Below are 144,179 nucleotides of genomic sequence, written 5' to 3'. Positions count from 1 at the left end.
ATAATCTAATTAATTGTCAATAATCGTATTTCAATATAATATATTTTTGATAGGCAATATATTAATCCTAAAAATTGAAAGTCGTCTTAGTGATTTTAATGATAAGGATTTTAATTTTTTTTTAAAAATTAAATATCTCTGAAGAAGGGGAAAGAAGGATTTAACTGTAAACGAAAACATGAAATATAGGCCTTAATTTTATCGCCACACTTTGCGGATTCTTGCGGAAAGGTGTGGATAGTATAATTCGCCTCTGCATCTATGTGTCTACCAACAAAAGTTAATTAAACGTAGTGTACAGAAGGTTTCAAAGGGTATCTCAAGGGTAAAGATATCCAAGCGACCAATCGGATTTAATCTACCATAGAGCGTAAACGTATCAATATTAAAAATAAATACATTTTAATGGCTATGGTTAATTAGAGGTTTGAAAATTATTAAGAACTTTTAAAGACCAAAAGTAGTATCAATTGTTAGTTGATCTGATTGAAATGATTCCAATATCAACCAACAAAAATTAATTAAACGTAGTGTACAGAAGGTTTCAAAGGATATCTCAAGGGTTAAGATATCCAAGCGACCAATCGGATTTATTCTTCCATAATTCGTACACTTATTCACAATAGATATCAACAAGTCTTGAATTTTATGGAGTTTTAGATTAAAAATTTCCCACTAAATTAAAAAAATAATAGCATTTCTATTGAAATTCGAAGTCAGTTTCACGACAAAGAAAAGACAAAATTTTCTACTTGATTTACAATTTATCGAACATTATAATGCCCAATGTTATCAAAAGACTAACTAGTATAAAAAAATGTATGTGAATAACTTCACTATTAAAGACTAAATATAATATAAATACCTGAGAAAAGGAAGCCGGACTAGCTCTAACCAAATCCTGAGGATTAGACGAGGTCAACCAGAAATCAGCCGGCTCAGTAGTTACCCCTTCATCCAGCAGTCTTTGCCGTTCGGTCAACTCGTTACGTTTGATGCGAGATAGGAAGTTGGAAATCTGTTCTTTGACATACTTCTGGCCGGTTAACTCGTTAAATTTATCAACTAATATCCTCCAAAGTTCGGTTTGACGTTCTTTCGAACTGATGCTTTGATGTACAATGTGCGCTTTTAATTCTGGATCGCCCAAGATAATATCTTTAAGCACGACTTTATGTTCTTCGGTAAATCTAGCGGATGGCTGTTTTTGAGCCATGTTTAATATTTTGAAAATGCCAAAAATAGTTAAAAACTGATAATACTAGTTTGTGAAATATTACTCGTGGAAAAACGCTCGACTTCAAACAAAATTGCAAGTTTAATGCTACAGAAAATGGAAACCTTGATTAAATGCTAAATTAAGATGAAAATCTGCCTAGGTACTAAGGAATAAATTAAGCTAAAATCTAACTATTAATAGTAGAGAAAAATCATTTTAAAACTTTAAAACTTAGAAACAAAAATCATTTTGAAAATAAATAGCTATTTAATATATACTTAAAATTTGTCACTAAAAGGAATTAAATTGAAGTACGTAGAAAACATGTGAATATACTTAAATAAACTAATCTAAATTAAAGTAAAACGTAGAGTTTGAAATAGAGAACCACGTGCAGTGCGGCGCAGACGGAAGAACGTGTCTTGAAATGGAGGAAGGGAAAAACTTGATAAAAAGAGTAGTCAACTTTTTAAAATTTAAACCATTATTTCATATTTGATAGTACAAAAATTTGATTATAAGTTAATTTAACAATCAAAATATATTTTAAAAATGCAATTTAGGTTCTTAAAATATAATTTGTTATATTTCTAATTTTAATTTAAAAAACGAAATTGTATGAAAAAGAAGTTGTATACTATGGCCTAAAAATTTGAAACTAGAAATATGTTGCCAGTAACACTATATTTTTGGATTGGTCATTTATTAATAATTTAATTTATTTAGAAAAAAATTATATTTATTATTTTTGTACTAAAATAGTAGTTAAAAGACGTGAATATAAAAAAATTATTACAAAGACAAGTTATCAGTTAAAATTTTTATTAAAGCCGGAAATAAAACAATCTGGCAAGTAAGAGGGGCTATATAAGTTCTAAGGAAAAAAAGTTTACAGACGAAATTTCCCGACAATTTAATTTCCCTACAATTGAATCGAAAAATTGTATTTTTACATATTTATTTGTACTATTAATCATGTTATAAATCTAAACCATGAGATTGCGCCTTACGAAACTTAAAAAAATAAAAAGTTTCGATTATCCAAAAAATATTTGTACAGGAACTTTGAGACAGGAGAAAATAGTGTGTAAAAGTCTATTTGGACTAAATAACTTTAGTCAAAATTTCCTTTGACAGTACAAATATAACTTGTCAAAGATATGTTTAAATTAATTAATTTTATGAAGAAAACAAAGATTTAAACGTTATTTTTAATTGAATTATAGGTCAAAAAGTATAATAAAGGTTTTTTTTTTTGTATCGAATAGCCTATATTGTCGTTATTTGAATAATGGATTTTTTGTTTAGAGAAATAACAACTCACTTCAGCTGTTCACTTCCCCTTTTTAGCAGCGTAGCTACTCTAAATACAAATTTATCTGTCTGTCTATACGTCTAACCGTCATTTATTAATGGGAAAATGTTTTGTTCTCGGCTGTTAATTAGGATAGAGTTCTGATATTTTGTGAAGATAACCCTCCTTACCATGTACAGATTCCAGTAGAACTAATATTTGATCCGTTAGTCTAGCTGTCGCGGTCATGCTTATAAAAGACATTTATGAACTGATATGTATAAGTTTCTTAATTTTAATCATTTATTAATCATTATTTTATTTCTTTTATATACCTTTTTTATGACCACAGAAAATGTGCCCTATTGCTCATTTTGTCCGCTTGTCCAAATATAAATTTTCTTAATACTTTGCTACTTTTGAATGTTGTCATCCTTGTGTTCTGGTTCCGTCTGCTACACCTCTAAACAAGTTGAGGAGAGAGAGAGAGAATGAAAAAAAGGAGAGAAAGAGACAAGTGTAGACTAAGAGGGGAATCAATTTGTAAATAAATACTTTTTTCAGCACCTTTTTTAGGAACAATTAACTAAAAGTGACATTTTCCTTGTCCATTTTAGAATTTATTTGTTTGAAAATTGTACTTTATAATTATGAATTATTTCATGAAGTGAGAAATTAAAAACACTCTCGTTTCTGTAAACAATAACTGCGCAAAATAATGCAAAATTATAAATATTTAATGTTGGTATAACAATTTAAGTTTTATTAGTGGCGAAGCTATTCTTAATTTATTTTATCTGTCTTTCATTCTGTAACGCTAGATAAAGGAAGAAAGCGATTTAATTCCAAAATAAACTTCTAATTTTTGTTTGTGCAGAAGATTTTACCACTTCCTATTTAATTAAGTTTAAAGTATTGAGTATAAAACCTAGTTTGTCCGTCAGTCTGTCGGTCATATGCTACAAAAGACGTATTGATATGCAATAAGATATCTTGGTTCCCTCTATTGGTTAAATATTTTTTATCTATTTGTTGTTCTTTGATCGATTTTTGTGTGTTGATTATTGATTTTATTATCAATTACATTGTTATTAAAATTGCATTTTGCATTATAATGAAAGTTGATTTGTATAGTGTTATTTAAACTGCTTTGTTTATGTCAATATGGTTTACACAATTTGTTTGTTTACATATTCTATTAAAATATTTATAAATTTCTACCTTGTTTATTGATGGATTAAATGTTCCGAAAGCGACGTTTTCATCTTAATTAGCTATTAAAATTTGATTTATCTTATTTGAAATTCATATTTTCCTTGTTAAAATTACCGTTGTTTTAGAATCCTGCGTTTATTTTGCATTTAAATTGGCCAAAAAACAAAAAATGTCACCATAGGTTTGTAAATGAAAACGTCATTTTACTCAAAAAAATTATTTATTGAGTGTTTTAGTTTAGGCCTCGCATAACATCAAGAGGAGTCCAATTTACAAATATGATCCTTAAGAAAAGACTAAACAATACCTACTAATAAAACTCTTTTTTTGTTTCAGTAAAATGCTTTTATCACATTGATATGTATAATCTGATATTCGGCAAACTGACCATTTTTTCAAATGGCATCAAGGTAAAAATATTAAAGAGATATGACAAAGAATGATGCAGGAGACAATTTTAATCTACCTTTATCTCTTTTTTTTTCACTTCTGCCCATTCCCGTAAAACTTTGCCTAAAATAGGGATTTATTCATGAAAGTTTTAAACATTTAATGAAACATTTTAGAAGTAATATGCTAAGTATCAAATGTAGTTAAGTATCCTTCATGAAGCTATACCTTCTGATTGAAACCAGGGAGGAAGAGGACATTGGACTTTTTATATCACTAGTACCCAAAGTCATTAGCCTTAAGATCCCTGAATTTAATCTCTATTAATTTGAAACTAACTTAAAAGTTACTTAAATATTTTGAATTCAATCTTCCTTATAATTCTATTTAGATTTATTTACTTTTTAAATCTACCTAATTCTTTTATTATTATTTTTTAGATTTGCAATACAAAGTTAAAAATTAGGATATCCTAAATTTAGTTATAAGGTAAGTCAATAATATTTTTATACATACTTACCTAATTTTTTTATATATTTTTTTCTTTAGATATTTATAGATAGATAGTCTTCAAAGTATTTGAAGGAAACATTAAAAAAAAATTATAAGACATAAATTTTTCCATGGTCGATTTCTCTTGTGCGGTTGGAGGTACCCTCCTGACTTAAAATATTCCAGGTCCTATATAAAGCTTCCCTGTAAAGGAGAATCCAATCTGTTTTGTGGTTAGCGTGATCTTAAGGTACATACAGACAGAAAGACACCATGTTACTTTTTTATAAGAAAAATAAGGGTTTAAAATTTTTTTTTTATTTAGAAGGACTGAATATTTGACAGGCATAATGCCTGTTCAGACACCTCAGTGGACAGAATTTCTGGCCTGTCCTGTTTGCCAGAATGAATTCCAGGTAGAAAAACAATTGTAACCATTCAAAAAATGTGAATATTTAGGATTCCCACTTTTTCATTTGGCACGAAATAAAATGAAAAGTAGGACATATAGAAAAATGCAGATCCATATTAATATCTTCATAATTGCATACCTACCTAAAGAATTCCATTGATTCAAAATCCTGCTTTAAATAAATATATCCCCAATGACTATAAACGAAAATAAATGGTGTAAAGTTTTGAATTAATTTGTACAATCTATTCATATTTAAACTTTTTTTTAGCACCGAGACAGATTACCAGTGAGCCTGCCATGTGGGCACACTATCTGTACACCTTGCCTGGATGCTCTACAGTGGAATCAATGTCCACTAGACCAGGTACACTCATAGATAGGATACTAGTGACCCTGTCATGTGGGCACACTATCTGTACACCTTGCCTGGATGCTCTACAGTGGAATCAATGTCCACTAGACCAGGTACACTCATAGATAGGATACTAGTGACCCTGTCATGTGGGCACACTATCTGTACACCTTGCCTGGATGCTCTACAGTGGAATCAATCTCTCCATTTAAAAAAAAGTGATTTTACTGGGCGAAAGACTTGTCCTATGCAGTTCAAACTTTAACACAAGGGTTTTCTAACCCAAAGGTATATTTATTTCAGCTGCACTACTTAAATTTCTAAAAAAGCCGGGAAAAAAACCCTACTCTAGATAACCCTAATGTTTGTACCCCTGACCGTTGCTTAACTCTTAGCTTATCCACTCGTCGTCGGGGAGGTGGTTGGTTCTAATATAAACTGAACACCGTATCTATACTACTAAAGACATCATTACAAAAATAGTTCTTACAGCTGTTATGTCAGATTTGCGGCATTAACAGTTTAAGTAGGGGGAATATCCTGGCCCATAACAGTCGCAACTCATGACCATACCCTGGGTGTTTAGACAGTAATGATGAGATTGACTCCCCTTTGTTTTCCATGGTTATTTTGTTTACCGTCAAAGTTTAAATAGTTTGAAACGATCTTAGATATTTAGAAAGAAACAACAACTATTGAAAAATTAATAACTTTGATTTCATTTGTAGAGCAAAATTGGAATGGCAATGCACCAGCTGCCAGTGAACACAGCCCTTCTCAAACTTATTGGCAACGGACACATTCCTGATAGATTAAGGTAAGAAAATTCAAGAAAAGTGATGGCAATCCGTCAAATTTTTGGACCTGATTCGGATTCTTACAAGAATCCGTCAAAAAAAATTGCGGATTCCTTATTCTTACTTTTGGCGGATTCCGGATTCGGATTCCGGATTCTAGCAATATTTTAAAAGGCTTTTTAAAAAAAATAAGTTCTACATTAACATATGTCCTAAAAATTAATGTTCTTGGTGTTCTTTATAATTCACTTCCGATAATCGAACCAGATTTTAAAAGATTTTATATGTAATGATGATAATCTTTGCCTTCAAAAAGTGGGAGTTGAAAGAAAAAACTGAAGACGCTAATTTTAGCCTACCAATTAAGAATCCGAATCCGATGAAAAAAATACGGATTCCGGATTCGGATTCCAAAATTGACCAAAAATTGGGCGGATTCGGATACGGATTGCCAACCCTATATCTAACACAATCGATATATTATAAATTGGATGTTGCACCAGATGTTCATTTACTCTACCTAACATAGTATTACTCGCAGCTGCCTAAAATAGCGTTACCCTATCCCCTCACTTTCTATTAAATGAACGAACTGACCAATAAATGAAGTCCATGTTAGTTACATACCTTAATTAATGACTTTTTATCCCTTGTCAGTATATCCACCACGTATAATAAGTCCATTTATAAAACCTAAAATATCTAGGTACTTTAATTTTAAGATATTCATTTCATATATTTATACTCTTACCTGCGACTGTAGTAGAGTAACACATAGCATAAGTATCCGCTCGTCGTTTGGGAGGTGATGTGTTTGTATCTGTGCTAAACCGCGTCATATCTTAAGACGTTAAATGTCGTATATGTTGCTACTATGTCAAATGCGTGACATTAATAGTAAGAGTGGGGAGTGTCTTATCCTAAAACAGGCACAACAACTCATTACCAATAGTTGTAATGTTAGTGACATGGTACCTTATACAAACGTTGCTAGCAAAAGTATTAATAACAAGGATGACAACATCCATAAAAGCGAAGCACTGAAACGGTAGGACAAACGGACATAAACACTTAAATAGTGTCAGAACTGAATAATCAGAATATAAATGTATAAGAGTCGAAGCAAAATTGTAAGTAAATTTGTTGAAAAACTGCTTGATACAGGATAATGTTTATGGACATACTTACATTTTTAGGACTTGATTATTTACAGAGTTGCTTCGCTTATAACATTATACTTTGTTGTCCCAAGAATCAACATACCAAAAATTCTTGTAATAATTATAGAGTTGCTTAAATTCCTAAATTAACAAAAAAAAGCTATCTATCTGTGAAGGACGGACGGACGTACGGACCGACCCTAATTATAGAAAAGCTTCGCTTTTAAAAATAATGATGATATTTAAACGTATTTTTATATTTAGAACAACTGGGGAGTTAACATCCAAAGAAGCAGATGTTTACAGACAATGCATGAAAAGTCTGGAAGCTCTGGCTCTTTACTTAAAGCCTCAGGCCTCTAATCAACTCTCAAGGTATACTTATTTTATAAATCATGTTATTTTATAAGTATAGTGTATCTGTACTAGATAATTAACGTTATTATTCTAATATCTATCTAAAATTAAAAAAAAAACTTTAAAGGGTGAATTTATATTAGCATTCAAAGAAAAAATCTTTACGTACTGTTCTTTAAGAAATTGTAGGCCGGTGCTAAAAAATCTTATCAATTTTAGTGCCTATTTAATTATTACTCTATTATATAATATCTAATATTGTAGGCTAATGCAAAGAAATCTTTTAATTCTATTGCTAGTCAACTAGTACTCTATACTATAATATCTATTATTGTAGGCTAATGCAAAGAAAACTGGTAATTCTAGTGACTAGTCAACTAGTACTCTATACTAAAATATCTATTATTGTAGGCTAATGCAAAGAAATTTTTTAATTCTATTGCTAGTCAACTAGTACTCTATACTATTATATCTATTATTGTAGGCCAATGCAAAGAAAACTTTTAATTCTATTGCTAGTCAACTATTACTCTATTATATAATATCTATTATTGTAGGCCAATGCAAAGAAAACTGGTAATTCTATTGCTAGTCAACTATTACTCTATTATATAATATCTATTATTGTAGGCCAATGCAAAGAAAACTGGTAATTCTATTGCTAGTCAACTATTACTCTATTATATAATATCTATTATTGTAGGCCAATGCAAAGAAAACTGGTAATTCTATTGCTAGTCAACTATTACTCTATTATATAATATCTATTATTGTAGGCCAATGCAAAGAAAACTGGTAATTCTATTGCTAGTCAACTATTACTCTATTATATAATATCTATTATTGTAGGCCAATGCAAAGAAAACTGGTAATTCTATTGCTAGTCAACTAGTACCTTCTCTATACTATAATATCTATTATTGTAGGCCAATGCAAAGAAAACTGGTAATTCTAGTGACTAGTCAACTAGTACCTACTCTATAATATCTATTATTGTAGTCCAATGCAAAAAAAACTGGTAATTCTAGTGACTAGTCATTTGGTACTCTTTACTATAATATCTATTATTGTAGGCCAATGCAAAGAAAACTGGTAATTCTAGTGACTAGTCAACTACTCAATGACGAGGGTCGAACCAAAGGTGTCAGAGCTGCTAGGTAAATTTATTTTGAATTATTGGAAATACCTTTCCAGTATGGATTCGAAACAAATATTAATCGCTGGGTTTGAATTTTCCATTGATATAATAATGCTTGTTTTATTTTATTTTTTTATTTTAATATCCGCGTAAAGCTGTCTATAATAGTATGCGATAAATTAAAATAACAATTTTCATATTTAGATCTGTTGGTGAACGTTGTGTCCTTGAGTTAATCCTGCAACATCAAAACCCTTTCCATCTGTCAACGAATCTGTGGGCAGCCGTGAGAGCCAGAGGTTGCCAGTTTCTTGGCCCCGCCATGCAGGCAAGTTGAAACGCAGCTAGCTTACAAGTCAGGGAAGAAGAGGATGTTGCATCGAATGAACTTTATGTCTGCTTTAGATTTTAAACAGGGTGGGGAAAAACCAAGGTTTTTTTTTAAAAAAAGCCAAGCCCAACCCATGTTTTTTTTTGGGTTTTTAAAAAAAAACCCTGGGTTGGTTTTTTGTATGCCCACCCTGATTTTAAACCAGTATTGGCATTGTAAAAAATACTCTTCTCACGTAGTACTAGTATACAATGAAAAAAGAAATAAAAGGAAACTTGATTTTAAATTGGTGAAAAATTCGAGGCTTAATAAGTTTTTGTAGGTGGGGGGAGGGGGCGGGGGACGGCGATGGATTTACTAATTTTTAATACAGACATACAACACAAATAACATACCAAAAAAAGTGTGTTAGCATTAGGTTTTGGCATTGCAGTTGCTTTAATGAGGTGCAGTAAAGAAGCGACCGCTGTTGCCTAAAAATGCTGTCTCCCTTCGTTTTGTTTTCTCTCGCCAAATGAGACAATTTGAACCATTTCAGACAAATGTTTTAAAAATAAATGCACAATTACTTTTGAATTATTTGCACAGTTCGTACTTTGACTGTCTAACCTAAAGAATTATTTCATGAGCGCAGCTTCTCTATATTTATACACATGATTTCAGGAGGACGTGTTGAAATTGGTTCTGAACGCTTTGCAGGATGGAACAGCTTTAAGTCGGAAAGTTCTGGTCATGTTTGTGGTGCAGAGGCTAGTCAAGGCTAGTAAAACATCTATAGGTGCGTTGCAGGAATCTAAATTGATAAGACAATGGCCGATAGATTTATGTACATCCCTAATGATAATAAACAAAATTACACCCTCTGTAGATTGGATACAAATCGTTGTAGCAACATTTGGACACTCAACTTATTGAACCAACCAATAAAAATTTAATCAAAGTCCCCAAAGTTGTTGAGCCAACGAATAAAAAAAAAACGTTAGTTATTATCCTCTTAGAAATATTTTTTTCAATTTTGAAAATTTATTTAACCTTACCTACCTAAATTAAATTTTTATATTGGAAGGGATTTTTCGTATGTACTATAATTAAATTAATTTGTTTAGGTCATGTTGTACAGCTTCTCTACCGAGCATCTTGCTTCAAGGTAAATAGCTTAATATTGTCATCGTTGTCTTGATGCCACACTAGAGGTGTTAAATGTGTCACCTACGTCTGCTTTATCCTCAAGAGTAGGGCGATAAGTTGGTCCCTGAACAGTAACAGGCGCATTAGTTTTGTCATGTAGGCAAAGGCCATGGAATCAAAAGGTTTGTTGTCCTTAGGGTACTTTATTTACTACCCCCTCCCCCACAAGTGTTTCGACAAAAATGATATCAGCCCCTAAGGGCACAAATTTCTCCACTGCACCCTAAAAGTTTGAATATTATTAAGGACAATCATGTCCAAAATTAAAATATCTTTCTGACTGAAAACAATTTATTGTCCTTCATTAACATATGTAATGTATACCTAGGTAGTTATAATCAATCTTTAACTATCTTTATATTTATAAAGCTTTCATTAATCCATTTTTCAATCCTATGATTAAATCTATCTATCTAATCATCTAGGTGACAAAAAGAGATGGTGATTCCTCCCTAATGCAACTGAAAGAGGAGTTGCGAAATTATGAAGATCTCAGAAAAGAACATGACACACAAATTGTACAAATCGCCACAGAAGGTAAACAGGAATAGTTATTTATTGCATCGTACTATAGACAGCTTTCCGCGGTATTAAAAATAGAAAGAAAAATTTCATTTTTGTTGGCCCCGAGGTGCTGAAGATCATGCCTAACAAAACTTGTTTTAATCTTATTATTTTTATTTTATTCGCGGGAAATTGTCTGTAATACGATGTTATATACATGATTTTTCAGTATGGCTGAAAATCGGTTCTAATCCAGCGGATATTATCGCTTTTGAAGCCATACTGTTTTATAGTTTTGAAAAACTATAAAACCAGGGATAGGACAATTGAAAATCAAAGAAAAATAAATCAAAAGAAAAATACATATACAAATATAGTCGATCCCTAAAGTATTAAATCTAACACCGTGTACTGTGGTGTGTATCGTATGTTTTTAGTCTTTACAATAATAATTTCTATTTAGCTGGTTTGAGGATTGGACCTGATCAGTGGTCCAGCTTGTTGTATGGTGACTATGCTCACAAATCACACATGCAGTCAATTATCGACAAGCTACAAACACCGCAGTCATTTAGCCAGTCAGTTCAGGTATACTAAGTTTAACAGGGATGTCAGAGGTTCGAATCTCGTCCAGAACTAAAAAATTACAACAATACCAACTGTTGTATTACCCTAATCAACTGATTGTAGTAAAAAAAATCAATTTATATTTTGTACATAGAATAACGTCTGCAATTAAGGGGCGCCGTGGCTCAGTGGTAACACACTGAGCTACGGTGGTGAGAGTTCGAGTTCAATTCTCCGTGTGTTGACTCGATTTCTCATTCGCAATAATAATCACGCAACTTCCCCTGGTTGTGTTAGAAGGGGATTATTGAGTAAGTTTGGATACTCAATAGTCAAGTACATAATATCAGTACTACCCTTATCTCAAGCTCCTCTGCAGAGAGCGTCATTCATTACGGTGATTTAATTTGGGACACCTGCCATACTCGGCGAGGGTGAGATAATAATGAGTAGCTCTCATGAGACAGCGGGTCAAGTCATAATGTGCTTGAACGTGGAGCTTGATAGCCCTAGTGGCTAGACAAAAGTGTCGCAGCCTACTCCATGACTACTTAGGCCCAAACCCTAAGAAACTGTGTCTAATCACTCAATCAAATAACGTCTGCAATTAATAAAATCCACATTCCAAGTAGTCGTTTCTTCTTTAAATGCTTTAAAAATATATAAGTTAACTTTCGATTCAAAAAGCAAAATAATCCCTATTTTGAAGGTCAGATTAGGTTATATTGGGTACTTGGTGGGTAAGGTTATGGCACCTTAGGTGTAGTCCTCGCAGGTCTAACCCCCTGCAAGGTTTAGGCATAGGGCAAAAAAAAACTAACCAATCCCCTTATTTTCAGTTTATTTCAAAAATGACTGGGGATTTGGGGATTATAATATCGGTGCAGATATGGCACTTTGTGTGATTGCATCAAAAACTAATTCTTTTATGTAACTACAGGAGTTATTATTGGCCCTGCAGAGGTTTGGAGATCCTGGTAATTTATCCTCACTCAGATGTCACTTCCAGGTAAAGTTATTTTATAACCAACAAATATATTCTCATCGCCCAAAAATCATCATTTTTCTGTCTTCTCTTATCTTTGTTTTAATTTTTATTTCTAATACTTAAAAAACGACAAAGTAATAATTTTTTTGGGATTATTCAGAATTCAAATCACATAATCATGCTGTGACTTATGTTATACAAAAGCAAATAAATGAATGAAAATTTGAATTATCTCCTTTAGGTTGATCTTTTTAGTGAATGTTCTTATGTATTTTTTTTGCTTTTAACATTCGGCCATTTAAGATGTCTAGCCTAATTTTATTTTATTGTTTTAGGTTCTCACAAGTATAGATCCAAACATTGAACCCTCTGAAGTAAGTAATCTTTAATGGTTTTGAACATCTTACATTTTTCTGTTTGTCCATTTTGAATTTTTCTTTGCTTCGCTTCCTTTAGATGTTGTCGTCTCCGTTATTAAAAATTTTACTTTTTTTCTAATCATTTATAATTTATAATCATTTATTTACACATTATGAATTTAAATTATGCTAAACTTTTCAGCAAGCGCCAAGCTGGCCAGCAACATTAACAGCTGCGCGGGCTGCCGAGGCTGTGACAGCTGGGCTCATCAGCTTCTCAGCCATGAACGGCAGCAGAAGAACGGGCGAAGCTCATAATAATGTTTCTAAGTAAGTTTGTTGATTTTATCAGAACAAGTCATTTAATTGCCGTAAATCCTAATTTAACATTTTAGCAATTGAAATATGAAATGTATGAACAATTTTGAATTATTGTTTGTTTGTGTGTGTGTTTGTCCGTCACAAATTGGGATGCTACAGGGATGTCTGAGCCACCTTAGTATGTCTTTATACGAGAGGTCAGTCATCTTTTATTTTATTTCAAAAAGACAGCAGTTTTGATGACAACTAATCTTGTTTATTTTAGATATAAAACAAGCATTTGTCGTGATTTCTCACAATATGGTTGCTGTGTTAGGTAAACAATCATTAAATTTTTACAAAATTATAATGAGTTCAAAGTAAAACTCTGGAATAATACAATATTGATTACGTTAAACAAAATAACTCCACTTGTTGATTGGAATTATTAAAGAAAAAGTTTTAACAACTTAATCAAGATTTTTAAAGTCTCTAAATTTTGTAAGTCGACAAATGAGAGATTTTGTTAAAAGAAATTCAGGGGTGTATATTCTACATGGGATCCCCTGCTGGGGGGGGGGGGGAAATAAAAAATAAGTGGTTGGAGGGGGAAAAAATGTAAAATTAAGAAAACTGAAAACATTTTTTCCATTCCCCCCCCCCCACCCCCCTCCGAGTCCTTGGTGAAAAAAAATTTTAAAACTGTGGTAGAAGGGATAAAATAAATAAAATATAGAGTTCTTTAAATATTTTTCCATTTTCCCCCTACTTGGTGAGAAAAAACTAGGGGGGGAAGAAAAATAAAAAATTTTGAAGCAGAGGGGGAAAAAAAATCTAGTGCAGAATATACACCCATGAAGAAATTTGAGGACTAGTGTAATTAACTGTCGAATATTTTCAAATTCTCCTTCTCTTAATAAGATAAGTAGGCTTTGTTATTTTTTTGCTTATTTTCTACTTGCAATGATATTAAATATTAAATATTATGTTTACCATATTTCAGGGGTCCTAACTGTACGTTTGCCCACTGTACTGAAGAACTGGAATTTCACAGGGCAAATAATAACAATTCAACTACTACAAGAAATAGAATTATAGACAGGTAAAAATAAAAAACAAAGCTACTATATTAATCATTTTGTCTGTTTGTCCGTCCGTCAGTCCGTAACGCTATGGGGAGAAATGTGATTTTCTAGGTTTTTTCGATATATACAGTACACCGACTTTATTTTGGTATATGTGTTAGGTATCGTTTATACCATTAAACAGGAAATAAATATAAAACAATAGGCTATCCATATCCTGGGATAATTCAGTCAGTTTATAGGTTAGTGAGATCTTGACGCTTTAACTAAATAGGTAATGATCCCTTCTTTCATTAATAAAATCTTTCTTGAATATTATTAAACAGTTCTGGATATTGTGTGCTGTTAATTCCAGCCGTTTAAGAGATCTTTTGTGACATATGCACACACATCAACATATCCTGCTACTTTATTTAATCACAAAGGATGAAGATTAGAATTTACGTGGATATTTTCACAGGGAAAAAATGTCGTCAATTTAGGTTGCTAAAATGGACATCATTATTGGTCAGTTCGTTCATCCAGTAGGAGGGGAGGTGGATGGGGTTGGATCCTTATTTAAGCCAGCTACAAGAATATTTTAATTTCAGGTCGACAACAACCACAACGGGAACAGGAGCACCACGACGACCAGGTACAAAACCTGGAGGCATTGAGAAAGGTGAAGGTAAGGGTGTTGTAAATGGATGGATAGGTATAGAATATACGTCGATATTGACAATGCAATGAAAATTTTGTCGTCAATTTAGGTTGCTAATATGAACCTCATTTATTGGTTGTTTGTTCATCCAGTAAGAGGGGAGGTGATGGAATAAAGGACGTGGACGAGGGGTATCGTTATATTAGGCAGCTGGGAGTATCACTTTATTAGTGTACATGAAAAACTGGTGTAATAATTTATCGATTTGTGTAACTTTTCCGGAATTTACACTGGAGGATTTTTCCCCCCGACTTATGTGAAATTCAAGTAATGCAGTTGCATTTATTATATCTTTTGGTGAAAAAACACTTCATTAAAATTTGAACCATTTTGGACAAGTATCATGCTGGCAGACTAATAGGGTCTCCACCATTTGTTCCAGGTAGTTGTTTGGTTAATGCTTCAATAAATATAATTTACTATTAAGGTTGTAACGACCTTGATGATGAGGAATTACCAACTATGGAAACCATTCATTTCCCTACAGGAATTTATCATCATAAAAAAACATTATTATACCTATTATTATATCCTGTTTGATAGTAACAGTATGTTTGTGTGTCTGTTTGTTACGAATGATCTCACTAACAGCTTAAACCGATATAACAGTGAAGCTTCTTAAAGGTCCAGGGAAGGTTTATAGATATAATAGGGGAGGGAATTCTAACCACTCTGGAGAAATCGCCCCTAGAAAAAAAAATATAGTCATACTCTATTTAAAATGTAGGGACGACCTACCTCTCCCTCAAAAAACACAATCTATAGATTGTTAGGAATATAAAATATTTGTAATTTTACTAGACATCTATTAGACAAATTACCATCTGTAAGAATAATTTGAAAAGCTTTTCTACAAAAAAAGTTTTCCTCCGATAAGAATATGAAAAACTATAGGATAATAAAAATATTATTTGATGATGAATATTATTTCCTTAAGGAGCACCTCCATTAAAAATGCCTGTAATGACAAATGGTGGAAAAGGCTTAACACTCAACTTCAATGATCATCAGGTTTTAAAATATTTTAAGTAGCAAAGCTACTTTATAATTTTAAATCTTTGTCCCTTATGGATAGCTTTTTAAGCGTGTTAGAATCATCCTGTTGCTTAAAGCTTTGCAAGAAGTCTCCTATAATAGTTAAGTACCATTTAAAGACCGAAGCGACTCTTAAATCCAATTTCTAGAGAATCCGTACGTCCAGTTAATGTTATTTATTTAGCATAAATATTTACGGAATAAAATAATCCTTTAAGCTTCATTTTTGTACGGGTGATTCCTGCAAGGTTGGGACACATTATTGGTATAATTAAATCCTTTAAAGTTACTAGTGGCTATGCCTCTAGCATATAGGCGCTTTGAATTCGAATGGGGCTAGCCAAAAAAACTGTTAGAATATGGTTAGGTATCTAATTTCTATTTTAGTAGTTCATTAGATTTTAAGCTTCAGACAAAACACTAACAATAATAGGATATTTTATTGTCGTCACTCCAATTTTTTGTGTAAGGATGTTTTCATCCTTGTTTAACCGTAGGTTCAGCAGCTGCCACCAGTGCAAAAGCAAAATGTTGTTATTCCACAGCAACAACAAACAACAGTCCAAGCAGGACAACCACAGGCAAAGATAACTGTTAAAATATGGTTAGGTAGCTAATTTCTTTTTTAGCAGCGAAGCTTTAATTAACTGTCTGTCCGTCCGTCATACATATGTAATGTACCAACATCTAGATTATTCATTTTTTATGTCTTATCTGTCTGCCAGTTATGCTGTAAAAGACACAACACGTATTTTTTTATAGGTTAAGCTCGTGATTTTTTATAATTTTTCCCCTTATTCTCTTTGTTATGACAACTTAACATCTACTCTAAAACTTAATTTGTCCGTTTGTCCATTCCTCGAACTCCAAGAAATAAGTTTAAGCAATATCATCCTGTAAGATTATTTTACAACTAGGGAAATTTTTATCAAAAAAACTATCTTGTTCTTAGTTTATCTTCTAAACAAAATTATGCTACAATTAAAGAAAAGAATAACATATTTAGAGGGAACTGGTATTTTTAGGCTGGCAAAGAAGTTGAATTCTATTAGTTTTTTCACTGATAAAATAGATGCAATCTTGCCAGTGCCTGACCTTTTATCTACAGTTAATTTTGAAAAAAGGCAAATAAACCGCAACAACAACAGTATGCTGTTATAGCCGCTGTACAGCCACAACAAGCAACTGCTATGCGCTCAGCAACACCTCAACAGCTGATGGCGGCTGTTGCAGCTCAACAGGTTGTAGCTGTTGCGGCTACTCCACAACAACAACAGCAAATGCAGATTCAAGCTGCTTCAACACAGCAGCTGCAAGCTGTCGCAGCTGCGCATCAACAGGTAATTAAAAGGCCATAAAATTTGTTTAGACAAAAGATGAAATCATGACCAATTTACCTATTTATAATTTAATATTTTTTAAAAATTTAATTATGTTTTACTTAAATTTTGTATTCATTAGTCTCCAGATAACTTTTTAAGTTGTACCTAAATTCCCTAGAACTATAGGTACTTTCATTTAGATGATTGGTGGAGCACAATTGCTGGGACCTGGAGGTCCCCAGGATGTAATGGTGATCAACCAGGCTGGGGCTCCAGCCCAAGTTCAACCCTCTCAAGTTGTTGCTATGCAACAGCCAACGAATGTCTTAGGCAAGGATATAGTGAAAATATTTTATTGGCATCTTTTACCATTGATTTTTTAAAAAATACTTTGGTAACCGCTGGACCGACAAGGTTTTTGCTTCATAGGGAATATAGTTTTAAGCTATTTTCCTGGTGGATGGGTTACCCAACCCCATTGAAAAAAATCTATCCTTTCCCAAATTATAAAAGTTCTTCAAATTCAATGAGCATACTACGAAATACCTATTATTTTCTTTTCTAATCAAGATCACTAAATCCCTTGATATAGGAGCCGCTGATATTGCTCATATGCAAGCTGTGGCCGCTGTCAATCACCAAATTGTCGTGGCCCAAGCTGCCATAGCAAATAATCAACAGCAGGCAGCTGCTAACGCAGTTGCGCAGCAACAAATTGAACAGCTTCAACAACAAGTAGCAGTTGCTGCTGCTAATGATCAACAACAACAGCAGCTGTCAAAAATGACAAATACAGCAATGTCCCAAATTGGTTTGGGCAGTCAGCAGCAGCCATCGGCAGCTGCTGTGAGCCGCGCCCACATGGAAGCTGCCGTGGCCCAGGGCCAGATGAATATTGCTCATAGTCTGGCCCAGGCCCAGGCAGCTGCTCAGTCTGGAATGCCGGTAACACCTGTTCTGCAGGTACAACAGGTACAATCTTTATCATGGCTTCCTAGAGGTCCTTATTCTAACAATTTATTACATTTCTTCATCAAAATACCAAATCTTACAGTTACATTTCTTGTGTTTAAAGAGTTCTGCATTGGATACAAAATCAACTCTATAATTGTACTTGTCCATAAAGGCCTGTTTTAAATGCTTGACCCCCCTGTATTTAACTAGATACATCACGGAAAACATGCAGGGCAAGAAATGACAATTCTTCCCCACTACTCTCTTGTAGGCCGCTTACAAGAGGTATTGTACAGTTTTATCAATTAGGTATCTTTCTTGAAAAGATATCCTCTCTACTAACAAGATCAAATCATTATCACATACTGGCATTCCTGTTTTTCTTCAAAAGCTTTTAGTTTTAATTTCAAATTAATTTTAAATGGATACTTCTATGTAAATGATTTAGTTTTTTTTCTATTGAGTTTTCTGTTGACTAATTAAACATATATTTTTTGAGTTAATCTTTTGTTTATAAAATACCGAGGACGTCCAAGTTTTTTTTTGCGGGGGCTTAGTGTAGCGAATAATTTTTACTTTCCCCTTAATTTTTAACCTGTGGGGTAAAATTGATGGAAGAAGGAGGGAGAATTTGTTAAAAGCTTTCTTCTCAATTTTTTTTTATGGAGGTTGTAAAGCCCCTCTAATGTTTAATCTGATATAAAATTACCCAATTTCTAATTGTAAAATCCAAGAACCAATTATGGCGCGAAGCAGCCAAACTTTTTTAATGGCACTCTATTGCGTGCAAATTGAATACCAAACTTGGGGAGGGGTCAAAATCTAAGTAATAGTTTTGAAATATTTTGGGGTAAACTCCCCCCCCCCCCCCTGGGTGGACGTTCTTGTATAATAAAAATACAATAAAGATGCAAGGCCTAACCATATCAAATAATACTAGCCTTTTATTTATATGAAAACTTAATTTTCATAGTTCTTAGGTATACACAAAATTATATTATTGCTTTGAATTAAAATCAGAAAATCACCACTAATACCGAACCTATAGAATTAAACTATTGTCCCTCGGCCATGGAATGCCAGATAATTAGATGAAAACCTTTCTGATTTGGGTTATTAAAAATTCAGGGGTGTATAATATATATTCTGCACAAGATTCATTTTTTCCCCGGCTGCAATATTTCATTCCCCCCCTCCCTAGTTTTTTCTCTAATGAGGGGTTTTAGCAGGGGAATCCACGAAGAATATACACCCCGGTAAACATTTCTAAATTAGGTAGGCTTAAATTAAGTTTCTTAAATATTAGATGTAATTTTATGGATGGGGAAAAAATCTAATTATCTGGCATCCCTGTCCTACCCACTGACCCACGGATCTTATGTACTGTACAGGTGCCGCCCGGAGGTGTCATGACCATCCCAACCCAGCGTGCCATGCCTCTGCCCCTGCAGCAGCAGACACAGCACACATCGGTCATGGCGCAGATACAGGTTTGCAAACTCACAGAAAATAAATCCGCCAAATGTTTTTTTGTGCGCCGTTTTAACACTGTTTTGTCATTCATGCGCGACTCAAATGTCACCGTTATATGAGAGGCCCTAACTAAGGGGGATATGCACGAACAAGAGCAAGGTGATTTAAGAACATTCCAATAATAATTTGAAGCATATTTGTAATGCATAGGTATATTACGAAAAGTTTCACTACGATTTTATAGAAAAATGTTCAGTTATTTTGTCGTTCTAGCATCAGATTATTATATCAGGGAAGCTACCCTAGTGTAATTTCAAAAATATACTGAAAGTTGCATTTGTCAATTGCTCTTGATCATGCATTTTCCCCTTAAAACATGTAATAATCTTTTTGGATAGTTAGGATATAAAATAAAAAATACCTACATGTTACTAATGTTATCATTTTTCATATTCACTTGATTTTATTTGTTAAGGTGCATTTATTTAGGGTAGAGAGAGATGGTTACATAAGAAATTCACTTACACGGGATTCCAGCCTAATATTATATATCAAACAACATTCTTTAAACTGGTGTACTTTTTTTTTTACTTTGCAAAGCAAATGGGTAGAAATTATAACAAATAACAATAAATTGCAGTATTAACATTCAATGATAAAATTTTAGTCAAGCCCTTTTATCAATTTTAGCTTTCTTAACTGTTTCTTAATGTACGGATACTTGTGTTTTTTTTTTACAGTAATTTTACATTAATCCTGATTTCCTTTATATAACACTAACTCTTAATTTTTAAAGCACAAAGACCTAACTTACTCATCTAAACAATGGCCATGAGTAATTGTTGCAATCTCGTGTGGGTGAATTTCTAAGTACCTACCTAACTAAGAAATAAAGATATTATTCCAAAATTGGATTAATTTTAGATGCAAAATCCAACAGTATCTGGTCAGCAGCAAATAACAGCCTCTAAGATCAGCCACACAGCCGCAGGACAGATGTTTACAGCAGCTGATGGGTCAGGACAGCAGCATATGATGATGATACCTGCTGCTGGAACACAGGTATGCAGCTGCTCAACCCTTTAAAGGGATGGGGGCGGATGTTTGGCCCTATACCCATTTTTTTTATTTTAAGAAGAAGAAAAAAAGAATGACAACATGTATAAGAAGCGAAGCACAAAAAATAGACTAAAGCACAAACAGACAAAGTGAGTTATAGAGCAGTTGTTCAGTATTCATAAATAAAATCAAAGAGGAATAATACTCAATAAATCACATTTCCTCATTGACCATACGTGCTTGACGAATTAAGCGAATTATAAAGTAAAATCTTTAGTTGGGTGTTGAATTTTTTCTAGGTAATTTCTCTCGGGATAGCTGAGTTACCCTTTCTTAAAATAACTATAAACCTTCCCAAGGCATATAAGAAGAATAACTGTTAAAGAGAGCAAAATTATATTGCTACAACAGTTAGCTATATCTTCTTTATGAGAACACAGACAGATAAACATATGCGATAGAACTTTATTAATTTTTCACTATGTTTTTAGATGTCCCCCATTGTGGACGCAAATGGAGCCCCAGTTATTGATATAGCAACAGGTAACAGATTTAAAACACTGCATAATCATATACATAACCTTATTAAACTTTGTCAGTAAATCCTACCAAATGACTGTCTAACTATTTAATATATAGATGCGCTTTTATTCAGTCGGACTGACCCACTACACAAAACATAAGTTTTAAAATTTGGGGGGAATTGATGATTTTTTTCCTGGGGCCTAATGGAAGCAGGATTTATAATGAAAGAGTGCTATATCGGTTAAGTGGCTAGCGAGATCTTTTTGGCAACTATTGGCCGCCCATACACCAGTTATAGCTGCCCCTCCCATTCAGCTGGCTGTTTTCTATTAAAGATTTATCGGTCCAGCTGTTAGCGGGATCTTTTGATACAAACACAGTCAGACAGACAGACATAAACTTGTCAACTAAATAAAATGTCATTCATAACATAATTTTGTGTAGGACAACAACTATTGGCAGCCCATACACCTGTTATAGCTGCCCCTCCCATTCAGCTGGCTGATGGTACTATTGTACAGAATGCAGCTCCTATACCGGTCCAGGTAGGCAACACATTTCTCATCTTTTCATTTATCATTCTAGGGAGGGAGGGGACATTGGACTGTAAATTACACTGGTAACCAATAATAACCTTGTTATATTCTTTTCTTTTATTTAATCTTGATTGTTTGGATTTTAGTAGTGCTTAAACTTTTCAACCAAAAATTTCAAACTATATATTGGATACGTACATTAATTTACCGTCCATTGTTTAATCACTTAAGAATTGAATTCTGCTTTTAAGGGAAGTGCCACCTCTAGAAATTTTATTTGCCTTCATCTTTTTTCACCACTTTCATTTCATGATAATACAGAAATTAAGAGAAAATGGGAGGGTGGGAGAGGATTGCCCTACCCCCCCCCCCCTCTGCTTACACCACTCATAATATGTAGGAATTTAAAGGGATAGGACAATGTAAGAAATATTGGGTATAGTCCCTTTCGTGGCAACGCTCCTTAAGGGGCGTTTCTTCGGGTTTTTTTCACAGTAGCTTTTCTCCTATTTCAAGCCGCTGCGGGGCCAATTGCTTAACCCTGTGGGGCAATCACCTAACTCAATATAACCTAACCTAACCTAAAATAAACTATCAAAAGCCATTTTACAAATACGACGAATCGCCCCTTAAGGGGCGTTGCCACGAAAGGGACTATTCCCGAAATATTGAATGACATAATTACTTAAGTAACCATTAAGATATATAAGTTTTCCGGAATTTTAATGTTAGGGGGAGATTTGAAATCTGAATCAAATTTTAAGGATTTTTTATGAAATTCGTTTTTTGTATAATTCTTTATCTAAAAGCGGAAATGCATTTTAAGTTAATTAATTTTGACCAATAGGATAGGTGGATTTTAAACTACCTGCGCTCTAATTGGTTGAATGATGTACGCCATCCAATCAGAAAGCAGATTTTTTAAATCCACCAATCACAGATGCCAAAAAAAATTAACTTAAATTGCATTTCCGCTTTTAGATAAAGAATTATAGAAAAAACGAATTTTATAAAAAATCCTCAAAATTTGATGCAGATTTCAAATCTCCCCCTAACTTTAAAATTCCGGAAAACTTATATATCTTAGTAACCATTCTGTAGATTAAGATTATTGTCGGAAAGTATAAACTCTACTGGTTTGTACACCCCAATCAAGATCCAATAAAAGTCCCTAAAGTTTTTCTTAAGTTGCTGGATTTCCCCCTTCTCTCTCCACAGCTCTTATTCTATAAGCTTTTACATTATGAAACAGAAATCACTTTATTAACATTGATAAATCATCCGTTTCTTTACGAACTTAAGTCCACTTGATTGTGTTAATTTTTGTGAAACCTTTTTAATAAAAATCATCTATCATGATTCATTTTCTTAAAACATTAGAAAACTTTCAAATGAAAAAGTAATATGTTGAAGAGAAGGCCTTTTACAATTTAATGCCCATACTTCACTATAGGCAATAAAGAGATAGTTTCATGAAGTGCATTTTTAGAAAAATAATTTAAAGGAAAAGTTACAAGTATAACATCTAACATATATAATTTTTTATCACAATAACAAACTGATCAATTTTGCACCACTAAAATAGTCATCATGCTGTTTTTGTGAAAACAGGACAGCCATTTATGTTGCATATATCCAAAAAACATGATTTTGCAGTCTTGATATTTTTAAAACTACCTGGTAGAAAAATGAAATTCTTTCGAATATATATTCTGTAGATGTACTTTAAACTATTGAACAGAAAAAATATGTAGTTCACTAAATTCAAGTTAAAATGCACTTCGTGCGACTACCCCTTTCTTTTATTTTTTCTATGTGACAAACTTGAAAAGCTAGGATAAACTGCCATATTTCATATATACCATTATTTATAAGCATTATCATTTTCTAATATTACTTCATTATGCAAGGAATACCTAAGACAATTTAAATCATTCATTCAGTAATTTTTCTTTCTACTTGTTCATCATTCATAAATCTTCTCATATTCAGGACGTCCAAGCTTTTTATTATGAAAGGGGGTAAAATAATGATTTCAAAGATTTGTGGAGGGGGGGGGGTAATCTAATGTATTTTTAAAAAATTTTAGGGGGTATGATAAAAGATTTCAAAGTTTGAGGTGGGTAAACACCCCTTTACCCCCACCCTTGGACGTCTATGCTCATATTGAATTGACCATTTTCATCATTTACATATTATTGGCCATATTATATTACAGTTTTGGCATGATACAGTGCATGGTTTTTTGCAAAATGCTTTATCTTTTCCATGGTTGTCACTTTTTACGCACTTTTTTGTGCTTAATTTGTTTATTGCACTTTGCTAAAGTAGTTTTCAAAATTTGTATAAAAATATTGTCCTTGTGCAATAATATTCATATTAGTAGGAAAAGGGGATTGGGGTGGCAACCTTCCATTTTTAAATTCACTCTCCCAAAATCAAGGATGTCCAAGCTTTTTAATTTTTTTTTTTTGGGAGGGGGGTAATCTTTATATCATAGAGGCAAGGACGTCCAAGCTTTTTCAATTGGGGGGGAGGGGAATTAAAAATCAAAAATTCATGCCCAAAATAGCAACATTCTCAGGCTTCACTGTAAAGGAGAACCTTATTGGTTCAGTGGCAAGATCCATAGGTACACACAGACAGACAGACACAAATTGGGACCTTATGAGACAAAATAAATAAGATGTACTCATTACACGTCAAAATTTCAGTAGGGTTTTGGTGTTATCCATCAAGCTAATGTAGCGATAAATATTTAAGTTTGACACTACAAAATCTTCAGAAAATCTAGACATAAATATTTCTCTTGGCTCTACTGATATATTTCAAAGGTTTTTGTTAATCACCTCTTTTCCAATCCACCCCCTTCTTTGGATGTCCCTGTCCCCATCCCCCCCCCGGCCCCCACCCCCTCCTCCTTTTGTGATATAAAAAAAATAGTGTCACAGCTATGATATGTTTTGTATTAGTCCGCTGAGTTGCTGGGGCCAGTAGGTGCGCAGGCAACCCAACTCCATCCTTCAGGCATACACACCCTCCAGCCCACACCCAGTCTTCAGGTACTGCACACACCATAGTAAGGGGACCCCGTTTTCGTGACCTAGGGTCGGGGGTGCATTTTTTCCAACCGAGTTAAATTTCGACTCCCCGCCACCTCTTTTTATTTCTTTCCCCGATTTATTAAGTAAAATAACCTAAATTTGCTTGTTTCAAATTAGGGGGGGTTGTAAATTAGGGAAAATTCACACCCCTACCTAGAGATGAAAAGTTTGTCATCTTCGAGTAGTGAATTGAATTCCCCTTTACTTATTGAACTTAAAAGATTTGAATAGTAAAAGTATGACAAAATATGATAAATATTAGGTACCTAACTTTATTAAGTTCAAATGATGGATAAAATTAAAAATTTATATGTAAAAAAGTAAAGTTTGGATTAACTTTTTTAAGATGCCAATTTCCTTAATCTCTTTTTCTTAAATGGTCCCTTTTAAACCAAAAAAATCAAATATCTCTAAACAACAAAAGAGCATGTTAGACAGAGGTTTAGAAAAGAATATGTTTTTATAAATTAAAACAGAATAATTTAAAATCCTATAATAAATTGGTTTCTTTAAGAAGGGATTCAATATTTTAAAAATACATGTGTTCTTAAACAAATAGATTTAAACGGGGTCTTTCTTATCTAATAAACATTTTTAAGAAGGAGGGCGGATGTATTACTCTTGAAACTATATGCATAAGTAAGGGAAACCCTAGTTCTGTAACTTTTGATTTTGATGAGTTTCTTTGTGTGTTGATTTATAAAAAGTGGCACATCCGCCTCCCCTATTAATAAACTTTAATTTAATGGATGTTTTTATTGGTAATAAAGTACATTGTGACAAAAATTACAAATAGCTTTTTTTGTTCATTTTTAGATCTTCATATTTTTTATTTTTTAGCCATGTAATTTTTTATTGTTAAATACTTCATTATATTTTTGCTTAAAAGAAACATAGTTAGCTTTGAATATTTGCTTTTTTATCATTTCTCTACTATGGAATATCATAATCAAACACATGACATTTGTTTTGTTTCTAAATTAAATTCATGCAGTTTATCTATATTCTTTTTTATAATCATCATTTTTTTAAGGAATCATATTTTTGATTTAATCTTATACATATACTTTTATCATTTGTCATATAATCACAAAATGTCTGTTTATCATATCATTTAGCTTTTAATAAGTATCTAATCAGTAATAAAAGAAATTTTCTCATAATATAGTAACAGGATCTCTGTCTGAGTGTTCCGAAAAATCTCGCCAACCGATATCATTCTCCTTTACGGGATAGCTTTTCATAGGTCCTTTTGTAAACAGCTGATCAAAAAATGAAAAAAAGTACTTGTCCCTACATACATCTAGGGGCGTAGTCGCTAGAATAATATAAAGTAGTAAAGAGTTTTTTTGGTGGAAGCAAAATATCTCAAAAAGCTGTACATTTCAGGAAAGTCTAATAAATGTATTGGGTTTTTTTTTCTGACCACCCCGCCCTCCCTTAGAGCAAGCTGTGTTATTATTACATATTAGCCTCCTTGATTGTAGCGCTACTACTCTACAACTAGAGTAGTTTAGTTGACCCGTCTGTCTGTGATGAAGCAAAAAGAATCGATTATTTATTGTGTTATTACAACTATTTGAAGACTCACATTATAAATCCATATGAAACTAATATTTTCAATGATTTATTAAAAGGACTCTCCACAGAAAAATCAACTTTTGATTTTTGAAAATTTAACCTGAAATTATTATTCTCTGTTCAATTTTAGGCATTTTTTGTTTTTGTGGCATCGCGATCGAAGCCCTTTGAAAATTTTGTCCGCCGCCTATTTGTACTACCGCTAAAACAATATATTCTACACTTTACCTCCACTCAATAAATGTTCGCCGCTAAAGAACATTTTCTCCATTCCAGAGATTTAACTCGCCGACCCTTATTCATTCTCATACGCAATATTCTCTCCCCTCATTACAATTCATGCTACAAATGAAAAAATAAGACAACGTAGCTTGGAGAAGTAGAGAAAAGGCCTAGAACCTGTAAGAAGCTTCACTGCAAAGGGTAACCATATTGGTTCAGTTATTAGTAAGATACTTTATTACACATTGCACAGACAAACAACCTGCTACTTTTATATAAGGATAGAAGTTTACAATGCTATTAAATCTACTCATCATATCAAGGATGACAACATCCATAAAAGTGAAGATCGAAAAGCAAAACGATGGAAGGACAAAAGAGCAATAACTCTTGTAGAGTGTTAGAACTTGAACAGCAGGACATTGATTTCTAAGTCTAAACACAATTGTACATAAATTTGTTACAAAACTGCGTAAATTTAGGAAACAGTAGGGACATTCTTTCATTTGGATTCATTAGGATTTGATTATAGAGACACCTCGCTTATAATACTGTGCCTTGTTGTCATTATTCCAAAAACCAGATGAATAGGATAATCATACTATATAAAAAATGTCAAAATGTTAAAAATCAGCAGATTTTAAATGGACGTACATACTTTCTGATTATCGAGTTTCTATGCTTTCTAAATGATACCCAACTGTTAGAGGAATCATAAGGCAAAATCGATAGGACTATTCTAACATGTCTTTTTTAATAATTAAATAATATCCAACAATGACTAAACAATACTAATATTTTTGTAGAAATAAATTGAAGAGTTTGGACAGGGATCTAATGTGATAAGATAATGGACGAAAAATGTATTACATCCCTAATGATAATAAATAAGATTACTCCTTCCAAAGATTAAAATTATTGGTTGAAAAATTTCTCAGTCCCCTTTCCAATGACAATAAAACAACAAGGATGACAATATTCATAAAAGCGAAGCTCTGAAAGGGTAGGACAAACGAACATTAACACTTGTAACTGAATAATTAGAATATAAATGTATAAAATTATAAACAAAATTTAAGTAAATTCGTTGAAAAACTACGCTAATACAGGATAATATTTAAGGACATACTTACATTTTTAGGAATTGAGTATAGAGATGCTTTGCTTATAACAATGTACTTTGTTGTCCTAGGAATCAGTATTCCAAAAATTAGATCAATCGAATGATTCTACCATATAAAAACTTGTTGTTAAAAAAAGTTAAAATTCAACTTGTTTAAAATGGACGTACGGACAATCTAACGATTATAGAGTTGCTACGTAACTATCTACTACTAACTATCGTACCTAACTACTACAGGATTCACCATGCAAATCGATAGGACAATTCTAACATGCCAGACGGACGGACGGACCGACCCTAATTATAGAAAAGCTTCGCTTAAAAAAAAACATAGTAGGCTAATAGTCATAAAATAAACAGTTTATCGCTACTGCTATACGCAACCATCTTTATTATACAAAAATAGTTATTTATCGCGTCGTATTATAGACAGCTTTCCGTGGATATTAAAAGGTCCGGCCTAACAATACGGGTATTATTTTAATGATATCTTAATTTGATATTCGTGGAAAATTGTCTGTAATACTTACATTTTTAGGACTTAAGTATAGAGATGCTTTGTTGTCCTAGAAATCAGTATTCGAAAAATCTGATCAATCGAATGATTTTATCATATAAAAACTTGTTGTTAAAAAGGTTAAATCAACATGTTTAAAATGGACGTACGGACTTTCTGGTAACGATTATAGAGTTGTTACGCTTTCTAAATTGTACCTAACTACTACAGGAATCACCATGCAGAGTTTGAAATTGATAGGACAACTAGCATGCCTAAGTTAACGAAAAGAGCTAACCGTTATGGACTGACGGACTGACCGACCCTAATTATAGAATGGCTTCGCTTTAAAAAAATATTTATTAGATTATTTCCAGACTTGTTGGCTAATACAAAATTTGTAAAAAGGGGGGGGGGGGGTATTAATGCAACCATCTCGTAATCAATATGTAAATGGCACTTAGAATTGAAATTTTGATCTGAAAATTTGCATAAGTAATCCTTGGTAGGTCTATTTTCCCTAAATTGAACAAAAAGTTGAAAAAGTAATGGCGAATGGCTGGCAGCTGGCAGCTCAGCCTTTTAGCTGTTTTTTTCTTATTTTCAGGATAAATTTATCATTAATTATGTAGGAATCAACTAGGGTAGCATGGGGTTATTCTGGTCATTTTTTTATTTCTACCCAAAAAAAACATACTTCCAAAAAACTTTTTATTTTGATCGCTAATAAATGATGTGGCAATGATGATGATGCCTGTCTTGGTTAAGATCTTGCAATTAGAATTTGGTTAAAAATCAGTCTAAAGAACATCCTTTTTTTCATCCAAACTTTTTTTTATATCATACTTTTTATCATATCATTATGTTTTTTTAAGCTTTATTCATAAATTAGAGGTAATTTCTGATTCGCAGGTATTGGAATTTTTTGACCAAAGTGATTTTTTTCCCTAAAATCTTTAATTCTAAAAATCCTGCCAGTTTTTGTAGCAGTTCTCAATACATTTTTTCTTCTCTCAAATTGGCTAGGATTGACCTACAAGGGTGGTTAAGGTGTCTAAAGATGCAGAATTATTGCCTGACAATAAACTCAAAATGATATGGGGTCTCTAATATTACAACACATTTTATGCAACAGGAATTTTAAAAAATACAAAATCTTGAAGATGTATTTTAAATTTTGGAGATAGAACCCATATCCTGTAGAGTTTTTTTGTTAGGGCATGCAAAGAGCTTTCTATAGACACCTTAACCCATTAGTGATGAACCGGGTATTAAAACCCGGTTCTAGAAAATGTACAAAAAACGGTTTCCAGCTTCATAATTGCATCATTCTCAGTATGAATACCCCCTCTACTACCCTGGCTTTCATTTCCCCCTGGAGCAGGCAGTTTAGCTTACTTCCGTTTGCCGGTATAGCTCAACAAAATTGAAAATCATGAAAATTCAAAATACCCCTTCTAACTTTTTTGTTTTTATAGTAAAGCTGCTGATTTTTTTCGTGAAATCTAAAGTTTATTGACAAGAACATCTATTTGTGAATTCGTTTTATTTAAATTATTATTTTTTATATGATTTTTTTATCTTTTTTTTATGCCCTATTATGACCCGGTTCGGCATGGCCATAAATACCCGATAGTTTTAAAACCCTGCTCGGTTTTGGTTTTATTACCCGGTTTTAACTTTTCAACCAATAAAATAACAGTTTACGTCATTAGTAAGGGTTTGAGCCACCCTAATAACCCTAGTAATCTCTATATGTGTCACCCAATAGTTTTATGTTCGTTTTCTGATATGTAACACCCAAATTTTATATGTTCTTTTTTTGTAGTGTATGTCTTTTAAAACTTCGAGAAACGGGTTTTTTCAACCGAAAAGAATGGTACCTATAGCCAAACACTAAATTTGAAATAAATTGCTTTGTATATTACTTGTAGCTCTATAGATTACATGAGGTTGTGTAGTTTTCAATTACGGATCGTATCAAAGTTCTAAAAAGTGTTCATCTCACTTTGGGCGTTCAAAAATTACATTTTTCAATTTTTGGTCGAAATAACCGGGTTTAATGCCGGCGGAAACCGCCCAAAACGGGTCAAAATACCTGTTGTGCATTTATGGCCATGCCGAACCGGTTTTTTTTGCAACTTTCCTGTGCACGCCATGGGTTTGAATGTGGGGATCGCTCTCTCATGAGTACTGCTTAAAAATAGAATTTAAATAAAATACCCATAAGTATTCTCAACATCAGTGTCAGTATAGAATGCTTTGTCCTTTTACTCCCACAATTATAATACAAATTTATTGAATCCGTGGCGATTCATAAATACCCACGCATGGTATTACAGTGCTTTAACCTAAGAGTAAAGGTTGGTTTTTGATGTTAGATCAATATAAGATAAGTATAGTAAAGTATAAAAAGGAAAGAAAACAGTTTAATAAAGTTAATTGTATTTACATGTAGATCAGTCAGATATTAATGTTACATAATACTTATAGTAAGTGTAAGTAGTGTAGGATGAGATGTGCCTAAGTCCAAGTCATGATTGTGCATAGTTAGGCCTCTAACATAAGTCATATGCACAATATATGCCAAGTACAAAGGAACCTAAATTTAAACTAAACAATGCATGCTAAATAAACTAAGCCATTTACCTTCTTTAGCCAGGAGAGAAGAGGGAGAACCAGTTGGTTTGCGAATTAAATGATAACTGAGTTTTAAAGTGTTTGCAAGCTAAAAAGAAAACTAAATACTTGGATTTAGAGTGTTGTCTGTCTCTAGACTGTGTTTGTAAGTTAGCGTGAGCGTAAAATTGTTCATGATACTTTGGATAAGAAAGTTATCTGAAAAAAAAGGCTTAGGTATGGCTTATATACAGAAATAGTTAAATAGATAATTAACAATAGGTATATGGTTGGATATAAACATATAACATTGATAAATTACAATAGGTGTGCCTACATGGTCCATATATATCTGTATATTGATAAGAAACAGGCCAAATAGTGCATAAAGGTTGCCTAATTCTGAGCTGTGATAGCTATGACTTTCGCCTTGAAAGTCAGAGGGCAAGCTCTGCTCCAATTAAAGGAAGTGTGTCTGTCAAGGTCAGCGTGTGTATCAAATTATTCATATACATAATTATGACTTACTTAATTTAATTGGGAAGCTTTTATTTAAAAGTAGCGTTCACATGTTTAATTTATTTGAAACTTAGATGCAGCATCTACAATTTACCATGAATTAAACCAAGTTGTTACTTTTCCAAATTTTTGTTCAATTTAGGGAAAATAGACCTACCAAGGATTACTTATGCAAAATTTCAGATCAAAATTCGAATTCTAAGTGCAATTTACTCATTGATTACGAAGTTGTTGCATTAACCCCCTCCCCTTTATGCTTCGTTTTGTTATTTATGAAACCGCAGAAATTACTTTAATACTGGAATAGCTATTCATTGACAGCTTTCCGTGGATTTAAATGAAAAATTATAAGAAAAATACCAGATTTGCTAGCCCCGTGGAAAATTATCTGGAATATGATGCTATACATGATTGGATGAGAACCTAATCTTATCCTAATGATATTAATCGGTGTCGAAGCCATACTGGAAAAATATTTATTTTATAACCCTAGTAGCAGGAATCATTATGTGCCTGTTTCTCTGTACTGCCTTGCTAACCGCTGAACTTATATGGTTCTCCTTTACAGTGTAGCTTCCCATAAGTCCTAGGACAGTTTATAGCTGTTTCGGGCAAGGGTATCTTCACCCTCCCTATATTTATGGAGGATACCAATACCCTACCAAGAAAAATACCAATAGAAAAAAATACCCCCTCCTCCCCCTTAAATTTCCTTAAAATTACAATAATATGTTAAAGGCTGATATATTATCGACATGCATTTTTCCATGATATTAGAGAATTTCTTCAAATACTTTGATTCAGGAATCACAAGGGATAAGACAATGAACGATAAAAAATATAAATATTAAAATAATAAACAAACAAAGAATAAGCTACCTCCATCCCAGCATTCTCAAATTGAATCAAAATATTGGGGTGTGGTAGGGTTTCAGTACTCAACTTTCTTGGATTCTATGATTCTGTTTTACTTTAATTTAGTATTTAAAATTTTTAGCAGTAATAAGAAAATGGACAATAAATTTCCTAATTATGACAAAAGAAATAAATCAAAATTATTGATCAATTGGACTTTGATAACGAGAGAGGGGACATTGGGTTGTCTATTACACTAATACCCAAAGTTTGATAACGTTTTCTTATTTGTTAGCAGAACAACTTTAGACTTTGAGAAATTTAATTAAATTTTGAAAGGATAGTTTATTAAGTATACCTAGTGGCCATCAACCACTAACTGTAATCTACAAACGGATAATTTTGTGTAGAATCAAATGGATGAACATACATTTATCGGCTATTATCTTACCTATCCCTTTAGATCCCTGGTAGTTAGTAACTTCAATAAAGAAATGAAATTTATATTGTAACAAATAAAAATGTAACTTTTTATATAATTCAGGGATAAGATAATGAACGTTTACATCCACAATGATGATATTTAAAATTACCCCTAATGTGGATCAATATTATTGGTTGAATTTGAACCAATCAAAATTCAACAACCCAAAGTTTTCAAGATTACCAATTGTGATATACAACTGTAAAGACTAATAATGTCTCCTCACTCCCTGGGTACAATTGTAATTTACAGTTCAATGTTATCTCCTCCCTGGGTATAGAAGAGTTGTCTACAGGGATAGCACAATTGACGAAAAATGTTAACATGGGATAGATAAGAAATGCAGAGAGAGATGGGACAATGGGCTGTTTATTACACTATCCCCAGCAATGTTTTCTTATTCGTTGGATTAATTACTTTTGGGACCACTATTTTTGATCTACAGAAATGGTAATTTTGATTTTCCACTTTTTTGCAACAATTTTTATGTTATATAATCATCCTATTCATCTGTTTTTTTTTAACATCACTTAAAATTTCTATAATATTTTCAGGGAGGGAGGAGACATTGGACTGTTAATTATACTGGTACCCAAAGTTGTATTGCCACATTATCTTAATAATTGTCCCAAAACTTTACCTGAAATTTGATTGGTTGGTTTCATACCAAAAACAGATGGGGTAATTTAGTATCTAGCAACTGTAATACCCTAAGTTTTACAAACACTATTTCTCAAAAACTAAAAACTCATGATTGGTTGGTATAAACTACCACTTAGTTTTCCATGCACTGATGATCTAAATCTATAGATGGAATAATTTTGTTTCTAACCATATGGGGAATAATTTTGTCTCTAACCATGGGGGATAATCAATTTAATCTCCATTGTCAAATCCCTGTATATTTTCTATCTTACAGGTCTACAATTTATACACCTTCCCTAAGTTGTACTAAACTATTTCAGCCCCTTCCGCTCTCGCCTTAACCTCAACTAACTCCTCTGCAAGCCAGGCAGCCATAGCTACAAATACCTGGTGCCCCCCTCCCCTTCCCTCCCACCTATCACATTCCTGCCTTCCCTTTCCTATGTCAACCTGTATCTTTACTCCAAAAATTCTACACACACACAACGAGAATTTGTTAGTGTGCGCCATGGACCGCTAAAAAACAAAACCGCGTTTCCGCGGACACCGCGGATATATTAACCACGTCATATACAGACCATACACAATCTAAGGTTTATAAATTTTGCCTCCACTCTACTCATGCTTCCTAACTGCTGGACAATATTGCCGCCACTTTTTTTGTGTTCGCCTCCGCCCAATATAACCGGAGTTGCCGCATTCATCGCCCTTCTCCGCCACTACTCCGCTATACAATGCTATACACCGCTTACATCGCTATACACAAAATCCCCCAGCCTCCACTTAATTTCTGAACAAGGGAGAGGGGAGCATGTATTGAACCGCGACATGCAGCAATGAATAGCGGAGTAGCGGCGGAGAAGGGCGATGAATGCGGCAACATAGAAGCTAAAAATCACTAAAGCAGCACAAATTGAATGGCGGGAGGATTCACTTAAGGGCGGTCAAAAATTTCAAAGGGCTTCGATCGCGATGCCACAAAAACAAAAAATGCCTAAAATTGAACAGAGAATAATAATTTCAGGTTAGATTTTCAAAAATCTAAATTTTATTTTTCTGTGGAGAGTCCTTTTAACAACTAGCGGCTTCGCCCCTAGCCTCTAGGGGCTTTGCCCCAAGAGGTGATAAAAAAAATTATGGCGAAAATCGTAAAGGACCATGAAAATCTCCTTCAAAAAAAAAAAAAAAAAAAAAAATGGGGGGGGATTTTTTGGTTTTTGGGGGGGTTGGGGGTGTCCCACCCCCCAAGAAAATAGCTTAAAACCACCACAGGACCAATAGGTAGATACCCTGAAGAGTAGAATCCGATCGGTTCAGTGGTTACCGAGATCTTAAGGGACAGACAGACAGACGGACAGACAGACATCGTTCTACTTTGTATTATAGATAAAATGATTTGACAGTAAAAATAAAATGGCAGTTGGTTGTGAATATGAAAAATAAGTGCTGAATAAGAAATATTAAAATAGATTATCATGTACTCTTATAAAGTGAAACTTTTAGCTGGCTAAAATAAAGATCCCCCTATCCAACCTCTTTACCCCACCCCTCTCTCAGGGTGAATGAACTGACCAATAAATGATGTCTTTGTTATCAACCTAGAATGACGACAATTTTTCTCCTGTGTTATCCACGTATATTCAACATCCATTGCTTAATGATACTTATTTGTGCAGGACGCTATACGCCGACTAAGTCATGATGTAAGTCCAGAGATAGCCTCAAAATCTCTACAAGCCCTGGAGGACAGAAAAGAAGAAATCATTTCGGAGTTAGAGGATATTGTAGGTCTGTATAATTGGATATTTACTAGATCAAAAAAAGGGGGACAAGGTCTTCTACGTTCTTTAGAACAAAGTGTTTCTATTAAGTAAATTAAGTAACACCATAGAAAGCTTTAAAATCATAATTACTTGTTATTTGAAAGCTCAATTGAAAAAAGAACTAAATCTTGTTTGTGCCTGTAAATACACTAAGGGAATAGTAGCTTCCACAATATTGCGTGAAGTTGTGAGTAAGATTCCAGTCAAATGCGCTTATTAGGTCAAACTTTTTAAATATGCGTTTAATTCAATTATTCGTTTGGTCAACATAAAGAATAGATAGACTTAATAAGCGCATTTGACTGGAATCTTGCTCACAACTTTATCAAAACAATTTACTGAGTTTTATCTTAAACTTCTTAATACAGTGTGTTTTTTTTTATGAGAACTTTTTTGAAAGCAATTTTACCCCACTTATAGTTATCAGAATTCAATGATTAATGGCTTATTTTCTTCGATTTTTAATGCAATTAATAGAACACCAAAATAATATTTCACTTTTTTTTTAAAAAGTACAGTAAAATCTAAAATTCAAAACTTAGGTATCAACATCTAAAAATGGTTTTAGTGCATTTTTCTTATGCCTAAATCTTCTACCCTTTGCAAGAAAAAAATTGAATTTTCTGTAGTCGACTTTGGGGGGCCAGTACTCCCTCCCTAGTTGAGATATAACCTGAAAACTTTGATATTTTCTAGTACATGTCCCTAATAGTATCTGTATTTAGGGTTGGGCCGGATATCCGGTGTGGCCGGATATCCGGCCGGATATCCGGCCGGATATCCGGCCATTTTCAATATCCGGCCGGATACCGGATATTGAAACTATCCGGCCGGATATCCGGCTCTATAATTTTTTATACTTTACACCAAAAATCTCTGCTTTTTAAAATCTTAAATGGCTATAATTTTCTTATTATTGAAGCTAGAAGAACATTTTTTCTGAATAAGTTTAACTTTATGTAAATTTATACAAGATTTCTGAAGAAATTTTTTTTTTACTACTTTAATATCTGGTAATTTGGCCGGTTATCCGGCCGGATATCCGGTAATTTGGCCGGATAACCGGATATTTGCCGGATATCCGGCGTTGGCCGGATATCCGGCCGGTTACCGGATATCCGGCATTTGAAATCAGCCGGATATCCGGTATCCGGTATCCGGCCAAAAAAGTATCCGGCCCAACCCTAGTATATATTTTTAGCTCTATATCTCAACTTTGAAGTGCTTAGAAGCCATTCTTGCAAAAGGTTGAATATTTGAGCATAAGAAAAATGCGCTAAAACGATTTTTAGATGTTGACACCTAAGTTTTGAATTTTAGATTTCAAAAAAATTTAATTTAAGGTCCAACCGCTGCAAAGGCTATTGAAGACTTGACCCACAAGCAAGCAGCCCAGCAAAAGTTTGGTATAGGGGCGGTCAAACAGACTAGCCCCGCTTATGAAGCTACACTAAACCAGCAAGCGGTAAGTATTTGTTGGATTTGTATTGGAATATATAATAAGGCGACTTTAGAATACATATATATTCCAGTATCGCTTTGAAACCGATTAATAACTGCTGGTTCTCTGCCATTCTTAAAAATTATGTAAAGCATCGTATTACAGACAGTTTTACAATAACCAATTTTAAAACTTTTAATGAAAATAGCTCAGTGCTTGTGATAGGATTAAAATATCTAATCCTTCATTTCTATTTAGAGCGGTGTTTATGGAATCTGGACTAGTAAACCAATAGCAACCATCGCGTCAATATTTTCAAGCAACACTTTAAAAACAACTGCTACAGGTACATGTTATAGAGAAGCTACGCTTATGATATCACCACGAACGTTCGGTCGTTGAGCGAATGAAAAAAAAACAGTAAACTATTTTTTCCTCTGATAACTGTAAAATATTATTTGTATTTAGGAAATAAGACAACCTCTTCAGATTGTAGAAGATTGGATGGGGTGGATGACGAATATTCTCCTCTACCAGAAGGTAACAGACCCCTCCCCCCCCCAAAAAAATAAAAAATATGGAAACTAGCATACCCAACCCAAGTCACAAGATGTCTTATTGCTGCCAGCTAAAATGTCGATACTTGATTGGCCGATCGTTTAAAAATTTAAAGGGAAGTTTTGGGCTATAGCCGGTTTAGGCTTAATTTGTACTTGTAGGTTAGGGGGGGGGGGGGGGGGTAACCGATATCTAAGGGACTAGATTCTAGAAAAATCACCATTGTTTAAAAAGGAACCCCTATCACCTTATGCCAATGCACACCACATCTCTGTATTTCCAATTTATTTAAAAAATAAACGGCGGTAATCAGTGCTCAACCGGCCACTTGTGAGAAAGCACCGACGAGGGGAACCGCTAGTGCTTCTATTTTTTTTTGGCCGCTTTCCAATTGAAATTTATGAAAAAATGATGAAAGTGATATAATTTGTATTAAATGTGATTGTGTAGGTATCTGTGTGTCTCGATTTGGTCCAATTTCTCGTCGTCTGAACACAACTCCTGGTGCTCAATCTGTCATCAATTCTATGCCCAGGTAATCTTATCAGCATATATCGTAGAGGAGAGGGGATTTGTACACTTATAGGAAATGAAATTGTGCAATGGACGTACGTCTTACGGGCTTAATTTAATAGTTATCGATTCTTTCTTTTTATAAAATTCTCATATATGAATGGATATACCTGTAAAACATTGAAAATTGAATTTTGGCACGTTCTTTTTAGGGACTAGCAAGCTAAGAACTTATCATTTTTGTATTTTGTTTTACCCTACAAGCCCCTAGAAGTAAAAAGAGTCAATAATAAATTTTTTACAGTTCATTGTACTATTGTAGACATATCTCTTAAGATGACTCGAACCTCCGGCAAAATTGTTTAACATTCTTAATCCTTATACTAAAGTAACAGGATGTCTGTTTGTCTGTTTGTTTGTACCGAAGGATCTCGCTAACCGCCTAACCGATCGGGTTCTCCTTAACAGGGTAACTTCTCATAGGTTCCGGGAAGGTTTATAACTATTTTTAGGGGGGGGGGGTACCACCACCCTCCCAAGAGAAATAATAATAAATCGAAATTTTTATTTTAAGTATAGAGACTCCTACGTAACATTGCGTGGTATCGTAGAAAGAGACTATTACGCAACATATCGTAGAAACTTGAACGCAACAAAAAACATTAAAAGTGCCACTAGAGGCTTATTGGGGCGTAGCCGCTAGTATAAACATAATGTATCTAGGTCTGTTTCGAGTACCTTAACCTCTGAGAAGACTCGCACCTCCGACAGTGGTCTAACATTTCCCAGAGCTTCACTTCAATCAGATACAAATGTGACAAAGGTAAAATATTGTTTAAATGTTTAACAAATGTTTAAATAATTCCAGAAGTAACCCCCCACAGGCAATTGAACAGGGGGAAGGGGGATGGTGAAGACCTCCCACTTAAAAAAAATTGGGAATGGTATAATTTTTTTCTAGGAGCGATTTTTCCTTGGAGAGTGGTGACCCAAAAATAGTTATAAACCTTCCTAGGACATATTAGTAGATACACTGTAAAATTGTTGATAAAATTGTCTGATTATTATTTTTTTTCAGAGTCGATTCGACGATAAAGTTTTCGAGTATAATCCTGGCTATTATTACGATTATATTCAGGTATACTATTCTTAGTAGCTAAGCTTTTCTATAATTAGGGTCTGTATGTCCGTAACGGATAGCTGTTATTGTTAATTTAGGCATTTTAGAATTGTCCTGTTGATTTCAAACTTAATATGATGATTCCTATAACATTTGATACAATTTAGAAAGTTTATTAACTTATTGAAAGATTTTCTAAGTTTGTCTAATTCTATATAAAGCGCATTGTTTTGTAAGTAATTTTAGGATAGATTTAATCTGGATTTAACCTTGATAAAATGTGTCCAGGGCATGGATTCTGTGGTCATGAATCATCTAACCAACCCGCCGTTGCTGCCGCCCAGCCCCATGCCCCCTGTCAGGCCGGTCAGGGACCAGTTCGAGGTCAGCATCAGTGAACAGAACTACAGCTTCTTGGCCGAGTCCAACAGGATACAGAATGAACTTCAGGTAAAGTTAAATCGTTCTTAAAAACGGATGCATAAATTAGTTTCGGAGGAAGGTCATTTATTTAAGTTATAATTATTACCTTTTATTTGATCTTTCATAAATTTTTTTTTAACGGAAAGTTCCATTAAGTGCATGCATTTAAACTAAAAGTAAGTGATTTTGGTATTTTTAAGTGGCAACTCTAAGTAGCTTAACTTATTAAATGCACTTAATTGAACTATCCCTTTCTTCATTTCATATCATGTCATAAAAGGATTAGGGAGGCGAAACTTGGAAAAGTGTTAAATTGAATAAAGAATACGTGGATATTGTGACAGAGAAATACTGTTTTCAATAGTGATTGCAATCCGTTGAATTTTTTGGCTGGATTCTGATTCCGGATTCTTAAAAGAATCCGTAGAGAGCTTAACAACAAATATACAATTATAGGGCACCCCAGGGCTACAATGGGCTGATATAATTAGGGTAGGATTCATGTTCTTGGTAATGGAGTGAAGATGTAGATTAGCAATGTATGAATCCATATTTCAGTAGTGGAGGTAGGTATGGTTTTCTGTAGTTAGGTAATAGTTCTGTAGTGGAGTTACTTGGGGAAAACTGAGTGATGGAAGGCGTTTGTGAGGGTGAAGATTAGTCATCAGATTCCTTAAATAAGATAACATTATTTAAGGAAGGTGTATGGATTAACGTATAATGATGATAATCTTTGCCTTCAAAAAGCGAGAGTTGAAAGAAAAAACTCAAGACGCTAATTTTAGCATACCAATTAAGAATCCGGAATCCGCTACTAAAAAAACGGATTCGGATTCCAAAATTGGCCCAAAAATTGGGCGGATTCCGGATCCGGATTGCCAACCCTAGTTTCAATATAGATATTCCTTAGATATTGGTCAATACGATCCTCTTTGGTCAGGGGATGTGATGGGATAAAGTCATAAAGGGCAGAGTTGTATTAGACAGCTGTGAGAAACATTTTATCAGAGTATGCAAGAATCTCTAACAATATTCACGTATTTGTATTACTGTTATGCACTGATGATTCGCCTTCCTGACCCTTTGAATCATATTTGAAGAATCTATTGTGTATTCTCGTAGGTAGTGGTCAGTTAGGCCTCAAAGGGCCCCGTAGCTTTCACCTCAAAGTTACGGCGAGGAAAATTCAAACGAATTTTCATTGTAAATACGGATGCGTCATACCAAAGACGTTAACAATGGTAGAAAAAAAAGAAAACACATACAAAATAAGGGATGATTGTCAAGTGGTTTGGATACTTGATAATCAATTGTTGCATAACATCTAGCATAATTCCTTAGCCCCATCCTCCTCTACGGAGAGCGTCACTTGTTGAGGTGATTTAATCTGGGACACCTGCCACACTCAATATTGGCCGGGGTTAGGTAACAATGAGTAGCCCCCCCCCCCCCCCCCCCCCCACCCCACACACATGCTCTAAAACATATGTATGTCATAGATACAAAGGTCCAAACCCTTTGAATTATGATAAAAATTTAAGGTTAGTTGTGTGTTAAACAAGTTTTAGCTTGCTGATTTTTTATGTAGCTAAAGCTCTAGGTGCTTTACATCACTTGCTCTAATTCGTGCACAGTCCCCTTATAGAAGTTGTGTCTTTGATTTAACTTTACATTTTATTATTTACAATATTTTCCTTGTAAAAGAAACCTTATTAAAACCTGCCCTTGCCATTCAGGAGCTACAGAGACGATTGTCCTGTTTGAGCGTGGCAGAGAATTCTGCACAGATGGTGCTGAAGAGGGACAGGCTGGCTTTTGAGCTCAGGATGGTGGAAGGTGGCATCCAGGTATGCACATTTACATACAAGGATGTATTTTCTGCATGGGATCCCCTGCTAAAGGGAGATGGAGAATAAAAATGTGGAATAAAAGAAAAAAGGAAAAATTTAAGAGTTCTGAAAATATTTTTCTATTTTGTTTTCCTTCTTGGAGGAAAAAATTCGAAAAATATGTGGGAGGGGAGGAGTAAGAAAAAATGAATAAAGAGAGGGGTAGGTTTCTGGTAAAATCTGTAAAGGTTATGTGTATAAAACAGTAGTAGATCGATAAAAATTTATGTTAACTTTAAAAAAAAAATTTGTCTATAGTTCTTTTCAATAAGAAATACACATATTCAGTGAATATTATCGTTCTACTACTATTTTTAAGCCTTAAAACACACACCTTTACGGATTCTACCAGAAACCTACCCCTCTCTTTTTAATCCCTCCTTAGGTAAAAAACTAGGGGGGTGGGGGGCGAATAAATGAAATATTTTGCAGCCGGGGAAAAATAATGAATCTTGTGCAGACTATAATACTCACCTGTCTTTGTCTACATATTATTCCTTATATCAATGAAAGTAATGGGATGTCTTATCTGTCTGTAGCTTAAAATCTGGCGAACTGCTATCCGATTGTGTTAACAGTAAAAATTTATATAGGTCCATGTTTTAAAACATTTTTTTTATTTAAAAACAAAAGTATTACCTAAGTAATTAGAACTGAGCAGCATTTACGAGAACATAAAATATTTAAGCTGAAAATGTCAATAAATCCCTGAAATTGTTTTGCAAGGTTTGATATCAGATATTACTAAAACATTTCTAAAAAGTTTTACATCTATAGCGGACATTAGATGTTTAAAAAAGCTCTGCTTCTAAAAAGTAAATAAAATATTTTGGATATTGCACTGTTTAAATTTGAGAACAAGTGTGGATATTCTAGTACAATTGAGCCTAATCTTGCCTTTTGATTTTATAATTTTATTTATTTTTTTTTCTCAGGAAAGACACAAAGAGATCAACATAGCAACATGCGCTTCAGATTATAACTAAACAAAAACAGAGTAGCAGCGCTTAACAAAATGAGCGCGAAAATACAGAGCGCACCTACAAAAAAAATGCGCAACTAAAAAGGATAACAAATCGTCGAATTTTAGAAGTAAAACACAAAAAAATAATGTAGACACTAAATAACTTTAGTTCTTAGTTCCATTTGCACTTTATGTGAATTATTATAAACAAAAAATAGATGATGATATTCATTAATTAAAGGTTTTAATTACATTTATTATTCCATTTATTATCGAGTAATTATTTATCACATGATCGTAATAAAATACGGGGTATTTTTTTATTGCTTAGAATATAAGACAAGTCAGTTTAATATGACTTTAAAAGTTATGTGCCCTGCATTTTTTAAATACATTATATTAGCAATTAGAATACAGTAATTTTTTGCAATTGTCAATTTATAAAAACAAGGGTTTCTTATAGAGAACCTTAAGTTATATCCTATTAAAATTTTTTTTTATATTAATCGTATAATTGTAATTATTCTACCACATCATATATTATGACTGATATGAATGTTTGCAATTCTAAGTTTTTTTTCTTCTCTTTTTTATTTAAAGGATTAGTCACAAAATAAGGAATTAAACAGTTAAACATAAAATAGAATTGATGACAGATGTTAGCGGATATGAGAATATAATATCATAGAACAATCTTAATTTTGTTAGCCCCAATGGGACGCAATAAAAAAGGATTGAAACATTAAGTTTTTGTGAATTTTTTTCTTAATTTCTGTCTAAAAACAAGAATACTTAGATTTTATTATAAACTCCACTCTACAAGACTTTATCACAAAAAAGCTTTTTGTTACAAAATAAGTTCAATTTATTTGCAAGCTTTTATAAACTTATTGTACCAATCCTTATTTTTTGTTTAAGAAAAATTATACACTAAAAGATAATGATTATAATTATTTTTTGTGTCAATGTAGTTATTAATTTTTATTTGTATTTCTATGAAATATTTGAATTGTAGTATCACCTTTTCTAAAGGATTATGGATAATGAGATTTCTTAACGATAAGGGATAATTTTTATTATTTTACTGCCGTTTTTGATCAAACTGATGCATGTACAGGTTAGACCAAAACAAAGCAACAGTTTCCACTCAATTTTATTATAAAATTTAATTTTAAATTTGCTGAGTCACCCATTCAATGGACTTTAAAGATGATTTAACTTCTTTATTCAATGCTAGGATAAGCTGTACCATTATTTGACATAATTTTTGACGGAAAGATAGAAAATTATCCCCCATTATCCAGTTAGTATTGGACCCTATGGCCCAAGCAAGGTTTCATTTATATAATGAATTTATTTGGCCAATGGCCACAAGTATCTTTTTTTTATATATCTTTGGCAATTTAACTTTTTATGCCTTTATTTTTTGTTTCTGTATGAAATATAAACTCTAGTTATGAATGTGTAATATTTTATAAATTGCCCTCCTCTCCTACTATGTATTTGAAAATTTAAAAATCATTTTTGATTTTATTTTTTCTGAAGATATGTTATTAATTAACAACCAGTGACATTTATTCAATTTTTAGAATCTGTTTAATTCATGTAATTTTTGTGTTAAAAAATTTCCCAATATTCCCCCAATTTTTAAAATATTGCTGCAAAATTTACTTACACCTATTCCCTGAAGAAAAAAACATTTCTCGTATTCATTTAAATCCGGTGGATAGGAACCGGTTCTCATCCATACGAAAAAACTATGTCTAGCATCGTATTATATCCAGCTTTCTACGAATATAGAAATGTACAATTATAAGATTAAAACCAGTTTTTTAGCCGGTGCCTTCGGCACCTCGGGGCTAAAAAAAACTAGTTTTAATCTCATAATTGTACATTCTATATCTGCGGAAAGCCGTTTATAATACGATGCGAGAAATAACTATTCTTGAATTAAAGATATGAATATTTGTCACTGCTTAGAATTTTTGATAGTTACTTACCAGGGATCTCAGGGGATAAGACAATGGACGAGAAATGAACATCCTCAATGATGATAAATAAAATTACATCTCATGTACATCAAAATCATTGGAGACTGATGGTTTAAAAGCATCAAATCAATATTCAATAAAAGAAACCAAAGTTTTTGAGCCAATAAATGAGAAAATGTTATAAACTTTGGGCACCAGGGTAATTAACAGTTTAATGTCCCCTCCCTCCCTGGTTACTAACTATCTACCTATGTACTTATTTTAGCTTTGTTCACAATAGCAATTAACCTAATTCTTAATATTATAATATCCAATTTATATAAAAAAAACTATAATTAAAATAAGTGATAATAGATAACTTAACTAAGCATTATATGCTTGTTTGCTCTAACTAAAAATTGGATTTGCTTTAATTACAGAATAAATTAAATATAATAATAATAATAAAATAAAGTAATTTTTATAAGTCCTTCACATTGGAGAAAATCATTTATGTTGAATGAAAGTGGATTATATTATCTTGATTGTGTATGTAACACTAACTTTTAAAAGAGTGAATTATTAACTTGTTTTTAGTGATATTGTATTTAGTACAGTTAATTTGAAGTGGAGAAAATAAAATTTTACATTAATTTTGCCGAGTCCTCTTTTTGAAGTTTTATTTTCAATTTTCTAAGAAAATTAATGTGATTTATAAAATTACGGTTTTTTAAATTAAATTTCTATTTCATCTCCACCTTAAATCTTCTTCAACATTAATTCATTTAAGTGAATTTTAATTATCTTAATTTTGCTTATACAACACCCTTTTTATTATATTATAAGGGGTGTCATTTTTTATTTAAATATGTTCTTGTATGTGTATGTCGTTTGTAGTTATGAATTTTTTGTCATTAGTGATAACACTTTTGCTTTAGAATTCTATAGCTAAAGCAAAATACAATTTAATGTATCTTTGTGAAATTGTATTTCTTTTTCAGGAATGAATGGATTTAGTCTTTTAAAATTAATTTCAGATCCACATTACTGGAAATTTTTCTTTTTTTCAAGAGCCTCTATCCCTTCTATTTTTTCAGGGAAGATGTTTTTTTAGAAGGATATTTTATCCTTTGTTCTAATTAATAAATAATTTTAATTTTATTCTTAAAGAATGATTGTTAAGTGATTTTTAAGGCAGTTCTTTTCAAAATGATTTAATTTCTTTAAAACATTTTATATCTATTTTTTATAGCAATAATACAATTTTAAAATAAGAACTGCCAACTATTATGATATGCTATGCATTGTGTGAATGTATTAATATAATATATGTAAGTAGACAATGTCTAATACGACCAAGCATGTCCTGCTTATGTTACCTCCTTGAGAGGTTTCTATTCACTTTATGGTTGGGCCGGATATCTGGCCAACGTTCGATATCCGGCAAATTACCGTAAATCTGGCTAGATGACCTGATATCCGGCATTAGAAATAAGCCAGATATCTGGTAACCGGATAGTTTCAATATCCGCTATCCGGCCTGATATTTAAAATGGCCGGATATCCGGCCCAACCCTAATTCACTTGATATTTATATTCTAGACAGTGTTTACTTCTCATATTTAGAATAAATGTCGTATTTCAATATAAAAAATGTGCTGTTTTTAGTAGGAAATGTTTTTAAACTTTAAAACTCATAGTTTTGTTTGGAGCTATGACAAGCAAATGCTTTGGATCATGTAAAGCTTGAGCTATAACACTAGTTTTCAACCTTTTTTTTGTTCCTTTCCAACTTTTGTTAAATATTTTTTAAATTTTGAAATCCCATTGAATTTTTCACACAAACCTTACAAGATTCAAATCGATATGATTTGAAAAAGTATAATTTAGTTATGCCTCCGAAAAATTGAGAGAAAATATACATTATTGTCTTGATGAATGAGTTTATAAATGATGGACAACTTTGCACTTTTCTTAATTTTTACAGCAATAATGAGTAAAAATAACTTATTATTCCAAACAAAAAATATCTTTGTTAAATGATTCTTTTTTAGCGAAGTTATACTTATTTTTTTTTGCTTAAAACAGCACATTTTGTGTGATTTTAGAGTGTTTTTTTCTCATTAGAAAATTGTCTTGTAAGTTAATATTTTAATGCACCATTATGTATATCTACACAAGTTACATGATGTTTCTTTTGGTATGATTTTTTTTTAAAAATTTGGTGTGAAACGGATCAAAACTAGCAAAAAACGTAATACGTAGATGTTTAAATTTTGCCTTCCATCATTTCAGCTGGATGACTTTTTTTTGTGATACGCGTCTTATTGGCGTCTATGCAGGGAGAGGGGAGACTTTGAATTTTAAATCACAAAAGGTACCCATAGTTTTAAAACCACGCGTTATCATTTGTTGGCTCAGAAAATTTGGATACAATCTTTGAATTTTGATTGGTTTGATCCAAAAAAGCAATTTCCAAACTTTTCAACAATTTTAGTTTTGTCTATTATTATTTGTAATGCACATCAAATTAAGGCCATTGTCTTATCCCTTAATATCCCTGCGTCCAATTGTATGCTGTAGATGTTATGTACCATTTAAAAAGTTAAATAGTTGTGATGTTTCAAATGGTGGAAAGATTGGAGGCAAATATTTACCCATCCTTCAAATAAAAGCTTGAAAGCTCCAAAGAAACATTCTGCATCTTGAAACTATAAGTTTATGTAAAAAAAAGAAAAATACTATGATTATATCATACTATCATCAGATAATGGATATATTATTAATTGGATGTTACACCAGATTTTCGCAGCGGGCTAAAATAACGATAACTCCCTTTGCCTTATTCCCTCACCTCCTATTGGATGAACAAACCAATGATGAGTTCTAAGTTAGCAACCTAAATTGACGACTATTTTTCCCTTGTTATAATATCCACGTATATTCTATATCCATTTATCAGATATAATATAAAGTGAATGGTTATCCTGTGTTATTTTTGGGATACATCATTACAAAGAAATATATATTCTTGTCCTTTATCAATATTATTCATAATCATAATAAGATTTTAATCTACACTTTTGTTTTATAGAAATTAAATAAAATGAAAATGGGATTATGGTGCTATTATTTAAATAATGTATGAATAGAAAAAAATAAAACAGGTAGGTAGCAAGTTATGTAAATTTTTCAACATTTGTCATTAACTTCACAAAGAAAAAATACGTACTGGCAGGGGACTTTGTTTCAGCAAATAAAATTCATTTCATCAATATGCTGAAAGTTTTACTTTTTTGGGGGGTCACTTGGGGTAAAAATTTTTGTGTGTCACTTCAAAAAGGAAATGGATAGGTAAGAAGGAAAAAATAAAGAAATTAAATGTTTAAGAATCCATTTGAAATGTTTGTCAGAATCCTGGTCGCTGGTCCCTGAGTTCGTTCATTTAAGTTTACTTTCTTAATCGAAAAGCTTTAGTCCCCTAACGGATATTTGTGGGACAGTTTTAGCTTTTTCACAATGTTGACAAGGAGGTCTTTGCTACTTTTTTTCTTTAAAACTTTTGGTGGTGTCCCAAAGTTTTAAATAAAATTTATGGGGTAGGGGGAGTAGCTAAACACTACTACCCTCTCCCTCCTTTAACGTCCTTGTTTAAACATAAAATTTTAGTTTCAACTTGAATGTAGTGAACTGAACATTTTTTTTTCTGTTCAAAAGTTTAAACTACATCTATAGAACATATATTTGAAAGAATTAAAACTTTCTACCATGTAGTTTCAGCATGATATTTTGGTGGTACCTAATTGATTGCTATTTATTGCAATACAAAATTATATATTCTTGTAACTTAAGTTTGCAATCAAACTTTCTAAATGCACTTCATGCAACTATCCCGTTATTAAACAATAATATTCAGAAAAACTATTGAGTATATCTAGTTATTATAATGTATACCTATTCCAGGTATATTCTAATGTATTTTTATATTTGATAGTTTGTCTTCTCCAGTAAATTTTTAGTTTTCGGTGATCTTAATAGATTTGAATTGAGAAATGTTTGTGTTTAGATGATTGAAAATGTTGGGGTCACTACGAGACAAGTTCAGCCACTTGCAGGAGGGATTAGTTGGCACTATCACAGGCAAATTATAGACAAACAGTAGCTGTAACTAAAGTATTGCTCAATTTAACCCACTTACACTTGACAGAATTATTCATTAAATATTTATTTGTAACTCTTAATTGACCAACCAATTGTAGATATTTTAACCTGCTTCATTTATAGTTTAAGCTTCCCCAGGGATATTGATGTACTGTACATCCACAAAGTGGTTAAAAATTTAATATAGTCCCCAAAGTATTAGGTAATTGATCTATAGTTATGCTAAACAGGAGGAGAACCAACTACTATAGCAACCCCCTCAGCTCAGCAACAGCTCAAACTTGCCCAGGGAAAAAAGTTCAAACAAACTGATATTCACTTAATATAGCGAGATGTTTTTTCGATTCCGGTTAAAAAAATAAAATATTTTTTATCTGACTATTTTTCTTACTCCTCCCTATCTCTCTTTTAAAAATGCAGATCCCAAGATGTTAGAGGCGCATCCTTAAGAATTTGTATTGATATTAACGCTTAGTATTGGATTTATACTTTATTTTGTCTCTACTGTCCTGATTAATATCCACCCCCTTTTATACTTATTTTCATCACAAAATATTTCCAGAATAGAAATTGTAATTTATCATTTTTAATAAATATGTATTTTGTATAAACCTTTGAAAAATGCAGTCATACTTAATGAAACTGCTTGAAATAAATCCAACACTTGCATTTATGCATCCATTAATATAATGCCCAGTGGCAAAGTTGCTTCATGTATTTAGATTTTCTACAATCAAATATTATTTTGTCACTGAAAATCTATAGAATGGCAAGAAGAGAGGGGACATTAATTTATACTAGTTCCCATTATAACGTTTAACAACTTTGGGGACTTTTATGAGTTTTTCAAACGTTTCAACCACTAATTCTATCCTTCAGAAGGGTTAATTTTGTGAATCATAGTTGGGGATGTACATCAATTTATCGTTGTCTTATCCCCTTAGATCCCCAATGGATTGGACTTTTTTTATAGGACAAAGAGAAAAGGATAGCAAGGCAGGCTGGTGGAGATATTCTATTTCATTTCCAGGTTTCTTTATTATTCAGATATGTTATTAAATAAGTTTAGGTTTTTTTTCTTATTGTAATCTATGCAAAACTAATTCAATGAATAGAATATTGTAAAATTTAGAGGATACTTGTTTAATTTTATGCTTTAGTGTAGAAATAACATTCTAATTATAATGATGAGAATGCTGGTTTTAGTTTTAGTCGACTATCTTCAGGGTGACCACCATGTACGTTATGTTCAATATGTTCATATTGAACACCACTTTAAGGTTTTTTGGTACGTTTTTGTTCGTTATTGATTTTTGTGTTCAATATGAACATTTCAGCATACGTTATTGTACGTTTTTCTGTAATGTATGATTAGTATTAGTAATCATAAATGTATTTGTATTTCATAAAAACTAACTGAAAAAATTCTCTGCGCTTCGCGTGCCTTTTTATCAATTTATCCTGGGGTTTATGACGTCATAGTGAAGCTTCCATAAAATAAAAAAACTCCACTCAATCAAGCATTTCAGTAAATAAAAAAAATTACTCTAAACTAAGGGGGGGGGGGGTTGACACATTTGCGTAAACCTGCAGTATAGGCTTTATCTTTGGACTGAGAGGATAGGTTATTAAAGATAAAATCATTCTAATATGATGAAATACCCGCAACTTTTTAGTAAGGCCTCCAGGTAGTCTCTGTACAGGTAAAAATGCAAAAAAAAAAATTTTTTAAGAGTTAGAGGTCAACTTCTAAAACAAAATATGCAACTTTTTTAATGCTGTTTTCATATTTCATGAAAAAACATGCATATTTTGTTTCATAAGCTGACCTCTAACATTAAAAAAAAAATTTTAATTTTTACCTGTACGAGACCACCTGGAGGCCTGGAGCTCCGGAACCTGGAGGCCTATCCATAAAATCTTAAAGTTGCGGGTATTTCATGAAATATGAAAATAGCATTTAAAAAGTTGCATATTTTGTTTTATAAGTTGACCTCTAACTCTTATAAAAAAAATTTTTTCTCATTTTTACCTTTACAGAGACCAACTGGAGGCCTGAGCTCCGGAACCTGGAGGCCTATCCAAAAAATCTTAAAGTTGCGGGTATTTCATCACATAAAAAATGATTTTATCTTTAATAACCTATCCTCTCAGTCCAAATATAAAGCCTTTACTCCAGGTTTACGCAAATGTGTCAAAACTTATCCACCCCCCCTTACAAACCTTATCAGGACATATGAGAAGTTACACTTTAAAAGAGTATCATATTTGTTCATCAGTTAGCGGGATTTTTTTTTGATTTTTATGTTTTCATGTACTTATAGGATCAATGAGATACTACTTTCTATAATACAAAGTAGAATGATGTCTGTCTATCTATCCGTCTTTCTTAAGCTTAAGATCTCGGTAACCACTTAACCAATTGGGTTCTACTCTTCAGGTAATATACCTGCTGGTCCTGTTGTGGTTTTAGGCTAAAAAAGCAAAGAATCCTCCCAAAAAAGCAAAGAATCCCTCCCTACAAAAAAAATTCTTTCTTTTTGTAAAATATAACAAGGAAGTGAGGTGGGGAAACTCCCATTAAAAAAACTTTACAATACCTCTTTAGGCGATGCCCCTAGAGGCTAGGGGCGAAGATGCTGGGATATTTAATCGTACTTAAATAAATGAATATACACCTCATTATTAGTTGGTACTATTTACATGATTAAATTAGGGTAAAAGGTAATTAAGGGGGGTAGTTAACACTTAAAACAGATTTCAGGGGAGTATAAAAATTCGCGCGCCATTTAAAGGTGTAATTTATATAAACTTCCAATTATGTCATATTTTTACATGATATAAATTATGTAAATGAGAAAATTAAATAATTGTAATTTTTTTTTAGATTAAAATGTAGAATATGATGATATTTTATAGTAAAAGTTTCTTTTTCCTTAATTTGAATCCAAAATTTGATATAATGTATACTACTTTCTATAAATACTAGCGGCTTTGCCCCAAGAGGTATCAGGAAGTCCCCCTTTAGTAATTTGTAAGAAAAAACGAGAAAAAATTTTGTGGGAGACTTTTTCACTGGTGTGTTATTTATCTTTGTTTACAAAAAGAAAAAATGTTCTTTTAGTTTTTTTGTGAGGGGGGGAGGGGCCTTCCCCTAGATAATATAGCTTAAAACCACTACAGGACCAGTAGTTATATTCCCTGAAGAGTAGATCCCAATCAGTTCATCGTTTACCAAGATTTTAAGCTTCCGACAGACAGAAAGGCATCATTCTACTTTGTATTATTGATATACTAGTGGCTTCGCTACTAGCCTCTAGGGGCTTTGCAGAGGTTTAATCAAGAGGTGTTATTCAGATTTTAAAAGATAAAGTATGGAGTATGGGGTTGGGGAATTTTTTTTGTTGGGGGGTAGTCTAATATCCCTTCCCTTTTTGATTTCAGTTTTAAAAAGAAAAAATGATTTTTTTGTGGGGCGGGGGTATTTTCATTTTTTGGGGGGTTGGGGGTGTCCCACCCACCAAAAAAATAATTTAAAACCATCCCAGGACCAGTAGGTATATTCCCTGAAGAGTTGAGCCCAATCAGTTCAGTGGTTACTGAGATCTTAAGCTTCAGACAGACAGACATCGTACTACTTTGTTTATAGATGTTTATGTGTTTTATGGTTCGTTATTGTACGTTATTTTTTCAAAAAATGTACGTTATTGTGTTCATTGTAATTTTTTTGTAGTACGTTATTTTCAATATTAATATCATAAAGGCGGTGGTCGCCCTGTATCTTAAATACGAGCCAAGAAATTCACGTTTCATCTTAAATGTTTCAGATGTACATTTCGAATTATAGAAGATTATATTTACTCGGTAGGTACCATTCAACTGTATAAAGATTAATATTTTTAGAATTGCTGGGAGAAACTTCATGTCGGGGCAGAACAATGTGCAAGACAAGCTGACAGGTGCGTATCATACAAATAAAAAGACAGACAGAAACTATGAATTTTTACAGGGTTTTTTCTTAAAATGGAACAAAAGTTAATTTTTGAAAGGGGGGGGGCGAAAGTGACACTTTTTGAAACCAAAACTAAAAGTCAACAAAGGAACTCAACTAAAAAAAGAGTTACAGGTCTGAGATTTTGCATGGCAGTTGCTTTATAGGGGTAAAATATGGAACTGTGAAGAAACGGCGGCGCAACCGCCAAAAACCGCCGTTTCCCGCCGAAACTTTTTTTGCCTTTTCTCGGCGGTTTTCGGCGGTTGCGACGCTGTTTCTTCACAGTTCCATATTGTACCCCTATAAAGCAACTGCCATGCAAAACGTCAGACCTGTAACTCTTTTTTTAGTTGAGTTCCTTTGACTTTTAGTTTTGGTTTCAAAAAGTGTCACTTTCGCCCCCCCCCCCCTTTTAATGGATGAAAAAGAAAAAACGAAATTCTACAAATTAACTATAAATGCAGCTAGATGTCTACACAACAAAAGAACTGGAATTCGAGGGAATATGTTTAGCAACTAGGGTGAAACATTGTAATATTGTTATTTGCATAATAAATGTACTTCTTAATTCTAATTATCAGCGTGGCCACATTTTTCAGTATACTGAAAATATTCAGTATTCTTCAGTATTTGGAAATTGGGGGTTCAGTATTTTCAGTAAATACTGAATATTCAGTATTTGAAAATTTTATGCGCGCCATTTTACCCCCCCAAAAGCGAATTACCCCCCCACCCTTAACAAAATTTTACCCCCCCCCCCAAAAAAAAAAAGGTTGGACGTCTATGCTCTTAACTCAACTAAAAAGTATTTAAGTTTTGTAATCATTTAAAATATTTATCAGTCATTTTCTGCTTTATTGGTGCAAGAAAATCTAAGAGGCAAAATTAAAAGATCTTTAAAATATCCCCCTAATAATGAAGCTATGATATATGAAATTTTGTAATGAGGAATCATATAAAAAATACTTATTCAGTATTTGTATTTTTTTGTTAAGTATTTCAGTATTTTTTCTTATTTTAGGATTCAGTATTTTCAGTATTTCCTTTTTTTTCTTCAGTATTAGTATTTTTTTGGTTGTGGCCACACTGAATTATGACAGCTTTCGATGATATTTTGCCGTGTTCTTCTATTTTACACATCGAACTAAACAAAACATTTGATGAAATTTCTTTAAAAAGCCTAGGTACCTACCTATTTACTATCAAACACTTTTGTTAAATCTAAAGATAAGAATTTTTATTATAGGTGTGATAGATTAATATCTCAAGTGCATGCTGAATATGATAAGAGATGGAGACATGTTGCTATGCTTAGGTAAACATTTAATAAATCTTAAGACATACAGAAAACAAGGATGATAACATCCATAAAAGCGAAGCTCTGAAACGATATGACAGACGAACATTAACTTTTGTTGAGTGTCAGAACTGAATATACAAAATATGAAAATAAAAGGTTTGACAAAATTATGCGTTAATTTGTTGCAAAACTTCTTAAATACAGAATTCTGTTTAAGGACATACTGACATTTTTAATACCTACTTGATTATAGAGATGCTTCGCTAATAATTGTACCTTATTGTAATAAGAATCAGTAATCAAAAAATCAGATCGATCGGATGATTTTATCACATAAAAAATTGTTATTTAAAAAGTACAAAAATCAACATGTTTAAAATGGACGTACGGACACTCTGGTAATGATTATAGAGTTGCTGCGCTTTCTAAGTCGTACCTAACTACTACAGGAATCACCATGCAAAGTTTGAAATCGATAGAACAATTTTAACATGCCTAAATTAACGAATAAAAGCTAACTATCTCGGACGGACATATGGACGGACCGACCCTATTTATAGAAAAGCTTCGCTTTTAACAAGGATGATAACATCCAAGTGAAAGTCAATGATAAACATGCTACCTAACACTTATTGAATTATATAGCTGTACAATAGCTACCGCTCTTTGGTATATTGATTTATGAACCATTAAGTTATTCTTAATAGGTTTCCTAGTCGCTTGCCTAGGGAGGGAGGCACATTTGACTGTAAATTACACGGGTACTTAAATTTTTTAAAAGCGAAGCTTTTCTATAATTAGGGTCGATCCGTCCGTCCGTCCGTAACGGATAGCTTTTTTCATTAATTTAGGCATGTTAGAATTGTCCTATCGATTTTGCATGGTGATTCCTTTAGTAGTTAGGTACGATTTAGAAAGCGTAGCAACTCTATAATCATGACCAAAATGTCCGTACGTCCATTTTAAACATGTTGATTTTTTTACTTTTTATGTGATTTAATCATCTGATTGATCTGATTTTTGATATATTGATTCCTGGGACAACAAAGTATAATGTAATAAGCGAAGGAACTCTATAATCAAGTCCTAAAAATGTAAGTATGTCCATAAACATTAACCTGAATCAAGCAGTTTTTTTCAACAAATTTACTTAAAATTTTGCTTTGACCCTTATACATTTATATTATGATTATTCAGTTCTGACACTATTCAAGTGTTTATGTTCGTTTGTCCTACCGTTTCAGCGCTTCGCTTTTATGGATGTTGTCATCCTTGTATAAATATGTTCTCTTACTCGTTGCTTTTTTTTATAAATCTTTATTTGTTGGTTCAACCTAGCAGAATTAACCTTTCAGTCTATAATTTTAATCTACATAAAGGGGTAGTTTTTGTTTATCATCATTGGGGAATGGGATATATATCAATTTATCCTGTCCTTGTTTTAGTTCCTTGGTTGAAGGTCTCCCGGAGATGGATAGAAATATATGTAATATTATTCAAGAACTCAGACACATGGAGATTCTGTTCAGTAATGTTGAATTAGGTAATTCAGAGATGGGTTCTTAAAAGATAATGCCGCGTTTTTTCGACATTTTTTACGCTATGAATAACAAGCGCGGCATTCGCGAAATCTAAAAAGAGTATACAACTTAAGAATTCAAAATTTTAAAATTATTATTTTAGCCATTTGTATGATGTCTAATATAGCTCTAAAAAGATATATTAATTAATATGCAGCAAAAATGGATTTAAGATAATTTGTTTTTCTTTTATAAAGGCTGTACTAACAAAAGCGAAATGATTAAATAAATAGTTGTATACTCTGTTTAGATTTCGCGAATGCCGCGCTTGTTATTCATATCGTAAAAAATGTCGAAAAACGCGGCTTTCATCTTTCAAAAACCCATCTCAGACATTTTTGGCAATTAAATCATCCCATGGGTCACCTCGACAATTAACCCATATGGCCGAGGCTGCTGTTCATAGGTTATTAGTGATAAAATCATTCTTATATGATGAATTTCACGAAGTTTTTAGATTTTTTGGACAGGCCTCCAGGTGGTCTCTGTACAGGTAAAAATGAAAAAAAAATAAAACTTCGTGAAATTCATCATATAAGAATGATTTTATCACTAATAACCTATCCTCTCAGTCCAAAGATAAAGCCTAGGTGCCAGGTTTACGCAAATGTGTCAAAACTCCCCCCCCCCCCCCTTATCTAAAATTATACCCTATCATCCAATTTTACAAATATCACAAAATTAATAAGGTTTTTATCAATACCTAGCTTAAGTTATCAATAACTTCTAAACCGAATGAGTTCTCCTTTTTTGGCAAGCTTGACATAGGCCCCGGTACGCTTTGAGATTATTAGTTTTTAAAAAGGGACTACTAATGAAAGCAAATGACTTTAAGCAAATTTGAAATTGATTATTTTTTATGTTAAACTAGCGGCTTCGCCCCAAGAGGTGATCAAAAAAAAAATAAAGTTGAAATTCGTAAAAGGACCAGGGAAATCTTCTGCAAAAAAAAAAGGACCAAGGAAATCTTCTGCAAAAAAAAGGACCAAGGGAATTTTCTGCAAAAAAAAAAAGGACCAGAGAAATCTTCTGCAAAAAAAAAATGGGGGGGGGATTTTTTTGTTTTTAGGGGGGTTAATGGTGTCCCACCCCCCCCAAGAAAATAGCCTAAAACCACTACAGGAACAGTAGGTATATACCCTGAAGAGTAGAATCCAATCGGTTCAGTAATTACTGAGATCTTAAGCTTCAGACGGACAGACATCATTCTACTTTGCTTTGTATTATAGATATAGTAATATGAACTAAGAAAATAAAGAAAAAGACAAAATAAAATAACACGGCAAAACATCATCAATTTATGTAAAATGCAAAAGTACATTAATAAAACTTTACATTACAATTTTTTTCATAAATCCCTATTTATTTTTCATCGCAACAGCTGGTTATAAATAAACTAGAAACCTGAAAACAATAAATCAAACTAAAGATATTTATTTTATTAACATTTAGCCTTACAAAATCTGGAGGATACAATTCATGCTCAAGAAACAAGAGAAAAACAACAACAAATGAGGTGGGTACCTTGTTATTACATTGGATTTATTATTACTTGGGTCTTACAAATGAGGTAGGTACCTACCTTGTTATTACATTGGATTTATTATTACTTGGGTCTTACAAATGAGGTACCTTGTTATTACATTGGATTTATTATTACTTGGGTCTTACAAATGAGGTAGGTACCTACCTTGTTATTACATTGGATTTATTATTACTTGGGTCTTACAAATGAGGTAGGTACCTACCTTGTTATTACATTGGATTCATTATTACTTGGGTCTTACAAATGAGGTACCTTGTTATTACCTTGGATTTATTATTACTTCGGTCTTACAAATGAGGTACCTTGTTATTACATTGGGTTTATTATTACTTGGATCTTACAAATGAGGTACCTTGTTATTACATTGGATTTATTATTACTTGGGTCTTACAAATGAGGTACCTTGTTATTACATTGGATTTATTATTACTTGGGTCTTACAAATGAGGTACCTTGTTATTACATTGGGTTTATTATTACTTGGATCTTACAAATGAGGTACCTTGTTATTACATTGGATTTATTATTACTTGGGTCTTACAAATGAGGTACCTTGTTATTACATTGGATTTATTATTACTTGGGTCTTACAAATGAGGTACCTTGTTATTACATTGGATTTATTATTACTTGGGTCTTACAAATGAGGTACCTTGTTATTACATTGGGTTTATTATTACTTGGATCTTACAAATGAGGTACCTTGTTATTACATTGGATTTATTATTACTTGGGTCTTACAAATGAGGTACCTTGTTATTACATTGGATTTATTATTACTTGGATCTTACACTAGATTATCATGTACTCTAATTAAGTGTAACGATCATCCCTTAGCACAGCAACCCCTTTACCCACCCATCCCCTCCCATCCTATTGGATGAACGAACTGAACAATAAATGACAGGGGAAATAGCAACCTATATTGACGACAATTCTTACCATGTAATAATATCCACGTATATGCTATCTACATCCAATGTTATTACCTACAGCACACAATTGTCCTTATCAGTGTTGCGGAGCCGGGAGCCGTGAAGCCGCCATATTTTGCTGGAGCCGTAATTTACGTTAAAAAACGGCTCCGGACTAGATAAACAAAGAGATTTTTTATAAATTATAATTTTGTAACTCTGTTTTGTCATGTGCAAATGCCCCTTTTAAGTTTTAAGTCCATTTTATCAAAAAATTAACTTTTAAAACCTTCAAAAGTCTAAAATAGACGTGGGGGAAAAAATATGTCGAGTTTTTCTTGATTTTAGGTCGGAGCCGGAGCCGCCATCATCACAGATTGCTCCGCGGAGCCGGAACCGGAGCCGCACCAAAATCAAACGGCTCCGCAACGCTGGTCCTTATTATTTTCACATTTACTTTTGTACAACAATCCATATTTTTTTAGTAGGAAAGTTACTCTATAATTCACTTTGTTCGTCCTTAACGCCATAGGGGAAATGTGATTTTCTTAATTGCTATTTAAGATAGACGGCTGAAACTTTGTGTGATAATTAAATTCTCTCTATTAATGAGCATTGAGTATATAGGGGGGGGGGGGGGGGGTTAATGCAACCATCTCGTAATCAGTGATTAAATGGCACTTAGAATTCGAATTTCGATCTGAAATTTTGCACGAATAATCCTTGGTAGGATTATTTTCCCTAAATCGAACAAAAAGTTGGAAAAGTAACTGTTAACGGCTGGCGGCTCAGCCGTTTTGCCAACTTTTGCCAAACTTAAGAGCATATTAGTCACGAAATCTATCTCAACATAATACTTTTTGTCGCTCAAAAATCTTATCGAACGGTTCTAGCCAATAGCTGTTGGTACTAGAAAGTTAAAAAATGGTTATTGCTATCATTTAACATGAATTAAACGAAAAATATGTTTTAAAAAGTTGATTCTTGCGTAATTAATGATGAATTTGCCCTGAATATAAGCAAAAAACTGCTAAACGGCTGAGCCGCCAGCCGTTACTTTTCCAACTTTTTGTTCGATTTAGGGAAAATAGACCTACCAAGGATTACTCATGAAAAATTTCAGATCGAAATTCGAATTCTAAAAAGTGCCATTTAATCATTGATTACGAGATGGTTGCATTACCCCCCCCCCCCTTTACATGGTCTGTATGTCGGTCATACTTTAAAAGACAAAGATTCTTTTTTTTAAGATTTCGTGATTAATCTCTCTTTCTGAACATCTGCTCTATAACTCAATTTGTCCGTTTGTCCATCCAAGCTTTTTTGTGCTTACCCTAATACCCACTTATGGATGTTATCATCCTTGTTTTTGTTAAGGTTTGATATGAGGGTTTACGAGGAGAAAAGAAAACATGAACTTTTAGACTTGGAAGAACATCTTAAAAAACAACAACAGAAAAGGTGATAAAGAATTTTCCAACATGTCTTCGAATGCGATTTATATCCGATATGTTACAACTGATTCTGAGCCACACTAAAGTTATTATCGTATTTCGGACAAATTTCAATGAAAATTTTTTATAATACTGAAAATTTTTATTTTACTATCCGCGGAAAATGTGCAATTATTTTTTACGACCATTTTTATTTAATTATCCAATTTATACCTACCATTCTTGGAACATAGATTCCTAGGACAACACAGGGTCCAATATTTAAAGCGAACAAGGCGTCGCTATGTCAAGTTTTTAATAATTGAAGAATGTCTTTAAAATCAATAAACTGAATTACATATATAATGTCTATCTATCTATAATACAAAGTAGAACGATGTTTGTTTGTCTGTGTGGTTGTTTGTACCGAAGGATCTCGCTAACCGCTGAACCTATAGGGGCTAGGGGCTAAGTCGCTAGTTTCTGACAATTAATATGTTCGTTTGTTCTATCGTCTGATGTTGTTATCCGTATAAAGTATAAAAGAAGCAGAGAGGAGGGAGAATCAGATAAAATTGGAGAGACAGAATGTTTTCCAAACCAAGTTCCAAGAAGACCTAAAAACTTACCAACAGTCTGGTTTCCTGGATGGTACGTTATTTAAAACTTTTTAGAAAGTAATCGTATACCTATCCTTAAAAACAGGTTTTTTTACTCCCTTAATATTTTGGCTATCTTCGTAAAATCAATAGGAATTGACATCTTACCGCTGGGGCCATTGTTAAAAATTCGCAAAATTTATAAAAAAAAAAAGTTTATTTTCTTATGATTGATTATCCCCTGCGGTGCACAATCCCCCCCCCCCCTCACAAACACACACTTATTTTCAATTTATTTAAAAATAAAGAGTGGGGGGGCCGGGGGGGGGTGGAATAATTGTGATTAACAAAGCAGTTTGGGATATAATGCATAATATTCTCACAAAATTCATTAGAGAAGTGTATTATATATTTTTTCCAGTGTAACTTTGAAAGCTATTAATATCCGCTGGATTAGAACCGGTTCTCAGCCATGCTGAAAAAATACATCTCAACGCTAACAAAATTAGTTTTAATCTTAATATTTTCTATTTTAATGTCCGCGGAAAGCTGTCTATAATTTGATGTAATAAACAATTTTTCTAGTTCTCATCATTGTTTTTAGTGCCCTTGTCATCCCACAATATTGATGACGTCACACTGGAATCAATTAACCTTAGTGGAGACGAAAATGAACTGGAGGATTTTCTCAACTCTGACGCCACAGATTTTTATAATCTTGGCAGGGCTAGGTAATTTTATGGACTTGTGAGAGGGAGGGGCGTTGGACTGTTAATTACAAAGTTTTATATCCTCTTTGTCTTATTCGTTGGCTATGAATCTTGTACTTTTACTGACTTTTGATTGGTGCATTCAAAATATGTAGTGTCTAAACGTTTTAACCATTAGTTTTCAATTACTGAAGGGCTAATTTTGTTTAATTGTCATTTGCACATTTAGAGAGGAGAAGGTTGCGCTAAAAATCAGTAAAAGTTGTGAGTTTTAAGTTAAAAAACAGTAGCAACCTACTCCTCCCTTTATCGTTTATTGTCGTATCCCATTATATCCCTTACTAGTAGAAATGGATTTTAAGAGATAGGACAATGGACGATAAATTTATATACATCCCCTATGACAATAATCAAAATTACCCCTTCTATAGTTTGAATTATCGGTTCAATAGGACAATGCTTGTTGGGAACTAGCCAATGAACTAAAACTTTTTAGATCTCCAACACAGAACTATCTGAGTGTGCCAGATAGAAAAAGAAAAACATTAAGTGGTCCTCCCACAGTTAACAATAGCTCAAACAACAGGGGCCAATTTGCATCTGGCGGCAGATCCCGTGATGTCTCCAACGATCAGCGGTACGTGTCGAATATTGTGCGGGATGCGCAAAGAGATGCGCGGAGTGCAACAAATGAAGTGCGGGGTGCTGCTACAAATGATGTGCGGGGCGGAGGGTCTGCTGGAATGACTGCTATAAATCTTGCCGCAGAAGTTGGAACAAATACGGTGGACACCTTGTTGGCGGCTGGTAGTATTGGTGTGGATTTGACGGCGGTTACCCTTAAAGCCGCTGGCACTGTAGGTAAGCTTTATTTTTTACTAGTGATGCTCCTCTTTAATTTACTTTGTCTGCCAGTCAGTTAATCCGTAACGCTATGGAGAAAACGTGATTTTTTCGGCTCCTATTAAAGATAGACAGCTGAAATTTTCAGGGATTCAATAAGTTTACATTCTATATATTCTGCAAAGTCATCCTTGTTTTAACATTTGAATGCGGCTTTAGTGTTAAGGTGACATACAGTTTTCCCTTCATATCTGGAGACTCCAGACGCTTACGATTTCTTCATTATTCAAGAATTTAAGACAATGGATTTTAATAGGTATGTGTCTGAAAACCAGTCATAATTATAGAACATCTTTACAATGTTACAATAAAACTATTCTAAAAACAACATTTTTGTGTTAGGTAACGTAGCAGCCGGCAGTATAGGCAGCGCAGCAGTTGGTCTTGGAAGTGCGGCTGGAACTATTGGCTATGTAGCAGCTGACAGTATTGGTACAGCTGCCGGTAGCATAGGTTCAGCAGCTGGTTCAATTGGTTATGTGGCGGCAGACGCCGCTGGAACAATCGGCAGTGCGGCGGTAGAAATGACGGCAGCAACACTCACGGTTGCTAACCAAGGTTTGTCTTATACAGATTTGGATCATGTAAAGAAATAAGTAATGGGTTTCGTCGTGTTTTCATATTAGCTTTTGATAGGTTATGTTAGGTAAATGTTAATTATTGCCCCACAGGGTGAGAGCCCCGTAGGGGCTACAATTAGGAGAAAAGCTACGATGAAACCCGCTACTTCGTTTCCTTTCCATTATCTACAGATTTTTTACATGTTTTGTCGCAGCAACGTGATTTTTACAAAATAAAGTGTTACATTACTTTAAAAATCCACGATACAATTTTTTCCATATTTAGGTATCAACATTGGAGATGAGATTCTAACTGACGCCATATTGACAGCTGTTGATGAAAATGGTGGAAATGAATCTGTCATTGTCCAACCTTTGGATTTATCTCCAACTGAACTTGCAATAACCGGTAATGATTTCAGCATAAGATCGTTTTCTTGTTCGTTGGATTAACAATTTAACAACTTTGCGGACTTTAATTGAATTTTAATTGGTTGGTTGAGTTTCCAATCATTACAAACATAATAAATAGAAGGGTTAATGTTTTGTATCATCATTGGGGATGTACATAAATTAATCGGCCTTTGTCTTATCCCTTTGGATCCCTGGCATGAAGCGCATTTGCAAGTTGTTTGGCAGGTGATGGTTCGAGTCTCATTCTTATTTACGAATGGATAGGTATAGAATTTTAGGATATTATGACAGTGGAAAAATTGTCGTCAATTTAGGTTGCTATTCCTTGTCATATATTGATACGTTAATCCAGTACGAGGGGAGGGGATGGGGTAAAGGGGGGAGGGATGGAGTGGATCATTATTTAACCGGCTTTAAGGTTCACTTTATGCGAATAAATGATAATCTGGTGTAAGATCCAAGTTATAATAAATCAATTTCTTTACGCATTACGTGGAGTCTTTTAAAATTAAATCTCATAATTCTACCATTAAAACACTTTATGGTATCAATATACATAAACAACTACCTCTCTAAAATGCTATTGCTGTCATAACTGCGTTACTAATGAGCTTGATTGTCCTTGGTCATTTCTAAAAATAAAATCATTTAGGTATAGATGGATTTGTAGGCAGTAACAGCCAAGAAGAGGAAGAGAGAAAGAAACTTCTTACCTGTCCTAGCTCAACTTCCAAAGATAAACTTGCTTCTAAAAAGAATGATATCCAAGATACCACCAAAAATATTGCGAGCAATAACAAGACTGAAAAAAATACATCAAATGAATCATCAAGTGGTCCAACAGAAAATTTGCAATCATCAATAAAAGCGGGAACAGAAAAATTAAAAAGCGCGCCAACAGTAGGTCACGTGGTCACTGTATCAGCTGTTATGAGCGATAGTAGTGGGGCAGGCAGCCCTGAAGAGGTGGTGGATGGAGGGGAGGGAATGGTTTCGGATTCTAGCATTTACTTCACCCCTAGTCAAACTATGGAGAATATTAATCTTAATTAGATATTAGTTTTTCAAGTGAGGATCTTTTGTTAAAAAACTGTTTTTAAGCTAACTTTTCAATCAAGCGGTGGCCGGGGGGGGGGGGTGACACATTTGCGTAAACCTGGTATATAGGCTTTATCTTTGGACTGAGAGGATAGGTTATAGGTGGTCTCTGTACAGTTGAAAATGGAGAAGAAAAAAATTTTTTAAGAGTTAGAGGTCAACTTATTAAACAAAATATGCATCTTTTTGAATGTTATTCACATATTTGAAGAAAAACATGCATATTTTGTTTCATAAGCTGACTTCTAACTCTTCAAAAAAAAATTTTTTTTTCCATTTTTACCTGTAAGTGTACAGAGACCACCTGGAGGCCTGGAGCTCCGGAACCTGGAGCACAGTGAGCCCAGGAATCCAATTTTGTGGAAAAAATTAATAACTTCCTTATTTTTCAACCAAATCAAACAATTTTTTTTTAATTAAAAGGTTTTTATAGTACCTTTTACAGAATTAACAAGATTACCCCTTCCTCCCTCTCCAGATGATTGGGGGGTCAAAATATCACCCCCAAAAATTGGTTTTTGGTCGATTTTGACCCAGGCCACTTTGAATGGCCATCACGGCCAGGGAAGTGATGGGAAAAAAATTGTGCAAAATAGCAAAGATGGGCAATGGCCCAGTGTGTCAGGTGACATGTGTCCCAGGCCTGTCAGCCAAGCAGTCTGGCCGCACTGGCATGCCAAAAATCCTCAAAAACTTCAATTTTTGACAATTTTTGCGACCTTTAACTGCGGCTGTCGGCCAAACGGCCGGTCAGACCACCTCCAACCGCACACCCGCCAATCCGGCTTGGAATGACCTACAAAAAAGTGGTAATACACGTGGCTGCGCCACAAACACACGCCGCCCTGTGTGCAAAAAACACGACAAAAAATTGTCATTTTTTTGGTGTGCTAACTTTGCCGCCAATTAAAGGACGGAAGGCGGCCGGCAATTATCTCTGATTTCTTCTGATTGCAGTTAGAGCCGGCCATTGTGGTTCTAAAGATACCTTTAGATTTCTGGTAGCCCCTCCAGGAGGCCCTCAGGGTCCAATACACAAGGGCATAGTAAAATTTTATTTTGAGGTGCTCTAACTTTTCCACCACTGGTGGGAAAATTTTATGCCATGATTTTTCGGAAAGGCATTTTGCCAGATTTTTACCCTGTAAAAGGATTTTTCTCTATAATGAAATCCGGCAACAAATTATATAAGGATTATACACTAAAAATAGCTTAAAACGACCTTTACAAAAATATCTATAGAGGTTAAGCAACTAAGTGAAAGTTGATAAGACCAATGGGATCCTCTTATATATTGCCTAATTAATGCTAGAACTTCATCCTAAAAATTTTCACCTCGTTGCTAAAAAGATCAAGGTATTTGAATCAGAGCTTTAAAAAATATTTAACGTGCTTTTTTTTGCATTTTCACCAACTTTCTTTAATATGGATTCAAGAGGTTTTTTTATACAAAACTATTTAGTTTCTTGTTATCCAGCGTTAGATAATTGCATGACGGTTCTAAAATGGTATTACATTACGTCCTAAGTTAATATTTGATTAAATGGCAAGTAAAACAAAAAAAAATTTAAAAATATTTTTTTTGGGAGATTTTTGTATCTAAATTTCGTGAATTCCAGGGTAACAACTTCAGAAGGCCATAAAAACTTTAATTTTTTAAATTTTTCATTAATTTAAAATGGCAAACCTCCTCTAATATGATGAATTTTAACATGGACTTTTAAAATAATTGTTTTCTAAAGTTCGATTTTGGGCATAAATAATTTTTTCCACAAAGTTGGATTCCTGGGCTCACTGTGTGGAGGCCTATCCAAAAAATCTTAAAAATTCATCATATAAGAATGATTTTATCCCTAATAACCTATCCTCTCAGTCCAAAGATAAAGCCTATATACCAGGTTTACGCAAATGTGTCAGAACTTCCCCCCCTCCCCCCTTATAATTGACAATGAGAATTTTCCATATTAATTAAATAATAGATACTTCCTACTATACCCTATAGGTCCCTTTTGTAGCATATATACAAAAGAACACAAACTTTCTATTAATGTTTTTAAAAAAAATACTTAAGGATCATACTTAAAGATTTTAAAACTCAAACATAACAATGATTCACAAAAAAGTATTTTGATATATGTATATTAGACAATGAGACATACCTAGGTATTTATTAGGAGATCTTAGTTTTGGATAAATTACCGAAAATCCTTAGATAAGATTTAAGATAAGATTTATTTTCCTCAAAGGTACAACATATTTTATTAGATATATATCATACATTATGTTACTATGCTTTGATTTGTTTGATTCTTCTGGTTTGTTATGTTTGATGCAGGTTTGATAATAATATAATAATATACATAATAACTATTATTAAGTACCTAGCATGGAATTGGCCGAACTTCGTCTCCACCTAGTTACCAGGCCAGTTCGAATAAGATGAAGATAACATTTTACAATAAAAATTCCATGCAACATTGTACCAGATAGTTGGCATAACCCTTTAAGGGTTGTGGAGCCACTGGTGTACTTTGACGCTTGCCAAGCCGATACAATGTTATATGTGCAAATAAATAATAATCTTAACAACAAAAGAATAAAATATCTTGCTGTGTATTTCAGACATCCTCCTACTATCAGTTGCAACTTCTCCAAGCGTAAATTCGGAACAATTGAGGAACCAAAACCTCCACAAGGAGTCGCTATTCCCGTTGTGATCCCTTTTCAGCTCTACATAGACAGTTTCCTTTATAACAAATTATTTTCATTATAGAGTGGAGTTTTGTCCGGGTCTAAGGACATCTCCACACCAATAATTACAGGATAACGGCAAATATCGCGATAACACTTGGTCTAATCCAAAAATCCAAAGAATGAATAAGATATCCTAATATATAATCGTATCATGTACTTAAGTGAACAAGGTGTAATGGTTGGTTTCGATTCCTACGGAATCTGATTTTTATTTCTTGAGAATGGATATAATAATCCTATGATGTACAATTGTACAATTGTACAGAATAAAGAATAGGTCATGTGCGATTCCTACGGAATCTGATTTTGGTATTTTGATAATGGGAGTGTGTCCCTAAATATGTAAAGTTCGATTCCTCCGGAATCTGATTTTTATGTTTTGAGAACTGGTCACAGCATGGCTGTGAATGGGGCAACAATATGAGGGAGGGTGAGGTGAGGGAAGGTGAGGGGAGAGTGGTTTGTGCTCGAAAACGTTTTCAATAATCCATTGATCTCACTCTTTTTTGAAAGTAAAGGGTGAAAGTGGGTCATGTTAAAAAAGGCTGTGGCGTGCTAATGCGCGCACAATTTGGTTATAGCTTTGCTTTAGTGGAGTTTAAATCTTACTGTTGTTTAGGCACGAAATGTTCGGAGAGGAAGAATACCAACAAATGTGGCAGCCGTTACGCAATAGATTGACAATAACATATCAACGACTTCTCAATATAGTTAATGGTGACAATGTCAGTGAGGAAGTGCGTCGTGAGGTAGCCCGTCTACTATACCAACAGGGTTATTTAGAAACCGAGTTGGCACTCACACTGTACAACCCGAACAAGGACATGGAGTATCATGAAACTAAATTAGGTGAAATTGCTGAGCAGATAACTGCACAAGAGGGGGCTTGTCTCCAACTATAGCTCCAGAAGTTGTCCATTTCCGGTCTGGACCAGTTATGGTCAAGTTCTCTACGACTTTATATACAAGATATCCGCAAAATATCCGCAAAAACAACCGCGGAAATATAAAAACAACCGCGGAAATATCCGCAAGACGTTCACAAAAATCAACAATGAATCAACAGAAAAAAAAAGCTGCAAAATGAGAAATAATACAGTTTAGTTTTAAAAAAAAGTAGTTAAATATAATTTTTAAAAATAGTTTACCATAAATTCATTGATTTGTTTTTTAATAAATCCTAGATATCTTGCTATGAACTTTTTATTTTTTATTTGAAAGATGTATAAAGTAATAGGATGTCTGTTAATATTTTACTATGGATTAATTTAGCATTAGCATAAAAAAAGTAAGGATAAGAAATGTAAGTTGATGAAGTGAGAGACTAGTTAGGATAAGGGAGATGGGTCAAGGAATTGAACAGGTATGGGGGAGGGGGGGAGGAAAAGCGAGGGGGAGAAAATGGGGCGTGGTGAGTGGTTTGTGCGCGGTCGTGGCTACCAGCCAGACAGACAGAGCGGCGCTTATCGTTTGGTATATGCTAGGGGGGGAGAAAAAGTAGGGGGTGGGGGGAAGAGTGGTTTTCCGGTAAAGCACAGTAGAATAAAGGAAAAAAAGGGGTGGGAGGGAGACAATTGGTTGTAAAGCATAGGGGAAATACGCGGGAAATCGGAAGTGGGGAAAGTTATTTACTAATTAATAAGTTAAATTAAGATTGCATAATGCATGGTATTAAAACACAAGGGGGGTATAAATATGGGGTAAGTAAGGTCAAATTTCAATTGTCTCCAAGATGTCGGATCAAGAAGAGGAAGTAGGACAAGGCCAAGGTGCTTTACCAGATGGGGCGCCGGAAGTTCCGGAGGAGGCTGGAGGTGAGGAAAATGTTCCCCTCCATGACCAGGTGCAGGAGCTCATTGCTATGCTCAATTCTAGCGATGAAGTCGATGATCCTGTACCCGTGCACGGCGTCCAGCAGCTGCTGAACCTCGCGGCAGTGCCTGATCTACTCCCATTTCCGGGGGTAGACAGGCGCTGTCTGGACCTCTGGTTTATGGTCAAGAGGAGGTTGATGGGCGTTGTGCACGAGGGCGACATGCTGATGTGGAGGAGATTCCGCAACGACGCCATCGATGAGGAAATCCTCCGCATGATGTATTCCAACTATGGGTTAGTCGTGAGGTTAATATCAGTAATGCCCACGTACGCCCGCTCCTTCCAGGCTAATATGGATTCCATCGCCGCAATGGACCGCCTGGTCACCGTCCAGCAGGACCTTCTGGAGGAGCTCCTCCAACAGGAACCCGACGACGTCGGCGACTCCAGCGACTACGACGAGTAGATGGCTATGCCCACTACATGAGCTTAACCAGTCAGCGATAGTCATCACAAAATTTTTGATATCTAAATTTAAATAAATAAATATATTTTCGGTCAAAATTCAAAAAAACTTTGTTATTTTTTGTTAGATAGATAGAGGTAGAGGTTGCGCGATTCGTTAGCTGCTTGATAAAAATATATAATATAAAGGAAAAAGTCAAAGTCAAAATATAAAATGTAAAATGAATAAAATGGATAAGAAACAAAATATGCCAAGCTACTCTATACATAGGTATGTGTGTCGGTTCCTACGGAACCTATTCGTTGAGATTTGAGGTTAAAGAAATGCTGTTTTATTGATTTTTAATAAAGAAATTAAATGCTTAAGAAAGTCGAGGGCTAAAAATACGGATAGAAACTTAGTTAGAACAAAAATTGTTAAGTAAAGGAAGAGAAAAAAATAAAATATTTGCTTTTTAAAACTCAATCTTGTTTAGGTAATAAGTAAAACATTTTTTCTTGAAAATATTTTTATTATCAATTAGTTTAATTTCAAGTGGAAGGTTGTAAAGGAAATATTTACTTTTTAAAACTCAATCTTGTTTAGGTAATAAGTAAAACATTTTTTCTTAAAAATATTTTTATTATCAATTAGTTTAATTTCAAGTGGAAGGTTGTTGAAGATAGTTGGGAAAGAGTTAAGAGGGGCGTGCAGGAGAAAGTTTCTATTGGTGCCCGGTTCGTAAGCAAAGTTGTTCCTGTTCCTAGTGCCATATGTATGTCTGTCTTGAACAAAATTCCAGGTGTTTTCAAAGATTTTGGGAAAATTGCCTAATTTATAGGCGTGCATGAATTTACAAACATTGAATTCAATTAACAGGTTAAACGGAAGTATGCCATTAGATTTTAAAAATTCAGCTGTGTGAGCTCTGCTTGGCAAATTTTCGATTATTCTAATGGCCTGCTTCTGCAACTTAATGATTGGTGCTAACAGATACATAGGACAGGCAGTGAACAGGAGACAACAATATTCGATATTCGACTTAATATAAGAAGAATAGAGTAGCTTTAGGTGTTTCTTGTCCAACAAATGACGCATTACTTTCATACTATAAATTATTTTAGAGACTTTGCTATAGACTTTTTCAAGATGATAAGAAAACTTCATTTTCTCGTCTAATTGAATTCCCAAGTGTTTAATACTACCCTCATTGGTACCGCTCACAAGATCCAACTTAGTGATTTTTGACTCATCATTTTCATTATGATTATTCATGTTTACATAGACTTCAAAGTTGGTCTTAGCAGCGAGCTCAGCGGGGGTGAGTATCTCACGGGGGGAGGAAAAGACCATACATTTGGTCTTGCGGGGGTGAATGAGAAGCTTATTGGCATTGTACCATTGGGTCAGTCTGGGGACAAGCTCCCTTGCAAGGTTAATCAATTGAATAATATTCTGCTTTTCAATGAATCCCACTGCGTCATCAGCAAAGAGATTGATTAGGATCTCTTCACTGCATGAAACAAGGTCATTGATAAAAATTAAAAAAAGAATTGGTCCCAGGACTGACCCCTGGAGTACGCCAATGATAATGAATTCAATTGTAGAGGAGAAAAGGCCCTTAAAAAATACACGCTGTTTTCTATTTGCATAGTAACTACGGAACCACTCAAGTGCAACCCCCCTTATCCCTGAATTCTCCAGTTTGCTAAAAAGGATGTCCCTATTTATCATGTCGAAACACTTCCTTATGTCCAAAAATATGGCCATACAGGAAGCGTCTCGACTGAGTGCTTGGGTGATCAATGTGCTTAAGTTCAATACATTGTGAAAGGTTGAGATCCCTTTCATGAAGCCAAACTGGCGATTGCTAAAAAAAGACCGATCTTCTAAGAACTTAACCAGCGTATCACAGACATATTTTTCAATGGGTTTGGAAAAGTTATCAATGAGAGAAATTCCTCGATGATTATCTGCCTCGCTGAGTGAACCTGATTTGTGAAGGACAACTATTTTGGAAGTTTTCATTTTTTCAGGAAAAGTGCCATTTTGAAGTGATAAATTATAAACATGTGTTAGGGGAGTGGCAATGGTATCAGCACAGCGAGACAGAACATACATCGAGACATCATTGATGTCTGTGGAACGCTTAGGTTTAATACTACGAATGATATTAATAACTTTGAATGGGTACAATGGCTCAAAGAAGAGGGAATCTTGACATGGGGGTGGTAAATATTCAAAGAAGTTTTTGGGGGTGGAAGGAATTTCAGGCCTTAGGGAAGACCCAATCTGACTAAAATAACGATTAAATTCGTTAGCTATTTCTTGGTCATTTTCAATTTTGTTTGGGCCTACTTGAAGGTATGTGCACTCAGGGGAAGATTTACTAAACCCAATGACTTCCTTTAGAGTTTTCCAAAGTTTTTTCCCATCCCCGTTTGCATCCCTTATTTGTTTTCTGTAATAATCAATCTTTGCTCTTCTCACTTGCCTATTGTAATTATTCCTATAGACATTGTAAATACTTTCATTTTCAATTGTTTTGTCTTTTAAAAAGTTGCTATACAAAATATCTCTATGCAATCTACAACGCAATAAGTAGTCTGACATGAAAGGCTGCTGGGGCTGGGTACGTTTGTTTTTACGTTTTTTTCTAACTGGACACTTTTCATTATAAAGTCTCAAAAAGGTTGAAATAAAATTATCATAAGCAATGTTTGTGTTGTCTTGACTTAAAACGTGATTCCAGTTAGTGTGGTAGAGTGCATAGTTTAAGGCATCAAAGTTTTCATCATTCAATTCTCTTTTTTCAAAGAAATCTGGAAGTTTTGGTTTATTTACTTTGTCTATTCGGAATGAATTAATAATTGGCAAGTGATCGGAAATTTTTGATGTTAAAACAAAAGAAGACATTAGGTTTTGAATAAAGTTACCTACCCCGAATAAATCAAGAAGGGTTGCTGTGGTTCTAGTGACTCTAGTAGCTCTGGTAACAGTATTTATGATACCGTTAAAAGAAAAAGACTCAATAATTCTCATGGAGTTGCTATTTATATTATTTATTTTGAAAAGGTCGAAATTGAAATCTCCCACAATGAAGTATGGTATGCTTAAAGCTGCTATTCTATCAATTAGGTCTAGAAAAAGTTCAAAAAATTCTTCTATTTCAGCATTATTTTGATTGGGTGGCCGATAGCAATTTAATAAGCAAAACTTTAGTCCATTGTGGGAAATTTTTAAGCAAATAGATTCAAGAATATTTTCTTTAAATGAGAACTTATCAAATAGTTTATCTACTTTATAATATTTGCTTACTAAAATACCCACCCCTCCCCCCCTATTTTTTGTGCGGAGTTTAACATGCCAATCGTAATTATTAATCCCATAGCAATCCATATTTACATCCTTATTTAGCCATAATTCTTGAAAACACAGGACATTTAAGTGGATATCATGTTGCCTAAAGAAGTCTACAGTGGAGACAATATCATTGTATTTAGAATGTAATGACTGACAATTAATACTAAAAATATTGAGAAGGTTTTCATTGAATGTTTTCAGTTTCTGTACGATACCTTGTTCACTTGAAAAAACGCAATTTATTCCGAATTCATTCTCAAAATCGTTAAAGTAGTCGCCGTAAATCGGATTCATAAGATTTAGACCAATGTTATCGTTTAAGTTACCGTAATCCTGGTTAATCTGATCATTAGGGAGGTTTGTCATAGCAGAGCTGGTCCAGGAGCACCGCAGGAGGAATCGTCTTAACGTCAAGTATGGACATCTGAAACACAGTAGATATTAGTGGACAAATAAATAAATAAATAAAAATAGTTAATATACAAAATATTATCGTTGAAACGGAAAAAATTGCTATATTTACTATATTTATTCCGATAGCGTTTAGTTTATGTGTGTGTTGGGGGTGGCAACACATTAAAAGCTAGTTTAGTTCCCCCTACTCATTTTCATACAAGTTCCATGTATTTTATATGCTAATCAGCAGAAAGAAAAGAAAAATAGATTAAAATTAATATGCGATGTGGACGTTCTAACAACTTAGGTAATATATAATAATATTATAATATTATAATATTATAAAGTTCGCGTAGATCCAAAGCATTCAATCATTTTGAAGATAAATCATTTGAAAATAATAATAATAATAATAACTATGCTGAATGTTTTTCTTTGTTAGGTACCTTTTTTTTGCTGTATAAGATACTTAACTTCATGTTGTGATTACCGCCTTTGTTGCTGTGCGCTTAGCTTTGTTGGCGGTGTCTCTAGCTTTGGCCCTCGTGGCAACAGGATCAGAAGGTGCTGAGTCAACGGTAAATGCCTTCGTGGCAACAGGATCAGAAGGTGCTGAGTCAACGGCAAGTGTAGATGCGGCAGATGCGGTAGGTGCAGCGGCAGACGTGGCGGCACTAGGTGCGGCGGTGTGTGTGGCGGTAGGTGCGGCAATAGATGCTGCAGGTACGGCGACAGACACGGCGGCAAGTGCGGCAGACGTGGCGGCAGATGCGGCGGCGGTCACGGCGGCAGGTGCGGCGGTGAGCGCGGCGGCAGGAGCGGCGGTGAATACAGCGGCGGCGGCGGATGCGGCGGTGGCAGGCACTGATCGAGCGGGCTGTGCGGCTGGTGCAACGGCGGCACTAGGTGCGGCGGTTGCGACTGTTGCGGCAGAGTCTATGGGAGGAAACACAGTCAGGTCCCCAAGAACTGGGGCAGGGGCAGACGTTAAATTATGTTGGATCGTGCTGGCAGGGTGGGCTGTGATCGTACTAAACTGCCTTGGGAAGTCATCCTCTGTTAAATCAGCCTGATTCGAGAAGAATGTTTTCCTTTCCTCAGGCGCTAGCTTGTTAAAACGAAGGATTGGCGGTGCCTCAGACAGAAAAAAATCCTCGCTTCCAGGTATGGGTTGGGCCATTTCCTTCAGGTCTTTGCCGAATGGGTTAAGGCAGCGTATCCAGCGGCTGCCGTTCTTGAGCTGGAATTGAACATGTTGGCCAGCGACTTTGGCTCTCGAAATCTGGTTTGTGGCATATACAAAGGTCATGGTCTTCCTGTTGAGGTCTGACATATCTTGTTTCGCCTGGACTGACCTATTGGGGAAGAACGGGACCGGTGACGCATTGTTCCTGGGGTTGAACCTCTTGATCTCGGCGTTGTAACGGTCAAGCACGGCCTTCTTATTGTTCATCCACGCGTCGAGGTAGGATCTAGACATAAAACGAAAAATAAAAACGGGGATCTGGCCCTTTGTATATGGGAGCATATGAGCACGCTCGACGATATCACAAAAATGTGAAGGGATATATTCTAATTCCCCTCGTTTAACAGCGGCTTCAAGGGTGGGCCTTATAATGTTTCTAAATATGATAAACTCAGTAATATTTTCACGGCTCCATGGCTGCTGAAAGTTCACTATTCTACAACTCCAATCGCGGCACCTTTGCTCTCTTATCGAGTTTTGTAGAAGTTGAAATTTGACGAAATTTTCTCTCGACGATTCGACAGAGTTTAAGTAGTCTTTTTGTTGTGTAATTGTGGTCCTAATCGCTTTTTGTTCACTTGCAACAGATTTAGCATCGACGAAATTTTCTATGCCTTCAATAGATTGGATTTTAACATTTAAATCTGAGACTCTCAATTTAATATCGTTTATTTCGGTTTTGTGACTGGCAAAAGTACTATGAATAAGCTCATCCCTTACCTTAGCTATATTCGCATCATATTCTTTAAACTTAACATCCAAAGCTGCGTCCAAATTTGTTTTAAATTTTGACCAATATTCTGGGTTGTCACACGTACTACAGGCCATGATGAAGTGAAGATGGCGGATCCGAGGGTGCTGTGTGAGTGTGGGTCAGCTGACCAATAGTGGGACGCGAAAAAATGTTAGCCAATGGGAGAGCTTATTTGTCGGGAGTACTTTGCGCCGGTAAAATGTTGCCAGACCGATAAATTATCAACAAAATTTTGAGAGTGTTTTCACCAAAAATTGTTCATTAAATTAAAGCGATTAGGTTACACATAAGTTTAAAAATTTTTTAATTCATTAATGTTTTATTTTCACATTTTTTGTGCTAACAATTGACCGATACGTTAACACATACACATTGCCAGGCCTAAATACGAGGTGCCCTCTGGCTACAGTGTCTTCCCTTTCCTCCAACTGCGGAGTGACCACGGGCAGTGGGGAGAGGGGAACTAGTTGAGAGAGAGGGGGAAGGTAGAACTGAGCTTAACACATGGGGTAGGGCGGGGGAGAGCTTGCAAAATGCGTGTTCTCAGCCCGACTCTCTGAACTAAACTATTTCAAAAGGTTATAACAGGCATTTTTAGTATTATTCATCTAATTTAATAGGCTGCGCCCTATAGCAATTTTTATACTAATTTGTCCTTGTTCTGTGATTTAATTGTTTGTTTGATTGATGAGGGTTGTATGCTATTTTTCTGTATTTTAATTGTTATAATTTACACCAATAATTTGACAAAAGAAACAAAAAAATGTTTTCCAGTATGGCTTCCAAACCGATTAATATTTGCTGGAATAGAACCGGTTCTCAGCCATACTGAAAATCATGTATAGCATCGTAATACAGAAAATTTTCCACGAATATTAAAAAATGATTAAAATAATATTAATGCCAGTTTTGTTAGCCCGGTCCTCCTGCCTATCGGGGCTAACACAACTGGTTGTATTCCTATAATTTTCCATTTAATGTCTGCGGAAAGCTGTCTATAATACAATGCGATAAACAACTATTATTATTATTACGTAATTGTCGTGGATTTTTTCAATTTTTAAATTTCTCAAGAGCTTACCTACTTAAGGAAAAATTTATTCTAGTAATAAATTTGATTTTGTATACGATCAAATACTTTGAAAAGGTAAAGGGTAGGGTGGATGTGTCACTTTTTGAAGCCAACAAATGCATTGTAAAGAAAAAAGTGACACCCCCCCCCCCCCTCCAAATTGAAATTGAGTTTTAAGACACTGTTCTTCTATGCATTTTAATTCTGTGATTTTTAAACAAAGCCAATAATTTGAAAGTGATTAAAATTAGTTTTAAATGTTCTGTACTTTAAATTTCATGCACCTCAAAATAAAAACTATATACTTAGAGCACCTAAATTATATAAGATAGCAAAATCTATATTATTGTGTTACTATTCTTTATTTGTTAGTTGAAATATATTCTTTAGCAATACTTTTATGTATCTTTATGTTGGCAAAGTAACTCTACAATTCAACTCTATTGTAGGTCTGCATTTTCAATAAACTGTTTACTTATACGTTTGAGGACTGTTTGTCAGAAAAAAAGAGCATCGACTGAGTAAAATTGAAATTTTTCAGCATAATTCCGTAATCATTTAAAGGAATTCCTTAGTTGTTAAAATACATATTTAATTTGAGTTCGGATTCTATTGTCAAAAGCAGAACAGTTGTTCATCGCATCGTATTATAAGCAGCTTTCCGAGAACTAAAAATGTACAAATAAAAGATTAAAACCAATTTTTTAGCCCGTGCCTTCGGCCTCTCGGGGCTAAATTTTACATTTTTACATTCGCAGAAAATTGGATATAATACAATGCTAGACATTTCGTATGGTGACACAGTTATGGAATCTCGACCACAAAGAAATTTTTATCGAATCTTGACAAGTGAGGTATTTTTGGAAAGAGGAATATACATAGAAAACGCCTATGTAAATTAGAAAATCCGCAGAAATCATATTTGCAAGTTATTTGCAAAAATCTGCAATGTTAATTTGCAAAATTAATTTCATGCCCTAAATGACTGATTTAGAAAAAAATCTTTTTATGAAATGTGTTTATCTATAAGTTTAGAACATACTTAAGGCAAAAAAAATTTCTTTAGTGTTACTTTTTTCACCTTATATATGAAAAAAGTAGTTTCTCACATTTTATGATAAAAAAAGGTATAGGAACAAAAAAAAAGTTTTTTCTTGATGTAAACACAATAATTAGCATAAAATATATCATCCTAAATGTAAAAATCAGATATAGAATCCTTTTTAGAGTCAATATAGTGCAAAAAGTAACCAAGACATTTTTACAAAGTATGAAAATCTAAAGAAAATTGTTCTTTTTGCTTTTGATATACATATCAGATAAATGTATATAAAATTAGTGATCAAAAACTATAAAACATGTTATAAGTTTTTTCAACACTGTCATTGATTAAATTGCACTTTTAGGTTTAAGAATTACTGAAGCAGTGCATAAAAACTCTTTTTATGAAGTAATTAAACAAAATAAAGGCCAAAAAAACAACTACAAAATGGTCTACTGCATTATAAAAAATGCCTAATTGTTGATTTGAATTTATTTTGTTTAATAACTTAATTATAAGAGTTTTTATGTGCAACTTTGGTAATGAGTAAACCTAAAAGTGCATTTTAATCAATGATAGGGTTGAAAAAAGTTATAACTTGTTTTATAGTTTTTGATCACTAATTTTATATACATTTATCTGATATGTATATCAAAATCAAAAAGAACTATTTTCTTTAGATTTTCATACTTTGCAAAAATGTCTTGATTACTTTTTGCACTATATTTGCTCTAAAAAGGAGTCTATATCTGATTTTTACATTTAGGATGATAGATTTTATGCCAATTATTGTGTTTACATCAAGAAAAAAAAATATTTTTTGTTCCTATACCTTTTTTATCATAAATTGTGAGAAACTGCTTTTTTTCATATATAAGGTGAAAAAAGTAACACTAAAGAAAAGTTTTTTGCCTTAAGTATGTTCTAAACTTATAGATAAACACATTTCATAAAAAGATTTTTTTCTAAATCAGTCGTTTAGGGCATGAAATTAATTTTGCAAATTAACATTGCAGATTTTTCCAAATAACTTGCAAATATGATTTCTGCGGATTTTCTAATTTACATAGGCGTTTTCTATGTATATTCCTCTTTCCAAAAATACCTCACTTGTCAAGATTGGATAAAAAAATCTTTGTGGTCGAGATTCCTTATCTGTGGTGAGAGAAATGTTTTAATCCACTGGGTATTAATCGGTTTAGAACGTAGTAAGTAATAAATAATGATAGCAAGCTAGCTTGTTTACCTGAATTTCCTTATGCCTAGAGAGAAGATATATTTGTGACATCTATGAATGCGAGAATAGCTATTTCTCGCATTGTATTATAAACGGCTTTCCGCGGATATAGAATGTACAATTATAAGATTTAAAAAACTGGTTTTAATCTTATGATTGTACATTTTTATATTCGTAGAAAGCTGGATATAAAACGATGCTAGACATAGTTTTTTCGTATGGATGAGAACCGGATTCGAATGAATGCGAGAAAAGAATTTTCTATCATCATATTCATGATATTCTACTATTGGGAATAATTGTCCTTGTTTAATAACATGGCAACTCTGAACTTTCTTTTTGGAAACTTAACAAAAATTTTATCTGCTAAATGTAAACATTAAAAAAAACAACGTCTAACACTAACACATGTATTGAGTGGGTTCTAATAGGTTGAATAGTTTTTAGTTTAACAGTAAAGTTCTTATTTAGGATTGTTGACAACTGAACTGTGATTTTATTTTGTTTCATCGACTGGGGAAAGAGATAGTTACATAACAGTTTTCGTAAATTCGTATACTAGTTTTTATGTTAGTGTTATTTATTTTGTTACCGTTGACAGTAACTTAATTTTTAAATGCAAAGCTCTCCTATAATTATTGTCCATACGTCCGTAATCGATAGTTCTTATCGTTAATTTAGGCCTGTTAGAATTGTTCTATTGATTTCAAACTTTGTTAGATGATTTCTATAACAGTTAGGTATGATTTACAAAGCGTAGCAACTCTATAATCGTTACCCGAATGTCCTTACGTTCATTTCAAACATGCTGATTTTTTACTTTTTGACAACAACTTTTTGTATGATACAACTTTCCTATTGATCTTATTTTTGGAATACTGATTCCTTTACATGTCCTTAAACAGTATTTTGTTTTTAAGTAGTTTTAAAACAAATTTACTTACAAATTAGCTTATATTCTGCTGATTTAGTTCTGACACTCCTGCCATTTCAGAGCTTCGTTTTTATGGATGTCAACATCCTTGTTTTTCTTATCTTGCAAATAATTCACCTAAATAATTTTTATCATGTGTTTCGAGTTATTGTAATCTATAATACAAAGTAGTACGGTGTCTGTCTGTCTGAAGCTTAAGATCTCCGTAACCAGTAACAATTATACGGCAGAAAAGCATCAAATACTGTAAATTGCAAAAATACATTAACCGTTTTTCTAAATATATATATTTTTAATCACAATAATATATTTTTGTGTCAACGATTTTAAACGTCAGTTTGAACTCATCAAAAACATTTGAAGATATTGCACCAAAAATGCTTAACATTTCAACGTTTTTTTTCATATAAAAACATGGTGAAACTTAACTTTTTAGTCGAGAAAGTAAATATTAAACATAAACCTAGTATATTCACTAAAAAATACTATGGATCAATGCTGGAAGGTGCTTAGAATCACTTCCTCTTGTTCGTGGATAGTCTCCTTTAATAAGGGGAGTCGACTAACCTCCCCCCCCCCAAAAAAAAAAAAATTGGTTTACTTCTTTTTAAATCAAAATAACACAAAAATTTATTAAACCTCTTGGGGCAAAGCCCCTAGAGGCTATGGGCGAAGCCGCTAGTATATAAGAAAGAAGTTAGAAATGAAACCTTAGCGAAGATTTCAGATAATTAAATAAACGAGGATGGCAATATCCATAAAAGTGAAGCACTGAAACGGTAGGATAAACGAAGATTAACATATACAAACTACAGAGTGTCAGAACTGAATATTCAGTATATAAAGGAATAAAAGTCGAAACAAAATCGTAAGTAAATTTGTTGAAAACTGCTTAAATACCTACAGTTTTATTAAGGATATTGTTTAAGGACATACTTCATTTTTAGGACTTGATTATGGATATGTTTCGCTTATAACATTGTAATTTGTTAAAAAGTTAAAAATCAACATGTTTCAAATGGACGTACGGACATTCTGGTAACGCTTTCTAAATCGCACCTAACTACTTTAGGAATCACCATGCATAGTATGGAATCAAACAGACAATTCTAGCCTGTTCAAATCAACGAAAAGAGCCAACTGTCCGTGACGGATGGACGGGCCAACATTTGATTTTTAAAAGAATTTATCAATTCATAAGGATCGTTTGGTCAGAAGTTTAATTGTTGAATTTAGACCAAATGAATATATTTAAGCATACATTCATTTTTGAGTATTAATGATTTAAAAAGTTATTTTTATTTATTTTCAGGTCAATTTTAAAATGTCTTTGAAACTTCCAAATGGAAATATGCCAGCAATTGGGTGAGTAAAAGAATTTATTAGTGTTGGGCCGTATATCCGGCTATTTTCAATATCCGGCCGGAAATCCAGATATCCGGCTGATTTTTAATGCCGGATATCTGGTAATTTGCTTTTAGATAACGAATGTTGGCCGGATATCCGGCATTATAAATCAGCCGGATATCTGGTCAAAAAAATATCCGGCCCAAACCCTAGGTAGAATTTATGTGCTTGCCCCCAAAGCTGTTGTGCACTTAACCCCCCCATTCTCCCTTATTTTTATCCTTAACAGGATGTCTGTCTGTCTGTCTGCCTGTTTGTGTCTACCAAAGGATCTCGCTGATGGTCTTTAGTTGCTTACAATTACGTGCGAAAATATTATAATATACGTACGTTCTGCAATTTGAAGTACTCTATTCCAGTAATGATGTCTGTCCGTCCGTCCCTTAAGATCTCGGTAACCACTGAACCGATTGGATTCTACTCTTCAGGGAATATACCTACTGGTTCTATAGTGGTTTTAGGCTATTTTATTGGGGGTGGGACAACCCCCAGGGCCCACCCCCTTAAAAAATAAAAAAATTCCCCTTCATTTTTTTTTTGATGATGATGCAGATGATACCAACTATTTGGTGCTGCACCACATGAACTACATTTTTTAATTACCTCTTGGGGCAAAGCCCCTAGAGGCTAGGGGCGAAGCTGCTAGTATTTTATATACCGTTAACCAGATCCAAGTGCTTTAATTTGAATGTTAAGGTATGGATGCTGGAAACTTGGTAAGGAGAAGGCTGCAGAAGTAGGTAAGCAAAAAGTTATACAATCATAGCATATATACAATTCTTGTTATAGATCTTAAGGGATTAGACAATGGGCAATAAATAGATAAACATCCCCAATAAAAATGCCACAAAATTCTGTAAATTTAAAATATTGGTAAACTTGGACAGTATGATAGTTTGGAATCAACCAACCAGAATATACCTAATAAAAAATATCTAAATTTTTTAGTCAAAAATAATTAGTGAGTTGTGCCTGTTTATGGGCTAAGACAGTCCTTCTACTCTTACAATTAATGTTACGCGCCTAACACAGTATTGCTATGTGCCATTTTTAACGTCTTTAGTTTGACGTAATATGGAAATATTACTAGTGGAGAGAGTGTTTTCACTCGGGTACAGACATATAGATTCAGCTTGTGACTATGGAAATATTACTGGTGGAGAGAGTGTTATCACTAGGGTACAGACATCTAGATTCAGCTTGTGACTATGGAAATATTACTAGTGAAGAGAGTATTATCACTGGGGTACAGACATATAGATTGTGACTATGGAAATATTACTAGTGAAGAGAGTATTATCACTGGGGTACAGACATATAGATTGTGACTATGGAAATATTACTAGTATAGTGGAGAGAGTGTTATCACTGGGGTACAGACATATAGATTCAGCTTGTGACTATGGAAATATTACTAGTGGAGAGAGTGTTATCACTGGGATACAGACATATAGATTCAGCTTGTGACTATGGAAATATTACTAGTGGAGAGAGTGTTATCACTGGGGTACAGACATATAGATTGTGACTATGGAAATATTACTAGTGAAGAGAGTATTATCACTGGGGTACAGACATATAGATTGTGACTATGGAAATATTACTAGTATAGTGGAGAGAGTGTTATCACTGGGGTACAGACATATAGATTCAGCTTGTGACTATGGAAATATTACTAGTGGAGAGAGTGTTATCACTGGGATACAGACATATAGATTCAGCTTGTGACTATGGAAATATTACTAGTGGAGAGAGTGTTATCACTGGGGTACAGACATATAGATTCAGCTTGTGACTATGGAAATATTACTAGTGGAGAGAGTGTTATCACTGGGATACAGACATATAGATTCAGCTTGTGACTATGGAAATATTACTAGTGGAGAGAGTGTTATCACTAGGGTACAGACATATAGATTCAGCTTGTGACTATGGAAATATTACTAGTGGAGAGAGTGTTATCACTAGGGTACAGACTTATAGATTCAGCTTGTGACTATGGAAATATTACTAGTGGAGAGAGTGTTATCACTAGGGTACAGACATATAGATTCAGCTTGTGACTATGGAAATATTACTAGTGGAGAGAGTGTTATCACTGGGGTACAGACATATAGATTGTGACTATGGAAATATTACTAGTGGAGAGAGTGTTATCACTGGGGTACAGACATATAGATTCAGCTTGTGACTTTGGAAATATTAGGTACTAGTGGAGAGAGTGTTATCACTGGGGTACAGACATATAGATACAGCTTGTGACTATGGAAATATTACTAGTGGAGAGAGTGTTATCACTGGGGTACAGACATATAGATTTAGCTTGTGACTATAGAAATATTACTAGTGGAGAGAGTGTTATCACTGGGATACAGACATATAGATTCAGCTTGTGACTATGGCAATGAAGTAGAGGTTGGAGATGGTATCAAACAAGCCATCAACAAGGGAATATGTAAGGTAAGTTAACTTTAAAAATTTTCATTATTATAAATTTTTAATTATATCCTAATATAAATGTAACAGGAAGTCTACCTGTTTGTTTGTACCGAAGGATCTCGATAACCGATGAACCAATGTGGTTTTCCTTTAAAATGTAGTTTCTCCTAACTCCTGGAGTGGTTTATAACTATTTTTTTTGGAGAGAGTACCAACACCCTCACAAGAGAAATTTCATCTAGAAAAAATATTAACCCTACCCCCCCCCCCTTAAAATTCTTTACTTTTCTTTTTAAAACTATATTTGAACGTAGTAAGTAATAAATAATGATAGCAAGCTAGCTTGGTTACCTGAATTTCCTTATGCCTAGAGAGAAGATATATTTGTGACATCCAAGCTATGGAACACATATCATGCCCCTGAACATGTGCTGCAGGCATGCCAGAAAACTCTTAGGTAACCTCTTTAAAAAAACAAGGATGACAACATCCATAAAAGAAAACCCCAACAGAGCATTTAGTGATAATATTTAAACAATTCTAAACAAAGAAGTAAAGGTAGATTAAATACAGGATTCTTAATATGGACATTGGACATACTTACATTTTAAGATTTTGGATATGCTCCCCCCCCCCACCCCCTTATAACTTAACTACCATCCAATCGACTGACAATGGAGAAATGAATTGCCCAATATCTGAGGACTATATGAGCAACCTAAATTGACAACAACAAAATTGCCATATCACAATATCCACGTATTGTATATCCATTAATGTTTTCAGTGACCTGAAGTTGGATTACCTGGACATGTACCTCATTCACTTTCCAATCAGTCTCAAGTTTGTTCCATTTGAGAAAAGGTGACAAATTCATATTGTGTAATAATAGGGATCTAAAGGGATAAGACAGTGGTCGATAAATTAATGTACACCCCCAATGATTAAACACAAAATTACACCTTCTGTAAATTAAAAATAGTGGTTGAACAATCAAACACTAAACTTTATGAAACAACCAATGAAAATTCACTAAAGTCCCCAAAGTTGTAAAGCCAATGAATGAGAAAACTTTGGGGATTAGTGTAACAAACAGCCTTTTTTTCCCTCTCTCTCTGCTAAATAATAATTCCAATTTAAAGCAGCGCGCGGCTTAGGCTTAATGCAAAACTGGGACGCCGCTGATAAATGTGGCGGAGGCGGAATTTAAGGCTGCGGCTGAATATGCCTTTGCACACCCCTCCTTAACCGAACTTTAGATTAAAAAAATTTTCCAACCATTCGGACAATTGGGCGTTCAAATAGGACCTAGTGGTAGTTAGAATCAGTTGAGAATAAAATCCCAGCCGTTCCTTCTTGCCAGATATCGCCATTTTAAGATATTAAGTAAAATTACACTAAATATCCAAATACAAACTTAAGTCTTCTTTTATTTTTTTAGTATAATTTTAGTTAGACAGCCCAAAAACAGAGTATCTTTGCTCCTGTGGCCACACTGACTGCCTGGAACTCCTAACAGAGAGTGCCTTTACACAAGTAGGGATTTGAACCCATTCCCAAAACTAACCAAAGTGGAATAGCTGTGTATTACAGCATGAGGTCAGTATTTTCACCACTGACAGATGGAAGGCAAGGCCTATCCTAACCAGAAACCCGATCATTCACCCACAGGCCCCAGTGGAGCACCTTGGAGGTCTGCACCACATGTTTTCTGGGGTGTTGCTCACCTGCATCCATGGATTGGGCAGGTTGAGACCTAATGGTGCCCTCAGACTCCCAGTAACCCTGCCATTTGGGCCAAGCTTAGAATAATGTCACACACCTGGTCCCGTGAAATGGTCTGTGAGATGTTCGCCTGCCAATCACAGATCAGCACAGCCGCCATGGAAGAATAGCTGCAGGTGGTGGGCCGCATACCTTCACTCAAGATGCAATTTAGCCCTATTCTGATCTTGATCCTCCAGCAGTTCATCTTGAACTATGCCCTGAGCCTGGGAGGGTTCTTCCTGAGGGAGTTGGGGACACCATAACTGTTTGACAAACCCGAGCGGATGGTATGGATCAATAGGGAGAGTAGCCATGGTCGCCCCTTCTCACATTAAGCAAGTGGTCCCAGCCCTGCCAGGCCTGGGGAAGACCCAGGGCCCCTCCCACAAGCTGAAGGCAAGAAGCGTTCTAGTTGTACAATCAAATGTCTGGCCACAGCCACAGCCCTTGTCCCCATCAAATTTCATGAGGTCATTTTAGAGCTGACTAAGATGATCTCCTGTCAATCACAGATCAGCACAGCCACCATGGAAGGATAGCTGCAGGTGGTGGGCAGCATACCTTCAATCAAGATGCAAGTTAGAACTACCCTGATCTTTATACTCATGGAGATCATAGTGGTGTGCATATTGAACTATGCCCTGAACCTGGGAGGGTTCTTTCTAAGGGATGTGGGGACACAGTTACTGTTTGAAACTATCCATGGTGGAATAGCTGTATATTACATTATTGGGCTCAGGCAATGCATGCCTCTCTGGATACCCTCTTAAATATGCTCCTTGTTAAAGTTTTACCGGCAGTCCCCATAGTCAGGCCCCTGCACTGGAAGTTAGGCCTGGTCTTGACCACCATCTCTCTCCTGGGGGGCCGTTTGATGCAGTCGCACCTCCTGGAGGCACATTGAACACCATGGGGGTGTAAACTAAGAATAGCCCCTGTCCAGTTTCTCCTTCTGGGGGGCCCTGGCCCTTATCTTGATGGGAATGGCCAAGAACTTCACGCTAGTCACCACCCATATCCTGGTCATCAGTCAGCTCTGAACAGGTGCTCCTTGAAAGCTGTCCTGGCCAGACAGTTGATTTTACAGCTAGAGGTCTTCTTGTCTTCAGCAGCTGGTTGTGGGAGGGGCCCTGGGCCTTCCCCAGGCTTGGCAGGGCTGGGACCACTTGCTTAATGTGAGAAGGGGCGACCATGGCTACTCTCCCTATTGATCCATACCATCAGCTCAGGTTTGTCAAACAGTTATGGTGTCCCCAACTCCCTCAGAAAGAACACATAAAGGCACTCTCTGTTAGGGACTCCAGGCAGTCAGTTTGGCCACAGGAGCAAAGATACTCTGTTTTTGGGCTGTCTCACTAAAATTATACTAAAAAAATGAAAGAAGACTTAAGTTTTTATTTGGATATTTAGTGTAATTTTACTTAAAATCTTAAAATGGCGATATCTGGCAAGAAGGAACTGCTGGGATTTTATTCTCAACTGATTCTAACTACCACTAGGTCCTATTTGAACACCAAATTGTCCGAATGGTTGGAAAATTTTTTTAATCTAAAGTTCGGTTAAGGAGGGGTGTGTTTGGCTAAGGGTGACTATTTCTGGCTTTGGTAGGGGGTGGCTTAATTATTTAAATCCTGTAGCAAACTATTTACCTAATGTTTTACCTTTTAAGTCCGCTCTTCTAAACTGCAATGCTATTTTACTGTTTAGGTATCCACCAGAATGGTTTCACGAACCCGAGGCAGAGGTAGGTAACATAAGGAAAACATTATTACTATTGCTTTGAAATTATGTGCTTTAATCAGGGAGTGAGAGGACACTGCACAGTAAATTAGATATATCATATGGCCCCCAATGATTAATGAACTAAATTTACTCATTTGTATTATTAAAACTTCAGAGATTTATATTTAATGAAAATTGGGTAGTATAAACTAGAAGTGTCCTAACTATTCCATCAATAATTGTAATATGAAGAAAGAATGGATAATTCTGTGTATCTTAACTTGAGAAGTACATTAGTTTATCATTCCTTGTCCTACCCCTAAGATTCTTGATAGATATGTCAAGACTAAATGAATTATTTGATTTAGGACAAAAAGATGGAGTTTGCAAGTGTTCCAGTCATAGACACTTGGAGAGCAATGGAAAAGCTAGGTATTCTAAATAATATATTGCCTGCTAATTTTGTTTACACGCCCCTAGAGGCCTATAAGGCCACCTTTTTAGGAAAGTTGACTCACCCCTTTCATTTTTGGTTTTATTATAAAAAAATTTTAAAATTTCCATTTGCGATTTCTATTGGGAGGGTAGTGGTAACCTCCCCCAAAATAAGTTAAATGCCTTCCCAGGATCTATGAGGAGAAGAACCATATCAGATAAGAGGTTAGCGAGATCCTTCGATACACACAGATCCTGCTACTATAGAAGGACTATGTACATTGTACATACTATGTTTCTTTTAATTATAGTGGTTATAGAGTCAAAGTAACTAAAAATCAAAGCAAAAAGGAATCACCTTAAAGGTGGCGGGCCCTAACTATTCGGGACCTCTACTTGCGTTGTCCTAACCCTCCTAATATCAGTTTTAACATAACATAACCTAAAGTAAAAAACAAAACAAAAACACCCTCCCCCCCCCCCCCCTCTATAAAAATAGATCTGATATTTATTAATTGCTATAAATTGGAACTTTTAGTTGAGATGGGACTAGTTAAAAATATTGGTGTAAGCAACTGGAACTGCCAGGGTTTGAGGGATCTGCTGGCTGCAGCTAAGATTAAGCCAAGTTGTTTGCAGGTAAGCTTTAAATATTTTCATTTCCCTCACTTAATGACTGATTCCTACCAGAGAGAAAGGGAACAATGGGCTGTTTATTTCACCAATCCCCAAAGTTTTATTATATCTTTTTCTTATACTTGGCTTAACAATTTTGGGGTCTTTAGTAAATTTTGATTGGTTGGTTAATTAAGTCGAGTGTTCAAATGATTTAACCACTAATTTTAATCTACAGAAAGGGTAATTTTGTGCATCACCATTGGGAATGTACATCAATTTGCTTGCCATTGTCTTAGATCCCTGGATTCGTACACTTCTTGAATCTGATTCTGTTGATTATATTAGTAGGAGAAGAGAGGGGGGGGGGGGGGTAGGGGTGGATTCCTGGGTTTACTCATTTGTACAGAGCTACATTAGTAGCGAATTCAGATCGTAAAGTTTTAAGAGGGAAATCGCTTTTTCTAGATGATTTTATCTTAAAATTTTAGATTGAGTTGCATCCCTATCTTCAACAGAGGAAGTTAGTTCAATATGCTCAATCACAGGTTGGAAAATAAATTGCTACACATGGAGTTTACATAATTCGGTAATAGAAAGCGTGGCAACTCTATAATCATTACCAAAAGTCCATACGTCAATGATTATAACATGCAGATTTTAAATTTTTATTGCTATTATTAGACTTATAAAATAAAATTTTGCTTTCAAAGTTCTTAAACTCTTAAAGTGTTAATGTTCGTTTGTCCTATACCGTCTTATTTTAGAGTCTCACTTTTATGGATGTTGTCATCCTTGTTATTGTTGCAGGGCTTAGTTGTTACTGGATTCTCACCCATGGGTAACGGAGTCTCTTATTGGAGAGAGGTAATCTATAATACAAAGTAGCTTGATGTCTGTCCGTCCGTCCGTCTGAAGCTTAAGATCTCAGTAACCACTGAACCGATCAGATTCTACTCTTTAGGGAATATACCTACTGGTCTTGTGGTGGTTTTAGGCTATTTTCTTGGAGGGTGAAACACCCCCCAACCCCCCCAAAAAACAAAAAAAACATCTTTTTTTGTAGAAGATTTCCTTGGTCCTTTTTTTTACGAATTTCACCTTAACTTTTTTTTGATCACCTCTTGGGGCAAAGCCTCTAGAGGCTAGGGGCGAAGCCGCTAGTACTATTATATAAAGTAGTAAGGTTTTTATGTATGAAGCTTAAGATATCGATAACTAGTGGACCAATTGTGGTCTTTGTTTTAGGGTAGCTTCACATTTGTCCTGCGACAGTTTTAGCCTATTTAAAAAACTTAAGTGTGATGGTTTTATGCTATTTTTCTGCTATTATGCTCTTAAACATCAAATATTAGATCCCCTAGATGCACGGGGTCCAACCACTAGTATATATGTAATGTAGGGATTACCTTAATGGATATAGAATACGTGGATACATTGACATGGGGAAAATTTGTCGTCAATCTAGGTTGTTAATATGGACCTCATTTATTGTCAGTTCGTTTATCTAGTAGGAGGGGAGGGGATGGGGTAACGGTAGTGGATACCCTCCGTATCGTTTTTGCAGCCAACTGGGAGTATCACTTTATTAGAGTACATAAAAATCTGGTGCAACATCCAAGTAATAATATATTGATTGCATGATTATTGCCGTGGAAGCGTGGTCTGGTAACGCGCTTTATAGTAAACTTTTGTTAGGCCAACATATAAGAAAACTTTATTATAAAAATAATTAGGAATAACAAAACTCTTTTACTTGAGGATTTTTCCTGTTTAAAAGAAGAGACCATTCAAAAGATAGCTGCTGCTAAAAATGTGTCACCTGCCCAGGTACAAACATTTACATAGCGGCTTCAAATCCGTTGGATTAAAACCGCTTCTGTTTCATTTGAAAAATCATGTATCGCATTGGTTTATAGACAATTTTGCGCGAATAAGAAATAAAAATCACAAACATAGTTACAGTTTTGTTATCCTGGGCCTTCGGCCCTATGCAGCCAAAAAAAAATCGTAATTTTTATTTTACTAACCGCAGAAAGCTGTCTATAATTCAATGCGATAAATAACTATTTAGTTATTCAACAGAATAAGGTTTGAATTAGTCACAAATATCCCCCTTCAATAAATTGAAATTTTTGATTACAGAGTTTCTACACTTCTAGTTTGAACCAATCAATCAAGACTTAATGAAAGTACTCAAAGTCTGCCTAGCCGCAGCGCTCGGCTCCCTAGCCTAAAACCTAACCTAACCTAAAATAGTTGTTCTGTCTTGGGGGGGGGGGGGGGGTTGGAGACTCAAATTTAAAAAAAGAAATATTTCTAAGAGGAGAACGACTATAATCTTTGATTTTAGCTGCAATAAATACTAATAATATTAATTTGATTTAGGTTATTCTCAGGAAAAAGACTTTAAAAATCTACTGTTTTAAAAAATATTCAAAAAAAAATCCGTCAATGCTTTGACACATAAGAATACTGTTTTAAGAAAACTTGTATATTTAAATTTAAACAGTTTAATACATTTACAATATTTTACAACATTTAATGTTGTTTTTTCGTGTTATTTTATTATGCACTTTGAACTCAACAAAACATTTTATGATATTTCGTCAAAAATCGCTGAAGTTTTTTTTTTCATTTAAAGGCATGGTGAAACTTATTTTTTTTAGATTACAATTAGTGGTTGAAACGTATGGACACTCAATTTAATTAATCAACCTATCAAAACTAATCAAAAGTCCCCATAGTTGTTAAGCCAACGAATAAGAAAACGTTATCATAAACAGCCCATTTTCCCATTTTCTCTCTCTCTCTCTCTCTGTGATGCTAAAGATTAGAGTTTTTTTTGAAAAGATGGGGAGTTCAACGTGGCTGGTCGGTCATACCAAAGTCTGAAAACTTTGACAGGTATTTTAAGCTTTTAAGTTGCATTTTCCAACCTTCCTAACACTAACGTAGCAAGAAATGTACAAACAGATCAAAGATAGTATTAATAAAGCCGCGTAATTTTAATTTTTAAAAAGTTGTGCATTTGTTACACAACAATTGCACACAAGAAACCAATCAAAATTCTGTACAGTACCCAATATCTTTGAGCAAATGAAGAAGATCACGTAGTTATAAAACTTTGGCTACCAGTCCAATGTTCCCATCTCTCACTGAAAAATTGTGTTATTTTTAGAATCGCTCAGAACCTGGATATATTTGGATTCCAACTTGATTCGCAAGAAGTTGGTGAAATAGATAAATTAGGTAACAAGGGGGAGGGGGGGGGGGGTGTAGACTTTATTAGATTGAGTGAGCAGGGAGGGGTCACTCAATGAATAAGGTATGGCCAACAAGCAAAATAAACAGGCATCTTAAGGGATAAGACAATGGCCGTTAAATTGATGTACATCCCTTATGATGATACACAAAATTACACATTCTGTAGATTACAATTAGTGGTAGAAATGTTAGGACACTCAACTTATTGAATCAATGTATTATAATTCAGAAAAAAACCTCAAAGGTTTTAGACCAACGAATAAGCAAAACAATGAGACAGCATGTTACCCAGCTGAGTTTGCACACCTTTGGTGAATTCCCCCCAGGGTTAATAACCCCCACATAGACTTGACATAAAAGAAGAAACTACCCCTCCCCACTTTATTTTTTTAAATCTTAAAAGATAACGGGTTGGGGTTGTGTGCTCGCTAGTATTATGAGGTAATGCCTGAAGTAATTTCTGTACCTACAATTTTTCAGAGAGAAATCTGAGGTTTAATGATCCTGGAGTATTCTGTCCTGCAGCCTTCAATACAGAATGTCCCATCTGGGAGTAGAGAGCGGAGCCTAACTGAGATAGTTGAAAATAGTTATTTATCGCATCATATTATAGACAGCTTTCCGCTAATGTTAAAACGTAAACTTTTAAGATTAAAATCATTTTTGGGTGCCCAAAGGGATCTAAGGCTTCGGCTAACAAAACTTGTATTTATTTTGTGATTTTTTTTTACAATTTTCGTTAAAATTTTGGTTATACGATGCTATACATGATTTTGCAGTATTGATGAGAACCGGTCATAATCTAATTTAAAAGTTAAAAACAATTGTCCTTTTAAAAAAATGTTAGTAAGATTTAACAGAAAAACTTTTGTTAAGATGTTTATACCTTTTTAGGGTGTTATGTATAACATAGTGTCAAAAAAGTCTTAAAAATACTAATAGCTTTTATTTGATTAAATTATTTGTAATTATGTAATTTCATTGTTTTTTACATTTTGTAGAAATATATTTTGTAGTAAATATCCATGTGTGCATCAGTTTAATAGACAGACTAATGGATATAGACTACGTGGATAATGGTGAGATTTTTCTCGTATTCATTCGAATCCGGTGGAGAGGAACCGGTTCTCATCCATACGAAAAAACTATGTCTAGCATCGTATTGTATCCAGTTTTCTACGAACATAAAAATGTACAATCATAAGATTAAAACCAGTTTGTTTAGCCCGTGCCTACGGCACCTAGGGGCTAAAAAACTGGTTTTAATCTTTTAATTGTACATTCTATATCCGAGGAAAGCCGTTTATAATACGATGCGAGAAATAACTATTACATACCCTGTTACCCCACCTCCTCCTCCTCCTCATGGCTTCACCCGATCCCCTTCCCTAACCTAGGTGAAACGTATTGACCAATATCTGAGAACTATATTAGCAACCAACGTTGACGACGAAATTTTCCCAGTCACAATATCCACACATAACATATCCATTATTAGAGTTGCTATATTTATTTTGTCAATTACGGCGACATTACTTTCGATTAAACATAATAAAGAATAATATGTATCACATAGTGATAATAAATTACTGTAATGAAAAAAAATATTTATAGCATCGTACTATAGACAGTCACTTGCGCGTATTAAAATGAAAAATTTTGAATCCAGTTTTGTCACCCTCGAGGGGCCAAAACTGATTTGATGATAGTTATTTTAGTATTGGTAAAAAATTGTAATACTATGTCATAATGGAAAATTATTCTTGTTTGTCTACTGCGATGGAGATAATTCCATCTTGTTTATCCTAAAAAAAGATGTGCTGAATTTTAATTTCCAAATGTGTACGTAGTTTCCGCGGTGTTTCCTCATCCTATCAATATTTACTACTAGCTAAAAAAGCTTTAAACTTCCCCAAAAAAAACAGAAAAATTAAAGTTTTTAATAAATAAATCGTTAACATGTCAAAATTTTGAAAGTTTGGAAGTTAGAAGCTTTTTTAGCTAGTAGTAAATATTGAGATTGAGGATGAGGAAACACTGCAGAAACTGCGTACACATTTGGAAATTAAATTTCAGCACATCTAAAAAAGAATGTATGTAGAATATACGTGGATATTATGACAGGGGGAAAATTGTGGTCAATATAGGTTGCTATTTTAAGTAGGAAGTGAGGGGATGGAGGAGACCGTTATTTTAGCCTGCTACACGGTTCACTTTACTAGAAAATATGAAAATTTGGTGTATGATCCAAGTAGTAATATAAAACATGGATGACAACATCCATAAAAACAAAGCTCAAAAAATTTTAATCAGACATGCGAACATTGAAAAATGTAGATAGAGTAATAACAAATAAAGGGTGCTAAATATAGAAATATTAACTTATTAAGACTTGATTATAGAAAATCTTCCTAGTAGTCCATATTTCAAAAATTAAGATAATAGGATAATCAAATTGTATCATGAAAATATTACATTTAAAAAGGCTAAAAATATTGAATTTCTGGAATTGATTATAGAGGTTCTATGCTTTCTAAATTGATCCTAATTTAAATTGTTTCAAAAATCGCCATGCCATGTTAAATTGACTAGGCAGGGATATAGGAATTGAACAATTGACGCCAAAATATGTTAACTCAACAATTTAAGGATATAGAGTAGCAATGCTACTAGCCAGCGTTGCGGAGCCGTTTGATTTTGGTGCGGCTCCACGGAGCCGTCTGTGATGATGGCGGCTCCGGCTCCGATCTAAAATCAAGAAAAACTCGACATAATTTTTTCCCCACGTCTCTTTTTGACTTTTGAAGGTTTTAAAAGTTCAATTTTTGTTAAAAATGGACTTGAAAAACTTAATAGGGGCATTTGTACATGACAAAACAGAGTTACCAAATTATAATTTATAAAAAAATCTCTTTATTTATCTAATCCAGAGCCGGAGCCGTTTTTTAACAAAAATTGCGGCTCTGCAACACTGATACTAGCTCAAAGTATATTTATTGTTCACCTGTTCTACATTCTCATCCTTGGGTGGGCCCTCAAATCCAGCTTTCAAATGCTCACCACAAGCCTAACAAGTTTTGTCAAATTTATTTGAATAAATGATTTATAAAACAAATCAATGTTAGGGACTCATGGACATTAAGCTATATAAGTTGGAAAGAATTTTAATGTATATAATAGGTTAGAAATCTGCGTAAAATTTTAAGGATTTTTTTTATAAAATTCGTTTTTTGTATAATTTTTTATTTAAAAGCGCAAATACATTTTAAGTTAATTAATTTTGACCAATAGGATAGGTGGATTGGAAACTACCTGAGCTCTGATTGGTTGAATGATGTACAACACTTAAGCTTCTCCAATCAGAGCGCAGATTGTTTTCAACCCACCAATCACAATTGTCAAAATTAATTAACTTAAATTTTATTTTCGCTTTTAGATAAAGAATTATACAAAAAATGAATTTTATAAAAAAAAATCCTTTAAATTTTATGCAGATTTCAAATCTATTATATACATTAAAATTCTTTCCAACTTTATAGCTTAATGGACATTGTTGAATATTATAAACTAGACAATTGACAAGGATGGGGCTGAAAACAATTTCTCGTATTCATTCGAATCCGGTGGATAGGAACCGGTTCTCATCCATATAAAAAAACTATGTCTAGCATCGTATTATATCCAGCTTTCTACGAATATAGAAATGTACAATCATAAGATTAAAACTAGTTTTTTTAGCCGGTGACTTCGTCACCTCGGGGCTAAAAAAACTAGTTTTAATCTCATAATTGTACATTCTATATCCGCGGAAAGCCGTTTATAATACGATGCGAGAAATAACTATTACAACAACAACAAAAAAGGAGACTAAACCATGTAAAGCTTTCCTAAAATAGAGAAATCCCAATTTGTTCTGTTAATGAGATCTTAATTTTATAAAGTAGGATAAAAAATGTTATTTTCCATGGCAAAATTGAAATTTTCTTGTTAGGTTTTTGTTTAATATTTATGTAAATATCCAGAGGCTGCTATTTATTTTCACTTAGAATTGTTTGTCAAAATCACATTCCCTTTTCCCTGGTAAATATCATGACAATCAAGAATAAGACAACTCTTAATCATAAAGAATAGCATTGTCACTTGAAAGGTATGATCACTGATAGTTTACACTTAAACTGTTTTTAACCTATTTTTATATCATGTATCAAAAATATACTATGGCACCAGTAGAATCAGACTGCAGAGCCCAAATTTGAATTAAGTCCCCAATAAACTTTTTTGGGGGGAATTAAAAATTAATTTTTACTGTTGCTCCCGTCATTTTGACCAGAGCAAAAGGTCTTTTTTTACTCGGGGTTATATTGTGGCTTTTAGACCAATTTATATAATTCACTTTATATTGATACAATAAAAAAAAACTTACTATGTTCATTGGAAATATTTTTTTTTCTAAAACAATTAATTTTATTGAAAAATGTAACATTAAAATAAAACATATAATTCTGAAGTCTGAACCAATTAGAAGTCTTGTTTCATTTCAGTTCTTTACAATTCAAAAAAAAATGATTTCACAAAGTGACTTATTTCCGATGTAGTTAAATAATTTTTATTTAATTAAAATGAAAAGAATGAAAACCATACACATAAAAGATACATACTTTTTAAAAATATTTTAAAAAATAAGTTTGAATAATCTTATATTTTATCATATTTGTATATGTGACAAAAATAAATTTGTTGTATTGCATAAACGTTTGTTGTAATCTTACACTATTTAACCATTTACAGCCAATTTTTATGTGTTTTAAATAAGTGATAGAAAACAAGCACGATAATGTTAATTCATTGATATATTGTAAAGAATTAAGTTTTTAATGAATTAATTTAGATGAAATCAAAAGGCCTAACTTTACTCTATACCAGAATACTATATTTATGAAGCAAAACACTCTAAAAGCTATGAATTTTACCCAAATAAAAAAAGACCTTTTGCTCTGATCAAAAAGGACCACAGCAACAGTAAAAATTAATTTTTAAATCCCCTCGAAAAAGTTTACTAGGGACTTAATTCAAATTTAGGCTCTGCAGTTTGATTCTACTGGTGTCATAGTATATTTTTGATATATGTTTTAAAAATAGGTGAAAAACAGTTAACGATCAAGATGCAACTAAAGTCTCCAAAGTTTTTAGATTAACAAATAATAAAGCAGTGATATTGAACTTTAGGAAAAAAATATAAATTCCCTCCCCGCTACTTACCCAAATATGTCTTGAAAGCAGATGACCTATTTCGAAATCATCTTTACCATCACCAAATGGATTTTTCAATGCCAAAGCAACCTGCAAATTTATACTTTTATTTGTCCATGTGTGATGTTAAGATATTTAAACTAGTTTTCAAATAGATGTGTGCTTTTCAGAAGAGCTTCATATATGTAGATTTTAGACTTATAAAAGAGAGCAGTATCACAGAAAGAGAGAACCCAATAAAAAGCAGTTTCGCAGTATTACTGACTGAGAGAATCAAAACAAGAGCAGTATCAAGGACTGAGAGAACTGAATAGAGAGCCATATAACAGATAGAGAGAACCTAAGAGAAAGCAGTATTCTAGAGTGAGAAAACCGAATATAGAGCAGTGTCACAGATAGAGAGAACCGAATAGAGGGCAGATTTACTGACTGAAAGAACCGAATAGAGAGCAGTATCACACACAGAAGGTAACTACACTCACCTTATACCATCCAACATAGAAAATAAATCTGAAAACCAGAAAGAAAGGAATATAAACATCTATTTCATCATTCTTTGTTATCTAGAAATAATCAAGAGAATAAATATATAAAAGGATGTTTGTCTGTGTGTACCAAACATGTTTCTAACCGCTGAACCCATATGATTCTCCTTTATAGTGGTGAAGGGTACCTCCACCCTCCCAAGTTAAATCGCCAGTAGAAAAAAATTAGTTTTTCTTTTTAAAATCATAATTAAGCTAAAACCTAAAGAGCCCCTAGAGGCCTATACAATTAAATAAGGCCCAAAGCATTTATCCAGAGATCAAAAGAAATGCGACAATGGCCAATGAATTAATTGATGTACACAATTACCCCTTCTAATGGAATACAATTACTGGTTGATTCGTTTGGTGATAATGAATAATGAACCAACAAACAAAATTCAATAAAGGTACCCAAAGTTCGTAAGCCAATATATGAGATAAAGTTATTAAAAAACTTTGGGTACTTTTTTTTATAAACAGTCCAAGTCCCTTCCCTTCCTGGAAGACACTGCATATTATAGAATTACAAGCGGCTGTTTGTTAAAAACTGCAAACCCTTATTACCTGATATCCTATTAGAGCAGCAGCAAAATAGAAATACACAGCCAGCGCAGCTACCTACAAAATTATTGTTAGCAGCGTTGCTATTTGAATACCTAGTATAGCGGATACGTCCCTAGCATCTAGGTTACAAAGAGCAGAGGGGGATACAAAAATAGCTTAAAACCGTCTCAGGAATAAAATCTGAAAATAAAATAGCCTAAAACCATCACAGGAGCTTTATTAAAGTTAATTGAATTAGATAACCAATATGTTCAGTTGTTCAGATTTTAAACTTTGGACAAAAAGCCCTTACTACTTTATATTAAAGGATAAAAATATTAAATAGTAATCCATTTCTTTGCCATAAGAGGTATATTACGTTTTTGATTATTAGTAGCGAATCTACTCAATAAATGTCTGTCTGTCTGTTACTCCACTTCTCATAACTTTATCTTTTTTTTAAAATTGTTTCATAACTTCTTTAAATAGCGTTGCTACTATTTGATATATTTGTTCTTGTTAAGGTAATTATTAGTTTTCTGGGCGCGGCAGCGGCAGAGAAATCAACCTTTTACAATTTAAAATAAGCTGGAAGTTTAAACCTGACCCAAATGTGGCAATCCCTCTTTTCTAAATTTTTCTTTCAAAGCATCCAAACGGGTTTAAATTTGAGTATGTCAAGCCATGCTGATTTTAATCAAAATGAAATGTTTTACCTGTTTATAAACCGGAGGAATAGGAGCGTGAATGTGATTTTCTAAAGTAAAAATTCAGATCAATGTATGTATATGGAATATGTAAATTGGGTGGGGGGGGGGGGGATTTGATAGTATCAAAATGTTTTGTTGAGTTCAAATTATAACATGGAAAATTCATCGAATGCTATAAAGGTCAAAAGTACAATAATCAAACTTTGCTAATTTTTAATTATATATGTAATAATTATCTAAATTATTTGTGTCTATGCATTTAGTATTAATTTATTCCCATTTTTTTATCACATAAAACTGTGGTTCAAATTTTTTTATTAATTGGGGGGCAACACATCGTAAAATTGACAACCTCTCCATTTGCCCCCCAAATATTATTTTAGATTTTTTTTGCTTGTTGGTTAGACCTATTCCTGAATACAATCCAAGTGTATCAATTTATGCTAGATGAAAAAAAAAATATTTTTAACAGTGTAATACAGCTTACAAACCAAGGAAAGTTTAAACTCACCTAAACTTTTTAGTTTTTCCCAGTATTTAGTAATCTCCCCCATTGCCTCCTTGTGGTCACACGGGATTATTTTCTCATGCTTGGCTATCTTCAACCTTAATTGGTTCAATTACGTTTGATAGTAATTTTTTTTTTGGAACGAAAGGCTTAAAACAGGAAAGTGAAAGGGGTGGGCGATCCTGAGTGATAGGATAATGGTCGATAAAGTGTGTACCAACCAATCAAAATTCAATAAAAGTACCGAAAGTTATTGAGTAACAAATAAGAGAACGTGAATATTAAACTTAGTGTACAAGTATAATTTGGGTACTAGAACTAAAGCAACTTTTCTTATTTTGGTTAATTTTGAAGACTTTGGGGACTAGTGCACATAATGCCGCTGAATTTGTTAAGGAGACCTAACTCAAAAATTAAGTCTTATTTTACTCCCCTTAAAATTTTGAATCATACATTAGATTACCCCCTTCACCCATCAAACCTTTGAAACCTCTTAATTTAACCCCCTCAAAAACAAGCTTGAACGTTTGCTGACTGGTCTTTGCCTCAGAATAAAAACTCATCTATAATACAAAGTAGCTTGATGTCTGTCTGTCCCTTAGGATCTCGGTAACCACTGAACCGATCAGATTCTACTTATCAGGGAATATAGTTACAGGTCCTGTGGTGGTTTTAGGCTTTTTTCTTGGGGGATGGGACACCTCCAATTTTTTATTTATTTATTTTTTTAAAACCGTTTTTTTAAAAGTGAAGCCGTTTTGAAATTGTACCTGTGCATACACCATTGTAAAGGCACCCAGCATAAAGTATCTAAATTAAATATTAAATAGTACCTGTGCATACACCATTGTAAAGGCACCTAGCATAAAGTGTCTAAATTAAATATTAAATAGTACCTGTGCATACACCATTGTAAAGGCACCCAGCATAAAGTGTCTAAATTAAATATTAAATAGTACCTGTGCATACACCATTGTAAAGGCACCCAGCATAAAGTGTCTAAATTAAATATTAAATAGTACCTGTGCATACACCATTGTAAAGGCACCCACCATAAAGTATCTATATTAAATAGTACCTGTGCATACACCATTGTAAAGGCACCCAGCATAAAGTATCTAAATTAAATATTAAATAGTACCTGTGCATACACCATTGTAAAGGCACCTAGCATAAAGTATCTAAATTAAATATTAAATATTACCTGTGCATACACCATTGTAAAGGCACCCAGCATAAAGTATCTAAATTAAATATTAAATATTACCTGTGCATACACCATTGTAAAGGCACCCAGCATAAAGTATCTAAATTAAATAGTAAATATTACCTGTGCATACACCATTGTAAAGGCACCCAGCATAAAGTGTCTAAATTAAATATTAAATAGTACCTGTGCATACACCATTGTAAAGGCACCCAGCATAAAGTGTCTAAATTAAATATTAAATAGTACCTGTGCATACACCATTGTAAAGGCACCCAGCATAAAGTGTCTAAATTAAATATTAAATAGTACCTGTGCATACACCATTGTAAAGGCACCCACCATAAAGTATCTATATTAAATAGTACCTGTGCATACACCATTGTAAAGGCACCCAGCATAAAGTATCTAAATTAAATATTAAATAGTACCTGTGCATACACCATTGTAAAGGCACCTAGCATAAAGTATCTAAATTAAATATTAAATATTACCTGTGCATACACCATTGTAAAGGCACCCAGCATAAAGTATCTAAATTAAATATTAAATAGTACCTGTGCATACACCATTGTAAAGGCACCCAGCATAAAGTATCTAAATTAAATATTAAATAGTACCTGTGCATACACCATTGTAAAGGCACCCACCATAAAGTATCTATATTAAATAGTACCTGTGCATACACCATTGTAAAGGCACCCAGCATAAAGTATCTAAATTAAATATTAAATAGTACCTGTGCATACACCATTGTAAAGGCACCTAGCATAAAGTATCTAAATTAAATATTAAATATTACCTGTGCATACACCATTGTAAAGGCACCCAGCATAAAGTATCTAAATTAAATATTAAATATTACCTGTGCATACACCATTGTAAAGGCACCCAGCATAAAGTATCTAAATTAAATAGTAAATATTACCTGTGCATACACCATTGTAAAGGCACCCAGCATAAAGTGTCTAAATTAAATATTAAATAGTACCTGTGCATACACCATTGTAAAGGCACCCAGCATAAAGTGTCTAAATTAAATATTAAATAGTACCTGTGCATACACCATTGTAAAGGCACCCAGCATAAAGTGTCTAAATTAAATATTAAATAGTACCTGTGCATACACCATTGTAAAGGCACCCACCATAAAGTATCTATATTAAATAGTACCTGTGCATACACCATTGTAAAGGCACCCAGCATAAAGTATCTAAATTAAATATTAAATAGTACCTGTGCATACACCATTGTAAAGGCACCTAGCATAAAGTATCTAAATTAAATATTAAATATTACCTGTGCATACACCATTGTAAAGGCACCCAGCATAAAGTATCTAAATTAAATATTAAATATTACCTGTGCATACACCATTGTAAAGGCACCCAGCATAAAGTATCTAAATTAAATATTAAATAGTACCTGTGCATACACCATTGTAAAGGCACCCAGCATAAAGTATCTAAATTAAATATTAAATAGTACCTGTGCATACACCATTGTAAAGGCACCCACCATAAAGTATCTATATTAAATAGCATAAAGTATCTAAATTAAATATTAAATAGTACCTGTGCATACACCATTGTAAAGGCACCCAGCATAAAGTATCTAAATTAAATATTAAATAGTACCTGTGCATACACCATTGTAAAGGCACCCACCATAAAGTATCTATATTAAATAGTACCTGTGCATACACCATTGTAAAGGCACCCACCATAAAGTATCTAAATTAAATATTAAATAGTACCTGTGCATACACCATTGTAAAGGCGCCCAGCATATAGTGTCTAAATTAAATATTAAATAGTACCTGTGCATACACCATTGTAAAGGCACCCAGCATAAAGTGTCTAAATTAAATATTAAATATTACCTGTGCATACACCATTGTAAAGGCACCCAGCATAAAGTATCTAAATTAAATATTAAATATTACCTGTGCATACACCATTGTAAAGGCACCCAGCATAAAGTATCTAAATTAAATATTAAATAGTACCTGTGCATACACCATTGTAAAGGCACCCACCATAAAGTATCTAAATTAAATAGTACCTGTGCATACACCATTGTAAAGGCACCCACCATAAAGTGTCTAAATTAAATATTAAATAGTACCTGTGCATACACCATTGTAAGGGCACCCACCATAAAGTGTCTAAATTAAATATTAAATAGTACCTGTGCATACACCATTGTAAAGGCACCCACCATAAAGTGTCTAAATTAAATATTAAATAGTACCTGTGCATACACCATTGTAAGGGCACCCACCATAAAGTGTCTAAATCACCTTTCATTTCCAGATTCTAGACAATTATAGTATTATTAAGGTTAGGTATTAGAGTAAACTTGTGCCGACTCTCCATTGGGTCTTTGTAAATCAACCAATAGTGTCGTTAATATTAACACAGCCAAGTAGCAGAAAACAATTTTCTAGAAGACGCAAAAGGTCCTTGGAAATGGGGGGCAAGTAGTTGTCTTTATATAAATTTACCACAATAGGTCTGTTGGTTAGCAGGGAGTAAGGGAGGGGACAATGGGCAATTAATTCAATATAAAAGTTTTCAAAGACAGGCCATGAAATCTACACTAATCCATAAAATTTGGAGGAAATTGTAAAGGGTTTGTTCATTAAATTTAGAAAATTACAAACTAAGAAAAAAATCATGCAAAGCGAAATTACATCTTGTTTTTGATGAAATATATTGAGGTTTTATGGTGCGATTTTTATCTTACAAGATTATTGGACCCAGCCAACTGCTGGCTGGCTGGGAAAAAATATGAACCAATACGCTAGCCTGCCCCTTTTTAACCAGTTTATTTCCCTTGCCCAATGCCCCCATCTCACTTCTCCCTTCCTATCGTGTCCTCAGTCAGAAACTGCTAAATTCTTGCACATTCCCTTTAAGCCAGTACCCAAAATCTGAGACTACTAAAAATTGAATATTCAGGGGTATATAATTTTCAGGGGGTGTTGATATTACCCTACTGCACGCAAGTAGCTAGGTAATTGGTTGTCCCGCAGGGTTATATCATCACAGGGTTTGGGCCCATCGTAGTGGTTATGTACTGGGAAAAAACTAATCCCCCTCCTTTATTTTAAACTAGCGGCTACGCCCCTAGAGGCCTCTAGTGGTACTTTAAATGTTTGTTTTTTCACTTCAATTATCCAATTTGAGAAAAAATTTCAATGTTGCGTTAAAGTCTCGATTTTTTTGTGATTTCTCTTAGGAGGGTTGTGGTACCCTCACCCAAAAATAGTTACACCCTTCCCAGGACCTATGAAAAGCTACCCTGTTAAGGAGAACCCGATCGGTTCTGCAGTTATCGAGATCCTTCGGTACAAACACACTGATGTACAGCCACCCTTTTACTTATTTCAAAGGATTTGTATTATAAACAAGGATGACAACATCCATAAGTAGCGAAGCTAAAAAATTATAATTGTATAAATATCAGGAAAAAATACTATAAAATAGTGTCATATAATATAATTATTGGTAAAATAGGGAAATCATCACACCTTTAAAATCACGCAACCTTATAATCATGAAAACTTAAAAATCTAGGAATCGATCTAGCAACGCAACTAATAGACAAGTCTTAATGAAACTTGATGGAAATATGTAGAACATGAGCATACTCAATCCCTGATAATTTCAACCGTCAATCCTGAATGGGAATTGAGAAAACCTAAAAAATCTAGGAATCGATCTAGCACCCCAATTAATTTTAAAAATATTAATAAAACTTAGTGAAAATATGTAGAATATAAAATTAATTAATCCCTGAAAATTTCAGCCCTTTATCTCAAAAAGGAGTTGAGAAAATCACGAAAACGTAAAATCTAGGAATCGATCGAGCACCCCAAATAACAAACAGACGGACAAAACAATGTATATAATAGATGGGCATATATAGTTGAAATCTTCACTAAAAATTTCAGCTGTCTATCTTGAATAGGAGCCGAGAAAATCACGTTTCCCCCAATTCATTAATTACGGACGGACGGACATTGTGAATTTTAGAGTAGCTTCGCTACTAAAAATAGGGGGAGAGGTGGGCTAGTGGTGTTACCTTTATTTCAGCCGTAGTAGCTATCCCTGATTCAATAAGTTCAGTTGAAGTTGGAAACTCTCTTCTTACTACCTAGAAAAGTAAGGATGTCTATCTGTCTCTCTTTTTTTGTTTGTGTCTGAAGCATTAGATCTCGCTAACCGCTGAACTTTTATGGTTCTTTCTCCATTTCAGTGAAGTTTCTTAGAGAAACTTAGCACTGGAAAAAAAATAACTTCCAAATAATAAAATTGCTTTTACTTTTTCTTACTAAACAAAAGTAAAAGAGGACTTCTTCTACCAATGCTAGATATGTTTTTTCATCACGTTTGTATTATCTGGTTTGTGTCCAGGGGAAAAAGATTACCTTGCTAATTTTTCTTATACACAGGATAAAGGACAACATTTGATTTCTAAGCATGTCTTCACTTAACTTCTTAGCCTCATCACTCTAAATTTGTATTAGACAAGGATGACAACATCCATAAAAGCGAAGCACTGAAACGATAGGACAAACGGACATTAACACTTATATAGTGTTAGAACTGAATAATCAGAATATAAATGTATAATAATCGGAGCAAAATTGTTAGTAAATTTTTTGAAAAACTGCTTGATACAGGATAATGTTTTTGGACATACTCACATTTTTAGGACTTGATTATAAAGTTGCTTTGCTTATAACATTATACTTTGTTGTCCCCTGAATCAACATACCAAAAATCAGATTAATCGGATGATTAAATCACATAAAAATTTGTTGTTAAAAAAGTAAAAAAAATCAACATGTTTAAAATGGACGTACGGACACTCTTGTTATGATTATAGAGTTGCTACGCTTTCTAAATCGTACCTAACTACTAAAGGAATCACCATGCAAAGTTTGAAATCGATAGGACAATTTTAACATGCCTAAATTAACAAAAAGAAGCTATTCGTTTGTGACGGACGTACGGACGGACCTACCCTAATTATAGAAAAGCTTTGCTTTTAAAAATCAGGAAAATCTTTGATAAAAATATTTGTCTTACATTACATACTGGATGCTCATTGGTATATGGAATCTTCACTAAAAAATCAGCCGTCTATCTTGAATAACAGAAGAGAAAATCGCATTTTTCCTATAGAGTTATGGACAGACAGACAAAGTGAATTATAAACTGTAATATACCTCATAGAAAGTCAACCCGGTATTGAGAAGTCCCAGAGTGTCCGGCCACGGTATCAACTTATACTGCTCCCACCATCTAAATACAATTTGGATTAACAAAATTATTTAATCTAAAATTACTAGTGGAAAAGTTAGGACATGAATGTTTTGTATAACACTAATATTATTCAATAAAAGTCGGCAAAGTTTTATGAGCCAACGAATTAGAGTTAGTGTGTATAAAACTATTAATAATGCCTCTTTCCTATATATTATCCTATTAAAGTTTTTTTTGCTAACCACTGAACCGATATAGTTTTTCCTTGCGGTAGAGCTTCTAAAGGGTGAGCAAAAAAAAAATGCCTAGATTTTTAAAATTTTAATTGCGCGGCTTGTGTTAATGGTAGAAAAAAGGCACGCATGCCGTTAGAACCGCTGAGAAGTCTATTTTCAGGAAATATAAAAACGATTCCTATGCTACGCATAGTTTAGGAGCTACGTGTTAAAATGTCCAAACTGATGTAAAACTTGACTTGCGAGTAAATTTTGAAATATAACTAAAAATTAGAGACGATATTTTGCAAAAAAAAATACCTACATTTAATTTCAAATTGCGCAGCTTGTGTTAATAGTAGAAAAATGTTACGCATACCGTTAAAACCGCTATGAGCTGTATTTTTTGGAAATATAAGAACGGTTCCTGTGCTACAAATAATCTAGGAGCTAGGTGGTAAAATGTTCCAAAATTTACTCGCAAGTCAAGTTTTAAGTCAGTTGGGACATTTTAACACGTAGCTCCTAAACTATGCGTAGCACAGGAATCGTTTTTATATTTCCTAAAAATAGACTTCTTAGCGGTTCTAACGGTATGCATAACATTTTTCTACTATTACCACAAGCTGCGCAATATTAAAAATTGTAAAAACAATAATAAAAATTGTAAAAATCTACCAACCACTTTTTGTAAAATCCACGAAATTCTAAACCACCTATTTACTAAAGTTTGAGGAAATTTTTTTTAAATAAATGTCCTCACAGCGTGTGTGACTCGAAATAAAGTATTACCAAACTTTACCAATAAACTGTAAAGAAATATGATAAATATACAAGCAAAATAACAAGTTAACGTTGAGATTCAATTCCTTCTTGTTCCTTCTTAAGCATAAAATGAATTTGAAAATTTTTAACATAAACTTTAATATCCTTATCAGGATGTTGATTTTATATGTCGTCTTTATGACAGGTGAGGATGTCTTCAATATATTTCTTAAATTATGTATATAAAAAAATATTGTACGGTAATATCAAATTAAATTAAAAATAATTTATTTTTTATGTTTTATTTTGTACCAGAATCATCCCTGCAATGAAAGAAGAAAAAAATTTGTTTTGTTTTACATAGCAGACTAAATGTATTATGATAACATACAACGTCTCTTTGTGAGTTCATATTTATAATATTGATTTTTATAAATGAATTAATGAAAAAATATTTGTTTGAAATTTGACTACATGTAACAGTAACATGATGTCTATTTATCTATTTGTCTCAAAGGATCTCACTAACTGCTTGACAGATATGGTTTTTCTTTACATTAAAGCTTTATATATGTCCTGGCCATGTTTATAACTATTTTGGGAAAGGGTACCTCCACAATATAAAAATTGCTCCTAACAAAAAATAACCCTCTAAAATTTTTTTAAAACTATGATCTTAAGTGTAGTTGCAACTCTCCACCCCCCCCCCCCTCCCTCCCCTTCCTATCCCCAAGTGTCCCTAGAGGATTTAAGGGTAGGTAGCCGCTAGTCCTTATATGGAAATAACGGGATGTATGTATATCTGTCAGTGGCGTGCGAACCGAAGGGGGCATTTGGGGCAATCGCCCCCCCCTAGCGACCAAAATGCCCCCCCCTGCCCCCCCCTAGCCACCGCCCCCCCTGCCCCCCCCTAAATGTTGAAAAATGCCCCATTTTGCCCCCCCCTGGTCAACAAAAATGCCCCTTTTTGCCCCCTACCCTACAAAAAGCAAAACTATCCCAGTTTCCAAAAAAAGATCAAGAAATACTCCAAAAAAAATTAGACAGTTACTATTCATTTAACCTTACCAAATTTTTTAATTAGTGTAGAAATTAGGTAAAAATCTTTTTTCACTGGACATAACAAACCAGGTATTTTATGTATAATATAAACTTTTTACCAAAGAAATTTTGTACATCCCAAATGATGATACACAAAATTACCCCTTATATAGATTACAATTAGTGGATGAAATGTATGGAAACTCGACTTAATTAACCAACCAATCAAAATTCCATTAAAGTCCCCAAAGTTGTTAAGCCAACGAATAAGAAAATTTTATATGAAATATTGGGGACTAAAGTAATAAATAGCCCAAAAACCTCTCCCTCCCTGCATATTTGAAGAAAAAAATTTGTGCTTCGCACCCTTCCAAATGGTTTCTGCTTTTTATCACATTGTATGTTTTGTTTTTATTTCTATAAAAACATGTGTAAACAACAAATATTTAATCAAAAAGTTATTATATATAAAAAAGAAACAGCGTTGATATTTATCTAAGCCTTTTGCTCAACACTGTATGTCTGTCTAAATGAATAACTATATATGATGTCATATTATTTTCAGGATAAGTTTATCATTTTTTTTGTGTACATACCCTTACAAAAAGACATGTTTTTTTATGGCAATTTTCATTAAAAACCCTTAAAACTAACTACACTCTATATTCCTAACTTGATAAAATACGCCACTCTTTGTCTTTAATTGATTTTAGTTCAAAGGGGGAGTAAATATTTTTAGGTGCGCTTCACACACTGCCCTTATAAATCCTTGGAAACACGACTTAATCAAAAATTAACAGAGTTTTAAAGTGCCATTTAAAGAGGATATGTTGATATAACTTTTTAGCTTCTCTTTAATTCACTATGGCTGTCAGTACGTAATGCTAAGGGGGAAATGTGATTTTTCAACTGCAATTAAAGATAGAAGGCTAAAACTTAATGTTAACATTCCTATCATTATGGAGTATAATTAACTATTAAAAATTCATGGAGGTCGGATTCCTTTTAGGACGTTTTTGGCTATTTTTGTATCTTTTAAATTTCGGGTATAGTCCCTTTTGTGACATTGCCTCTTAAGGTGCATTTCGTCGTATTTTCACAGTAGCTTTTCACCTATTTATAGCTCCTGCGGGGCAAATTGCCTAACCCTGCGGGGAAATCACCTGACCTAACTTAACCTAGAATAACCTATTAAAAGCTACTATGAAAATACAACTAAATGCCCCTTAAGAGGCGTTGCAACAAAAGAGACTATACCCCAAAGTTTTCCATATTTCTAAGAGATTTTTATATCTCTAGATGAAAGGACAAGTAATTTTTTTTATTTTTTACATAGTTCTTTATATGTTTGGTTTTTAAGGTACATTAATTTTTTTTGTGGATTATAATATTAAAAAAACTAAAATTTCTTGCTGTTTCGAGCATCCAGTATGTAATTTACTTTGACTGTCATCACACAACATACAGGAAAAAGGATTTGTGACTTTTTCTACCTAAAATATATATTTATTTCAACAGATGCTCTTTAAATCTACTTGTCTGTATTCTTATTAATGATTTTTTGTGCTTTGCTACTTAAAGATGTTGTCATCCTTGTTGTCATACAATAAAGAAATATTTAAAATCAGTTTTACATATTAGGTTAATTTTTGGTAAATTATTTCAAAAATGAGTGTTTTTATCTCCCCCCCCCCCAAAAAAAAACTTTTTTTAATGAGGTTATTCATCCTTCCTGCTGAGATTTTATAACATCCCCTTCCACCCATAAAAAATGTTTTTTGGGAAGGTTAAATTATCTTCTGTACTTTTTTTTCGAAGATGCTTTCTAGCTCCCTTCCCTTCGGTCATTGCAGGGTGGGGAGAAGAGATGGGGGGGGGGGGGAAGAGATGTGGGGGGAAGAGATGGAGGATATAAATGGGAAATAGGGATGGGGAATAAGGGATAAGGACTAGAAGGCCCATAATCAAAATATCCCACCCCTTAAAACGCCCTTATTTAAAATTAGTATATGTATATAATCAAAATGCCCCCCCCTAAAGCAAAGTGCCCCCCCGGGGCACTTTGATTTAGGGGGGGGCAAAATTTTACAAAATCTTCAAAATGCCCCCCCCTAGACAAAGTGCTTCGCACGCCACTGATATCTGTCTCTAGCAAAGGAACTCGCTATCCGCTGAACAGATGTGGTCCTTGTTTTTTTTGTAACACTTAAATTAAAAAATAGAGGGGATTAAATTCTAGTGCCCCTAATGATTGCTGGGGGCGTAGCGTTTTTAGCATGGCAAGCATCGTTTTAGAATTAAAAAGAAAATAAATGTTTCAGATAATAACAACCCAACAAATGATGTCTATAGCAATTTGATCAGCTGATTGGTTTTAGATGACGGGTAATAAAAATCTGAAATAGAAATGACGCAAATGACGCAAATTCTGACGCAAATTCTGACGTTTATCTAAAAATGCAACATATAATAATAGCTATTAAAACAATTTTCAAGCATAACTTTTATCTTATTAGGATAACAATTAAATAAGAAAAATATTTTTACCATATGAAATTCGTGATCAAACACCTAATTGAAAAAAAATGCAAGACATAGCTTTTATTTTAAGAAAGACTAGGGGCAACGGACGCCCCCAAGAAGCCTCTAGGTGTTCTTAAGGTGGGAGGGGGATAAGTCAACCGCCCTTCTACTTTTTAATTTGAGTTTTAATAAGAAATATTCAGAAAAAAAATTTGGGGGTGTGATTTTAAATAGTCAAAAACCTTCCCTGTACCTAAAAAAAAGCTTAATTGCAAAGGAAAACCAAACAGATGTCATTTTTTAACAATTTTATAAAAAAAAACATTGGCGCACTTGTATAAACAACTTATCGCTAACAAGTTTTGGAATAGATAATCCAGAACCATCCAGTTCAAAGGGAATGGAGAAAGAGAGGGGGTGAATCTATCCGAAAATAGTTATGATCGAGATCTTCCTTCATCTTGGTTTTAATACTAGATGTTTTTTTTAAGTAGCGCAGCTACTCTAAATCTAGGGAATAAATCTAATTTTGCTTAGAATTTACTTTTAGGTGTTTTAAACGTTGTAAATTGAAGATTTTATTTTGATAATTAACATTTTACAACAATACCCTCTATAAACTGTGAGGAAGTTTGATAAAATTACGTTTATTTTGCAAGCTTTTTTGAAAATACTTCATTATTTTTATAATTCTGACAAAATAGAATTTCTGTTTAAGTAAATAACATGGCCACAAAAAGGTTTAAGTAGTTATTGAAATATCTTATTACCATTCTTGCTAATTAAATAGTCGTTAACTATGTTTAATTTGCATTTTTTTAAAAGACAAGAAAAATATCCTACTTAAATGCTACTTTTATGAAGTTATCTTAAACCTTTTCCAAAAGTTTGTTTAATAAAAATATTTTATTTTCCATTGATTTTATTGATTATATAGGTTAAAAATATCAAAAGTATTTTTTAAAGGCTATAGATTAATTTTGAATAATTCCGATTTTTAATTTTTTAAATTTTTTTCAAATCTGAAAGATTATGCCTGTCCTTTTTTAGAATAGATTATATAAAAAAACGAAATTAAACATATTCAGGCTATCAAAAAGCTAAAAATATTTTTTTTTTACTATTAAATCGCTAATTTTTAAAATCATTAGATTTTAAGCTTATTTTGCATGGAAACACACTTTTTCAGTAGTTTCTTCTCAACAATGGATCTTAAATGATTATTACTGAAAACTTTTATGAAAATGTTATTAACCAAAACTCCAAATAAAGGAAATAATTGCCGTTTGCGAAAATGTGTGCAAAAAGTTGCCAATATCTCGTTAGAAGGGACTTAATGGATTTTAATTTTTACTGCTTACGACTTAGTGGACTATAAACTATTAGAAAAGTATCACTTCAAGGTGGAATTTTGAGGGTCAACTTTTTTTCTTTTAAAATTCGCAGTGTCCTGGGGCTAACATAGGTTAGGTTAGGTTATGGTCTTTTGTAGCAACGCCATAGTGGCTAATATATAGTGGCTAATATATTGTGGCTAATGACAACATATAAATGTAATCGTCCTTGTTTATTATCGTGAAAATTGTTTTCTTTATAAACTTGCTTTTAAAAGTTTTACCTTTTGATAACAAAGTTCACGTAGAATCCAAGCAGAAAAGTCAAATCTCTAAAAAAAAATCTAGCATATAACAAATTTTTATAATTTATATCAATAAATTATTACTTCTCCTCTAATCTACTTTTTAAAAGTATTTTTGTTGCCCCTTGCCTAATAATTATTTTATCCCCCAAAATTATCACTTATGTATAATGTACATGATTGTTCGGTTCCAGGACAAACGCAGGAGTCCCAAACGTCGGAGTGGACAAACGCAGGAGTGTTAAAATATTAATTTTATTAAGTATTTCTATACATATTAGGTTAGGTTAAGATATGAATGAACAAATAAGCCCCCCGCAGGGGTTAGGCATTTAAAAAACCTATAAGATGGTCTAAAATAGGTTAGGTTAGGTTAAGTATCCACTCCGATGTTTGTCCACTCCGACGTTTGGGACTCCTGCGATTGTCGTAGTACCGATTGTTCTTGTTTGCCTACCTTCATCAATTACCTCAAACGGGCGGGGCTGCTGCTGTCCATGACACTTTTAACGCCAAAGCTGGATCTTTAAATCATTTTAGTGGTGAGCCAGATCGGGGTAAGCTGAATTTCAGCAAATCACAGCGCGGCATTTCATAAAATGCTGTGCTCTCATTGGTGGAAAGTTGGCTCACCCCGATCTGGCACACCACTAAAATGATTTAAAGATCCAGCTCAGGTCCAACAACCAAGAATAACTAAGGAGTGACTAATCTCTCTATTTCTGTTAACACCCAACAGACAACCAACTCTTTGACGGAAGACCTTTGTCTGGTTATGAGTTGGTAATGTTTTGGGCAAGATCATTCCCCCTAACCTATCTATTAATGTCTCGCATCTGACATAGCAGCAGTAGGAACCATTTTTAACGTCTTAGGTTATGGCAGGGTTTTCAGCCGAGATTCGAACTTGTCCCCTCCCTAACGACGAGCGTTGTAAGCAACGACCGCGTGTTAATTGTTCTTGATAAGAAGTATAATGTTGGAGAAAGCCTAAAATGTCACGTGTGACGTCATAAAAATCCATCTTTCTTGGGGGGGGGGGGGGTTCCTTTCCTACTTCTCCTCACATCCTTCTTTTTAAGACGTATTTTTTTGACGTCACACGTGACATTTTAGGCTTTCTCATAAAGTTGAACCTGCTGTATCCACTTAGCCCATCTTGAAAATATTGTTTCACTTTCTCAAACTCTTCCTAAGAAAGAAAGGTTTTTCAGAGCTCCTTTTATATGATAAAATAGTCATTTATCGCATCGTATTATAGACAGCTTTCTGCGGATGTTAAGATGAAAAATTATAACATCTATAACACATTTGTTATACCAAAGATCGAAGCTAATTTTAATATTCTTGGTAAATTGTCTGTAATACGAGGGTAAACATGATTTTCCAGTATGGCCGAGAACCAATTCTAATGCAGCGGATATAAATTGGTTTTGAAGCCATACTGGAAAATTATTTTACATAGTTCATAAAATATTCTAAGATCGACAATTTAATATTTTTCAAATTATTTTATTACAGCAACATTCAATCCAGAAGCGTACAAAATGGGGATGTGTTCAACCCACAGGAAAAGTAAGTGGGAGGTAACGGTCCTACCCCAAACGTAGGAGTCTCAAACGTCGGAGTGGACAAACGCAAGAGTCCCAAATGCAGGTGTCCCAAACGTCGGAGTGGACAAACATAGGAGTGGAAAAAACGTCGGAGTGGACAAACGTCGGAGTGGACATTGCTTAAGTAAAATGCAGGAGTGTCCGCAATTTTAATAATATGACAATTTTGAAAGTTTTTTATACCACTGTCTACAAAATAATGGTTATGGCCGCAGCGCTCGGCCCCCTAGCCTGCCTAGCCGCAGCGCTCGGCCCCCTGGCCTATAACCTAACCTAACCTAACTAAGAAAAATAAGGGGACCGATAAAGGGGGGGGGGGGGGGGGGTGGATAAAAAAATTCTAAATTGAAAAAAATTTCAAAATTGAAAAAAAAATCTAAATTGAAAAAAAATCAAAAATTAAAGAAAAGTTCAAAATTAAAAATTTTTTTTGGGACTCCTGCGTTTGTCCACTCCGACGTTTGTCCAACTCCTGCGTTTGTCCCACTCCGACGTTTGGGACTCCTGCGTTTGAACACTCCGATGTTTTTCCACTCCTACGTTTGGGACTCCTACGTTTGTCGTGGAACCGGAGGTAACAACTCTCTACACCCCCTAAAACAGCCAAGGGTGTGTCAGGTATTTAAGAATTTGCTCGATTTTGCGCGTCAATGGAACAATAAAAGGACGATGGTTTGATTCCCATGACAATAAATAAACACCCCTATAGTTGTCTGTATTACTATTTACCCTCCCAATTTCCCAAAGATCACACCCTGGCAAAACCTCGCGCATGCCACTGGTTACCATGCTAAAATCAAAGAATAGCTGTTCTTTGCATTTCCCATTTTAACTAACAACTATTTGCTTTTATAATTATTGTACAGCAGGAATAAGGTATAACCAACAAGCAAAGATTTTGTGATTTTTTCCCCGAATTAATTTCGTTATTGGTAGAAGCATAGACGTGCAAGTTTTTTTTTGGGGGGGGAGTAAAAAATTTTTAAGGGGGGGAGGTAATTCGTATTCGGGGGGGGGGGTAAAATGGCGCGGGGGTAAAATTTGATTAGGGGGGTGGGTAATTCCCCCCCCTTAAATCTGTTGGCAGGGGTAAATTTAGTTTACCCCCCCCCCAAATTTTTGTGGGGGGTAATTTAAATTTTATTAAGAATGTAGTATTAAAAATGCGCGCGAAGCGCGCAAAAATTTTTTTTATTAGAGATTTTTTATTTTGGGGTGGGTATTTACCCCCCCAAAATTGTTTAGGGGGGGGTAAATACCCCCTCCTAAATGGTTGGGGGTGCATACGGCACCCCCAGGGTAGGGGTAAACTTTAAATGGGGGGGGGGTTAAATGAAAAATATTTTGGGGGGGGGGGGGTAATCGCCCCGTTACCCCCCCCCCCCTGGACGTCTGATTGTATAGTAAATTTCCGTACCTTGATAACACTATTCAGCTTTGCCTTTAAACACTAATATTTCATTATTATATGTACAAAATTTATAATTTCGAATGAGTAGGGTACTGAAAAGCAAAAACACTGGAAAATCTTACTTTTTGGTCTGAATCTAATGCTGTTCTGTAAATGATATCAATGAAAGCATAGAGCACCATGTACGCCAATAATTCCAGCCCTGAAATATATAAATTAATAACAAGGACGACAACATCTTAATCACCAAACAAATAAAGAGTAACAACGCATTAGGTTTCTGAACAAGGATTTTTTTTTCTTCATATTATAATGGATGTAGAATATACATGGATATTATGACAAGGTAAAAATTGTTGTCTATTTAACTTGCTAACATTGAATTAATTATTTTGTTCAGGTGTTGTTGGGCAAAGGGGTTGGATGGGGGGTAATCGTTATTTTAGCCCGCTGCGTGTTTAATTTTATTATAAAATATGAAAATCTAGAGTAAGATTTAAGTTAAAATATATCCATTTAAATATCCTAAAATTACTAAAAAATACTAAATGCTTTATGTGGACAAACTTACATTTAAAGACTTAATTATGGAAATGTTTCACTTTTAACACTTTTTCTAAACCGACATTCATATGGGTTATCTGTGACCAACAATGTGACCCTAAAAAAATCTACCTGTATGTCCCAATATTGATTTTTTCAATGTTGTTGTCCAATTTTCCTAAATTTAGGTCATAAATATTAAGTACTAACTATATTTTTGTGCAAAAGTAAGAGGATGTCCCTGTATTTTTCCAGTTACCAATAGACAAATATTTTTCTCCTTTCAGTAAAGTTTTATATAGGTCATTTTAAATTTATGTCATATCAGGGAGGATAACTCAAGAAACCACCCACCCCCTCCCCTACCCTAAGAGAAATCATCCCTAGAAATAAAATTACAATCCCCCGCTTCATAAAAATTTAAAACTTTTTTTGGTGGTGACCCTAGACGCATCTCGGGTCATAGTAATTAGTATCCTATGATAGACCATTGTCCATACAACAACTTATAGAGCAGTAATGGCAAGCTGACCATCTTACGGAGGGAGGGAGGGGGCAATGGACTGTAGATAATACTGACCCCTTATTTTGCCATTCGTTACTTTCAGGGATTGTTAAAAGTAGTAGTGCCCAAGCTTTTCCACCAATAGTCAACATTATAATATAGTTAAGTTTATCGTCCATTGCCTTATTCCTTAATAATTCTTTGACTACCTTGATGTCATTGCACCAGTCTGAGGGGCTGCCCTGGTTCCATACATACCTAAATACAAAGCTTCTACATAATTTTAAGGGGCACTTGAGTAGGGGGAGTTGAATTCGATTGTGGTATTCGGCAACCCTAGGCCATGCCGCGGCCGCTACCACACGATAACCTAATTTTTTTTTATTTTAGATTTAGAAAGTAAAAACCCTCCATTTTTAATTTTAGTTTAAAAAATTTAATTTAAATTTTTTTTGGAGGGGGAGTATTTTTTTCTAGGGGCGATTTCTCTTGGGAGGGTGGTGGTATCTTTCTCCTAAATAGTCATAAACCTTCTCAGGACCTATGAAAAGCTACCCAAGAAGGAGAACCTGATCGGTTCAGCGGTTAGCGAGATCCTTCGGTACAAACATACACACAGACAGACTAACAGAAATCCTGTTAATTATTCGCTTTAAATTTTGAGGTAAAATTGCCCTTACAAAGTCGCATAAAGTACACAACTTATGTTTTTGGTATCTAGAATTCAAATTCTATTTCAAAATCTGTCCGTCTGAAGTTTAAGATCTACATAACTGCTAAACTGTATTTGCCCTATTCTTCATGCAATATAGGTACTGGTCCTACGTTGGTTTTAAGCTATCTTTTTCGGTTGGGACAACTCCTTCCCCCCCCCCCCCCACAAGAAAAAATTTATTTTTATTTTTTTGTAAACAAAACTCTTCATATAGATACTGATCCTGTGGTGGTTTTAAGCTGTTTTATGGGAGGAGGGGGGGGGGGGTAAATTTCTATCTTTAATAGCAGTCAAGAAAATCACATATTCCTCATTGTGCTATGGATTAACTTACGGATGGACACAGTAAGTTATTTATAGAGTAGTTTCGTTACTAAAGAGGGCTGGCTTAAACTTAAAATGAAAACAACTCTTACTTTATATTGCAGTGTTGAGCTTTGTTGTGATGCACTAACTTCTGAGAAATTTTCATCTCTGCTCAGTGCTGAACTTCCATGGGCATTAATTTATTATCTTAATAAATATTAAAACAAAATTTTAAATGCTTTACGTCTACGAAAATTTTGTACCACCCCCCCCCCCTCTGATACCAAAATAGTTAGACCTGTAGGGGGTGAATTATAGACACAAGAAGAGGAATATTATTTTCTATCAGAGGCAAATATTTTTTTGGTGGTTTTCCTAAAAGTGCATAATCCAGGCTAGAATTTACCCTTTTTAAAAACAAGGATGACAACATCCATAAAAGCGAAGCACTGAAACGGTAGGACAAACGGACATTAACACTTGTATAATGTCAGAACTGAATAATCAGAATATAAATGTATAAGAATCGGAGCAAAATTGTAAGTAAAATTGTTAAAAAACTGCTTGATACAGAATAATGTTTATGGACATACTTTCAACTTTAGGACTTGATTATAGAGTTGCTTCTCTAATAAAATTGTATTTTGTTGTCCCAGGAATCAATATACCAAAAGTCAGATAAATCGGATTATTAGATCACATAGAAATTAGTTGTTAAAAAAGTAAAAAAAATAACATGTTTAAAATAGACGTACGGACATTCTGGTAATGATTATAGAATTGCTACGCTTTCTAAATCGTACCTAACTACTACAGGAATCACCATGCAAAGTTTGAAATTAATAGGACAATTCTAACATGCCTAAATTAACGAAAAAAGCTATCCGTTAATGACGGACGGACGGACCGACCCTAATTATAGAAAAGCTTCGCTTTTAAACATAAAATGAAGGAGGGTAGGACCTCATGGATCAGTATTTCTAAAAAAAAATTATCCAAATGTAAATTACGTTACCAACGACATCAAACACGCTCAATAATAAGATTTTTGAACTTTTTAATTCAACTTTAAATTTATATTAACAAAAGACGGGCATTTGATACTAGCGTGCTTTAATTTAATACCTGGAATGACCTTTATAGGGATTATTCTTGATGTTACACGCTTGGGGGTAAACCAATTACTATGAAATTTTCAAATACTAACTTGTGTAATATTTATGTTTTTTCTTATCTTTTTATGTATTTGTTTCAGAGATGTAGCGCCATTTTTTTTACTGTTTCGCTTTAAAAAAATAATTTATATTGAGCATTGGTACTAACCCCCCCTCCCCTCCCCCTCTTATTTTTGAAATAATTTGGTTGTTTTGTCTACTTGTTTATTATTTTAAGTTTTTAAGGTTTAACATTATCAATGTTTTATTTTTGTTGGTAGAGGCAACATGTAAATGTAAAAATAATATGAAATCAAAGAATTAAAGCCAATTTCAAGCTCCAGGTATAATCAGAGGAATGAGAAACTGTCCCAATTTTGTATAACTTTAGCGGAACAAGTTCCAATTACGTCATATTTTTCTTTCCCGAAAAAGGGAGGGGGGGAAGAAAATCTCTTCAAAAGAGATGGGGAAAACCCCCTTTTCTCCCATCTCTTTTTTCTTCCCCCCTTCCCTTTTTTTTCTTTCCCCCTTCTCTTTTTCGGGAAAGAAAAATATGACGTAATTGGAACTTGTTCCGCTAAAGTTATACAAAATTGGGACAGTTTCTCATTCCTCGTATAATCATACTGGTACTGAACCTCCAGAGGTTGATTCTTTAAAAAAAAATTAGGATTGCTGAATCGCTTGTGAGGCAAAATTGTTTTTGTGAAAAATATCTTTCAAAATCACTTTAAAAATCTACAAAAATGAAATAAAATCATAGAAGGGTTATTAACATTTTATTTAATTGTTGTAGATTTTTATGTGATTTGGGAGGATTTAAAAAACAAAACAATTTTGCCTCATCAGCGATGCAGCCATAGACGTCCAGGGGGGGGTGGGTAATGGGGCGATTACCCCCCAAAAATATTTTTCATTTTACCCCCCCCCCCCATTTAAAATTTACCTCTACCCTGGGGGTGCCGTAGGCATCCCCATCTATTTAGGAGGGGGTATTTACCCCCCCCAAAAAAAAAACAATTTTGGTGGGGTAAATACCCCCCCCCCCAAAATAAAAAATCTGTAATAAAAAAAATTTTGGCGCGCTTCCCGCGCATTTTTAATACTAAATATTTAATAAAATTTAAATTACCCCTTCCCAAAAAATTTTACCCCGGGGGTAAATTTTGGGGGGGGTAAACTAAATTTACCCCTATCCAACAGATTTCAGGGGGGGTAATTACCCTCCCCCCCCAAGCAAATTTTACGTCCGGGGTGAAAAAAAATTTCGGCGCGCTTCGCGCGTCATTTTACCCCCCCCAAAATACGAATTACCCCCCCCCTTCCAAAAAAAAAGCTTGGACGTCTATGGATGCAGCGACAATAATTTTTTTCAAGCATCCATCTTAAGGTTTGTAGCATTTTTTGAAAGGCTCCTGTGTATATCAAAACACAAAATTTTTTAAAGACTTATGTTTTTTATGATGTCATTAATTTAATTTTATTTACCTTAAATCAAAACTAGCTTATTAATTAGTTTGTTTAGATTAAATAAATTACTTTTTACAATTTTAATTATGATTGTTTTATTAAAAGCGCAGCTTTTCTATAATTAGGGTCGGTCCGTCCGTCCGTACGTCTGAGATGGATAGCTTTTATCGTTAATCCAGGCATATTAGAATTGTCCTATCGATTTCAAACTTTGCATGTTGATTCCTTTAGTAGTTAGGTACGATTTAGAAAGCGTAGCAACTCTATAATCAAGCCCTAAAAATGTAAGTATGTCCATAAATATTATCCTGTATCAAGCAGTTTTTCAACAAATTTACTTACAACTTTGCTTCGACTCTTATACATTCAGATTTTTCAGTTCTGACTCTATACAAGTGTTAATGTCCGTTTGTCCTACCGTTTCATTGCTTCGCTTTTATGAATGTTGTCATCCTTGTTGTTCTAAAAATAAGCATCGCCAATTTGAGAAAAATCCACTACCATTAAGATTTCAAAATTAAATTAACCGTCGTAAACATCAATTGCAGTCGGACTGCTTTTTAGCTGGCTTTGGATATTATTATATTTTTAACATATTTCCCCATATCTTTGGTGTTTTATGTTATGTAATGATTTTTGTGTTTAAAGCTGAAAGGTCTTTTAGTTCCGATTTTCAAATATTTTTAAATTAAATATTCCTTGTTCTAAGCATGCAGTATGTAATTTACCGCCAGTCTTACATTCTACATGCAAAATATAGATAGTAAAAAAATCCATGAGAAAGGTTTTGTGATTTTTTCTCCAATAAATATATATTTTTTATTTTAACAATTGCTCTTTGAAATATCCTTGTCAGTATTCTCATCCATGATTTTTTTGTGCTTCGCTACAAATGGCTGTTGTCCTCCTTGTTTTTTTTTCATCTTATCAATTTATAATACAAACAAATATAATAAATTAAGTATCAAACTATTTATTAAACAATAAATAACATAAACAGTTTCAAAAAATGCCCTAAAAATTGTGATAAACAAAAAGTATATATTTATTATGATTCAAAAGGTGGCTTAAAAGGATATTTTTATTTTTATATTTCAAATGAAGAAAAACTTTTTTTTTTAATCTTGAGTTTCTAAAATTTGCATAATATGTAAAAAAAAGAATAATTGCACAAATAATAATAATAATAAAATGACTAGTTATACAGCTTAAAAACAATAAAAATAATAATATTATGATAAGAACAAAAAAGTTTCCCAGATACTAAAAAACATATTAATATTCTGGGACAATAAATAATTAAGAAGCATATTATGTTTAATATGATATTTCTAATGATCTTTTATGTAACAGTTTCATAACTTTCTATTATATAAAAAATATTTCTTTGGTTGCTAAGAAAAAGGATAAAATCTATTGAGTTTTGCTCCTTATTTAATCAATATATTTTTGATAATTTTGCTTTTTCAAAAATAATATTTATACATGACAAATATTATTCTAAAAAGTAGAATTAATATAAATAAATAAATAACATTTTTAGATACTACAGATCACAGCTCTGTATATTATTACAAAATAATGCCTTCATTTACACATTATAGAGTCATGTATTTGACCATAACTAAGTCAAAAATTCATAAATATTCCATGAATTGGAAATAAATATTTCAAAACTGATTACTTGGGCTTGTAAAGAAACTGTTTTAGTATCTTAGGTCGAAAAAGTTTTTTTTTATAAGAATTTTTGAAAGAGTTATGGCCAAATACATGATCGAACATATAAAAAAACTAACAGACTTTAATTATAATGCCACTACAGTTTTTTTTAAACTGACAATAGAAAAGTATACTTTATGGCAAGAAAATAAAACCAAAACCAAAATTTACTGTAATAAATCCAGTCAAATTCAATAATATCTATTTTTGGCAAATTATTCCCTCGTTGGAGGAATATCTATTTACCGCATCGTATTATAGACAGTTTCCGCGAATATTGAAATGAAAACGTATAAAATTAAAACTAGTTTTAAAAAATTTGTATCAATTTTATGATTTTTATTTCAATATTCATGGAAAACTGGCTATATAACGATGCTATACATGATTTTTCAGTATAGCTAAGAACCGGTTCTAATCCAGCGGATATTAATCGGTTTCAAAGCGAAACTTGAATAGATATAATAATTTTGACCGGAGGGCTAAAATATTTCTGACATTATTAGAAAAATCTATTCCTGCTGGGCCTCCTTCTCCTTGGCCTTCAGCTCCTTCTTGATCTTGTTTCTGAATAATGGAGGCCAGGCTCCAAATGTGGCAGCTGGCTCCTCAACAACTTCATCAATTTCAGTTCCTAAACAAGATTAGTTTTCATCAAAACTTATGCTTTTTTGAAGAAAAAAAAAACAAAAAAAATACAGTATAGATATTTAAACCATAGAACAGTTATTTATCGCATCGTAGTATCAACTGCTTTCCGAGCATATTAAAATGAAAAATAATAATACTAAAACTGAAAAATCATGTATCTTATTGTATATGCAGTTTTCTAAGATTAAACCAGTTTTGTTAGCCCCAAAATGCCAAAATATGGGTTCGAATCCAGTTTATATCTGCTGTATAAGAACCAGTTCTTAGCCATGTTGAAATATCGTGTATAGCATTGTAATACAGACAGTTTTCCACTAATATAAAAAATGAATCATAAAATTAATACCAGTTTTGTTAGCCTGGGCCTTATGCCACTCGACTAACAAAACTGCTTTTAATAATATTATTTTTCATTTTCATATCTTCGGAAAGCTGTCTATAATACTATTCGATAAATAACTATTCTGTTACTTTAAGCAAAAAAGTTAGTTCTTATGAAAAATGACAAAAGTACATAAAAATGTTATTACATAAAAAGACACACATATATACATACTACCACTCTTAAAAAGCAAGTTTTGGACAGATACACAGTTAGGAAATCAGTTTAACACAGAATTTGTTTTCATAACTCTTCAATTTATGTTGATTTACTTAACTTTATTTACTTGGTACAAAAATATTATTTTAATTATCATTAAGCTAAAAAATTTCCTAATTGATATTAGTTGCTTATTGCATCGTATTATAGACATATTTCTGCAGATATCAAATTGAAAATTATAAGATAAAAACCAGTTTTGTTAACCCCAAGAGGCTGAAGGCCCAGACTAACAAAACGGGTTTTAATATTATGTTTGTACATTTTCTTATTCGTAGAAAACTGATTATAATACGTGACGATACATGATTTTTCAGTTTGGCTGAGAAACAGTTCTAATCTACCGAATTTTAATCGGTTTTGACGCCATACTGGAAAAAGTTTTCCAATAATTTACCTGAGGCGGCCAGATCGACCTTGATGGGGTTAGAGTTGGCAAAGAAAGTGTTCTGGTACTGGTATCTCTGGGCCTGGTACACTGGAACTCTCTCATACTCGTAGGCAGGTGCAGCGGTGGTGGCAGGTGTGGTGGGAGCCTCATAGGCAGGCTCAGCAGGTGCCTCATAGGAAGGCTCAGCAGGTGCCTCGTAAGCTGGTTCAGCAGGTGCCTCATAGGAAGGCTCAGCAGGTACCTCATAGGTAGGCTCAGCAGGTGCCTCAGATGGGGCAGGTGCAGCTACAGGGGCTTGGTAGGCTGGAGGAGGAGCAGGAGCATAGGTGGCGACAGGAGCTGGGTTGTACACCTGGTAGGCACCGTACGATACAAAAGGGGTAGGAGCGTATTCAGGGGAAAGAGCTGGACCATAGGAGGGTGCAGGAGCATAGGCAGGTGTAGGAGCATAGGCAGGCGCAGGTGCGGGGACAGGTGCTTCATAAGCAGGAGGAGCTGCAGGAGCACTATAGGCAGGGGCAGGAGCAGGAGCCTCATAGGCAGGTGCGGGGGCTGGAGCTTCATATGCAGGAGGAGCAGCAGGAGCACCATAAGCAGGGGCAGGGGCACTGTAAGCTGGAGCAGGGGCAGGAGGAGCACCATAAGCGGGGGCAGGAGCAGCGGGAGCACCATAAGCTGGAGCAGGGGCAGGAGGAGCGCCATAAGCGGGAGCAGGGGCAGCGGGAGCACCATAGGCTGGGGCAGGGGCAGCAGGAGCACCATAAGCGGGGGCAGGCGCAGCGGGAGCAGGGGCCGTGTAGGACTGAACGTTGTATGAAGATCCCAGGTTGACGTACCTTGGAGTGGTTGTTCCAACAGTTCCTGATAATAATAAGAAATAAATTCTTCAATTAATTAATGTTTTTAGAACAAGGTTAGTTTAATCACTAAACCTCATAAAGAGCATCCTTAGAATAAATAAAAATTTTCCTTTTTTTTTTATAAAAGTAATAGAAATATGATCTTTTTAATATGATTAAGGAAAGGTACATCAGGTTCTAGTTGGACAACAATTCATTACTTGTAAACTCAAGCTATTGTATATTGTTCTCTTGGAATATGCAGAGCCTCTAGATGCTGATGGCGTGGCCGCTAGTTCTATTTATGAAGTAGAATATTTATTACCTGAGTGAACCAGTTCATAGGCACCATAAGTGGGCAGAGGTTCGTCATCAGTTTCATCATCAGCAGCGTTATAGTTCTCAACTACAGCGGGAGCATACTCAGATTCGGGTGCCTTGTACTTGGGTGCTTCGGGAGCCTTGTACTTAGGTGCTTCGGGAGCCTTGTACTTGGGTGCTTCAGGAGCCTTGTACTTAGGTGCTTCAGGAGCCTTGTACTTAGGTGCTTCAGGAGCCTTGTACTTAGGTGCTTCAGGAGCCTTGTATTTAGGTGCTTCAGGAGCCTTGTACTTAGGTGCTTCAGGAGCTTTGTACTTAGGTGCTTCGGGTGCCTTGTATTTGGGTGCTTCGGGTGCCTTGTACTTGGGTGCTTCGGGAGCTCCATAATCCTTGCTGGGGGCATCAGGGGCTGAGTAGGAATCATGAACAACATGTTCAGTGGAAGGGGCTCCATAGTCAGCAGGCTTCTCCTTAAAAGTTTTATTGATAAATTAATTTAAATTGTTTTAGGACAAGACAGGAGTGAAACATAAAAGAATAAATGAGGTGGGGGAGGGGGGGGGGTTGAGGAAGATGCCTTTTTTTTATTTATTTTTCCATCCTTGTTTTTATTATAAATCTTAGTTACTCTACAGTTTATCTTATCTGCAAGTCTGTGATGTTAGTTTTACCTTTGATAGATCAGGGGCGTCCAGCATGACAAAAGGATCCAGCTGCGAGACAGCATGGGCAGCGGGCTTGTACTGGCTGTGACCGTGACCGTGACCCTAAAACAAATTAATGAAAGGGAAGTTTTCTTTATTTAGGTCTGTTCTTCCGACCATAGCAGTAACTCTATATGGTGTGTTTATACTAGTTTTTACATTAGGATTGTTGATTTCTAGAACGATTGGACACCAATGTTATAAGGGAAGCAAAGAAAAAATATAAAATAATATAAAAGTATAAATATAGTTCTACTCTTTTTAAAAACAAAAAGTCCATTTTATCATTCCGAAATATAATGAAGTAAAAAGCACTCAAAATCATAAGCACCTCTTGTAAAATTTAATCAATCCGTATTGGCTTGATTAATATGTTGGATGTTACACCAGATTTTAATGTTCTCTAATAAAGTGAAACTCGCAGTGGGAAACCCCCCACCCACCCCCTTTACCCCCTCTCATCCTACTGGATAAACGACCTGACCAATAAAAGAGTTCCATGTTAGCAACCTAAATTGACGACAATTTTCCCCCTATTATGATATCAAAGTCTATCAACTCTTTGATTTTTACTTGATTTTAAACCTTTAAAACAAAAATACAAGAAAGAATAAGTTTTATAGAACAAGACATGCAAATTTTCTAAAATTAAAAATGAAAATTACATGGGCGGGCTGTGGTCTTGGCTTGGCGTGGTGGTGTCCATTAGCGGCGCCATGGGCGGGTCTGGCAGCTGGGCGGGCGGCGGCAGGACGAGCAGCACCGCCAGCTGGACGCTTTCCTCCCTGCTGGTTCAGGATGCCCTCCAGATAGTTGATCTCAGCCTCCAGCAAAGCAGTCAAGGTACGGCGGTTCTGAAAAGGAAAGTGTATCATAAAAGTTTTAGCAGGGATCTTAAGGGATAAGACAATGAACGATAAATTGCAGTAGATTTCTAATGATGATAAACTAAATAAATTATGATCATTAATTGCTAGTTTTAACCAATCAATCAAGAAAAATAAAATTACAACAACAGAAGATTTATAACACTTCATTGTACAAAAAAATACTAGATTTGCTTTTATCGACTATAGTCAATTTAGTAAAGTAGTGATTGCCTGTAATACGCTCTTATACATTATTTTTTCAGTATAGCTGAGAACCGGTTCTAATACAGCAGATATTAATCAGTTTCGAAGCCATACTGGAATAGTTATTTATTGCATCGTATTATAAAAAGCTTTCCACAGATATAAAAAAAATGTACACATATAAGATTAAACCCGCAGGGCTGACAAAACTGGCAGGTAAAGGTGCTTCCTTACCTTTTGTGGTGCGGCAGGTACAGTCTTCTTCCTTCTGGAGGCTGGCACTAGACGGTGGACAGGACGCTGAGCCAAGGACAAGGATTTTCTGCGGGCATGGTGTCTAAATATAACCAGAAGTTGTAATTTTAGGAATCTTAATGGATATGACAATGAATGATAAATTGATGTACAATTTCATATATCAATATTAATTAATTTTGTCCCTCTTTTATATGATTATTGGTTGAAATGTTTGGACACTGCTAATTTTAAACCAACCAATAAGATTTTAACAAAGGTATCGAAAGTTTTTAGGCCATTGAATGAGAAACAGAAATGTGTTTACAAAACCTTGGGTAACAGTGTGATTTACAGTCCAATGTACCCTCCCACCCTGGGTAATTTCTTTCTCCTTCTTATAAATATTAACAACTAAAAGTTTTTTTTTTTGTGGATATTCCCCGAAATATTGAACATCTACTCTAAAATTCACTTTTCTATTAAGAACAACATCAATAACACTATGGATAATTGAGATTTCTAAAAATAAGTTTGATTAAAAGGACGTCCAAGGCTTTATTTTGTTGGGGGAGGGGGGGGGGGGGGTTAAATCCCAAAAGAGGGAAGGGGTAGCTTTAGACTGTTATTATATTTGTCAAGGCATCAAGAATGACCAAAGATATTAACCCCCCCCCCCCCTATCCCCTCAAAAATTTCAAGAGAGTATACCTGTTTGCTACTCCAGCAGTTGAAAGGATAGGTTGTCTGTGGGCCAACCTCTGCCTCTGATTTTGTACTCCTTGAGCCAGGGCGCACGCGCACAGCAGTAAGATTACTCCTATCTTCATTTTATTTTAAAAAAGTGTGTCTGAAATTGGTAAAACAAGTTTAATGTTGTTTCTTTTTTGCACAAAAATGTACATTGAGCTTCAATAAAAGCCAATCAAAAATCAACATAAAATGTACATAATGGTGTTTTCCCTTAAACCAAGTCTTGACCACCACAACCCCCTTATTTTTGAAAAAAAATCTAAAATATGAGAGGGGGGGGGGGAATGGATCGTGGACTTTTTTTACGCTACCTTTAAAGTTACACCAATCTTGAGTAGGCTAAAATAAATTTTTACATATTTTAATGCCTATATATGAGGTTCCATAATAACCCTGCAAGGCTACTTTGTACCCTATTCAACCCAACCTAAAGTAAACCACTATTTAAATTACTAAAGGGATGGGGTTATATACAAGATTTATGAAAAAAAAAAAAATGTTTGATAATGCAATTTTCACACCATATGAATCTTATGTTCAAATTTCTTAAATAAAATTATTTTATTAAACCGTTGATTTTCTTTTTTCTTATAATTTATTGTTAAAATGTTACGGTCAATGATTATATAGAAAATATGTTTACGTAAAAAGCTTAATAATATAAAGTTTTAGCAAAAAATCTTTTATGTCTAATTAAAGTTGGATCATGTATAAACTAAAATATTATAGTACTAAATCTAACGTAATTTTATATCTCAATATTGATATTACTGTTATATACAGGATGTCTGTCTGTTTTTACTGACGGATCTTACCGCTGGACCGATTTGGTTTTCCAATTAAATGGAGCTTCAATGATTAAGGTTTATAACTATTTTTGGGGAGGGTATCTTCACCCTACAATGAGAAATCGCCCCTGGAAAAAACCCTCCCTCTAAATAGTTTTTTTATTTAAAAAATAAAAATGGTGTATATAGTCCCTTTCGTGACAACCAAAAATGTAATTCCCTCAAGTTCCCCTAGATTCCTCCTAGATTAGGGGTGGAGCCGCTAATTTCTAATAACTTATATTGACTCACGAACAGCAGAAATGTTGCTATTGGTTGCTACAATTATTAGTATTAATGTAAAAACAAAAAATAATAATGAAAAAGATTTTAATTGTTATTTCATTAAAAAACGCAGCTAGACAATAAAGAGCATTTTTTTATCCATTGTCTAACTGCACATTTGGATCTACTGCAGTTCACGGTAAAATATTGCTGGTAAGCAATATTTCCAAAAATCTATGAATTTTAAAGGCTGCTAGCTGCCAAACGGCTGAACGTACAGACCATGCCCGTACACTGTTTTAAGCGGCATAAGAAGGCCTACAAATAATCTGGAATAGCCATAAATCAATAATGCATAATTATCTCGCAGTGCAGATAAATGCGCGAAAAAGAATGAAGCTTTCCCTGTGCATAATTGGATCTTGGCTATTCCAGATTATTTGTAGGCCTTCTTATGCCGCTTAAAATGGTGTGCGGGTATGAATTGTACGTTCAGTCGTTTGGCTGCTAGCAGCCTTTAAAATTAATAGATTTTTGGAAATATTTCTTACCAGCAATATTTTACTTTGAACTGCAGTAGATCCGCACATTTTATAAAATTTTGCTCAATTTGATATGTCAACTTAAATAACCCCTTTTGCTTTCATTTGTGCTGTTTTAGAATTTAAATTAAAATAGTACCCAAAGTTTTATAACCACGTTATCTCATTCGTTGGCTCAAAAATGTTGTTCTTAAAATCCAAACCAGAAGAGCCCCAACTTTTCAACCAATAATTATATTGGAGAGAAGTGGTAATTTGGTGTAACATTATTGGGGATGTCATCCATTTTCTTATCCGCTACTAGCGGCTACGCCCCCTAGAGGCCTCTAGTGGCACTTTAAATGTTTTTGTTTGTTAAAGTCTCTACGATAATTCTTTATGTTACGGATACCTCTTTATGTTACGTTGAAGTCTCCCAGATATAAAATTTTTTTTTTGTCATTTCTCTTGGGAGGGTGTTGGTACCCTTCCCCAAAATAGTTATAAACCTTCCCGGGTCCCATGAGAATCTACCCTGTTAAGGAGAACCTGATCGGTTCAGCGGTTAGCGAGATCCTTCGGTACAGACACACAGACATCCTGTTACTTTAGTATAAGGATTTGGGGGGTGAAGTTTGATGGCCAAATTAAACTGAAAGAAAACTATGAACAAAGATTTTAATTTCTGGATAAATTTGTCTTTTGTATTTACCAGCAAGACGTTTCCCTGGTCGCGGGGAGAGAGACAGACACTCTGTAATTGAGAAGTAGCGCAGCTACTCAAGTGGGTGTAGGTTCAATTATTTATCGCATCGTATTATAGACATCTTTCTTCCGTGAAAATAAAATAAAGATTAAAACCAATTTTGTTAGCCCCTGATTTTGGTTTTTTGATTTTTATTCTAATATTCGTGGAAAATTGTCAGTAATACGATACCATCATTGATATATTAGGATGACAGAGAATCATTTAGATTAGTTGGTTCATTAAGTTGAGTGTCATATCGTTAACAAAAAATTAAGACGAAATTCGTAAAAGGACCAGGGAAATCTTCAGCAAAAAAAAAGGACCAAGGAAATGTTCTGCAAAAAAAAGGACCAAGGAAATAATCTGCAAGATCTTATGCTTCAGACGGACGGACGGACAGACAGACATCAAGCTACTTTGTATCATAGATTATCTGCTCGTTCCTCTGAGACACTACATTCATATAGTTTCTATTCTTTAATATCCGTTAAACGCTGGATATCAATTTTAATTGTTTAATGTTTGTGTGTGTAATAAAACGGTAATTTAACACTTAAAAATATCGGATGAAGATTAATTTATCCTTAATTGTACTATCATTGTAACCCTTACAATTATGTATTAGACAGGTATCTACAGGAATAAGACAATGGCCGTTAAATTGATGTACATCCATAATTATGATACACAAAATTACCACTTCTGTAGATTACAATTAGTGGTTGAAACGTTTAGACATTCAACTTAATAAACCAACCAATCTAAATTCAATAAAAGTCTCCAAAGTTGTTAAGCCAACGAATAAGAAAACGCCATTAAATAACTTTGGTGACTGGTGTAATCAACAGCCCATTGTCCCCTCCCTTAATAGGAATTAGGTAAAGAAATAAAGGTTCACAATTGACTTTGGTAGTTTGTACAAAATAAAAGAAAATTTTAAAAGGGGGCGGGGTGAAGAGGTGTTTACCCCCATTACACTTTCAGCGCCTTATTGTACCCTCCTAGAAATAAACTTGGATGTCCTTGTATACATAACATTTCCCCATTGAACTATGCCTGAGTCTCTAACTGTTTATACGACAAAGAATACAAAAATTAGTAAAATTTAATAAATAAGCAATATCTGCAATGTTAGTTAAGACCTAAAGCAGTTTAGCATCGTATTGGTTTTGATCATTTGCAGCATAGCTACATTATAACTATGGCCAACCAAAAACCTGTTTTTTAAAACTTTTTTATAAGCAGATTCTAGAAGAGAATGGATAAAAAGGGTCTTTGTGTTTCAAGGGAGACACAGAAAAATAGCCTAAAGCAATCTCAAGACTATAATCTAAAAACGATATAGCCAAACCGGGACTTGAGGAGTATTGCATTTAAAGAAAAGCTTTGCTTTGCAAAGATTCCCAGGCTCCCCATGACCTCTTCAAAATAAATTTACTTTATGCCTTTACTCTTTTGTTTTGTTTTTATATATTTGGATAACTGTAGAAAAAAATCAACATAATCCTTTTTTTCCAAGTGAAGCAACTATTTTCCCCCATCTCCTATTTTTAAGAATTGTATAGTGTTTTCTTTTATTGAATTTTGATTGAGTGGTACCACTAAACTTTTATTATAAAGATTTTAATATAAAGAATGGGTAATTTTGTTTATTGTAATTGAGTGTCTTATCCCTTAAGATCCCTGCCTCCTATTGACTAAAGTAATAATTATGTTTAAGACAGTAATAAAAAAGTAATTTAAAATAAATAATCATCGACTATTATAATACATGTAAATAAGATTACATATAAGCTATCATTAAAATATTTTTAATATTAGCACAATAAACGGAATGTTAAAAAGTTTAAAAGGTCCTACGACAAACGCATGAGTCCCAAACGTCGGAGTGGACACTTAACCTAACCTAATCTATTTTAGACCATCTTATAGGTTTTTTGAATGCCTAACCCCTGCGGGGGGCTTATTTGTTCATTCATATCTTAACCTAACCTAATCTGGATAGAAATACTTAATTAAATTAATATTTTAACAATCCTGCAGTTTCTTTGCTTGAGGAAAGGGGGAAAGATTAACCCCTCTACTTAAGTTTTAGTTTTAAAAAGAAAAAGTAAATACATAGGTATTTTTTGGGCCTAAAATAAATAGAGACCTTACAATGACCTGTAAGAAGCTTCCCTTTGAAAGATAGAAGGTCATATCGGTCTAACGGTTAGCCAAATCTTTCACTATAGAGATATATCCTATTGAATAGTAATGCATTATATTTATTGTTAGTCATTATGACAAAGAAAATTGTTTTAAAAATAATTTAATGATCCATGTATTACCAGAGAATTCTCAGTCTTTGAGAAAAAAACTGAACAAAACATATAATTTTTGTATTAGCTCATTATATATTCAAATTAATGTGTATATTAGTGTGTACATAAATAAGAATATACAAAAATGCGAAGCTTTTATATATACTAAAGTAACGGTATGTTGTCTTTCGTTCTGTGCAATTTTAAGATTTAAAATTCATTACAAAAACCTAATAAGATGATGGCAATATTTTAAAAATAAATAAGTTTTAGAAATACAGGTCCTACTTTTATATTTTGTTAATTCTTAAATGTCCATTTTTCATCTCCAATCTATTATTAATTTCCAATGTTATGGACAATGGACGAATATTGATGTTCATTCCAACTATAATATTCATCATAAACCCTTATACAATTAATGGTTGAAACATTTGGACACTTAACTTAATGAACAACATTAAAGTCCAAATTGTGAAGAAAAAGAAAACATTATTAAGAAAACTTTGGGGACACGTGTAAAAAAAACAGCCTAATGTCCCCTCCCTCCAACTTCAGTATTTCAGATAAAATCTGTATTGCATCGGATTATTATCATATTTGTATTGTTCACAAACAAACAGTAATAGTTATTTCTCGTATCGTATTATAGACGGCTTTCCGCGGATATAGAATGTACAATTATAAGATTAAAACTAGTTTTTTTAGCCCCGAGGTTCCGGAGGCACCAGCTAAAAAAACTGGTTTTAATCTTATAATTGTACATTTCTATATTCATATAAAACTGGATATAATACGATGCTAGACATAGTTTTTTCGTATTCATGAGAACCGGTTCCTATCCACCGGATTCGAATGAATACGAGAAAAAGTATTTCAGCAACAGGCAGAGTTCTTTTAAAGAAAATAAATGTTTCCTCACATAAAAGTAACAGGATGTCTGTCTATCTATCTGTAGCTAAGGATTCGGCAATGCATACCCCCTATTTTTAATAATCACGCGACGGGTATAGTAGCAGTAGGAATCATGTTAAAGCCGAGAATTTTAAAGTTTTTAAGATAAATGAAATTTGTAAACAAAAACTTTGAGTACTTTTCTCGTATTCATTCGAATCCGGTGGATAGGAACCGGTTCTCATCCATACGAAAAAACTATGTCTAGCATCGTATTATATCCAGCTTTCTACAAATATAAAAATGTACAATCATAAGATTAAAACCAGTTTTTTTAGCCCGTGCCTACGGCACCTAGGGGCTAAAAAACTGGTTTTAATCTTATAATTGTACATTCTATATCCGCGGAAAGCCGTTTATAATACGATGCGAGAAATAACTATTATTGAATTTTGATTGGTTGGCACAAATTTGAAGTGTCCAAAATTTTCAACCAATAATTGTTATCTTCAGTGAGAACATCTATATAAATTTATTGTCCATTGTCTTATCCCTTAAGATCCCTGTCCATTAGCAGATATTTGCAATAGGTGCAAGAACAACAAATACAAATACAATTATCGATTATCATTAGCAGTGCAAAAAAACGAGAATGATTTTATCCATAAGTAGCAAAGATAAAACAGAAACAAGGATGACAACATCCATAAGTGGCGATGCTCAAAAATTATGAATAGACATCTGGGAAAAATGTATGATTGTCTTTTGAAGCATTGAGCTAATAAGAAAAACTTTAAAATAAAAATTCGTTTTAGCACCCCAAGCAATAGTATGTCTTTATAAATCTTGGTCAAAATATGTAGAATAATGACTATTCTAATCACTAAAAATTCCACCCGTTTATCTTGAACAGGAGTTAAGAAAATCATAAAACTTTAAAAACTAGGAATCGATCTAGCACCCCAACCAGTAAGGATGTCGTAATAAAACTTGATGGAAATATGTAGAATTTGAATTTATTTAATCCCTGAAAATTCCAGCCATTCATCTTGAACAGGAATTGAGAAAATTACAAAAACATAAAAATCTAGGAATCGATTTAGCACCCCAATTAATAGACAGACGGACGAAACAATGTATAGATTAGATGCAAATATGTCATAGTAATCTTCACTAACAATTTCAGATGTCTATCTCTAATAGGAGCCGAGAATATCACGTTTCCCCCATAGTGTTACTGAGCGACTGACTGACTGACGGACATTCGGAATTATAGAGTAGCTTCGCTACTAAAAAGTTACCCGTTATAGTGACAAATTATCAGTGAGGGAGGGGACATTGGACTATAAATAATACTGTTACACAGTAACCACTTTCTCTTATTAAAGTCTGGGTATTATTATTAAATCTTGATTGGTTTGTTTAAACTAGGAGTATCCAAACTCTTCTTTTATTCACAGAAAGGATAATTTTGTTTATTGTAATTAGGGATGATCATCATGCAATTTACAGACGTATTCTTTTTAAAGAGTAGTTACACATCATACAAAAAAACGCGCGAAAAATTGCGCACGCTCATATTTTGCACAAGTTAAAATGCGCAAAAAGAATTAGGTTTGCAGGGATAGGTGTTATGGGATAATGATCATCTAGTTTGAAAGTTTTTTTTTTGGAAAGATTTTATTTTCATCTACTAGTTGCTGCGCCTCTAGCATCTGCTTTCGAAGGAACAAAAAAAGCACAAAACCGTCTACACATAAAATAGCAATAAACCTTCTCGGGACATATGTGAAGTTTCCATAAAAAAGGAGAACTAACAAGTTCAATATTTATTAAAATATTAAGCTTTAGACAAAAAAAACTTAGTACTTTAAATAAGAAATTGGATTGGGAATTTAATTGGATCTTTTTTCAATACCAACAGAAAAAAGACTTTTAAACAGTTGAACAAATGAAGTTATAGAGTAGCTTTACATCCTATAATGAAGGAAGCTCTATTTCTTCCTATGTCTGAAAAATGGATATATTATTACTTGGATGTTGCACCAGATTTTCATGTACTCTAATAAAGGGATACTTGTAGCTGGTTAAAGTAACGATACCCCTCCCCTCATCCAACCCCTTTCCCCATTCCCTTCCTTCCAACTGGGTGAACAAACTGACCAATAAATGAGGCAACCAAAATTGACGACAATTTTTTCCTTTGGCAATATATCCACATATATTCTATATCCAATGTCTGAAATGACCAAAAAATGTATTTATATAAACTTCTTAAATTGTCGCTCAGGGCAAGTTAAGGATTTATAAAAGTATAAAATAGAACAACCAATGTCCATAGGTAACGCAGCAATATAAAAAAACAGTTGTAGAATAAAGCAAAAAGGACAAATAATTTTAAATTTGCTGTTTTTGTATGTATTATCAAAAATGTTAGCTAAATTGCAGCGTTATAAAATACATAATTCTACTAGAGTGCTGGAAGGGAATAAGATTCTGGTACCCAAGGTTTTATAACCATGTTATCTTATTCGTTGGCTCAAAAAACATTGGTTACGTTTGTTAAATTTTCATTGGTTAATTCTAAAATGTTAGTGCATACAGAAAAGGTAATTTTGTTTTTCATCATTGAGGATGTTTATCAATTAATTGTCCATTGTCATATCCCCTACAACCCCTGGCTAGATCGTAAACGTCTTAGTCAGACAACACCTCCCCCTCCCCCCCTGTTGTAAAAAGTGGACACCCCCCTCTTGAACAATTGATAATTGATTGAATTAGTCAAGAAGATTAGTTTTTTTGATCGACCAAATTTATTTGCAAAATTTTAATGATTTAAGAAATATCTTAGGTATCTATTTTGCCTACAACAAAGCCTATTTCTTGTTCTATAAAAATGTTAGCTTGAAAATACTTTTTATGATCTCAAAATTTAGTATTCTTAAAATTGATGTATGAAAAAATACATTATTTAGGCTGTATACTTTTAGAAATATTTTTGTTCGGCCATTTTTTATAATGTTTTATGATAATTAGACAAATTATGGTGAACTGAAATTAGTTTCCGAATGTGAACACATTTTCCTAGGTGTTTCCCAATCCTATCTCAATATTTGCTACTAGCTAAAAAACCTTCAAACTTCCAAAAAAAAAATCAAAATTTGAAAAATTAAAACTTTGAATGTATAATGTATAAATCGTTAATACATTCAAATTTTGATTTTTTTTTTGAAGTTTGAAGGTTTTTTAGCTAGTAGCAAATATTATGATAGGATTGGGAAACACCTAGGAAAATGTGTTCACATTCGGAAACTAATTTCAGTTCATCCAAATTATATATTACAATAGAACTTAAAAACAAGAAAAAATATGTTCATATGCACATTACAAATTTTTTTTATTTTTCTAAACTAGTTTTAATCTTATAGTTTTTCATTTTCATATCCGCGGAAATCTGTCTATAATACGATGCAATATAAGTATCACGTATTTATTACAAAAACTGAGAGTAAAAAGTATATCTTATGGTGTCCTATCCCTACAGAAGACAAACAGACAATACAAAAGCAAAAAACTATTAAAGCTTCGCTGCGGAAAAATGAATAAACATTGCCAGAGTTCGATAGCTGTAAGTTCTATGACATGAACATGTATTTAGTGATTTTAATTGATTTTGTATATTTAAAATTTATCTAAAATATATTACCTACTTACAGAATCTTAAGGAATTAGTCAATGGACGATAAATTGATGTACACTCCCAATTTTAAACAACAAAATTGCCTCTTCTGTAGATAAAAAATTATTGCTGGTTTGTACAACTAATTCCAACGAATGAGAGAACGTGTTTTTAAACTTTAGGAACAAGTCCAATGTTCCACACACCCCCTCAATCCAAATTTCAATTTCCAGTATTGCTTTGAAAAATTTAAACCGATTGATATCAGCTGGGTTAGAACCTGTTCTAAGCCATACTGAAAAACCATGTACTGTATCGCATTACACACAATATTCTACGAATAACAAAATAGATATTAATACCATTTTTGTAAGCCGGTGGCTTTGGCTAACAAAACTAGAATCAGTATTACAACTTTTAATTTGAATTTCCGCGGAAAGCTGTCTATGATACTATTCTTTATATCTCTCCGTGTTTACACCAAAGTCTAATCGTAAGAATAGAACCGTTCCTTTAAATAACAGCTAAGTTATTGTGACTGTATAACTCCAGCCTAGGCTACCATAATACTCTACTGTCCTACTACTCCTACTTATGGGACTTTAGGCAATGTGGGAATTTTATTTTGCGCGATTTTAAAAATGGAGGGATTAATAATCAATATTTTGTATAATGATTTTTTTATCTCTATAAGTAAATGCTTTTAGAGTAACCTTATACTAAATTATTTTTTTAGCTATCAATTTTTCAATATTTTCCTCTAAAGTCAGGTTTTATGCCATTTACAGCTAAAAACCTAAATTTACATTATTCTAAAATGATAATTATGAATAAAGTTTGAATCTAATAAAGTGATTATTTTGATATAATTACTGCTTTAAAGTTCTGGTACGTCTAGAATTATTTTTCTTTTTTTGGGGGGGGGGGAGATGGGGCCTTTTTTCCCCCCCACCTTTGAATATCCTTGTTAAATTTTACAAAATATTGATCAGTATTACCGAATATTGAACACTTAAGTTTAGGATATTCTTCCCATTAATAACAATGACAGCTCCAAGTATTCTAAAAATGAAATTATACAACATTTTAAACAAGGATCTAAGTTTAGATTTATAGTATGGCTTTGATTAATATCCGCTGGATTAGAACTGGTTCTAAGCTATTCTAAAAAACATGTATATGATCGTATAACAGACAATTTTCCACGAATATTAAAATAAAAATCATAAAATTAAAACCAGTTTTATAAGACCAGGTATTTGGTGGCCCCTGAGGGCAAAATTGGTTTAAATCTTATATTTTTTTCATTTGATATACAAAAAGGAAATAATTAATTTCATGTCATCCCAAATGATGATAAACAAAATTATCCCTTCGATAGATTAACTTTTTGGTTGAAAAAATTTGTCACTGCTAATTTGAACGAATCATTTAGAATTTAATAAAAGTACCCAAAGTTTTTAACCCCACGAATGAGAAAATTTGTGTATAAAACTTTGGGTACCAGCATAATTTTCCTAATATATGTCTCTGTCCTGACACAAACGGATAACGGAACATATATTATTAAAAGGTTTTTCTTTCAAACCTATTATTACTTAGGAACATGGAAAAGCATCGGAAAAAATAAACAATTGACCCAGAGATATAAAGGGATAAGACAATGGCGGATGAATTGATGTTTACATTCCCTATGATTACACACAAAACTACCCCTTCTATAGATTTCAGTTAGTGGTTTGAACACTTGACATTATGAACCAACCAATCAAAATTCAATTAAGGTCCATAAAGTTGTTAAGCCAACGAATAAGAAAATATTATCATAAAACTTTGAAAACTTGTGAAATAAACAGTCCAATGTCCTCTCCCTTCCTGCCTTTGACCCCTTTTATTTAATGCTCTGCTGCAACGACATCCAAGCTTTTTATAGAACCCTTAAATTCGTTTGTGGATGGAGAAGATAGCCCCTTTACCCCCACTTTAGACGTCCTTATTGCTTTAAAGTTACTATTTATAAATTCATTAGAACACTGGCCAAAAAGTGAAAGGAAAATATTTCCCTTTCCCTGTTTATTACTTTTAAATGAATATTTGTTTAAGAGATAGATGATACTATTGTTTCAAAATAGCAAAGCAATTCCTAATTCTTATTTACTTTGATTCAGTGGCGTGGAATTCCTCCGAAGGAACGGGGGGGGGGGGGGGGGATTGTGAAATCTTGAAAAGGTAAAAAAAGATATAGGTAGTTCTTTCTTATATTAGGGTTTTTTTTTTTGGGGGGGGGGGTTATTGACACCCTGCAAAATTGCAAAAACATGAGATAATGACCATAATCTTGCAATCTTTTTGATATATTACTTGTGCTTAAAATAATTGCATTTTTTTCTGCATTTGATGTGCAAGATTTTGTATGGGATATCTTTTTACATCAGATTACACCAACTTCGAGCTTGAAGATGGATAATCACAGGGAAAATGAAGACATTAAACACACTGGTCCCCAAAGATTTGTTTTAAAGTTTTCTAATACGTTGGCAACTTTGGTAACTTTTATTGAATTTTAATTGGTTGGTTCATAAAGTTGAATGTTTAAACGTTTCAACTTTATGAATCTGCTGAAGGGATAATTTTGTATCATCATTGAGGATATACATATTCTTATCGCCCATTGTCTTATCCCTGGGAGAAGCATCTTTCTTGTAGCTTAGCATGTAAGGCATTATATTTTAGAAAACTAAATAAAATAATATGTTAAAATTTGAATCAAACAAAATTTAAACATTACATAATTGTTTCTTTAGTATTAATCTAAAAACTAATAGCTTCAACTCCATGATGATTCTAAAGGAAACAAGGATGACAACATCCATAAGTAGCGAAGCACAAAATTTCGTGGATGGGAATGACCGTCATGGTTGTTTTCAAACAACGGGAAATTTAATTTTGATATCTAAAACAGATATTTTGAAAATCGGATCATAAACACCAAAGATATGGGGAAAAATGTAAAAAAATTGAAAATAGCCAAAACCCTGCAAAAAGACAGTCTGACCATTATTGTTGTTTTCTTCAAACGACGGGAAATTTAATTTTAACATCTTTAACTGAAAAAAATTTGAAAATTGGACTAAAAACACCAAAGATATGGGAAAAAATGTAAAAAAATATAAAATAGCCAAAAACCTGCAAAAAGGCAGTCTGACCTTCATAGTTGTTTTCTTCAAACGACGGGAAATTTGATTTTGATATCTATAACTTAAAAAATTTTGAAAATTAGTTCATAAACACCAAAGATATGGTGGAAAATGTAAAAATAGCTAAAAACCTGCAAAAAGGCAGTCTGACAGTTATTGTTGTTTTCTCCAAACGACGGAAAATTTAATTTTGATATCTTTAACTGAAAGAATTTTGAAAATCGGACCATAAACACCAAAGATATGGGGGAAAATGTGGAAAATCTAAAAATAGCCTAAAACCTGCTAAAAAGCCGTCCGACCGCCAGTGATGTTTTATAGTTAATTGTGCTCCTTAATGATGGGAATGTTGTCAAAAAATTTCAGAATTCTATCTTTTATAGGAGCTGAGTAAATCCCATTTCCCCCATAGCGTTACGGACTGACGGACTGACTGACGGACTGACTGACGGACTGACTGACGGACGGACAAAGTGAATTATAGAGTAGCTTCGCTACTAAAAATATAAATACCAAAACACAAAATTTAGAGAAGCTGCGCCCCTAAAAACCTAAGATGTACATGTATGAAGTAATAATCGATATTTTATTCCTTGAATGTTGCACCAGCTGGCTAAAAAAATGACAACCTTCGTCCATCCTCTTTTACCAATCCCCTTTTACCCATCCCATCCTCTTCTACTGGATGAACAAACTGACAAATAGATTAGCAACCTAAATTGACCAAAAATTTTCCCCTGTCAATATATCCATGTATACTATATCCATTTAAGTAATTGTGTACCGTCTCATCTGTCAAATATAAAAAAAAATCCTTTAAAACAAAGCTGACCCCTCCCCCACCCCTCATAATTTAAATATCTAAACAAAAGGAAGGCGCCAATCGTTACATTGGTACCCAAAGTTTTTATTCGTAGGCTTACAAACTTTGGGAACTTTTATCATATCCTGGTTGGTTGGTTTCGAACCAATAATGTTCAAAGTTTTCAACCAAAAAGTTTAATCTACAAGGGGCATACTTAAGTTTATCATCATTGTGTTTCTACATGATTTATCATCCATTGTCTTATCGCTGAAGATCCTTGCATATGCCTATTTCTTAATTCTTTAAAACAATTGTTTGCCTAGTGTAATGACTTCCATAAAGTTAAAAAAACAAATATGAGCATTTTAAGCATTTTTGTAATTGTCATAAATTTTACTTAATATCAGGGCTCGGCAGCCGCGCCTCAGTCTCAAATTTGAACCCACTTGTGTGCAAATAAATTCCGGAAAGATTGATTAAGGTTTAGACATCCAGCTGAATTTCAAAGTTATAACATGACCATTTCACTGAGGCTTTTACGCGGCTGTCGAGCCCAGCTAAATGATCTCTCATTAGTAGCAAAGCAGCTCAAAAGCTATGGTATTTTCTTATTTTCATATTAAGCTTAAGATATTAATGCACTAAGTTGCCTTATTTGCATAGATCCAAAAATTGTCTACAAATATCAACTAATGATGTTTTACACTTTACTGTTATGATTTATCTTTTAACTAGCGGCTACACCCATAGCATCTAGGGGCTCTGCAATCAAAGGAGTAAGAAATAGGTAAAAAAAGCATAGAACCATCCAAAGACTTCAATTAAATATTATAAAAATATACTAAAACTAACTCTTCACGTAAGCCAAGCTTCCCTATAAAGGAGAATTCAATAAGGTAGTAGTTATTCAAATCTTAGGCATCGGACAATAAAATCTTACACCTCTAGGGCCTTTCCCCAATAAGTTATTAAAAAAAAGTACTACTGGTGCTGCCAGTAGTTTTATGGCACCACCAACTGCCCCATAAACAAAAAAATGGAGAAGGGGATTTTTTTTGGTTTTTTTTTGGGGGGGGGATGGGGGTGTCCCACCCCCCAAGAAAATAGCCTAAAACTACCAAAGGACCAGCAGGTATATTCCAGACGGACAGACGGAAAGACAGACAGACGGACGGACGGACAGACATCATTCTACTTTGTATTATAGATAATTAGTTACCTTGGTAATGCTGCACTACTTATGGATATGATTGTACTCTTCTGTATTTTAGCTATTTGTTTTATTATTTATTCAAGATAATAATGTCTACAATAGAATAGTATTCATTATATAAATGTACCTTTCATTTTTATTTTATTTTATCAAGTACCCATTCAAATAACCACTTAGATATTGGTAAAAAGACCAAGGAGAAAATTTTTGTTAAGTGAGTCATTTTTTCGAGAAATTTCCAGTATGAATTTCTCAACCATACTAATAAATCGTGTATAGCATCGTAGTACAAACAATTTTTAATGAAAATTTTTAAAAATCCTAAAATTAAAACCAGTTTTGTTAGACTTAATTGGTTTTCAACTTATATTTTTTTATTTTAACATCCGCAGAAAGCTGTCTTAAATACGATGCGATAGATAGTTTTTTTTTTTTTATAAATATTCCTATCCGATAAAATATATGTATAAAAAACTTATATAAGAAAATATTTTTAGTATAATAAAAGAATAACAAATGAAAAGCGAACCTAGTAATAGTGTCTAACTTTTTATCTTTTTGACGTATCAAAAATCCATCTCTTTTTTAAGGGTTTCCTTTCCCACCTCCCCTCTCATCCTTCGATTTTTGTTACGTCACAAAGATAAAAAGTTAGACACTATTCCTAGGTTCATGAAAAGCACTTATTATAATTTAATTATGAAGAACAATAGATAATTTAAGTAAAAGGATTTTTTCGTAGCAAAACTCCTCTAAAAGTCACATACAAGTTCTTCACTTGATATAGAATATAGGTGGATATTATGACAGGGGGAAAATTGCCCTCAATTTAGCTTGCTAACATAAAACTCATTTATTGGTCAGTTTGTTCATCCAGTAGGAGGAGAGGGGATGGGGTTAAGGGGTTGGATGGAAGGTAGCGTTATTTTAACCAGCTGCAAATATCATTTTCTTAAAGTACATGAAAATCTGGTGCAACATCCAAGTAATAATATATCGAATATTAATACAGATTTAGATCTTTAAATGACAAGAAAGTTCTTTTTACTCTTTCTTTACTTCGCTCTTTCCATTATATATCTCCAATGAGAATCTACATTGTAAAGGAGAACCATATCGGTTTAGAGATTAAAAAGATCATTCGGTACAAACAAACATAATGTTACTTTAATAAAAGGATTAATTTTAGTAATAAAAATATTTATTTTTAACCACATGAAGAAAACCAGACAACTTCAAATTAAACGAATTTATACATTTTGGATAAAAACATGGAATTATTCAGGGAGGGAGGGTGCATCAGGCAGTAAATGTATTGGTACCCAACGTTTTTTAACCACTGTATCTTATTCTTTGACTCGAAAACTTTGGGTACTTTTACTAAATCTTTATTGTTAGTAATGTTCAAGCGGTTCAACCAATAATTTTAATCTACAGAATTGGTAATCTCAATTATCCTCATTGGGGATGTATATAAGTTCATAGTCCATTGTCTTATCCAGGGTTGGGCCGGATATCCGGCCATTTTCGATATCCGGCCGGTTACCGGTTATTGAAACTATCCGGACACCGGATATCCGGCTGATTTTTACTACCGGATATCCGAATCCAGTAATTTGCCGGATATCGAGCGTTTGCTAGATATCTGGCCGGATACCGAATATTGAAACTATCCGGATACCGGATATCCGGTATACGGCCAAAAAAGTATCCGACCCAACCCTAGTCTTATCCCTTATTATTTCTAGAATTACTGAAAATTCTCACTGAATTTGTTTTGTGGTAAATAAATCAAAGAAACACAAGATTTAATAAAGTTCTAAGTTCTAGATAGGCACACAAATACATTACCAATAGTTTACAAAAGTTAAAGAATCATTTTTTTCTCTTTTCAAAATCCTTATATAAAAGTAGCAGGAGCTGTGTATGTGTGTCTGTCTGTGCCGAAGGATCTTTCTTAGAATATGGTTCTTCTTTACAAATAAAATTCTTATATGTCCTGGGAAGGTTTATAACTATCAGGGGGAGGGTGCGATCACCCTCCAAAGAGAAATCGCCTTAAGAACCCCCACCTAAAAAAAGTTATCCATCTTTTTAAAACTTAGCGCCTGTTAATTTAGTTAAGAAATAATACGCAATTGATTCATTCAAAATTAAGCATCTACTTTTGTAAATCTATTACACAAAAACCTCAAAACTAAACATTATACATCATTTTTATGCAAAAATAGATATATAATTCATAAAATTGTTAAATTTATCTTTAAATAATTTGCTTACAATTTAACTGTTATTTTATATTTTATGTTTAAAGTACGTATATCCTTCCCTCTAAAATTATAATATTTTTTTTGTAGGTTTCGAAACCGAATAATATCCGCTGCATTAGAACCGGTTTGAAGCCATACTTATGTATAGCATTTTCCACGAATATTAAAATAGAATCATATAATTAATACAAGTTTAATTAGCCTGGGCCTTTAGCCCCTCGTGGCTAACAAAACTGGTTTTAATCTTATAGTGTTTTATTTCTATCCGCTGAAAGCTGTCTATAATACGATGCGATAAATAACTATTACATAATACCCGTTTCGGCGAAATAAAGAAATAATTTCAGCATATATCTTAATAATAAAGAAAATTAATGGCATATTAAAATATTATCGCTAGTAAAAATAATTATATGCTGACTATGATTTTAGTAGCGAAGATACTTCATAATGCTACATTGGTCTGTCCTTATGTCCTTTAGACTAATTTAAATATCATATTCCCATAAATATATATATATATAAAACTCACACAATCATTAAACAACTACATTAATAAAAGCAAAGCTCTAAAATCAAACGGTAGGACAAACGAACATCAACATTTAGAGAGTTCAGAATTAGTATTGTACCTTGTTGCTTAGGAATTATTATTTGAAAAACTATATGAATAGGATAATTATATCATATTTTTTTTGTCAAAAAAGTTAAAATATTGACGTACAGATTTCTTGTAACAATTACAGAGTTGCTTTTTAAATCGTACATTACTGTTACAGGAATCATCATGCAAAGTTAAAAAAGAATAGGAAAATTCTAACACTAATCAATAACATATCATTTAATTATTAGAGCTATCTGTTACGGATAGACAGATGGACGGACCGACTCTAACTGTAGAGAAGCTTCGCTTTTTAAAAAATCGATTTAAAATTGGTGTTCCTTTATTGCGACACTTGTTTGAAAGCAATTAACAACAACGGTAATGTCTCAAATTAGTTCTATTAATGGTTACCTAATTAGGTCTCTCTATTTCTGGGAGATGAGGGATATTGGACTCTTAAATAATACTGGTTACCATACACATAGATGCAGAGGCGAATTATACTATCCACACCTTTCCGCAAGAATCCGCAAAGTGTGGCGATAAAATTAAGGCCTATATTTCATGTTTTCATTTACAGTTAAATCCTTCTTTCCCCTTCTTCAGAGATATTTAATTTTTAAAAAAAAATTAAAATCCTTATCATTAAAATCACTAAGACGACTTTCAATTTTTAGGATTAATATATTGCCTATCAAAAATATATTATATTGAAATACGATTATTGACAATTAATTAGATTATCTTTCGAAATGAAAAAAATTCTAAACTTATTTTTTATATCCCTGAAAATTTTACCTTTGTAAATTTGAAATAAATAATTGTCTGCTAATATGTTCATAACATTCACATTAATAACTCCCAGTGGTAAAAGAAAATAATATTAATTTGTTGTAATTTATAATAGATTTTTAATGTAATAGCGTTCGTATTTGATTTTATAAGATATAATCATTTATAAAAAAGTGTTATTAGGCAATTAGCATTGGAGTTTTTTTATTACAGTCATAGCAGTTCCGCATTATTTTGCGGTAACCATGACGAAATTTAAATTATCTCCCGCAAACATGTATTCAATTTGCAAATGAAAAAATAGGGCCCAGATGCAGTAGTCAGAAAGGATAGTTTGAATTATCTAGGTTGAATGTTAAAATTTTTATAAATGGGGGGGGGGGGGGAGTTCTAACACTTTTACGTAAACAGTGATTATAGGCTTTGTCTTTGGAGTGAGAGGATAAATTATTTCACAAAAAAGTTTCCTTTTGGGATGAAGTTTTCCTATTCAAAAAAAATAGGATTTGCCTCCAGGTCCAGGTACTGCAGGCCTCCAGGTGGATTCTGGACAGGTAGAAAAGTTCAAGTCAGAACAAAACTTATTTAACAAAAGTTGCTACTTTATGGGCAGTATGCACTTATTTGAAGAAAATTTTGAAATCATGCTCCAGGTTCAGGTACTGCAGGCCTCTAGGTGGATCCTGGACAGGTAAAAACTGAAAATTTTTACTTTTGAAGTCAGAAAAAAACTTATTTAACAAAAGTTGCTACTTTATGGGCAGTATGAACTAATTTGAAGAAAGTTTTTAAATCAGGCTCCATGTACAGGTACTGCAAGCCTCCAGGTGGACCCTGGACAGTTAAAAACTGAAAATTTTCACTA

The 144,179-nt window shown here is 33.7% G+C and overlaps 6 protein-coding genes across 40 annotated transcripts in view; 3 read left to right on the top strand and 3 right to left on the bottom strand.

The window, feature by feature from the left end:
* Positions 1-1,876, bottom strand: part of LOC145331459 (uncharacterized) — an 11,532-nt gene extending 9,656 nt beyond the window's left edge. Inside the window, exon 1 of the mRNA XM_080176124.1 lies at positions 866-1,876. Within this exon, the coding sequence (XP_080032250.1) occupies positions 866-1,216 (351 nt within the window). The 5' untranslated portion in view covers positions 1,217-1,876. The remainder of the gene's footprint in view (positions 1-865) is intronic.
* A 1,136-nt stretch (positions 1,877-3,012) lies between these two features.
* roq (RING finger and CCCH-type zinc finger domain-containing protein roquin) lies at positions 3,013-46,315 on the top strand. Of its 27 annotated transcripts, none has more exons than XR_013883740.1 (42): positions 3,013-4,138; positions 4,559-4,607; positions 4,936-5,026; positions 5,294-5,389; positions 6,106-6,194; positions 7,599-7,709; positions 8,765-8,848; positions 9,034-9,157; positions 9,824-9,938; positions 10,267-10,307; positions 10,774-10,885; positions 11,316-11,440; positions 12,360-12,428; positions 12,743-12,781; positions 12,969-13,096; positions 13,353-13,403; positions 14,070-14,168; positions 14,742-14,818; positions 15,279-15,340; positions 15,791-15,862; positions 16,384-16,467; positions 17,011-17,226; positions 17,409-17,538; positions 17,801-18,180; positions 18,373-18,447; positions 19,554-19,652; positions 20,560-20,697; positions 21,186-21,237; positions 21,664-21,764; positions 24,728-24,817; positions 35,080-35,191; positions 36,570-36,691; positions 36,926-37,013; positions 37,136-37,207; positions 37,676-37,760; positions 38,462-38,561; positions 38,817-38,876; positions 39,147-39,308; positions 41,018-41,128; positions 42,106-42,431; positions 42,538-42,650; positions 43,106-46,315. XR_013883740.1 is itself a non-coding variant. In XM_080176109.1 (40 exons), exons 3-40 carry the CDS (start codon positions 4,961-4,963, stop codon positions 42,154-42,156), a joined length of 3,888 nt encoding a protein of 1,295 aa, XP_080032235.1. In that variant the 5' UTR covers positions 3,013-4,138; positions 4,559-4,607; positions 4,939-4,960; the 3' UTR covers positions 42,157-46,315. The 27 variants fall into 27 exon arrangements, 9 of the variants coding, with proteins under 9 accessions (XP_080032235.1, XP_080032236.1, XP_080032233.1 ...); XR_013883752.1 differs by having other exon boundaries at positions 42,106-45,435; positions 45,731-45,771; positions 46,213-46,315; XR_013883750.1 differs by having other exon boundaries at positions 42,106-45,435; positions 45,731-45,771; positions 46,193-46,315.
* Positions 46,316-47,194: 879 nt separating this feature from the next.
* Dysb (dystrobrevin binding protein dysbindin) lies at positions 47,195-75,556 on the top strand. 7 transcript variants are annotated; one of them, XR_013883753.1, is made up of 17 exons: positions 47,195-47,271; positions 48,171-48,244; positions 48,496-48,555; positions 49,240-49,295; positions 52,169-52,224; positions 53,506-53,574; positions 55,005-55,102; positions 56,592-56,655; positions 58,977-59,060; positions 59,571-59,683; positions 60,236-60,362; positions 60,838-61,202; positions 61,587-61,802; positions 62,091-62,213; positions 62,871-63,286; positions 74,668-74,938; positions 75,081-75,556. XR_013883753.1 is itself a non-coding variant. In XM_080176123.1 (16 exons), the coding sequence occupies exons 2-15, from the start codon at positions 48,181-48,183 to the stop codon at positions 63,269-63,271; spliced, it is 1,896 nt and encodes a 631-aa protein (XP_080032249.1). In that variant the 5' UTR covers positions 47,195-47,271; positions 48,171-48,180; the 3' UTR covers positions 63,272-63,286; positions 75,081-75,556. The 7 variants fall into 7 exon arrangements, 6 of the variants coding, with proteins under 6 accessions (XP_080032249.1, XP_080032248.1, XP_080032247.1 ...); XM_080176123.1 differs by lacking the exon at positions 74,668-74,938; XM_080176122.1 differs by having other exon boundaries at positions 74,935-75,556.
* A 4,111-nt stretch (positions 75,557-79,667) lies between these two features.
* On the top strand, positions 79,668-91,048 carry LOC145331456 (uncharacterized). 2 transcript variants are annotated; one of them, XM_080176105.1, is made up of 15 exons: positions 79,668-79,739; positions 80,478-80,521; positions 82,129-82,241; positions 82,592-82,677; positions 83,007-83,084; positions 85,695-85,731; positions 86,078-86,141; positions 86,683-86,783; positions 87,251-87,307; positions 87,570-87,626; positions 88,521-88,589; positions 89,148-89,158; positions 89,613-89,666; positions 89,941-90,011; positions 90,507-91,048. In XM_080176105.1, exons 1-15 carry the CDS (start codon positions 79,699-79,701, stop codon positions 90,581-90,583), a joined length of 960 nt encoding a protein of 319 aa, XP_080032231.1. In that variant the 5' UTR covers positions 79,668-79,698; the 3' UTR covers positions 90,584-91,048. The 2 variants fall into 2 exon arrangements, 1 of the variants encoding a protein (XP_080032231.1); XR_013883734.1 differs by lacking the exon at positions 89,148-89,158.
* A 469-nt stretch (positions 91,049-91,517) lies between these two features.
* LOC145331455 (bestrophin homolog 24-like) lies at positions 91,518-115,535 on the bottom strand. The gene is made up of 18 exons (XM_080176104.1): positions 115,434-115,535; positions 114,512-114,560; positions 113,930-113,975; positions 113,377-113,456; positions 111,367-111,422; positions 110,210-110,257; positions 104,011-104,086; positions 103,207-103,290; positions 102,861-102,932; positions 101,051-101,089; positions 98,398-98,423; positions 97,568-97,662; positions 97,063-97,103; positions 96,368-96,421; positions 95,759-95,839; positions 95,286-95,366; positions 93,031-93,093; positions 91,518-91,831 (listed from the first exon to the last, which is right to left on the bottom strand). The coding sequence occupies exons 1-18, from the start codon at positions 115,487-115,489 to the stop codon at positions 91,784-91,786; spliced, it is 1,095 nt and encodes a 364-aa protein (XP_080032230.1). The 5' UTR covers positions 115,490-115,535; the 3' UTR covers positions 91,518-91,783.
* Positions 115,536-118,909: 3,374 nt separating this feature from the next.
* LOC145331665 (uncharacterized) lies at positions 118,910-125,329 on the bottom strand. Of its 2 annotated transcripts, XM_080176447.1 has the most exons (8): positions 125,195-125,329; positions 124,484-124,586; positions 123,842-124,030; positions 123,144-123,239; positions 122,477-122,942; positions 121,502-122,173; positions 121,319-121,468; positions 118,910-120,303 (listed from the first exon to the last, which is right to left on the bottom strand). In XM_080176447.1, the coding sequence occupies exons 1-8, from the start codon at positions 125,311-125,313 to the stop codon at positions 120,182-120,184; spliced, it is 1,917 nt and encodes a 638-aa protein (XP_080032573.1). In that variant the 5' UTR covers positions 125,314-125,329; the 3' UTR covers positions 118,910-120,181. The 2 variants fall into 2 exon arrangements, with proteins under 2 accessions (XP_080032573.1, XP_080032572.1); XM_080176446.1 differs by having other exon boundaries at positions 121,319-122,173.
* Between the last annotated feature and the right edge of the window lie 18,850 nt (positions 125,330-144,179).

The sequence above is a fragment of the Acartia tonsa genome, chromosome 11 (genome assembly GCF_053477335.1).
Source record: "Acartia tonsa isolate MP-2025a chromosome 11, ASM5347733v1, whole genome shotgun sequence".
Classification (NCBI taxonomy): domain Eukaryota; kingdom Metazoa; phylum Arthropoda; class Copepoda; order Calanoida; family Acartiidae; genus Acartia; species Acartia tonsa.
The sequence above is the reverse complement of the archived record's forward strand: the minus strand, read 5'-3'. Positions and strand labels throughout refer to the sequence as shown.

Coding starts and splice junctions, on each gene's coding strand:
- roq (XM_080176109.1), top strand. CDS start 4,961: ATGCCTGTTCAGACACCTCAGTGGACAGAATTTCTGGCCTGTCCTGTT. Junction 5,390..6,105: donor ATCAATGTCCACTAGACCAG/GTACACTCATAG, acceptor TTTCATTTGTAG/AGCAAAATTGGAATGGCAAT. Junction 35,192..36,569: donor GGAGTTAGAGGATATTGTAG/GTCTGTATAATT, acceptor ATTTAATTTAAG/GTCCAACCGCTGCAAAGGCT.
- Dysb (XM_080176123.1), top strand. CDS start 48,181: ATGTTGGGGTCACTACGAGACAAGTTCAGCCACTTGCAGGAGGGATTA. Junction 53,575..55,004: donor AGACATGTTGCTATGCTTAG/GTAAACATTTAA, acceptor TCCTTGTTTTAG/TTCCTTGGTTGAAGGTCTCC. Junction 59,061..59,570: donor AAAAAACAACAACAGAAAAG/GTGATAAAGAAT, acceptor ATCCGTATAAAG/TATAAAAGAAGCAGAGAGGA.
- LOC145331456 (XM_080176105.1), top strand. CDS start 79,699: ATGTCTTTGAAACTTCCAAATGGAAATATGCCAGCAATTGG. Junction 86,784..87,250: donor TTAAGCCAAGTTGTTTGCAG/GTAAGCTTTAAA, acceptor TTAAAATTTTAG/ATTGAGTTGCATCCCTATCT. Junction 90,012..90,506: donor TGGTGAAATAGATAAATTAG/GTAACAAGGGGG, acceptor ACAATTTTTCAG/AGAGAAATCTGAGGTTTAAT.
- LOC145331455 (XM_080176104.1), bottom strand. CDS start 115,489: ATGAAAATTTCTCAGAAGTTAGTGCATCACAACAAAGCTCAACACTGC. Junction 97,104..97,567: donor GGAAAAACTAAAAAGTTTAG/GTGAGTTTAAAC, acceptor TTTTTACTTTAG/AAAATCACATTCACGCTCCT. Junction 96,422..97,062: donor TTCCTCCGGTTTATAAACAG/GTAAAACATTTC, acceptor ATAATTTTGTAG/GTAGCTGCGCTGGCTGTGTA.
- LOC145331665 (XM_080176446.1), bottom strand. CDS start 125,313: ATGAAGATAGGAGTAATCTTACTGCTGTGCGCGTGCGCCCTGGCTCAA. Junction 122,943..123,143: donor ACGCCCCTGATCTATCAAAG/GTAAAACTAACA, acceptor AAAACTTTTAAG/GAGAAGCCTGCTGACTATGG. Junction 122,174..122,476: donor CTATGAACTGGTTCACTCAG/GTAATAAATATT, acceptor TATTATTATCAG/GAACTGTTGGAACAACCACT.